Source organism: Saimiri boliviensis, chromosome 1 (assembly GCF_048565385.1).
Source record: "Saimiri boliviensis isolate mSaiBol1 chromosome 1, mSaiBol1.pri, whole genome shotgun sequence".
In the NCBI taxonomy this organism is placed as follows: Eukaryota; Metazoa; Chordata; class Mammalia; order Primates; family Cebidae; genus Saimiri; species Saimiri boliviensis.
The window spans coordinates 579276-723454 of NC_133449.1; positions in this window are offsets into that span (position 1 = coordinate 579276).

Below are 144179 nucleotides of genomic sequence, written 5' to 3' on the forward strand. Positions count from 1 at the left end.
AAACTGTGCTGCAATGAACATTCGTGTGCATGTGTCCTTATAATAGAACAATTTATAATTCTTTGGATATATACCCAGTAATGGGATCATTGTGTCAAATGGAATTTCTATTTCTCGGTCCTTGAGGAATCGCCACACTGATTTCCACAATGGTTGAACTAATTTACACTCCCACCAACAGTGTAAAAGTGTTCCTATTTCTCCACACCCTCCCCAGCATCTGTTGTCTCCAGATTTTTTAATGATCGCCATTCTTTTTATTTATTTATTTATTTATTTATTTATTTATTTATTTATTGAATTTTAGGTTTTGGGGTACATGTGAAGAACATGCAAGATTGTTGCATAGGTACACACATGGCAGTGTGATTTGCTGCCTTCCTTCCCCTCAGCTATAGCTGTCATTTCTCCCCATGCTATCTCTCCCCACCCCACCACCACCCATCTCTCCCTCATTTCCCCCCAATGGACCCCAGTGTGTAATGCTCCCCTCCCCGTGTCCATGTGTTCTCGTTGTTCAACACCCACCTATGAGTGAGAACATGCGGTGTTTGATTTTCTGTTCTTGCATCAGTTTGCTGAGAATGATGGTTTCCAGGTTCATCCATGTCCCTACAAAGGACACGAATTCATCGTTTTTGATGGCTGCGTAATATTCCATGGTGTATATGTACCACATTTTCCCTGTCCAGTCTATCATCGATGGGCATTTGGGTTGGTTCCAGGTCTTTGCTATTGTAAACAGTGCTGCAATGAATATTTGTGTGCATTTGTCCTTATAGTAGAATGATTTATAATCCTTTGGATATATACCCAGTAATGGGATTGCTGGATCAAATGGGATTTCTATTTTTAGGTCATTGAGGAATCACCACACTGTCTTCCACAATGGTTGAACTAGTTTACACTCCCATCAACAGTGTAAAAGTGTTCCTCTTTCTCCACATCCCCTCCAGCATCTGTCTCCAGATTTTTTTAATGATCACCATTCTAACTGGCATGAGATGGTATCTCAATGTGGTTTTTATCCGCATTTCTCTAATGACCAGCAATGATGAGCATTTTTTCATATGTTTGTTGGCCTCCTGTATGGCTTCTTTTGTAAAGTGTCTGTTCATATCCTTCACCCACTTTGAATAGGCTTGTTTGTTTTTTTCTTGTAGATCTGTTTTAGTTCTTTGTAAATTCTGGCTATTAGCCCCTTGTCAGATGGGTAGACTGCAAAAATTTTTTCCCATTCTGTTGGTTGCCAATTCACTCTAATGACTGTTTCTTTTGCTGTGCAGAAGCTGTGGAGTTTGATTAGGTCCCATTTGTCTATTTTGGCTTTTGTTGCCAATGCTTTTGGTGTTTTGGTCCATTCTAACTGGCATGAAATGGTATCTCAACGTAGTTTTGATTTGCATTTCTGTAATGACCAGTGATGATGAACATTTTTTCATGTTTGTTGGCCTCCTGTATGTCTTCTTTTGTAAAGTGTGTTCATATCCTTCACCCACTTTTGAATGGGCTTGTTTGTTTTTTTCCTGTAAATCTGTTTTAGTTCTTTGTAGATTCTGAATATCAGCCCTTTGTCAGATGGGCAGACTCTAAAAACTTTTTCCCATTCTGTTAGTTGCCTATTCACTCTAATGACTATTTCTTTTGTTGTGCAGAAGCTGTGGAGTTTGATTAGGTCCCATTTACCTGTTTTGGCTTTTGTTGTCATTGCTTTTGGTGTTTTGGTCATGAAGTCCTTGCCTACACCTATGTCCTGAATGGTTTTGCCTAGATTTTCTTCTAGGGTTTTTATGGTGTTAGGTCTAATGTTTAAGTCTTTAATCCATCTGGAGTTAATTTTAGTGTAAGGTGTCAGGAAGCGGCCCTGTTTCTGCTTTCTGTACATGGCTAGCCAGGTTTTCCAACACCATTTATTAAACATGGAATCCTTTCCCCATTGCTTGTTTTTGTCAGGTTTGTCAAAGATTGGATAGTTGTAGATGTGTTGTGTTGCCTCCAAGGCCTCTGTTCTGTTCCAGGGTACCAGTACCATGCTGTTTTGATTACTGTAGATTTGTAGTATAGTTTGAAGTCTGGTAGTGCGATGCCTCCTGCTTTCTTTTTGCTTAGAATTGACTTGGGTATGTGGGCTCTTTTTTGGTTCCATATGAAGTTTAAGGTGTTTTTTTTTTTAAGTACTGTGAAGAAGGTCATTGGTAGCTTGATGGGGGGATAGCATTGAATCTGTAAATTACTTTGGGCAGTATGGCCATTTTCATGACACTGATTCTTCCTAACCATGAGCATGGAATGTTTCTCCATCTGTTTGTGTCCTCTCTTATTTCGTTGAGCAGTGGTTTGTAGTTCTCCTTGAAGAGGTCCTTTACGTTCCTTGTTAGGTGTATTCCTAGGTACTTTATTCTCTTTGTAGCAATTGTGAATGGCAATTCTTTATTGATTTGGTTCTCTTTAAGTCTGTTATTGGTGTATAGGAATGCTTGTGATTTTTACACCTTGATTTTGTATCCTGAGACTTTGCTGAAGTTGCTTATCAGTTTCAGGAGATTTTGGGCTGATGATGGGGTTTTCTAGATATACAATCATGTCATCTGCAAATAGAGACAATTTGACTTCCTCCTTTCCTATTTGAATACCTTTTATTTCTTTATCTTGCCTGATTGCTCTGGCTAGAACTTCCAGTACACTCCTATATATTGAATAGGAGTGGTGAGAGAGGGCATCCTTGTCTAGTGTCAGATTTCAAAGGGAATGCTTCCAGTTTTTGCCCATTCAGTATGATATTGGCTGTTGGTTTATTGTAAATAGCTTTTATTATTTTGAGATACATTCCATCAATACCTACTTTATTGAGGGTTTTTAGCATAATATCTTGAAGAATATTTTCCAGCTTGGATTCATTCTCTCTGTCACATTCAGGTGCTCCTATCTACCATAGGTTAGGTCTTTTCACATAGTCCCATATTTCTTGGAAACTTTGTTCATTCCTTTTTACTCTTTTTTCTCTAATCTTGCCTTCTCATTTTATTTCATTGAGTTGATCTTTGACCTCTGATATCCTTTCTTCTGCTTGGTCAATTCGGCCATTGAAACTTGTGTATGCTTCATGAAGTTCTTGTGTTGTGTTTTTAAGCTCCATCAATTCACTTACATTCCTCTCTAAGTTGTTCGTTCTTGTTAGCATTTCATCAAATCTTTTTTCAAGGTTCTTTATTTCTTTGCATTGGGTTAGAACATGTTCTTTTAGCTCACAGAAGTTTCTTATTACCCACCTTCTGAAGCCTGTTTCTGTCAATTCATCACACTCATTCTCCATCCAGCCTTGTTCCCTTACTGTTGAGGACTTACCATCCCTTGTAGGAGGAGAGGCACTCTGGTTTCATGTGTTTTCATTCTTTTTGCACTGGTTTCTTCCCATCTTTGTGGATTTGTCCACCTGTCGTCTTTGTAGTTGTTGACTTTCAGATTGAGTCTCTGAGTGGACGTCCAGTTTGTTGATGATGAAGTTATTTCTTTTTTAGTTTTCCTTCTAACAGTCTGGCCCCTCTGCTATAGGACTCCTGAGGTCCACTCCAGGCCCTGCTTGCCTGGGGATCACCTGCAGCAGCTGCAGAACAGTAAAGGTTGCTGCCAGTTTCTTCTTCTGCTATCTTTGTCTCAGAAGGATACCTGCCAGATGTCAGTCCGAGCTCTCCTTTATGAGGTGACTCTGGATATATGGGGGTCAGGGATCTGCTTGAGGACACAGTCTGTTCTTTATAGGAGCTCAGGTGCTGAGCTGTAAGCTCTGTTGTTCATTCAAAACAGCTGGGCAGGTACGTTTAAGTCTGCTGCAGCAGAACTCATAAACACCATTTTTCCCCCAGGTGCTGTGTCCCAGGGAGTTAGGGCTTTATTTATGAGTTTCTGTTGTGCTGCTGCCTTTTGTCAGGGTTTCCCTGCCCTACAAGGAGGCAGCCTAGTCACTGTCTGCCTGCAGAGGCTTTGCTGAGCTTCCATGGGCTCCACCCAGCTGCCGTGTAAACTTCCCTGTAGTTCTGTTTATATGGGTGTAGTTAGAATTGCCTCAGCAATGGCAGTCCACCTCTATAACAGTGGACTATCTCTGTAATGGTGGGCTGCCTCTGCAATGGAGGGCTGCCTCAGCAATGGCGGACTACCTCCGTAGTGGTGGACTGCCTCAGTAATCGTGGACACCCCTCCCACCACAGAGCTGGACCATCCTTGGTTCAGCTGTACTTGCTCTGAACCTCTCAAGCCAGAGAGTTTCCAATTGCTGTTTTTTTTGTTGTTGTTGTTGGGGCGGGACCAGCCGAGCCTGATCACCTGGCTCTCTGCCTCAGAGCCCTTTTTTTTTTTTTTTTTTTTTTTTTTTGGTTGAATGGTAGACTCTCTCCCAGGTGGTCCAGTCACCTGTTGAAAATGCACAGGATCTGTGTGATTTCCCTTGTGGCAACCCGCTGTGCCAGCTAAAACAGCAGTGCTGAGATTCACGGCACTTTTCTGCCCAGGAATCTCCTGGCCTGGCTCTTTGCTTCAGTCCCCTCTTTAATCAGATGAATGTGTGACTCTGCCTTCCCAGAGCTCCAATCGCCAGCTGAAATGGTGGCTGGACTCATGTATTTTGTATGGAGAACCGCTGCGCCAGGGCACCAGCAAAACAGCTGCACTGGTGACCCATGGGGCTGCTCTGCCTGGGAATCTCCTGGCCTGTGAGCAATAAAAATCCATCTGGAAATGCAGCGTCCACTCACCCTCTGCACTTTCACTGGGAGCTGCAATCCTGAGCTGCTCCTTATCAGCCATCTTGGATGATCCCTCTCCCAAAAGTGAGCACTTTCTAAAAAAAAAAAAAAAAAAAAAAAAATTATTTGGAAAATGTTTATGTGTGTAAAATGGTTCCATAACATAATAAGGTAGGATAGATTAACTAAGTGCAAATTTAATAAGTACAGATCATGTGCTAAGACACTATAAATTATTGGAGGTGCACAGGTGAGTCTGTGTCTGCAGGAAACTCATGGCCTGCTGGAATGGTGTAGAGCACATTCTCTGACCTCTCCTGATTAAGGTCTCTGATTTTTCACTATGAAGGTAAGCCTTGTCAGTAACATCCACTTTGGAAGGAAAAGACCTTTCATGCTGGAGGAGAAACAAATTACTAAATCCAGGACTGCGATTAGAAAACCAATAACCAAAATGGTTAAGTCTTATGGTGAGAAAACCCCTGGAATCTTCTTGTTTACCACCTCATCATAAAATAAGAAAGTGATGTCTGGAATAGCTGAATAGTTCAGGTGGAAAGACAGGATGAGTGATGGGCAGGCTGGCTTCTGTCCCTCTCTGTCCAGCCTCTGCCTCCCTGAAAGCTTTCTGGGTATGGCTCTCAGGAGCTCAGGTACTGTGGGTCTATCACTGCCTGCTCCGCCCTGCAGCTGGTTCCTTCCTCACTGATACTGAAGGGTACACAGTGATGACAGGCACGGCTGAGCAGGTGATGCACATCTCAGCAAATGTGTTACTCAGCATCAATGCTCTTGGGCTTAAATAATAAGAATTATAGCAGGTTTCAACCTCTTCACAAGGCAAGGGTTGAACATAGAGCAGACACTGGCAAATTTCAAGCAAGAAGCCATTTCCAATTTGGGTTTAGAATATTAACTTAATCGTCACAGGACATAAGTGAATCTCTGCAAGAAGTAGATGCTTTTATTCTGACTTTTATATTTGTTGAATAAAAGCTTTTTTATGTAGGTGTTGCATCTGACTCACACACCAAAAAAATGTTTAGGGCAGACCGACAGGTGCCCAGGCCTTTACCATCCTCTAGATATTTGTGTCTCATTCTGAACCTGATTTTATGAAACTCGAATTTTCTTTTCTTTATATATGAAGCATTAATAGATTCCAGAAAAATTTCAAGCGATTGAAAAGATTAAAAATAAAGTGGTGATTTAGTTTTCAGCCTTTAAATTTCAGTTAAAAACTATGCTTGCATTCTAGCATTTGGCTTGTATAATGAGTATAGTGAAATTTCTAGTTATAACATAAAATTCCTCCAAAATTCAAAACATGCTACTGCACAGTTTTGCTAAATTTCCCTTTGCTATTTTTTTCAAGCTAGTTCCACAGTGATATCATAGTTATTCAGAGAGACAATCAGACCAAGTGTAGTTTCCCATGAATGGAGCGTAGTCGGGAGCAGCTGCTGTGTCTAACTCTGGAGTGTGTGCTCCTCAGAGCCTGGATTTTCAGCTCAGAAGCGCAATCAAAGGCATCTAAATAGAGCCCTAACGAACTGGGACTTCCTGCGTCAAATGACTTTGTTTAAAGTTGTTTTGCTTCTACCCCGCCTTCTTAATCAAGTTAATGCTGTGGGTATTTTGGGCTATGTGAGCATGTGGCTGTGAATAGATATAAACTCTTCCAGTTTTCAAAGAGTTTTGTGTTTCTTTGAGTGTCTTCATGATAGTCACCAAGCACGTTTGAAATGAATAATTTGGCTTCTAGAGGCTCATAAATGCTGTCTCAGAATAGACTGTGTCCATCCAGCTTCCCACCTTATGAGAAATCTCACTCGAGGACAGTAACACCCCATTGATCTGGCATTTCTCTATGAATCAAGTGTTTCTGATGAGTAAAAATTTTCAAATAATTATAATATCATTTAAGTATAAGCAACATTTTGAATTAAACATTTTAAAATAAAATCAATCTTTATTTTCTTGCTTTAGGAAAAATATTATTTTGATCAAAATCTAAATATTTTTGTGTAACTCTAGTGAGATTTTAATCACTAATAATAACCCTGGAGTGGCAGTCCACAGTGAAGGCCACAGACCCAGCCCACTGTCCTGCTCCCATTGGGATTTTGGCCCTCTCTTCTCTGTCACTGAACTACTTCAGCTGCCAGCTTGTTTCTCATAGGAAGGACCCTCCTTCTGCTACTCTGCCATTTAGAAAAATTGAGAGGAAATAAAACTGTTTAATGGGTAATTTTCACCTTACAGAAAAGAAGATGACTATATTTTCTTTAACCAGCTTGGAAACTAATACTATATTTTCCAAAAAAACTGGCTTTGCCTGATTTGAGACTACCAAAGAACTGAAGCATTTTTCAAATAAATATACTCCAGAAAGAATGATCCCAGACACAGTGTTCCAGGGTTGCCCAATGGTTGGCCCCTTACAGACCATCCCCAGAATGAGAATGGAACAGAAGCAAACGTGTCCTGTGTTAAAGTTTCAAGCAAGGGAAGGAATGGTTCTCTCCTGACTTCAGTTCTGGAACTGCTCTTCATCACACTGTTGGTTTAAATACAGTCTATTTTTCTTTAACAGTTTTGCTAGCTGGTATGCATATATAAATAAAATGAAATCTCCGTCTGTTAGTTAACATTTAAAAATACGTGGAAATAGCTGGGTAGATTTTTGCTAAATTAGGGTTGTGAATTTTGGGTGTTATGACTAAAAATGCTGTCCATGTCTAAGTCTCAGCCTCACTCTGAAGAGGCATGGGATGCCCCACAAAGAGCCTGCCAATCATTCTCCTTGGAGGCTGGGACAAGCACGTGGTCCTCACTCTCAGGAAGATATGCTATATTCAGCAAGATATGAATGCAGAAAATAAGCACTTTCCAATATCATCCCCCAGTGGAAAGCCACCAGCACAGACCTTCCACATTGCAGGCATTGATTTCCAGCTGCACCATGCCACACCTAGGCAATTCAGAGCAGCAAATTCCAGAACACAGTCCAGGCTCCTTAGCAGAACACAGTTTAGCTCCTTAGCTGAGCTTCTCAGCCCTGTCATCTGGAAGTCTGGATCCCACCAAGACTTCTAAGACATTTCTCAATGCCATTAACATGCTAAGCTTTTCTTTATAGTTATTCTACATCCTACCTGGTCAATTACACTTAATTCCTGGGTCTGTCCTGACCCCATCCACTCCTTTCTACTTTGCTGTGTCTTTGCTTTCATTTTCTATTTCAGATGCCACTTCTTCTGAAAAGCACTCCCTTTTCCTCACTTATGCCAGCAACAGTAACATCTTTATTATGTGATTGCTGTCCATTTTTAACAACACCCATCTTTTCCACCCTGTCTTATAGCCATTTGTCAATCTGCCCTCTCCCTATTCCAATAAGCTTGTAGATTTCAGGAGTCATTCGAGAGGTCCCACTGGCCACTGTAGCTATGACTATATAGCTTCCAGTGCAAAAATGCACTTAAATTTGGAGATTATTTCTTTTTGTAGTCTAGCTGGTGGACAACAGAGTCACTGGACATAACTGTGACCTATGCCAACAGTTGCCATCCAAGTAAAAAATTAATTTTAGATTTAAAATTATTTTAAAATGTTAAATGTTAAAAACACTTAATAGTACATTTTTATGAAACTAATAAATTCTAAATTTTTCTCTGTTAGGCAGATGCTCTTATCCTAGAGATTATTCCACTTCCTGAAGATCTAGGTGCCACTTATTGGCCTGAACCTAAGCTTAGTAAAGATAATTGATCTCCACATTCCTCAGAAAGGCTCTGTCATACTCAGTAAACTTTCTATAATGTGTTGATGTGTGGACTGCATCACAGACCAGCTCTACTGTCTCCATTCTGTGTTTAAAATAATAGAATATGGCAGTGTCCAGTGGCTCATGCCTCTAATCTCAACATTTTGGGAGGCCAAGGCAGGAGGACTGCTTGAGCCCAGGAGTTTGAAACCAGCCTGTGCAACTTTAGGGAGATCCACATCTCTACAAAATGAATAAATAAATGGAATTTTGCATTTTTATGCAAAACTCAAGACTTTTCCATATTCAAAAACCATTTTGCAGAACATAAAAATATGATTATTAAGTTGAATATAAATTTCATTTTTATGTCCCAAAGCACCTAGCCAGTGCTTTTCATGGAAAACAGGCATTTAATATTTATTAACATCTTTGTTTAGTTAAACATATTAGGCTAAAGAGATTAATGTAATGAGAATAAGAATGAAAGGCAAACTCTGGGGAGAAACCAAATGCTTAGACTGTAAAGATGGAGGCAGGTCAGCTGCATGGCAGCTGAAGCTCTCAGGCAGTGCATCCATTGGTTGAATTTCCACAGAAAGACCCTTTGGCTTGAAGCTTCTTAACTTGCTGGACATGAAGTCAAAGGGTCCATCTAAATTTCTACTTATTCATTTACTTTTTGAGTCAGAGTCTTACCCCGCCATCCAGACTGGAGTGCAGTGGTGTGATCTCAGCTCATTGCAACCTCCACCTCCTGGGTTCAAGCAATTCTCCTGCCTCAGCCTCCTGACTAGCTGGGATTATAGGCATGTGCCACCATGCCTGGATAATTTTTGTATTTTTAGTAGAGACAGGATTTCTTTTCTTTTTTTTAATTGCATTTTAGGTTTTGGGGGTATATGTGAAGAACATGCAAGATTGTTGCATAGGTACACACATGGCAGTGTGGTTTGCTGCCTTCCTTCCCCTCACCTGTATCTTTCATTTCTCCCCATGCTATCTCTTCCCACCTCCCCACCCCCTCGTCCCTCCGCCATTTCCCCCCAACAGACCCCAGCGTGTAGTGCTCCCCTCCCTGTGTCTATGTGTTCTCATTGTTCAACACCTGCCTATGAGTGAGATCATGTGGTGTTTGATTTTCTGCTCTTGGAGACAGGATTTCACCATGTTGGCCAGGCTGGTCTCAAACTCCTGATCTCATGATCCACCTGCTTTGGCCTCCCAAAATGCTGGGATTACAGGGATGGGCCACTGCACCCAGCCCAATCTAAACTTCCAGAAGCACTAAATTTAGAGTCAACAAGTTGAGTTTCAGATTTTCACTCTACTACTTCCCAATTGTCTAAACTTAAGTACACCGTCCATTCTCCTGAGCCTTAGCTTCCCCGGCTGCAGGGCAGGACACTTCTGAACGTAGGAACGATTCTACATTTAAAGAGCAGAAAGTCTATCTGACTGTGGGCACACACAAGTAAACAGTGAGGAAAGCATTAGCAATGGGACAAGAAACACAGAGGAAGCTGTAGTCAGTTCTACCCAATCTTTCAGTAAATGATTCACCAATGGTGACATAAGCTGAAGATGAGTGTAGTGGAGGAGTGGCATGAAAAGGAGAGTAGGGAGGAGAAGACCTGGCAGGACCCAAAAAGATGGAAGCAGTGTGACCAACGTGCTTCCCCTGGCGGATCCACTGAGACTCCTGGCAATGCACGCTGACAGGCATGAGGGACATGGGCAGGGTTTGGACTCCCGTTGTTTTCAAGGGGAATCACTGAGGGCTCTCAGCAAAGAGAAAACAGGAACAGGATCATCTTTAACTTAGAAGACATAATTCTGGCTGCAGTGTGGAGGGTGGATGTTTTTGTCTGTTTAAGTCACTATTACTTAGACTTTGCACCTAGAAAATTGTAGGTAATTGTTCTTTGAATGATATAAAACCAATTGCAGAAGCAATTGCCATGGGTCTGGCAAGAGATGATAAGCATCTGAACTGAGGCTCAGCATCAGACCTAGAGATGAGGCCAGGGTCTGTAGGACTCAGGATCTTTTTGTTCACTGCTGCCTCTCAGGCACTCAGAACAGTGCCTGCCACTGAGGTGTTCCCTCAACATCAAAGAACAAATTAGGATATTCCATAGGTGAGTCAATATACAATACACACACTGACTTTGCAATCCTTTACGCTGTCGTTTTCTTTTTGTCTTCTGAGGTGATGTGATTACAGAATGAAGTAGAATCCATCTCCTGGTGCCCACCTCGAGGTGATGGATGAACTTGACTTTTCTGACTCCGGACAGATCCATGGTGGTGACAAAAGATTCCTTCAAATGATCCTCACTCACTGAGACTCCCCCTGGCTCCCTAACAACAACAACAAAAAGCCCTGTAGTACTTGATTATTCGGCAGGGTTCAATTTAATTTTTCCTTTTTCTTTTTCTTTTTTTTTTTTCTTGAGACAATGTCTCTCTCTGTGATTGTGCTGGAGTGCAGTGGCACGATCTCGGCTCACTGCAACCTCTGCCTCTCGGATTCAAGCAATTCTCCTGCCTCAGCTTCCCAAGTAGCTGGGACTACAGGTGGGTGCCATCACGGCTAATTTTTGTATTTTTAGTAGAGATGGGGGTTTCACCATGTTGGCCAGGATGGTCTCTATCTCCTGACCTCCTAATCCGCCTGCCTCGGTCTCCCAAAGTGCTGGGATTGCAGGCGTGAGCCACGGCTCCCGGCCTCAATTTAATTTTTCTAAAGAGTCCTGGATTGTCAAAGCATCTCCCGTGTGTGGTTTTGCGCATGTTCTGACCGCCAAACGCCGATGGAGGCCACAATCTTCACTTGTGAGGCCTAGCGTCTTCCGTTTCACCCTCAGGCACTTGGCAAGCTGCATCCGAAGACCCGATCGGCATTTTAATTTGTATTTTTTCTACATACCCCAGAGCAGAATTAGTTTCCTTTGGGAATTTGAACGTCCAGATATGAAGGGTTACTGTAAGAACAGTGAGTGAAAGTGTGTGTTGTTTCCCTGTGGGATATTCCATAAGACACCGCGTGCAGAAAGACCCAGAATTCGGTGAAATTCTGCCTTTGATGTTTTAAGTTGGGTAGATGAGAGAGAGCCTCAGATGAGAAGCTCTCAGGGCAGCTTTCCGTGAAGAGGGGTGGGGAGGGGAGGGAGGTCTGGAGAAGAGGTAAGGACAAGGAACCCTACAGTACCGCTGCATGGAACCTGAAGGTACAGAACCGGAACTGACGGCACGGAACCGGAACCCGATGGCACAGAAACCAATGGCATCGAACCGGAACCGGAACCTAATGGCACGGAACTGGAACCCGATGGCACAGAAACCAATGGCATGGAACCGGAACCTGACAGCACGGAACCGGAACCTGACAGCAGGGAACTGGAACCTGATGGCACTGAACCGGAACAGATGGCACAGAAACCGATGGCATGGAACCGGAACCTGACAGCACAGAAACCAATGGCATGGAACCGGAACCTGACAGCACAGAACCGGAACCCGATGGCACAGAAACCGATGGCGTGGAACCAGAACCCGATGGCACAGAAACCAATGGCATGGAACCGGAACCTGACAGCACAGAACCGGAACCCGATGGCACAGAAACTGATGGCGTGGAACCGGAACCTGACAGCACGGAACCGGAACCTCATGGCACAGAGCCCTACGGCACGGAACCTGCACAGAATCGATCTCAGCACGGAACACGATGGTTTGGAACCCAGGAGACGCAGGAGGAGGCCGGAGCAGGAGCTTAGGCGGGAGAACCTACCTTGTCCTGGACAAGGGCATCGTCTCTCCTTGTGGACGAAGATGTGGATTTAACTCCTGCATTTGGAGTGGGAAGCCTAGGGGCTGGGCCCACTCGACTCTGAATGAGGTGTGGCTGTCTGCTGGGTGGAATGAGCGTTGTGGTGAAGGGTTGTGGTGAAGGCTGGGACGGTCGCATGAAGAGTGCGTGGGGAAGGCAGGAGATGACCCCATAGCTGACCTTTGCTGAGCACATTCTCTGTTTTAGGTATAGAAATTTAATTGATTTAATCTTCTCAATGTGCCACTGAGGTAAGTACTGTAATTATTCTGATCTTATAAATGAGGGAACTGAGTGTTAAAGGTGAAGGAAAGTCCAGCCTGCACCTCTGCCATCAAGGGGGCCAGGCCACCACGTGGGTGGTCTGTCCTAAGCCCACACGGTGGCCAATGGCTTTTCACTGAATCTGTAGACACATAGCCTGATGTGTTTCACGAAGAGGAGGAGGAGGATTTGTAGTGAGTATGTAGCATGTTGGAGCTGGATCGAAGGGGATGAGTTAGAGAATGCGGAAAATTCAAGGATTCAAAGAGCAAGTGCAGCCACCAGACTGAATGAGGATGCTTAGAAGGGCAGACATCAGAAGTCAGTGCTTTAGGGCTCACACAGAGATGGCGGAAGCTAAATTAAAGTCAATGCCAGTGGAGTTGAGAAAGACAAGATTAGGAGACCCAGTGGGACATTCGTGTGGCTCCTGATGTTTTCATGAGAACTGCAGGAGTTACACAGAAAGGAAGTGTGAGAAAGCATCCGTTGTTCCCTAGAAAGGTGATGGGGCTGCAGAGTGTTTAAGGTCAGCCCCAAAGGAGTCAGGTCCTTAAATCTTATTGTTTAGAAATAGAAACTGGCACTGAGAGATGTGGGCCAGGCCCTGAGGAAGAAGGAGATTTGGGAACTCTGTGCCTCAGAATTCATTGAGGATGCTGGGCTCCTGGGATCGAGGGTGAGCAGAGGCCAGGGGCAGGGACTGTGAAAGCATTGGAGGAAGAGACAGTTTCCTGATCCTGAGTAGAAATCTCAGCAGGCCCAGCCACCAGGGCCAGGGAGGAAGCATGAGTCCATGTGAGGAGAACTGTGCCAGAGGATACCTGGGTTCAGGTTTCTCCAGCTGGCTCAGGATCTCATGGGCGGGAGTTGCAGGTGAAGTGTGTCCTCTTCTCTCTGGAGGGTGAGACTCCCAGGACACCAGGGAATGACAGTGGCTGTTGGAATTTCTCACTCCAGATGGCCTGGGAGAAGCTGAGACCTGAGGCTCCACATGGCAGAAGCCGCCTTTTTAAGGTTGGCTGTGTTGCTGCGCTCCCAACATGGCTGGAGGAGGGACTGCCTCCTGGATGTTAGGACCCCAACCTCAGGGGACGGATGCACAGTGCCTGTGTGGGCTGGGATGCTCCAGGCTTGGAGCGATGTCTCCATGTAGGTCCAGAGAGCTGGGAAAAGTTCATAGTTTGCATTTCTCAAAGTATTTTCCAAGCATGGCCAGTGGTCCTGGAGAGAAGGAAGCAAAAGGCATTTTTAGAGCAGGAACACTGGAGTTCAAAGAGGTTCAGTTTCTTGGCTGAGGCCATGGAGGTATTTAACAATGCAAAGCCAGAGTCCATATCCATACAAACCATGTTATCTTTGTATCATACCGTCTGACTTTCTCAAGAGGAATTAAGTTGAAATCCTATCGCTCAAGGTCATGAATACCTTCACCATATACTAGTTTTCAGGAAAAAAAAAAAAAGATTTCTTTGGGCTCCACAATGTATTTCTTTTAATGAAATCTATGTGGTTTTAAGAGGTTTTTCCTTTCACAGACTACAAAGGTATTAGGTGAAAGTTGAGAAAGATCATTTAGGATATAGATGCTCTCCTCTAACCCGAGTTCCTTCCATAGCAATGACTCAGTAACATTCCTGGTGAACGGGGCCAGAGCAAATGTTGGAAGAGCCTGGTTTACTCATGAGCTTGCAAATATGCCAGACTCCAGTGCCCATGAACAACTGTACAGATATTTGAAGAGTCATTCAGCCTAAGTCAGCACACCCTGAATGAGAACCCTGTAGAAACCAACACTCCTCTGTATTCTGTATTCAGAGGTAAAAACAAAACCAGAATAGATGAAGGTACTCCCTTTACCTCACCAGCTCCAGGAATTATACTGCAAATCACACACAAGCATGTGCATGCGCGCACGCGCACACACACACACACACACACACACACATTGCTGAATCAACAGAAGCTGCTCAGCTTTGGTATACATAATTGGGAAAACACTATTCAATTTTTAAAAGTAAGTGAAGACAGAAGATATCACTAACTTTCTACAGTTCTACAGATTTCTGTTTCTGAAAAGGGCAGCTAAGTTACATGATTTTTATTTTATGCAGGCATTTCTTAGTACACAGCAAGTTACAATACGCTTTTAGAAATTGATTCCTTAGATTGTGTGTGTGAGACAGGTCCACAGCTGTTGCCCCTGGGTTGGTCCAGCCTCCATGACCCAGGCCACACTCAAGTGGGGACTCAGACCTGCCTCCTTTCCAGGCTTCCAGGTGCTGCAACCGTGAATGGCTGTGACAGACAGTGTGACAAACCAAGTCTAAAATAGTCACTATCTGGACATTTACAGAGAATCCCACTGAGCCCTGACCGAAAGGACATGATTGCTATACAAAAGGCAGTGAGAAGGGACCAGGCTTCCCACTGATCTAGAGAATCATGGGCTGGCATGCAGCTAATTGAAATCAAATATACAATCAAATTTTTGTCCATGTATAAAGAACGGGATCTAATACAGGAGCCGGGGAACATTTCAGAGGGAACCAATGACAGAGCCCAGAGCTCCCCCAAAGCCCGGCTGATGACAAGGAGGTGTGGCAGTAACACGTCGCTGACAAGGCCAGTTCATGTGGTGGAAGCAACCAGTCACACATGAGAAATGGCAGCACAGAGGAAACTGAGGCCAAGACTTCCACGGGGAGCTGGCCCAGGACCACCCCAGGGAAACTGAGGCCAAGACTTCCATGGGATGCTGGCCCAGGACCACACCAGGGAAACTGAGGCCAAGACTTTCATGTGGAACTGGCCCAGGACCGCACGGATACTCTGGGACTGAATGCTGCAAGCCTAAGCCCCTGCAGAGGCCCTGCCTGTTCAACAGCAGGAGCTCTGACCTGTGCGGTGCTTCAGGAAGGGAAATCTGGAGGTGTGCTTGTGCAGAGCCTAGGCCCAGCCACTCTTTCCTGCAGGGGTTAATGTCAGGCACAAGGAGCCAAGGCTAAGGGTGCACAGCAAGCACACTAGGCCATGGTAGCAAAAATGTAGGCAGGCCAGTGTCGATGGGCAAGGACATGCATGAAAACGGTGAGCAACAGAGAATGTAGTGTCACGCGGCAGTGAACAAAGAATGACCTGTCCTCACCTGTGCCTGTTCGCATGTGGGACATGTACATTTACCCACAGCAATGTAGATGTAAGTATACGTATGTAACTCTTAGTTTTGTCAGCTTCTTGCATGTATAGTAAAAGTATAAAGCACTGTATAAAGCAGGTACTTACCAACTTCACATTATAGCAATTATCTCTGGGGAAAGGATGGTGGGAATGTCATTGGGGGAGTTTATGTGAATATCATGTCTTTTTGTTTTATTTTCTTAAAAGAATCAGAAGAAAACATGTTAAATTTTCAGGTGTGTCTTTTTCCAAGCAGCTGGCAAATTACTATAAAATTATTCTCTGTACTTTTTGGAGTGGTAAAAATATTCCCTACATAAAAAGCAAAAATATGTATTAAACTTGATTGAGTTTCTAGATATATAGTATCCTGTTTTCTTGTCACAGTTGTATAGTTTTCTGACTGATTTTACTTTATCTTGTATTTTGCCTGGACCTAATTTCTATTGGTAATGAGCCTTTTTTGTGCCTTTTGGAAGATCCTCTAAGCACTAGCTAGTGTGCCAGAAGCACAGAAAACTTCATCATTATAGGCAACAGAGATACATGAAGGTCATAAGCCAATGTCTAAGGGCAAGTATATCAGGGGGTGCCACCTTTTCCATAGTGAGGCACTTAGCAGTTGACTCATTATATTAATAGTTGCTCAGCATGAGTGTGTGTCATAAGTGGTGTCTGTGGTATAGTGTGTGTAGTTGTGATATTTGTAGTGTGTGGTGTGTGTGGTTTATGCAGTGTGGTGTGTGTGTGATGTGTGTGGTTTTTGTGGTGTGTGGTGTGTGATATGAGTGGTGTGTGGGGTGTGTGTGATGTGTGGTGTGTGATGTGTATAGTGGGTGTGATGTGTGTTATTGTGTGCAGTGTGTGTCACATGTGATGTCTGTTGGGTGGTATGTGGTGTGTGTGTGGTATGTGATGTTTGGTGTGTGGTGTGTGTGCTGTGTGATGTGTGCATGTGGTGTGTGTGGCATGTGATGTACATGTTGTGTGTGGTTTGTGTGGTGTATGGTGTGTGTGGTGTGTAATGTCTGTGGTGTGTGTGTAGTGTGTGTGGTGTTTGGTCTGTGTTTGGTCTGTGTGATGTGTGGTGTGTGTGATGTGTGTGGTGCATAGTGGCTGTGGTGTGTGTGGTGTGTGGTGTGATGTGTGGTGTGTGGTGTGATGTGTATAGTATGATGTGTGTGGTGTGTGCTATGTGAGATGTGTGGTGTATGGTGTGTAGGGTGTGTGGTGTGTGTGTGTGTGATGTGTGGTGTATGTGATAGGTGTGCTGTATGGTGTGTGTACTGTGTGGTGTGTGGCATGTGATGCCTGTGATATGTGGTATGTAATGTGTGTGGTGTATGGTGTGTGTGATGTTTGGTGTGTGTGATGTTTAGTGTGTGTGATGTGTGTGCATTGTGTTTGTGGTGTGGGGTGTATAGTGTGTGTGGCAATGTAGTATGTGTGATATGTGGTGTGTTTGGTGTGGCATTGTGGTGTGCGATTGTGTCTGGTATGTGATGTGTGGTGTGTGATGTGTTTGCTGTGTGTTTGGTGTGGAGGATGTGGTGTGTGTGTGATATGTGGGTTGCGGTGTGTGGTATGTGTGGGATGTGTGGTGTATATGGGGTGTAGTGTGTGATGCATGGTGTGATGTGTGATGCATGTGTGGTGTGTGTAATGTGTGTGGTGTGTAGTGTATGGTGTGTGATATGTGTTGTGTCTGGTGTTTAACAGATTAGCATGCGAGCATGCTGCACCGCAGAAACGCAGCCCAACACATTTCAGTAAGTGATGGGTATTTTGTTGTTTCTTATAAAACACTTCATAGAGTTTATCTATATCAATAATTTTATATATGATTCTAAAAATATATGAAATACTTGTCTCACATATTCTGGCATCAATAAGTTAATAAATGACTCCTTTAATTTTTACAATAGATAAAAGAAAAATGTGAGCTAATTTTATAGGATAACCTAAGAATGCTCTTAAGTCACAATTATTTGAAGTCTTTGTTCAGAACTAGTGAATTTAGAAAGTTTGGCTATGTATTTCATTCATGTTTCTGTTTTAAAAATTATGTATTTTTATTGAAAAATGCATATGCCAAACTTACAAAGAAAAATGAAACAAAACCCAACAGTTGTACAGCATGATAAAATTATTTGGTATATTTTGTTTTCTTCTACATGCATACAAGCAAAATTTTTTAAGAAAAAAATTGAATGCTTGTGTACACAGTTTTGTACCCTTTTTGTTAACAACAGACTATGAGTAATACTTATCAGCACTAAATATTTTTCTCAACATTACATAGTTTGCATTATGTAAACCATGATTTATTTAACCAACTCTTATTTCCAACTCTGGCCAATAAACAGTTCTTCAGAACACGATATACATTGTTTATTATTTGATCACAGTAAATTTCTGGAAGTTAAATGGCAAAAATGAAATATAGGAATATTTTTGACATTGGTCCCATATACTGAGACTTTCCGTTATTGTACCTAGAAGTGCCTGAGACCAGAGATGTTAAGCCAGCACTGGCAATGCATTTTTAATGACCTTACAAATGTTTAATGATCCATGATTGTTTTAACCTCATACCTAAGATTTCTGATTATATGGAACAATTTCTTTTCACGTTTGTTATTTATATTTCTTCTTTGACAAAGTGTGTGTTCTGATCTTTGAAAGTTTCTTACAGTTAATAAAAATTTAAAATATTTGATTTGAAAAGCAAAATATTGTTTTTGTTAAAATATTTAACAGGAATCATGGTAGTTTCTGAAATCTGAACCTCCCCAAATAATCTCCCCAAATACAAAACACTAATATGAATCTTAAAAAAGAAAAACAGAAAACACTCTCTCAATGTACTGGACACAGAATCATCTCAAACTTAAAGTCACTTCCAAGTAAGAAAAATAACAATAAAAAGGAAGATTGTTGTCATGCTTCTTCCAAAAGCCTTTGCAGGCAAAGGGGCTTAAAAACAACTGCAAAGAAGAACAAAGTTAGCATCAGGCTTGAGATTGATTTAAAATCACACTCCTAAAGAGAAAAATCATCCTAAATGTGAAAATAATGAAAAGGTATTCTGATATTTCAAAGAAGTGACTGCAGCAGAGGAACCTTCAGGTGGGTTTAATTGGAGGGGTAGTCTTCAAAGTGCATTGCTTATGGGGGAGAAGAAAGCAAAATCGCTAAGGGAGAAGCACTCTTCTTGATAAAGGGAAAGAAAAAAAAGATGAAAGTTTCAAGTTCCACATGGTCAAAGAGAACACAAGCCCTCCCTTTACCACCACCAGCTGCAGCAGTAGCAGCAGCACCAGAAGTCCATTAATGAAACCATGCTTAACTGTATGGACAGAAGAGGGTGGCGTGGAACTAGGAATCTTATAAACCACCCTCAAATCCATAAAATTAATTTTTAAAAATATGTTAATTTCAATAAAGCTACTACATTAAAATTAGTAGTCCAAAAACAATATCCAGTTTGCTCTTCAAACCCCCAGAAGAAACATGAAGCAGACCTATGTTTACAAAAACATATAAGTCTTATTGAACATATCCAAAAGGCAAAAACCAAACTAAATGTTTATCAAATAATAAATGGATAAATATAATATGTTGTAGTCACACAAGGGGATATTGTTCTGAAGTAGACAGTAATAAAGGACTTATTCCTGCTACCACATAGATGAACCTTGCAAACAACATGCTGAGTGAAAAAAGCCAGTCACAAATGATTGGGTGATTCTCTTTGTATAAAATGCCCTCAACAGGCAAATCTACAGAGACAGAAACTGCATTTCTTGTGGCAGTGTCTTGGCTGAGGGAGAAATAGGCAGTGCATGTTCCTTAGGTGATTAAAAAGTTGTTACTGGTAAGGGTTGCACAACTCTGAACCTACTAAAAAACACACACAACACAGAAACCAACCTCTAACTTCACATTTTAAAATAATAGGCTTCTGCTGCCTCTGGCATGCACACACAAGTATAGACCCCACTGCCACTGCCTCAATGAAATGTTTTCTCCGGCAGCCCCCATTGGAGTATTGTTGCCAAAAGACTGGGAAGAGCTCAGCCCCTCCAGCACAGCAGGTGCTTAACCTCAAGAGAGATATAACCAGAGAATAAAGCTGTGGTCCTGGTACCAGACCCCAGGGTGAGAGCATGCAGCTCAGGAGTGCTGAGCTGAGCCTTGGCTCCCTGAAATCTTCCAGAAATAAAGCCAATTGACTGAACCCAACTTACACTACAGTTAAGCCCTGAAGAGCATCAAATGAGTTATAAGCAATAAACCCCATCTAAAGAACAGCAACTTCCAAGATGAAAGGAACATCAGCCCACACAGATGAGAAAGAATCAGCACAAGAACTCTGGTAACTCTAAAAGCCAGTGTCTGCTTACCTCCAAATGACTGGACTGGCTTCCAGCAATGGTTCTTAATCAGGTTGAAATGGCTGAAATGACAAACATAGAATTCAGGATATGGATAGAAACAGAAATCATGGAGATGCAGGAGAAAGTCAAAACCCAATTCAAGAAATAAAAGTAATCCAAGAAAATAATACAAGAGCTAAAAGACAAAATAGCCATGTTAAGAAAGACTTACATTGCTATGACAGAGCTAAAAACCTCGTTATACAAGTTTCATAATATAAGCAGAAGTGCTAATAGCATAATAGATAAAGCTAAAAAAAAAAAAACTCAGTGCTCAAAGACCAGTTCTTCAAAGCAACTCAGACAAAAGTTTTAAAAATAAAAAGAATAAGCAAAATTTCTGAAAAAAATATGGTATTATGTAAAAGGACCAGTGCTGTGACTCATAGCATCCTCAAAAGAGAGAGAAAGAAAGAAAGCAACTTGGAAAACATATTTGAGAATGTTGTCCATGAAAATTTCCTCAACCTCAGTAGAGAGGTCGACATTAAAGAAATGCAGAGAACCCCTGTGAGATATCGTAGAAGACAACCAACCCCAGGACACAGAGTCGTCAGATTCTCTAAGGTCAGCATGAAAGAAAAAAATATTAGAAGCAGCTAGAAAGAAGGAGCAGGCAAAAAAATCTCTACAATGAGAATTACAAAACACTGCTGAAAGCAAAGGGAGAAAACACAAACAAATGGAAAAAAATACCATGCTTAGGGATAGGAATGATTGATATTGTTAAAATGGCCACACTGCCCAAAGTGATTTACAGATTTAATGCTACTCCTATCAAACTACTAATGACATTTTCACAGAATTAGAAAAAAAGGATTCTAAAGCTCATATGCAACCAAAAAGAGCCCAAATAGTCAAACAATCCTAAGCAAAAAGAACAAAGCCAGAGACATCACATTACCTGACTTCAAACTATACTACAAGGCTATGGTAACTAAAACAGAATAGTATTGGTATAAAAACAGACACATAGACCAATGCAACAGGTTAGAAAACCCAGAAATAAAGCTACACACCTACAACCTGATCTTTAACAAAATTAATTTTTAAAAAAGCAATAGGGAAAATAACTCTTTATTCAATAAATGGTTATGAGGTAACCAGCTAGCCATATGCAGAAAATTGAAACTGGACCTCTTCCTTTGATCATATAATAAAATCAACTCCAGATTTATTAAAGAATTAAATATAAAACCTAAAACTATAAAAACCCTGGAAGAAAACTTAAAAATACCATTCTGGGCATAAGCCCTGGCAAAGATTTCATGACAAAGTCACCAAAAGCAATTGCAACAAAACCAAAAATTGACAAATGAAACCTAATTAAACTAGAATTTCTGCAGAGCAAAAGAAACTATCAACAGAGTAAACAGATAACCTGCAGAATGTGAGAAAATGTTTGCAAACTATGCATCTGACAGTGGTCTAATAGCCAGAATCTATAAGAAACTTAATAAGCAAAAAGCAACCCCTTTAATAAATGGCAAAGGACATGAACAGACACTTCTAAAAAGAAGATATAAACATGGCTAACAAGCAAATGAAAAAATGTTTGACAGCAATAATAAAGAAATACCAATCAAAACTGCAGTGAGATACTATCACACACCAGTCAGAATGGCTATTAACAAAAACTCAAAAAATAATAGATGCTGGTGAGGCTGCAGAGAAAAGGGAATTCTTATGCAATGCCAGTGGGAATGTAAATTTGTCTAGCCACTGTGCAAATCAGTTTGTAGTTTTCTCAAAGAACTTAGAACTATCATTTGACCTAGTAATCCTATTATATGGGATAAACCCAAATAATAGGAATCATTCTAACATAAAGATTCAGGCATATGCATGTTCATTGCAGCACTATTCGGAGTAGCGAAGACATGGAATCAACCCAAATGCTCATCCGTAGTGGATTGGTTAAAGAAAATGTGGAACATATATACCACGGAAGACCACACCGTCATAAAAAAGAATGAAATCATGCTTTTTGCAGCCACGTGGATGCAGCTGGAGGCCATTATCCTAACCGAATTAACACAGAAACAGAAAACCAATTACGACATCTTCTCACTTATAAATAGGAGCTAAATACTGAAAACACAGGGACATGAATAAGGACACTGGGTCCTGCTTTAAGTGAAGGGAAAGGGCAGGCTGAGGCAGGGAAGCTGGAAGGTGGGAGGCAGGGAGGCTGGAGAGTGGGAGGCAGGGAGGCTGGAAGGTGGGAGGCAGGGAGGCTGGAGAGTGGGAGGCAGGGAGGCTGGAGAGTGGGAGGCAGGGAGGCTGGAGAGTGGGAGGCAGGGAGGCTGGAAGGTGGGAGGCAGGGAGGCTGGAGAGTGGGAGGCAAGGAGGCTCAGGCATGTACAGTTACATAGGTTGCATGGATTTTATCTTGTGTTTTTTTTTTTTGCCATTAATCTTGTTTATTGTTTTTTGGCCATACAAAGTCTTTTAGTTCCTGTGAAAAATATTTATTTACTTTATTCCTTGCAGCTTGTGGAAAGTATAAGATTATACATTTTTTCAAATATGTAGTTCTATTCACATTGTTTTCTATCACATGCAGATTTCTATCTGAGTAGTGTATTCTGTGTCTTGGGATCTGACTTTTTAAAATGGAGCTAATATTCCCAATATTAGTTATTTAAGAATCCGTGTAATCCTACTGACCTCAAATAACACTTTTACCACACGCTTCATGGATGTGATTTGGTGGACTACTTCGGGTAACTAAGTAAGAGGATTAGTTGTTTGCTCCTCACCTAATCCTTGTTCACACCAGCCTTCCTCACTGCCCTGTTCCTGTTCCCCCAAGCTCCACTGTAGTGCTGAACAGGTCACCTCTGCATTTCTCGGAGTTGAGGGGCAGTAACTCCTTATTTTAATGTTGTATTTTTAGCCAATCACAGCGATCTGTTTAGCCTCCCCTCCACTTTAATACCTCAGCCTCAGCAAGATTAGTGTTTTATTTTCTTAAAGTAAAAACACTGTCATGAAAACCGTCTATTTATTTCAGCCTGTGACTCACCTGTGAGTCTTTAGGCTACAATAACCTGCAAGCTTCTTTGCTGTTAAATTATTCACACATACTCATTATGTTGTAATTTAAACGCCGTCTCCTCCTCCTGACGCCCCTCCTGGCCCTGCTGGAGCCGAGAGCCGCGCCTGCCCTGCTTTCATCCTTGCACGGCCTATTTCTGTTTGCCCTCCTGCAGCAGGAGCTGGAGAAGCACCAAGAATCTCCACCATCCCTTGTTCACACCCCTACTGAATTTCCCAGGAGATCCTGCGACCTTAGTGAAAGTGGGGCCAGTTTTTGAAGGAGGCTTTTCTCTTTCATTCTGCAGCTTACGTTTTCAGGAGGTAGCATCCCTGCATATCGTGAACAATTTTATTTTCAACTAAAGGTTTTGTTCGGTCATCAAACATTTTCACCATGAGTCAATGTACCAATCTGATTTTTTTCAATGGAAAGAAGTAATAGGGAATGAAATCTACGAAACCAGAAGAGGTTTGGAATTTCAATGGAATCCAGGTGATTGATAAAGCATGTTCCTTCATGTCGACCACCCAGTTACTGAACTGGAAAAGCAGTGAGCAATTCTTTGAGAGACTATTTTACAGACCTACGTAGAGATGGAAATTGACTGCAAAAAAAGGTTTTGGAAGGCTCACCTCAGCCTCTTTCTTGAGAATCCTGTTGACCAAGTGTGCAATCGCAAACACACACATCCTTCCACCATGGTGAGGAGATGACTGTGGCCTGTGTCACAGCCCTAATCTGTCCTTTCTCTTGAGGCCCACACATGTTGAGGAGCATCACTGCTGCTGCAGAGCATGGAGTCAGTGAACCGAGGCTGAGGCTTCCTTATTTCCTGCAGGGTGTCTCCTGTGCTGCTGTGCGCTGGAGAGAACCCAAGGTTAGTTCCTCTCAGAGCTCCCTCTGAGATCCAGCCCTGCATGATCCTTTGAATAATAGCCTTCTGCTGTTTGCCAATGGATTCTTTATTTCTAGAACAGGAGCTAACCCTCCATAACCATTATCTGTATCACTGGGGTAAGTTAAGTTCTCTGAAAGTTTCCTCATGTGTAGAACAACACGAGTAACACCTAATGAGCTGCTTTAAAGAGTCGGGGTCTTGGTATTCACAAGGCCCCCGCACATTGGGATGTGAGCCCCACATGCCGCCCTGACGGCACCTCCCTCCTCACTTCAGTTTTCCCCCAGGAAATAATGGGGGGGTTGCTACGGGAAAACACAAGAGCTTTGAAATGTGCTACAGCCTCTGCAGCAGAGGAAGCTGGACCTCCAGGCTTCTGTGAGACCTGCGGGTGAGTGTGGTGCCCCGGCTGTGGGGTCTGGCTACAGGTGCTGCTGGGCTTCTCCCTGGCATCAGAAGTGCCTGTTACCTCTTGTTCAGACATCGTGAGACGGCTGAGCTAGAACATGAAGTATCACAAGTCCAGGGCTCAGGAGAGGTCTTCAGAGTCAAGATGAAAGCTTGGTATCATGTCTACAGATGACAGTCAGGACTGTGGAGCTGGGTGACACCAGCCGGCAGGAGAGGCCATGGCGGGAAGTCCCTGCACCGCCTGCTGAACAGGTTCTGGAGGGCAGTGGTCCCCCAGCCGCAGCGCTTCCCCCTCTAAGCTGTGTTCATCACGTTTTGCTTTCTTGTTGTGATATTGTTTCTTTTGCTGCAATTGTGTTTTCTCTTCCTCGGCTGCCAGCACATGCATGACCACAGAGGCAGTGACGTTTCCCTTGCTGTGCACATGGCGGGGATGGACCCGTGGCAGGGGCCACGAGCATGTGCTTGGCGGGTTCCTGATGCAGAGCCCAAGCCTGGAGAGCATGTTCCTGTCACTGCCCCTTGGAGCCGCAGCTCACGCCAAGTCCCTCACACCCCTCTCTGGGTTCTAACTTTGTCCTGCCTCAGCTGTTTAGGGTACTTTGCCTCAAGCCATATCAAAAGCTAGTTTGAAAAACAAGAAGTCTATAGAAGTGCTAACAGAATAAGGCTAGTTTTTCATTTTAATAGGTGCCTTCTAAAGACAGTTATATTATCTTTGTTATTTATCACACAGGTCTAGCATTAATGTCAGTGATTTATGTGTGGATGGGGAAGGGATCGTGGGCATGAGGCTATGAAATTCGAGGCAGTTGCTTTCCCTGATCCTGCTGCCCACCACGGCAATGCGTTTGACACGCATGCAGTTACACAGCTGGCCTACATTCCTGGAAGCTTCCTATGGCTGGAAAAAACTCCTGAGAATACAACAGGGTGGTGCTCTGTGCTGGGAAGATGTCCCAAAAGCATTTTCTGGAAACTAATATCTGCTGTGGTCCTATTTTTAAAAGCAGAAATGGCTCTTTGGAGAGAACAACATAGAGTGTGTGAGTGTGTTTGTGCCATCAGTGGTGTCTGCTCAACAGGACTGAGCTCCACTGCAGCCCTCAGCTCTAAAGAATGCCCGACCCCAGGGCTCCTCCCACAGCTAGGATGTGAGAAAGGTATGAAAGCAGACACCTTCACAGGGAGCGTGTCCCAGTACACAGGGCGTGACAGCTGGACACGGGAGACACTTTCACAGGGAGTGTGTCCCACTACAAAGGGTGCTACAGCCGGACACGGGAGACACCTTCACAGGGAGCGTGTCCCAGTACACAGGGTGTGACAGCTGGACACGGGAGACACTTTCACAGGGAGCATGTCCCAGGACACAGGGCGTGACAGCCGGACACGGGAGACACCTTGACAGGGAGCATGTCCCAGTACACAGGGAGTGACAGCTGGACACGGGAGACACTTTCACAGGGAGTGTGTCCCAGTACACAGGGAGTGACAGCTGGGCACAGGAGACACCTTCACAGGGAGCATGTCCCAGGACACAGGGCGTGACAGCTGGACACGAGAGACACCTTCACAAGGAACATGTCCAGTACACAGGGAGTGACAGCCAGACATGAGAGACACCTTCACAGGGAGCATGTCCAGTACACAGGGAGTGACAGCAGGGCACGGGAGACACCTTCATAGGGAGTGTGTCCCAGTACACAAGGAGTGACAGCCAGACATGGGAGATACCTTCACTGGGAGCATGTCCCAGTACACAGGGAGTGACAGCCGGGCATGGGAGAGACCCTCACAGGGAGCATGTCCCAGTACACAGGGAGTGACAGTGGACATGGGAGATACTTCACAGGGAGCGTCTTCCAGTAAACACAGAGTGACCCCCAGGCATGGCATTCACTTTCATCTGCAGAGGCCAGGCCAGTGTTTTTGTCATCACTGCTTGGCTCACCTGAAAAACAGCTGGGCCCAATGATGTTACAGAGAAATTCTACAGCCTCAGCGGTCCCGTAAGTTCCACTCTCCTGATGAAGATGGGCTCTGAAATGGGTCTTGTTCAGGACGGCATTGCGTCAGTTTCTGTGGTGACGTGTGGGCCTGTGTGGCACCTGTGTCCTCAGAGGCCAAGGCCCATCCTTATCTTCAGAGACCCGGGTCCTGAACATACTGTCCCTCCAAGGGAGTGTTTTAGGAAATGGCTGTGCTGCTAAGGAAAAGGAGTAAGCGCTTCATGCAGAAGTGTGTTAACTGCATCACATCTGTTTCCAAAACAGTATTGGAGGAGGTTTATATATAAAACATATATTACATATTTGTAGAAAAATACAGAACATATATTAGGTTGATGTAATTGTGGTTTTGCCATTACTTTTAAGGGCAAAAACAGCTATTACTTTTGCCCCAACCTAATATTTAATATGCATATTACATTGAATAATAATATATTAAGTATGTGTACACATGTGGCATATATATAACTGTATATTATTTTCTATGTGTATACAGTTAAAATAAAAAGAAGTAACGATGTAGCAGGTCTCCGTATGCAAGCCTGAAGCCTGAAAGTCTGAAGTCCTGCCTGCTTCAACTGACGTCTCCCACCCCCACCTGCGTTCCCCATGGTCCCGGATCGGGCTGCGGCGGAGCCTCTCCAGACGAGCCCCTCACCCAACCCTGCCATCCTACCTCTGCTTGTGATAATGTAAGTGCCTCTCACCCCGCCCTGCCACTGTAACTGAACTTGTGGTCATATATACCCCTTGCCCCTACCCCCCACCACTGTAACTGAACTCACTCTGCAACACCCCTGCCCCCTAAAAACCACCCAAACTAGTTTGACAAGCAGTCCCTCTTCCTGCTTTCCCATCCTTTTGTCTTTTCCTTTCCACTGCCCCCCACTTTCGGTTTCATCCTCTTTCCACCGCAAAGACAAGGAAAATCAGGTAAACTAGGTTCTTCCGTGAGGTTCAGGACTGGAAAATCCTACGTAGGTCACGGATCCACTTCCCAGGGGTTGGACTGTCATGGAGACATTCACCCTAGTCACTCGGCCACCAGGCTCATGGCCAATATTGGTGGCACGTCAACGTAGAGGACACTCTCTGAACGCGCTCCAATGACGAGGTTCAACCCAGGCTCAATAGGGCCCCCCGCTGAGCGGCTGCGTTGCCTGCCTGTCCTTGTCTCTGCTGCCTTTCCAGAAGCACGGGCCATCATCCGCCCTCCCTCCCTCCCTCCTCTCCACTGGCCTGTGTTCTAAAGAACCTCAAGCCTCCGCAACCGTCTCCTGACCTAAAACACAAAGGTCTCGTCTTCTTCTGTAACGCTGCATGGACACAATCCAAGTTAAACAACAGCTCCAACTGGCCAAAAAATGGCACTGTCAACCTCTCTATTTTACAAAATTTAGACAATTTTCATCACAACATGGGCAAATGGTCTGAAATTCCCTGCGTCCAGGCACTTTTTTACACACCAATCCCTCCCTAATCTCTACTCCTTCTCTTCCTATCTGTCTGCCCCTCCTTCCTCTGCCGATAAGTCAAAATCCTCCTTGTCCATCAACCCTTCTGACCTTTCTCCTTCCCACTTGTCCAAACCAGGCCTTCATCCAGGACCGAACCCCACCCCAGAGCCTCCTCCTCTTCCTCTGCCCACAACCCGCCTCCTCGTGCCCCTCCCATCACCTCCCACCTCATACGGGCCCGGCTTTCAGTTTAGTCCCTAGGCTACCTCCTCTGCCCCTCCCCAACAATTCCCCCTTCCAGAGGTGGCTGGAGCCAAAGGCACAGTTAGGGTGACGTTCCTTCCCTTTATCCAGCGTTTCCCAAATTGGCCACGAGTTAGACTCCTTTTCATCAAATCCTCCAATACTTACCCCAGTCCAATAACCCCACCTGGAGTAACTTCAATATCATCCTTACTTCAACTCTCACCTCTAAAAAATGCTTAATATGCATTTTTTCACCCCATCAACCCCAGCATTACAAAAAGGTACAAAAATTAAAATCTGGCCCTCAAACTCCACAACAGGAATTAAGCAACCTCACCTTCAAGGTGTTCAATAATCGGGAAAAATCTGCCTGGCAGTAGCACATCTCAAAACTACAGATGATAGCCTCTTCTGTAAGACAAACCCCAGCCATGCCACTGGCTCACAGAGACTTCAGAGCACCCAGACTGCAGTGCATCCAGCCACCCCTCCCGGTCCTTGCTTCACGTGTCAGAAACCTGGCCACTGGGCCAAGGAATGCCCGCAGCCCGGGACTCCTCCTGAGCCATGCCCTGTCTGTGCGGGGCCCCCACAGAAAGCCTACTGTCCAACTCAGGTCACTGCTTCCAGAGCTCCTGAAGCTCCAACCCTCGGCTTGATGGCTAAAGACTGACGCTGCCCGAGCATCTCGGAAGCTCCCTGGAGGGCAAGTCCATCCCCTTCTTAATCAGCACAGAGGCATCCATCCCACGCTGCCTTCTTTTCAAGGACCTGTCTCCTTGGCCGCCATGCTGTTGTGGGAATTGATGTCTCTCAAAACTCCCCACGTCTGGTGTCCATCAGGCCAGCACTCCCTTCCACGTTCTTTCCTAATCATCCCCACTTGTCCAGTTCCCCTTTTAGGCTGAGATATCCTAGGGAAATTCTCTGCCTCCTTGACTGTTCCTGGGCTACAACTACACCTCACTGCCAGCCTCCTCCCTGAACCTGTACCTCCCTCAATAGCTCCCCTTATGTTCCCCTACCTTAAGCCTAGGGTGTAAAACACTGCCTTCCCATCATTGCTACAAGTCGCTCGCCCCTCCTCATCCCCTTAGAACCTAACCACCCTTACCCTGCCCAGCCCCGTACCCCACCCCACAACAGCCTTTAAAAGGCACAAAGCCTGTTATCACCCATCTATTGCAACATGGCCTTTTAATTCACCCTCCTGCTTCAGCATCTGTACTCAAAGGGGCCTCATGGATCCCCTCCTGAAGCCCAAATTTCTTCCCCATCTGTTACGGTCTTTCACCAGCATACCCATGCTCTCCCTGCCGACCGTATCCAGTTAATTTCCCAAACCCAAACCTCCTCCACCAAACAACGGCTTCTTTCCTTCCTGGGTGTGGTTGTTACTTTCACCTCTGAATATCAGGTTTTGCTATTCTAACTAAGCCATTGTATAAACTCACTAAAGAAAACTTATCCAACCCTATTAATCCCAAATTCTTTCCTTATTCCTCATTTCGCTCCTTAAAAAACAGCTCTAAAAACTGCTCCCTCCCTCTATCTCCCCAACCTGTCTCAACACTTTTTCATCCTATACTGCTAAAGTTCAGGGCTGTGCGGTCAGGATTCTCACACAGGATCCAGGCCCATGACCTGCAGCCTTTTTATCTAAACAACTTAACCTCACAGCCCTGGGCAGGCCCTCACGACAACGTGCAGCAGCAGCTGCTGCCCTGATACTCTTAGAATCCCTCAAAATCACAGGCTCTGCCCCACTTACCCTCCAGCTCTCACCACCTCCAAAGTTTTGTCTTCACACCACACATACTTATGTTCAGCCCCTTGCCTTCTCCAGCTTTGTGCAGTCACCCCTACTGCTTAAAACACACTTGAGAAAGTCTGTTTCTATTATTTTCTGTCTAACTGTGCTCAAATTAACTGCACTCATTTACTTTTACCTGCCCTGCTTTTATTTAAGTTGTGGATTTACACGTTTCCTCCAGGCAATTAAAGCTAATATTTCACTCTTCATCTGGCTCCCATTCTGTGTTCAAACCCAAGCCTGTTAATAAAAGTCATTGCTTCTGAATACCACATGCTTCATCATACACCACAGAAACAAAAGCTCTCCCTCACACAGTTAACCTCCTCTGATACTATCTTTCTCCTTCTCTTATTTAAACTCTGTGTTTTTCCAATTAATCTCTCAATTTCTACAAAATCGATGCAAGCAGTAACCAATCAGTCAATACAACAAATGCTCCTAACAACCCCACAATATCACCCCTTTCCCCAAAATCTCCCAGCAGTCTAAATTCTTTCCTATTTTTAGGTTTCCACCCTGCCCCCAATCCCTCTCCAAGAAGCCTTGAGAAGCTTTGCCCCCACTGCCTAAAACCTGTGATCACCCCCTCTTCTCTAATTCTTTCCCTCTCTATATAGAAAGACAGGTATGTCACATCTCTGTATGCAAGCCTGAAGCCTGAAAGTCTGAAGTCCTGCCTGCCTCAGCTGATGTCTCCCACCCTCGCCTGCGTTCCCCATGGCCCCTGATTGGGCGGCGGCAGAGCCCCCCCAGACAAGCCCTTCACCCAACCCTGCCATCTTACCTCTCCTTGTGATAATGTAAGTACCTGTCACCCAACCCTGCCACTGTAACTGAACTTGTGGTTACGTATACTCCCTTGCCTCTACCCCTACCACTGTAACTGATCTTACTGTGCAACAACCCCCAACCCCCAAAAAACTACCCAAACCTATAAAACCAACTCCTATCCCACTGCCGTTTGCTAATGCCCTTTCCAGCTTAGCCCACCTGCACCCAGGTGAATAAACAGCCACGTTGCTCACAAAAAGCCCATTTGAAAGGTCTCTTCATTCAAAGCATGAGTTTTTCAACACAATGGAGAAAGAGGCCTTTGTCAGTAGGAGTACAGGCACTCACTGCTGGGCATGGGATTGAAGGAAATGCCTTTAATCCCTTCAAGTCCCTTTATTCTCTGACCTCTGGATCCTTCTGATGCCCAGCTAAATGCACGTCTCTCCTTTCCTTGCCCGTCTTTCTAAATGCGCATGTGGTCAGACCGTTTCTCAGGAACACGCATTGAAAGTGCCCCTTCTTCTTCTGCAGAATTTGGAGATTTGGAGGTCTGTGCACAATACAGGCTCCCCTGCAGGACCCACAGCAGCAAACTCAACTTCCTAGGCTCTCCACCCTTCTCCATCTGGCCAAAGGTCAAGAGTGAACCCCAACAGAAGCTGTGGATGCTGTGTGATAATGCATGCGCTTGGAGGCGCATCCACTGAACCACTGTTCAGCGGGAATGGTGGTAGCAGGCTGGTAGCTGTCAGCCTGTGTGTAGGGGACATGTGGGAAACCTCCGTTACTTTCTCTCGATTTTTCTCTGAATCTAAAACTCTGCTAAAAAAGCTAAATCTTAAAGAAACAGGATGGAGACAAACTCATCAGATACAATACATGAACTTTGAAATAATCCTAGATTTGGGGACAAAAACAAGCAAAGAAATTCTCTCTGGGGCAATTACAGAACTGTAAGTAGAGGCTGCATATGAGATGGGATTATTCATATTCAACCCGGGCTCATTTCTTAGGTGTGTGTGATCACAAATAGTGCTGCAATTATAAAGGTAAATGAAGGCGCATATGGAAGTGCCGCTCAGCGACAGCATTTCCACAGGGAGCCACAGTGGTGCTGCCAATTTTTCTTTTTTTTATGGCTTACATTGTTATCAGATCGAACTCAAAGAAACTAGAGAAAGAAATGACTAGCTCATCTCTAAGGTCCTAGCTAAAACAGCACTGTCTCCACTGATCTTTCACCAAGACATAAATAATATTCCTTCAAGACCATCAACCTTGCAAGTGGCTCAGGAAGCATGCATTTCTCCTTGTTGGCTAAAAAAAGACACCATATGCTTTTGCCATTATAGAGTCAGTCTAGCAGTGGGACTTTTCCATAAGTAGAGCTAGGACATGGCCACTTCTTTAAGTAAATTATAAATCCTGGCCTTATATTTAACATATTTATATTTAATTTTTTAATGAGCAACATTTTTCATGTTTTTAATAATTTCTTGTTTTAGTAACAAGTGAAGAAGAGTGACCAAGTTGTTCTCCTTTTAGTACCTGCAGCTGACCATGAATGTCTGCTACCTGAGGCCTCAGGAAATGCAGAGAATTTTGTTTAAAAGTAAACTTGCTGGTTTACTGGACTTACATTGTTATCTCCTTGTAAATGGAACAAGACTCCAGTATGACGAAGGGAAAATCAGTTGTATTTAGTATCACCAGTCAACAGCCAATATCCCTAAAGCTACCTTACCAACCTTGTACTTGCTATTTATAGCAGCATACAGTCTCTTTCCAAAAAAAAATTGAAACATGCAATTGAAAAATCACATCTATATTTAATTAACATGAAACCAAAAAACTATGTTGACTTTAAAAGACTGGACTGGATTAAAATGATCTACACAGAGGATGTATTATGTATTTTAAATACTCCACTTGTAAATTTCATTTCTATTTAACGTCACACAAAAGAAACTTTATTTTGTAATTTTATGAGGTTTTCAAGAAAAATATTTTAGTTGATTTAATATTTTTTCATTCAGCACCACACAAATCCTCAGAGACAAAACCTTATAGGAAACATGACCTTTCCATAACATGCACGTTCATCTTCTCCCTTTCAAAATTGTCAATTATCCCAGTTGCTTAGTTCCCAGCATCTTTAAAGAGAATGAATTATTTATGCAGGTGGTTGCTGAAAATGAAACACCATTCAAAGTTTAAAGAATAATAAGAGCTTGGGGAATTCCTATGCCCAAATATCATGGGGTCATCTTCATTTTAAAGATCGTGGTTTTAATATTATCAATTTTACAACAGGATACAGAGCAAGGTTTCTGGGATGCTTCAACAACTTCACCATGCCTCAGCAATTTTCTAAACTAACCAATGTATTGCAAACTATTATTGAGATAAAAAGGTTTAGTCACATAACATTACAAATTACAGCATCATGTTAATTTACATAGTTTTTCTTCACATTAAGTTTATTGTATGGCTTGCTCTTTAGAAACTGAGCATCTTAAACTCAAAATAGTTCAGTTTATCTACTGAGTTGCATTTTTGGGGGAGGGTTATCATTTTCCATGACATAAACCTCATGCACTTCCAGACTGCTCACTCATGTATCAAGTTCCTGCTTGATGTCTGCACTTAGACATCTAATGGAGAACTCAACAGGCTCAGAACTCAATGTCCAACTTCCCCACCCTCGGTGACTTCAGGCAGTGAAGACTCATTTCTCATCCACGGAAGCTGCGCAGCTGTCAGCAGAGGGCTCTGCTCCATGCAGTCACTCAGGGTCTTACTGCTACACAGTCATTGGTGAGGCCTCTGAGGTCTCTGCATGGGAAAGGTATGCTGGCTTCCACCTGCTTCTGCCTGGAGATGATGTGAGCTATTTCCTCTCGGTCACCATCCACAGACCAGAACAAGTCTTGGGATGGAGCCTGCAGTGAGGGAGGTGGGACACAGAGGTACTTGCATGTAGTGCCTTCGGGCACTCACTCCAGGACCATGAGTACCATCTGCACCGTGAGCCCCCACCCCAGGTGCTGCAGCACCTCCCTCAGCTGCTTATGCAAATATTTTGAGTTAATCACCCATCTCTTTCTTTCTTTCATACCCTAATCCAGGCGTCCCCAAACTACTGACCTTGGGCAGCATGCGGCCCCCTGAGGCCATTTATCCGGCCCCCACCGCACTTCAGGAAGGGGCACCTTTTTCATTGGTGGTCAGTGAGAGGAGGACAGTATGTGGCGGCCCTTCAACGGTCTGAGGGACAGTGAACTGGCCCCTGTGTAAAAAGTTTGGGGACGCCTGCCCTAATCTAAGTCCTCAGAAAATCCCAATGGATCCACTTGCACACACAGAAAGCAGTTCCTATGACTGCTGCTGCCAAACTGGCCTGAACCATGCAGATGCCCCTTCTGACTTGGGCAGGTGCCACCGTCCTAGCCCAGCCCTTCTCACTCCCGAGAAGCCTGACAATCCTCTTTAAAAGGTGGCAGATCCCATCACTTCCTTGCTTAAAAGCCTGCGAGGCTTCCTGATTCACCCAGACGCTCTCAGGTGAGAGCTGCCCATGACCTCTTGGGTCCTGCGAGGGCCTCAGAAGGTCCTGCCTAACCACCGTTCCCACCACTGCCCCCACTTTCCTGTGTCCTCAGCCCACAGGCTCTTCCCTGTTCTTTAGCCATGGGGGAGACATCCCTGTCAGAGCCCCCACCTGCTGTCCTCTTTGTATGAATTCTGCTGTCCCAGTGCCTTCCGCAGGCCTCCTGCCCAGACACCAGGGTACCCACAAGGCTGCCCTCTTTCCCGGACAGCAGAGTATCCACAAGGCCACCCTGAGGATGCTGCCTGCGTGGCCACAGGCACCACAGCCTTGTCAACAAAACACAAAAACTAGGGCACCTGCTGTCTTCTGACATAACACAGTTTACTTACAGATACCTACTGGTGTTCAGCACTCATCCCACAGATTGTGAGCTCCACAGGGTATGTGCTTGGGATGGTTTTGTTCAGTGATGACTCTTGAACGCTTGCAAATACAGTGTTCAATAACTAACTCCAGTTTCTCAACTAACCAAAACTTTGCCAAACGAGAAAATGGCTTCCAGCAACCCCTTCATGCCTATTCGACTCTGGCCGCCCCACAAAGCAGAGATATGCCTGTATATCTGTGAGCTGATGCCAGAGACAGAAAGTGTACCTAAAAGCAGAGCATCCTCAGTCCATCCCATGCACATCATGTATCTCAAGGAGTCTCTGAACCCAATTTGTGCTAAAACTACGGCGTGCGATGTGCATTCCTACATCAGAGCTGTGTACAGGATGCCTGGTGGCCATGGGCTTGGACCGAGCCGGCTCCTCTGCATATGGATGGCCGAGTGTTGGCAGGATCCCCTTTCTACATCAATGTTTTAAGCATTTCTAAGAAATGCTTCAGGATATGAGAATGCAGCTCATGTCACATAAGTATCCTTCAAAAACGTAATTCCCCCAGACGGTAGTGGGTGACTTTCTCCGCAGTGGGGAAAGTCCTGCTGTCCAGCTGAGGCACTGGCTCTCCTGCTCTCCACCCCCGGGCTGGAATCACAGCAGAACAGGCTTCTAGGACTCATGTCCACAGCACCCTCTCCTTGCAGCATTGACGAGGGGACAGCGTGGCTCCCGGGAATCACCACACCCGACTCACAGGGATGTCCCTCCAGAATACAAACTCCAGGTTCCCACAAACAGCCACGACTGTGGCTTCAGGAAACATTACTTGTTCTGTACTCAGCTTCCTCATTTAAGAAAACACAGCAAATAGTGATTTTTCCTATGCATGGCACGTGGTGAATAAAGCCTGTGCTTTCTTTCCCGACTCCTGCCCCCTTAGACGCAGGCAGGTCTTCGGAGCCCGCAGTGGCACTGCATGGTGTGGGGCAGGGCTGACTGAATGATGCCACAAGAAACGACATTTTTCTTTGCTGGGGACACTGGGGTTATTGGATCAATTCCCATGTGGCTTATGTCTGATTTTCAGAAGAGAATGGTGTGTTCCGGCCATTTCGGAACCTGAGCAGGGGCCAGCCAGACTTCAGCATCCTCCACAGCCATCTTGCTGACCACACTGTCTGGGGAGGCTTGTGCCACTCTCACATTCTGATCACAGCTGCCTTCTCCGGGGTCACTGGTGCCCAGGGTGGGAACTGAAACCTGTCTTCAATTGTTGAGGATTGACTACACATTTCTGCAAAGTTCAGCAAAAACGACGGCTTGTGCTCCCAGCAGAATGTGTGAGGGTCCCTGTGCTCCCAAGAGGAGGTGGTGAGGCTTTCTGTGCCCCAGAAGAAGGTGGTAAAGGTCTCCGTACTCCCAGAAGGAGGTGGAGAGGGTCCCTGTCCACTCAGAAGGAGGTGGGAAGGGTCCTGTGCTCCCAGGAGGAGATGGGAAGGGTCCTGTGCTCCCAGGAGGAGTTGGGGAGGATCCTGTGCTCCCAGAAGGAGGAGGGAAAGGTCCCTGTGCTCCCAGGAGGTGGGAAAGGTCTCTGTGCTCCCAGGAGGAGTTGGGCGGGAACCTGTGCTCTCAGAAGGAGGTGGGGAGGGTCCTGCATTCCCAGAAGGTGGGGAGGGTCCCTGTGTTCCCAGGAGGAGGTGGGGAGGATCCTTTGCTCCTAGGAGGAGGTGGTGAGGGTTCTGTGCTCCCAGGAAGAGGTGGGGAGGAATCTGTGTTCCCAGAAGGAGGTGGGGAGGGTCCTGTGCTCCCAGGAGGAGGTGGGGAGGGTCCTGTTCTCCCAGAGGGAACTGGGGAGGGTCTCTAGTTCCAGTAGGATGTGGGGAGGGTCTAGGGAGAGCTGAGGCAAGTGCTGTCTCATCCTGACTTTTACACAGGTGAGTGAGTGGTCCAAGGGTACGGACATGGAAGGTGGAATGTCCAGAATTTTACTTCATTTGTCCTTTGCCAAATTCTGCTCATTTTGGTTAACTGACCTAGACCCCTGACCCCCTAGTGAATAAAGTGTGAGGCCTCTTGAGGGTACAGCACCTGGTTCTTAATATGTATTATAATGATCCCTCTTTTCTATTCGTTCCTGATAAAACGTTCTAGTTCAGCGACGATCTGAAGTTCCCTGAGCTGCTGCAGGGCACCAGAAGCGTTTTCCATTTGGCTCCTGAATTGTTTAATTTGTGCTTCATGGAGAGGAGCTTTATTCTCATTTGACAAGTTAGGTTTTAAAAGACCTCATAACTCTTTTTAAATCTGGTAAGGAATAGAACTTTGTTTGTGACCCTGGTTCAAATATTTTGGTGGCATGGTACACAGGACATGGTGGCTGAGTGTGTGGTGAGGGGAAAAGTGGCTTCTTAAGGCAGCTTCCTGTGTGGTCATGACATGCCACCCCGTGGGACTTGCCTCCACCCACAGTGCCAACATCCAGTCTCTTTAAGTCACAAAAAATTATGTGTTGTTTCTCCGATGGCACTAATGCTTTAAGAATTTTTCCAAAATCCTGGTGAAACATTTAAAATGTAAAAATATAATGTCAAAGGCAAATGATGTATGTTATACATTAGTATAGGTTTTCATTCACGAAACAAGAAAAAAGGAACACTTAACATTTTTCTCCATCATGGGAAACATTTAAATGCTTTGAATTTAAATGAGGAATGCAGCCTTAAGACTGTCATGTTTTTAGGAAGACAGTGGCTTTTACAATTCATGTTTTTTAGGTCTGTTCTCAGCCTGTTCTGATCTGGGGTCCTCTCTGCTCTGCCTGGGCTGTCATCATGTCCTGGGGGCGGTGTGGGCCTGCTCTGCAGGGCGTGGAGACTGGGCACTTCTTTTTTGGGGATAGCTGGCTCCTCAGTTCACAGTGACCGGGCGTTGCCTCCTGCCCTGCCTCTCCAGGCTCCAATGGTTTTGTTTTCTTAGACTGTTGCTTCATGTAAGTCTTGGTGGTGTCTGCTTTGTTTATAAGGACCTGAATTTAAAGAATCAATAATAGTTTACCTATTAAAATGTAAACTCTCAGGGGTATCTATTATTTAGGAAAGTGAGGTCAAGCCTCCCCTTCAAAAATACTATCTTGAAGATACTTTTTAAGCCAAATTTCTGAAAAGAGGTTCAATGAACAGAAAATCTAAGAGTCCTATTTTTGAAAGTAATATTTTTAGGCTAAAAGTTCCACAATATCTCAGCAATGCACTTTTCCGCTAAATCATTTCCACAGTCTCTCTCACACACACATGCACACTTACCAGCTACCAGTGGGTTCACACACACCAAGATCACATGTTCACTGCCTCAAGCCCTCTCTTCCTCACTTGACGGTGTTCTGAAGGGCAGTGCGTTCAGTTTTATGGCATCTACCCTACACCTAACACAAGGACAACTGAAAACACTTGTTAAATACACGAAACGAATAAAATAGGAATGGTCATCTTCTCATGTTCAAGCCAATTTCCAAAAGTGGACTTACAAAAAGGGGCAGCATTTTCCAGGCCATGGTGAGCCTGTCCCTGAATAGGGACCTCAGGTTCCCACCAGGCACTAGGGCTTCGTGTGCATTTGCAATGCTGGGCAATCTTACAGAACATTTTAGGAAACAGTTGTGCTTGCTACTGTCCTCAGAGAAATCCATGCCATTTCCCCATGGTTTTGGTGTAAATGGCTGTGGGGATGGCTGTGGGGATGATTAACATTCATACATGAGCAAACCTTGACTCTGGGTAGTTAGATTTGCAGAATGTTCTGCACAGCCCAGGGACCGACCTGCCAGGTTCCCAGGTGCACACGTCATAGAGACTCAGTCACCTGCACGTTTACATCACTGAAGAGTTTTGGCTGCAGGTAAGCGCACCCTCAGTCCTTACTTCAATAACAGAAAGTCTTCAAGATAGAGGGACTGGCATTCAAGAAGAACAAGAACCTGGCTGTTCTGACCATGGAGCCTTCGGCATCCCTCCTGGACTCTGAAGACATAAAGGTCTCGGTTTCTTCTTGGTTATGTGGGAGGACGTAGAGCCCTCTGTATCTGTTTTTTTTTTTTTTTTTTTTTTTTTTTTTTTTTTTTTTTCTTGAGAAAATGGGCCTGTGGCATCCTCTCGGTCACTGTCTGAAGACACGGAGCCCTGGGCGCCTCTGCTGCTTCCTGCAGGTTAGTCAGCTCCAAGCACTTTTCTGTGCATGAACATCTGAGAGCTTCAACGCTCCTGTTGGAGTCGATTATCCCAGACTTGATGGCTTGGAAATACAAAGTGTACAGACACACCAGGATGGTGAGGTCCAGGATAAACAGCAATTTATCCACCCCCTTGTGCAAAACCCTGATCTGATGCCTCCTCTGCGTAACTCCAGTCGCCCAGCGCCTCACCTCGCTGGTCTCCAGCCTCCTGGTCCAATCTGCTGGGGCTGCCTCTCACCTTTCCAGACCCTCCCTCTCCTGTTGGCAGCACCCTCCTTCTGGCAGAAATAGCTTTTCCAGCCTCACTCCTCAGTCTGCTCTTCACACAGATACCATGAATGCCACAGCGGCCTCCTGAAGACAAAGGCAGTATCACATTCACCCAGATTCCTGTGGGGCTTCCCATAAAATGCAAATTCTACCAGGGTGCCTTGGCTGGCATCTTCCCTCGTGTCCATTCCCTTCTCCCCTCGACTCCATGGCTGTGTCTCCCCTCTTGTCAGTTCCCTTCTCCTGAGTCATCGTCACCTCCTTGCCCCACTGTCCATGGCTGTGTCTCCCCTCCTGCCCTTTCTTTTCTCCGGGGTCATCGTCACCGCCCCACCCCACCCCCACTGTTCTCATAGCTTCCCAGCTGCACTGGAGAAGGACATTTCATTCCATTTCCAGTGAAAGGTCTTTGCCATATTAAATCAGTAAAACAAGAAAAACTCCCCAATCTCTTATCAGATTGGAGAGCACAGAAGGCGTAAGTGTTACATGTGTGATGTGGACATTTCCCATGTCATAAATTTCAGATGCAGGAACCCCAGCAAAGGGTAAGTGCACGGCAGGGCATCTGCAGCATGGGCTTCACATTCTGGAAGATTCCAGCATACTCCCACCCTATCCTTCACTGGCAGAGTAAACTTAACAGAAGTTACTTAACCCTTGACCTAGAAGAGCTTCATCTCACCCGAAAAGAGAAAGTTGTGATTATAAGGAAAGGAATCTCATAGGTCTACTCAGAAGAGACAGGTCTTTGGGTTGGGCTTAGAGGTTCCATCCGTGGCAAGGTATGAAAATCAAAATGAAATGCCACCAGGCAACAGCATGACATTCTCCTCTTTACTCTAGCCTTTTCCCTCAGAAACGGAACATTTCAGTGTTTTGTATCCACAGAATTTCTGGCCTTGCCTTTGGAGCCTGGGGAGCACAAGTAGAATGAGGAACACAACCTTCTTCAGAGGCAGTTACTCATGAGGCCGTAGTGCAGAAAGGGCAAGAAATGTCAGTTATAAAATCCATGTGCATTTTAAATGAGTGGTTATTAAAAATCCTTCTTTTTCCATAAGGGATGTAAAAAATGAAACAATTTGTACTCACTTGTCAGGTAGCCTGAGTCAACACCAGAAGAGGCCCCTGCTCTGTCTGGAGTCTCAGGTGCTCGCTGTGGTGAGGGTCTAGTTGCTTGAGGGGTTTGTGTAATGAACTCATCCTAATACAAGCGAAACATGAGTCCCTCAGAGTTGTTCAAAAATCAGGAAATCGGAAAAAAATAAATAAATGAGAACAGAATATTGACAGGAGAGGAAAACAAAGGATTACTGGGAGATTTGAAGGAGGTGAAATGGGCAAAGGATAAATTTAGCAATTACATTTAAAGTCAGTGGAGAATTAAATAGAATAATCTATTCTTATGTCCATGTATTTGGGTTTTAAAGTTTTGATTAGTATTCACTCAACACTAATTTCTAACAAAATAGAATATTTTCTTATTGTCTGTTTTCACCACTGAGCTCATAATATATATCCACTAGTAATTGAAGTAGATCATAACCCCTCCAAAGGAGTCCATAGAATAAACTAATTTTTGAACAGTCACGTTTTCTTCAATGAACTCTTATTTTCAAGTTTGAAAAACTTTACAAGTACAGAAAAGTAGAGTGAATAATAAAGCCCATTGCCAGGATTCAGATTTAGAAAAATAGGTTTAATCTGTTGTTATACCATATTTGTGTTATACATTTGACATATCTTTACAAAATGAAGTCTAGTATTTATAAAATGTTGATTGAAAGGGTTAGGAGTAAAGTTTAATGTCATGTTTATTTCTCCAAATCTCTTTGTTCTACATTAACAGGTCAGGTCAACTACAGATGGGAAGGCTGAGAGAGGGGTCTCCTTCCCCATGAGGTCCCCAAATGTATTTGTCTCCATTCAGAAACTGAGGGATGTCCTTCTCCATCCAGGACTTGGGGCTTCTCCATCCAGGACTTGGAGGGACAGCGTTCTCCATCCAGGACTTGGGGGGTGTCTTTCTCCATCCAGGATTCAGAGTTCATCCTTCTCTATCCAGGACTTGGGGGCATCCTTCTCTATCCAGGACTGGGGGTGTCCTTCTCTATCCAGGACTGGGGGTGTCCTCTATCCAGGACTGGGGGCGTTCCCTATCCAGGACTAGGGGTGTCCTTCTCTATCCAGAACTGGGGGTGTCCTTCTCTATCCAAGACTGGGGGCATCCTTCTCCATCCATGATTTGAGGGACATCCTTCCTTGGGACAGCACCCTTTCCTGTGCCATCCTCCAGAATGCCAGGCTGTCACATGTTGTGGATTGAACTCTAAGTGAATTTTATCACTTTTTATCTTTATTCTAAGTGAATCCCTTCACATTTATAACATTTATAGTCATTTACCATTTAATCACTGTGCCATTTCCCCCAAAATATGATATGATATGTGGGTTTTTTTCTTTTCTTTTCTTTTCTTTTTTTTTTTTTGAGAGGGAGTCTCCTTCTGTCACCCAGGCTAGAGTGCAGTGGCACAATCTTGGCTCACTGCAACCTCTGCCTCCCGGGTTCAAGCAATTCTCCTGCCTCAGGCTCCCAGGTAGCTGTGACTACAGGCACCTGCAGCCACGCCTGGCTAATTTTTGTATTTTTAGTAAAGACAGGGTTTCACCATATTGGCCAGGCTGGTCTCAAACTCCTGACCTCAGGTGATCTGCCCGCCTCGGCCTCCCAAAGTACTGGAATTATAGATGTGAGCCACCGTGCCCAGCCAGGTTTGATTTTTATTCTGACTTCTATTAATTGTTTGGTTCCCATCTCCATTTTTTTTTTTGTAATTTCTTTTTCACCTTAAAACAGATCCTATTTGGTAGTATTACATGTACTAGAAAGTAATGTGTATTCAGTATTTGTTGTGGCTTTTAAACCTTTAATAAACCCCTAACATTTCTGTCTATTTTCCATTTAAATTGAGAAGTATGGACCCCAGTGTTCCTCTCTGGATCTGCTCCTCTCGTTAGTCTTCCTGTAAGTCCTGGAGGTAAGGCCAGCATTGGACCTCACTGCATCGCCTCCTTGGTCCTATTGATCATGTGCAGTGTCCATCCTGCTGTTTATTATTTCTTTCTTAAATTTTATTTGAGCTAAGATTAATTTTGCCATAGAAACTTTCTGTGAATACTTAGTGGTTTCATTTCCTTATTTTTTTTTTTGTCCTTAATTTGAAAATACTCCTTTGCTACTGATAATTTTGTATTTTAATATGTGAGGTTAACCCCTCTGTGTTTGGTAGGAAAAAGGTGATATATTTGAACTTATTTCTATCATGTGATTTTGGATTTGCAAAACTTTATCCTTGATTCTCTTTTCCTTTCTCCAGACGAATTTCTGACATTTCCTTTTCCACTTCCTTCCTATGCTGGTTTTTAGGGTTTCCAGCCTATTTACTTTTCCTTAGTGTCCTACATTTTTAAATCTTTCTAAATTATCAATTCATAATTGCATTTGTGGTTTTCTCCCAGAGCTCTAGTTATCATCTCTTCTATCTTGTCATTTTATTGTTTTTTTTCTATTAATTCCTGCTATATAGGTATTAGAATTGTCAAATTGTGAATTTAAGCATTTATCCTTTAACTGTGATCATTTTTGCTTCATGTATTTTGTTATTTTGTATCAGGCACATGCATGCTTATGATCATTAGGTTTTCTAAGCAAGTGGACTCATTCCTAGAAAACATCCTTCTCCGTCCCTGGTGATGCTGGTCCTTCTCGCCGTCTGTCTCATCTGCAGCAGGTACACCTGTGCAGCTTCTTGATAACAAGCATTTTTGTGGTGTACATTTGTTCGTCTTTTCAGTTTGAATCTATTTACATCTTTGTCTCAAAAGAGTGTTTCTTTGTAAAAGCACATATGAAGGCTTGCTTTTGACCTACTCGGACAGTCTCTCTTTCAGTAGCAGTGTTTAGTCCATGCAGATCGGAGTTACTGATGTGGTTGGGTTTAAGTCGGCACCTGACACTCTTTTTTCCTCAGTTCCACCGTCCTGATCTTCTGGATTGTCATAGTTTTGCTTCATTTGTTGTTTTGTAAGGGGTTTTCTTTGTTGTTTATTTTAGTATGGATTATGTACCTTGTGTGTGTGTGTGTGTGTGTGTGTGTGTGTGTGTGTGTGTGTGTGGTTTTTAAAGCTATGACTCCTTGTTTTATTAATTTTTAGGGAGTCATCTAGAAATTAAAATATAAATATTTAAAGTATTCAATTAAATAAATATAATACCTTATGTAACTATAAAATCCATACCTCACCCTCCTCTTGGCTTTTGTGTCGTGTTGTCAGTGATTTTTCTTCTGCATATGTTGTAATGCCCAAATGATGTCATTAAAACAGTACTTTCCCCTCCACCATTTACTATTTTTGGCACTCTTTAATCTTTGGTGTGAGGTAGAATTTCCAATTGTTATCATTTTTCTTTGTCCTGAACAACTTTATTTTGCATTTATTGTGATTTGGGTATGATGGCCACACATTCTCTCAGCCTTTGTTTAAGTGAAAATGTACTTTTCTAAACTTCACTTTTGAAGGCTACTTCAGCAGGTTCGGAATTCCAGGGAAACTTTCTACTTTCAACAGTGTGAGGTCTCTGCTCTGTAGTGCTCTGGGCACCATCAGCTCTGATGAGGTGGCTATAGCAGGAGAAGACCTAGACCCAGAGGGGCTGCCGTGTGGGTGGGGACACCCACTGTTCACCTGGGGTCTGTGCTGCTCCCAGAGCTGTGCCTCAGCCGGCTGAGTGCTGGGTGGCCAGGTTGCACATCAGCTGTAGGCACAGCCACCTTGTGGGTGGACAGCCACGTCCAGCCCCAGGAGAAGGGCAGCCAGCGCAGGCAACACAAGCTCCCCACGTCTGGAACCAGCAGAACCTCAGGCACTTGAGCCTCAGCCCCTCACAAGCAATGTCCTCAGTGGGTGGTGTTCCTTCATCTTGGAGGCACAGTGGGACCCCAGGTGCAGTGACATCCCAGGCACAGTGAAATCCCAGGCACCAGAAGACGCCAGGCACAGTAAAACCTTAGGCACAGTGAAATCCCAGGTACCAGAGGACCCCGGGCACAGTGGAACTCCAGGTACATTGCCATCCCAGGCACAGTGGGACCCCAGGCACAGTGGAACTCCAGGCACAGTGCCATCCCAGGCACAGTGGGACCCCAGGCACAGTGGAACTCCAGGCACAGTGCCATCCCAGGCACAGTGGGACCCCAGGCACAGTGAGACCCCAGGCACAGTGGGAACCCAGGCACAGTGAGTCCTAGGTCACACTGTGCATGGTTCCCGCGGGCTGTATGCACAGGGCTTGCTCGCTCTTCCTTGCTGGCTGAGCTTTTCTTGGCCTTATCCTTCCATGACTCCAACATGCCAGGCAGGCCACATGTGTCGACTTCAGGCCTCAGACATGGTTGTTAACACTCACCCTCTTCCTCACATTCAGGACTGGAGGCTGCCCTTAGTGTCAGTGACCTGTCCCTGTCTGAGAGCCGGACTGCAAAGGCAGCAGCCCAGATAGGGCTGATTGGGACCCAAATGAGAAAGAAAAGCTCTTGCTGCCTCTTACCCTTCTGTTCTGCTGACAGGAGCTGCCCGCTGGCTCTACCTGGAAATGGAGGACCTGCCTCAGAGCCCCTTTGAGGTCAGGACTGTGAGCAAACCTAAAAACCGATCATCACAATAATCGCCACATCAAAGATGACTGTTGCATCCCTGAATGCATTTAATCCCCAGTCCCCTGGCCATGAAGCAGATAAGCAGAGACAGGGTTAGTTCCAGATCTCCCTCATTAAAAACATCTCATTTCTACCATGATGACTTTCACCTGTACGTGCAAGAGATGGTTAATATACATTAAGAATTAACACAGTCTCCTTTTTGGGTTTTTATTATCTCCCTTGTTTCCTTCATTCACTACCCCGCAAAAATTTTGGAGGTCAGAAAAAGGAAACGTGGGAAGGAGGCGAAGGAGAGAGCAGACATGTTATTTCCTCTGCATGAAATCCTGCTGTTGCATCTGAGATTGTCCCTTGGTTTTTAATTAACAAAATCCCCACCCCATTCCTTAACTTCTTAAGAAATCTCCAAGCGTATAATCTACCCAATCTACAAGGAATCTGGGGGTATCTCTGGAGCTAAGGTCACACCACCTCCATCTGTAAATGCATTCTCAGCTGCGAGCTTCTCCGTGGGGCTGCACCTGTGCCTGGAACAGCAGGTTCTTTTCGTGTCAGAAACATGGGATGGAGTTTCCTTGAAGACACAGCTGCTGGAAACTCAGACTCCAACTCCAAGCCCACCTCCATGCGCCATCCAGCATCAGGACCAACAAGTATGAGCTGAGGCTTGGTGCCACGTGGGGCTAGGGAGGAAGAATGGGAGCTGGGGGATGCAAGGCAGTCCCCTCAGTATTAAGGAACCCCGTAGGAGTATTATATTCAACCACACCTCTCCTTATCCTGCACCTCCTTCTAGAGAACTGGGGTCTGCGTGCCCAGCTCAGACCCAGAACACAGTGGAGGCAGCAAATGTCCTCTTGGAGGCAGTGAAGAAGAGCCAGAGCCAGATGGGAGATCTGGTGCTTCTGGTTCAGTCATGCGGGAAACCAGCAGCAAAACCTGCTGCACCCTGGGTGCAGGCCACGTTCGTGAGTCATGGCCAAGGCAAAACAGTGGCCAAGTGTGAGCTGCTGGGGAAGCTGCAGGGTGAGGCTGTGTGTGAGAGGATGGGTCAGCACCAGGGACACCCACCAGGCTGGTGGAGCAGGGCAGCTGCACAGGATTGCAGGACTCACTGGCATCAGGAAGGAGAGCCAATGCCAGGCAGAGCCAAGGGCATTCACCAGCCCTCTGGCTCTCTGCTGTGTCTTGTCTGTTTGTGTACACACAGTCCCACAAGCAGCTCTTCTTGTGTGCTCGTTCACTCTCAAAGCATCGGTGACTGGTATAATCCTTGGGTCTCACAGGGTTTAATTTTTTCAAGTAAGAAGGTAAATGGCTGCTTTGGCAGCAGCTGCTTCTTTCTCTTCCTTGCTCTTGTAAAACAGCGTTCCTCCAACGTGAGCATTCCATGTTCTCCAGCCACTCATCGTCCAGGCACTGAGTGAGAACTGAGCCGCTCTTGGCTCCCAGGGTCCTCGGGATCGCCCCTGGCAATGGGAGCTCATCCTTCTTATGAACCATTTTCCAGATGAGGAAACCTGCCCGAGGCTGCTGTAGTGGAAGGGGAGCACTCAGCCCAGGCTCCACAAACCCCAAATCCCGTGATGGCATAGATGATTGTTAACAAGAACCTTAAAGATAAAAGTTAGATGGAAAAATGTTCTAAGGAATTTCCTAGAGCCAAGTAAGTTTCTAACGAGACTTAATACCACCCATCTCAATCCACATCTGCCACAGTCTACACCAAGCACATCTGTGGGGTGCAGATAAACCCACAGGATTTGTGAACATGCTGTCATCCTGCAGTGGCTTTGCCTATCCTGACCAGGAAAGCAGAAATATCAGTAGAGCTTCTGTATAATCCACACAACTCCTACAGGGACACCCAACTCCTGCCACCACCAGCGTGAAAAGATTGCATTCAGAATGTGCAAGAAAAGTCACCAGAGCAGTACTGACCCCAATTGGCAGTTCCCAAACACCTAGCACTCTCTTTCTGTTGCTAAAGGCACTGAAACCTGATGCCAAATTAAAAAGCATCCGTGAAAAATAGAAACTCAAGTCCTCAGATGAGATCTCTACTAATTAGCGTGAAGTGACACACAGGCCATTGAATTTCGATAACGATAGTCTGTGGGAAGAAGCTTCAGATGCATCTGACTGAGCTCTCCTTTCCTTATCTGTGGGGTTTCGCTGGTCAAGGGGCCTGCCTCAGGCAGCTTCCCACTGAGACCTCTGCTGGAAGGGGAGCTCTGAGCGCTCATCGCCAGGGCCCCTCAACACAAGAACGCCCGAGTTTTCTAAAGACGTCCTTTAAAACAGCTCCACACAGAACAGAATCAGCCTGTGAGGGACAAACTCTACCATTAAATCCCTGGCCAAGAGAAGACCTGCCGAGGTGATCTGTTCTAAGTAGTGAGCAGATCTGAGGGTGAAAATGAAATCATCGCCGCTCTGAAAGAACCTGCAAGCTGGTTAGGCACTTAACTTACGCCTCAGTTACCATTCAGTGACCTGCCGCGAGCTTGTGCTCTGCACGCGGCCGCGGCCCTGCGGGAGCTGAGCGGACCTTCTCTCAGGAAGATGAGTCGGCAGCTCACGGTGTGCAGCTTCCGGGCCGGGCTGGGAGGGAGAGTCCAGGGTAGAGGCTGTAGCTGCTGCCCGCGGACACCAGCCTCTGTCTCCGGTGGCGTTTATGCTTCTCCGATGTTTTTGTTTTTCATTGATGAAATGCAGGTAACGGGAGTCCCTCCTTGGGGCCGATGATTGGAGAGGTACCTCCACTGACGTTTTTAAACTGCGTAGTGCAGAGTACGATTCCTAAAAAGGACACGGGAAATTAGGTCTAGAGAAGGGATGCGTCAGGGTGAAGCGGAGGCACCTGCTGGGCAGCCTCCCGCGCCCATGAAGGAGCCGCGCTCCACGCAGCGCCGCCGGCTCGGCAGCAGAACGGAAAAGAAAACCGTCACCAGAGGGGCCGCGCGCTGAGTGCTTTCGGGGAGCAAATCTGGGAGCAGCGCGCGGAGCCGGCAGGGGCCAACTGCGGTCGTCCAGCGGGAGGAGACGGGGCCACGCGGTCGGAGGCGAGCCGGACGCTCACACTCACGCGCCCCCCCAGCCCACACGCGGTGCTGTCTACTGCGACGAGAGGGATGTCGGCCCCTCCGCCGCAGTCTCCGCCGGGCAACTACGCATCTACTCCTCGGTGCTGGGGGTGCCTGGAACTGTCCCCCGGCCCCCAGCCACTTGTGACTGGAGCTGAGCCACCCGTGAGGCTTAAGAGGGAAGACACGATCTGGAAACACCGGGGAGACCTTGGGCAGCACGGTCCCCCTGGTGACACGGTTCCCGGATGGTGGCAGCATGGTTCCCGGATGGTGGCGACAGGGTTCCCGGATGCTGGCGGCACAATTCCCGGATGTTGGCGGCACAGTTCCCGGATGCTGGCGGCGCAGTTCCCGGATGGTGGCGACAGGGTTCCCAGATGCTGGCGGCACAATTCCCGGATGTTGGCGGCACAGTTCCCGGATGCTGGCGGCGCAGTTCCCGGATGGTGGCGACAGGGTTCCCGGATGCTGGCGGCACAACTCCCGGATGTTGGCGGCACAGTTCCCGGATGCTGGCGGCACAGTTCCCGGATGCTGGCGGCACAGTTCCCTGGAGGCGGCACGGTTCCCGGTAGTGCCAGGGTCCCGCGGGTGGGGACTTGTTTCAGGAAGCCCTGAGTCTTTGGTAAGAACGTCTAATTCTGAGCCCATACTGGACTTGTAACGGGCACTGCTCATCTGCGTTAGACGCTCCCTCGGCCTAGCGTTAGCAGACTCCTTTTTCTTCTATATTTGGGTTTTCGTCTTAGTTCGGACGCCGTTTCCGTGTCTGACGGGGTTGGATCCCCGGGTTGAATGACGCCAGCTCCTGCTTCGGAAGCTGTGCCCGGAGCCCTCCTGCACAGCAACGACCTGCTCCGGTACCTTCCGCAGACCCCGCTGACTGTCGAAGAAGTCGCCGCGGCATGGTAGGAGCCCAGATGGTGACAGCAGAGGACAGGTGTGGGGGGAGCCGGCGCCGGCCCGCCCTCTGCCGCCCTCAGCACCCCGGGAGCCCCGGCCTTCGGCAGATGAGCTCCCGGGCTCACCCGCTGCTTCCCATGAAGGCGTTGGTCCCTCCCTGTGAACCGTCACGTGAGGCAGCAGTGAGTCCGTGTGGACCAGGAAAAGCTTGTGGAAAAGCTCCCGGACTCATGAGGAATAATAAACACGTCGCCGCCTGCCAGCCACGACGCGCATCTTCGTTGTTGTTGTTGTTGTTGTTTTTCATTCTATAAACGTATCTTGGAGCGAAAGTGCTGTGAACACTTCAGTTAATATGTTTTGGGGCCTGTCCCTCAAAGAGCTACTCTACAGGACAGAAAGCAAAGCATGCCAAATAGAGAAAACGTCTCCGAAAAAATACGTCTTAAAGTGACACAAATAATAAACCATCACTTGGGAAAAGTTAAAAATATTTTTAAAAACAACTAAGGCAAACAATAACATGAATCCCCATTCTGAGAGAGTCGCCATCTTATCTCGCGCCCCTAGAACATCTTCATTTAGTTGATCATCGGGAAGCTCAGAGCTGACGTTTCTGAAACGGACCTCCTGCCCCACCAAACTGGCCCCCAGCAGTCTTTCTAATTCCATTAAATAGCAACTTCATCTTTTAAAATCTTGGAGCAATCTTTTATTTTCTTATTTCCCCATGACTCCAGTTTCAGTGGGTTGCTTTCAACGTTGTCTGGAATGCATGGGTTTCATATGTGCATCTCAACCATGTCAACCCAAGCCACCATCACCTCCCAAATGTTGCTGCAGCAGCCCCTGCTTTAACGCTGCCTACCACCTGCCCTCATTGGAATCCACGTGGCTAACTGCTCATCTGAGCAAAGTGCTCCAGGACAGATTCCCATTGGCCACACTCCCTGTGGGTCCCTCACACTCACAGCAGGGCCCAGCACTTGTGGACAGGAGACATTTGCTCAGGGGACATAAACGAATGAATGAATGGTCTGATATTAGCACCAGCCTCTTTATCTATTGTACCTTTTAGTGCTTTTTAATGTCCTTAAAAGTTATTCCCCATTCCATTCATTCTCTTTCTCCCCAGAACATTGCTGTCTATTTTCACACGTTTATTCCTCCGGATTGGGCACCATTGGTTCCTGATATTTACTTAGTTACATGGGAACAGCTCCAGCAGTGTCTGAAGATGTGCTCACTTTTCTTGCTGATGAACAAAGACAACGTGGTCTCCAAAGCAATGTGGGTGCTATGTCAGGGAGACTGAAGGGGCTTGAGCACTTTGGAGACTAGAAAATTTTCTTGAGAAAACATTCATAGAAGCACAAAAAGCCTAAGAAGAGTGTGAAGTGGAGGAAGAGGAGCGGTGCAGTAGAACTGCAGCCCTGAAGCTGCTTTGTTTAATTCACAAAATGGTGCTGGGGACCAATGTCCAGAGTGGGGAGGAGGCACAGAAGCTCCTGAAAAAGGAGCTGCCAGCAAACTCCAGCCTGGCTGCCTTTCTGGAAGGCCCATCTACCTGTCACAGATGACCTTAGATGTTCACCACACTCCATGGGGTGCCTTTGGTCAGGGTTTGCAGGGATGTTTGGAGACAGCAAAGTTTTAGAGAAATCTGAGGAGTCCTGCAAGCTCAGGGTTTGGTTTCCGTCATTCTCTCTACCGATTGTTGGGCTTCTTCGCCTGACACACACTATATGGTCAATAACGTGTACTTAAGAAACAAGGAAGATAGAAGCTCTCAGAGTCTTGTCCTGAGAAGACTATTGAAGGAACTAGCTTGTTTTGCTTTTAAGTAAAGGAAACTTGAGGAGCCAAGGAAGGGGAGTCCATGGTCAGAGCTGGAACAGTTGTTTACAGATACAAGAAAGGTTGCTATAGAAGTTGATTAAACCCAAGGGCAAGAGAGGAGAGGCACCCAGTGTTAGTTCAGAGCTGTTTAGGGTGTTGGTGAGGCCTCAAGGGGGTGAGAACAAGCTGGGTGTTCACGAGGAGAGGTCACAGGGCCATCTGCATGGGAGCCACTGGCCAGGTCCCTGTCCATCCTGGTAAGGCTGAAAACTACCAATAGGTAGAAGTTCCAGTATATACAGAAGATAATCTTTAGAAATATGAAAGGAGAAAATGCCAAAAAAGAAAACATGACAGTCTTCCCTTACAGTCACCCCTGATAAGAATCACATCTCTAATAACATATATGTTTACATAAGCCACCAGAGCAGAGCATGGGGTGTGGAAAAAGCTTTTTTAAGGATACACATTCACTGGGATTAGTTGTGTAGCGGGGGTTAGGAATATAGCCTCTGGGCGGAAAATTCGATCTCCAGCAAATCTCCCTGGTGCTTGTAACTCACTTCTTGCTTTGGGTTCTGACACAGTTTTCATATTCTGTAGCATAGCTGATTCAATCTGTAAACACCTATGTGAATGACCTTAACAAAAATCAGGATGGGGGAAATAGTCCTGCACATTCTCACATCTGAGGGGTCCATGGGACAGTCTCAGGAGAGAGGGGAATGTGCCTCCGTTTTGCCCACATTTGGAGCTGAAGCAGAGGCTGCGCCCCCCTGCCCTGCTGTATTTTCTCAGCCTCCCCCTGCACGTTTCCTGTGTGCTGAGCAATTACATGATTCATAGACGTGTGCTGCATCTGGGCGGCCTGCATGACTGGAGGCCAAATGCAGTTCCATTCCTTCAGAAATGAAAAACAGGAGCTGGCTCAAGATCATGTTCTTGGAGACAGAAGACCGCTGGACGGACTTTGATACCTAGATGCTGTGAATAGCTCTAGGGACAACATCATCATAATTGAAAGCAGATTCAGCTGAGCACCACGGTGTTATCTTACAGCCACTCAAGCTTTCCCACCCATAAGATGTGTGCTTCTGCCAAAGCGTGCGATGTCTTCCTCTTCAGCATTGCCAGTGCTCTCCTCCTGCGTTGGGAGCTTGTCCTGAAGTCCAGCAGCTGCTCAGCCTGCCAGCCCAGAGCCTCCCCTGGCCTCCACTCCGACTCCAAAATCTAAACCAAGTCCCTGCTTTCACCTATGCTTAGTGCCACCCGCAAGGCAAATGCACGATCCTTCTTTACAGGCTTGTGAACACCCCAGGCTTGATGAGTTTGGGCAGCATCTGCCCATGGTCACCTGGCTTTTTCAAAGGGGCCTGGGATGTTGCCTGCAAACTGGTCAGTTTGCCTCCTGGTCTAGTTAAAGCCTGTGGCCACATTGTGCATGTAGCTGGCATCTTGTGCACATGTCTAAGCTGCCGTTTCTCCAACAGGAATTCACCAAATAGTTGTTGTATTTTAGCTGTAACCTAAACAAATAATATGTTATTTGCAAAGCAGAGAAGAATCTGTCTCCACAGCAGCAGGCCGGTCCTTAACTTCATTTGAGACTAGTTAGGGCAAGCCTGTGCTGAGAAAAGAGGTGGGGAATTGAAATCAGAAGATATAGCCTCTAGCTTCGGCGTTGCCGTCACTGTCTAAGTCGCCAGAGCAGGGTGTGATTCGAAGCTCAGCTTTGGCTCCTATAAAGCAGGAATGATGACCTGACTGCACAAAGCTGTTTTGAGCTTTAAATGAACCTGTATCCATTATCTAATGTGCAATGTGTGATACTGATGCTTTTTACAAGACTAAATACATAGAGAAAACTCAGTCTCATAAGCATCCTGTATCTTCCACCCAGTAGCTTAGAAAATGCACACATGAGAGTTTCTCCATTATTATTGACTGTGTTCGAGAGCATAAGGCTCCTTCTAGTCTATAGGGAACACTGACCTAAACGCTATTGTCAAAAGATAAATATAAATTCAGGGCAACAGATAAAGCCATTCATGGCATATTAGATCTTCCTAGGCACCAGGAATAATGACACAAAATCTCCATTTTATTTTCATCATGTGGCAAGTTTTAGTAAAGTCAGAACAGGATGCAGTCCACGATGGGCTTATGCCTGCCTCTGTGCCACAGCCCCTGTCTCCTGTGCACTTTGACACCACGATGCTCACTACATTTCCAGTTTTCTTGATTCTAATGCCAAAATGTGTGTGGTGTGAGGGGAATGGATGGAGGGCAGAGGGAAGGAGAAATGCTGTGCAGATGATATCAGCAGCCTCTGCAGGCCATTTAGCCATGAGAAAACTAAGTTAAAAGGCGTATCCATTTAGTTAAAAGCAGTGTACATTCGTTGGCCACCATGGGTCCAGTCCAGCCTCAGGATACCAGGCCTCCTGTTCCCAGCCTCCCAGAGCCAGCCAAAGATCATCTAATCCACCCAATTGTTTCATTAAGGCAATTCTAAAGTGACAGCAGTTTGGAGTCTATTCATGATTTACTTTGCACAATAAAAATCTCCATTTCTCTGCAGATCTGTGCCAGAAGTAAATAACTGCATGATTTTTAGACACCAGGCAAGAGCTTTTAGAAGGCAACTCATCCACTGCTAAGGCACAGGCAGCCAGTGGGCAGACATGGTCCCATGGCATCCTCTTTCCAGTTACTAGGCCACTGGCTTCCATAGCAAATCTTTTCTAATTTGTTCACTTGTTTTTTGTATGGTTGCTTGCTAAAGATCATCTTGTTAAAATATAAATATATTTTGACTTCCAAACTCATTCTACAAGGTCAGTATTACCTTGAAACAAAAACCAAAGATACAGCCATAATAATAGTAATACAAGTCAATATAACCAATGAACTTTGATGCAAAAATCCTCAACAAAATAGTATCTAACAAAATTCAGCAATACATAAAAAAGGTCATTCATCATGACTGAGTGAGATTTATCCCTGGGATGCAAGGATGGTTCAACATACACAAATCTATTAATGTGATACATCATATCAATAGAATGAAGAACAAAACCATATGTATGATCATTTCAACTGATGCTGAGAAAGCATGTGATAAAATTTAACACCCTTTCAAGATTAAAAAAAAAAACCCGCAAAATATTGGATATGGCATGAACATACTTCAGCAAAATAAAAGCCATATATGGTGGACCCAAGGCAAGTCTTGAGCAGGGAAAATCTGGAAGCCTTCTCTAAGATCTGGAATATGACAAGGATGCCCAATTTTACCACTTTTACTCAATACAGCCCTAGAAGTCCTGGCCAGAGCAATCAGACAAGAGATAAAAAACAAAGGGCACCCCAATTGAAAAGGAAGAAGTCAATTTATTCATGTTTGCAGATGATATAGAAAATCCTAAAGGCTACACACACACACACACACACACACACACACACACACACACAAACCTATTAGAACTGAGAAACAAAGTTACTTAAGTCACAGAATTTAAAAAATCAACATATAAAAATCACAATCAACATATAAAAATCACAACAGAACGGAAGGAATCACATTACCTGAGTTCAAATTATACTACCGTGCTATGATTACTAAAACAGTATGGTACTGCCATAAAAACAGAAACATAGACCAATGGAACAGAATAGAGAGCAGAGAAACAAATCCACAACCTGCAGTAAACCCATTTTTGACAAAGATGGCATACACTGAGAAAAAGACAGTCTCTTCAATAAATGGTGCTTGGAAAACTGAATATTCATATGTGGAAGAATGAAACTAAACCCTTCTCTTTTGCCATATACAAAAGTCAAATCAAATGGATTAAAGACTTAAATCCAAGATCTCAAACTATGAAACTACCAGAATAAAACACTGAGGGAACTCTCCAGGACACTGGTCTGGACAAAGATCTATTGATCAATACCCTACAAGCACAGTCAACCAAAGCAAAAATGGACAAATGGGATCACATCAAGTTAAAAAGCTTCTGCACAGCAAAGGAAACAATCAACAGTGAAGAGACAGCTCACAAAATCGGAGAAAATATTTGCAAACTATCCATTTGACAAGGAATTAATAATCAGAATATAAAAGAAGCTCAAACAACTCAATAGAAAAAAACTAATAATACAGTTAAAATGGGCAAAAGAGCTAAATAGACATTTCTCACAAGAGGACATATAAATGGCAAGCAGGTATAAGAAAGTGTGCTCAATGCCACTGAGCATCAGAGGAATGCAAATCAAAACTACAATGTGACATCATCTCACTCCAGTTAAAATGAGTTTTATTCAAGAAACAGTCAGTAGCAAAGCTGGCGAGGATGTAGAGAAAAGGGAACCCTCCTACATTGGTGGGAATGTAAATTAGTATAATCACTATGAAGAACAGTTTGCAGATTTCTCCAAAAACTAGACATAGAGCTACCATACGATCCAGATATTCCACTGCTGGATATGTACTGCCCCCCACCAAAAAAATGAACCAGTCTATTGAAGAGATCTCTGCACTTCCATGTTTGCAGCAGCACCGTTTATAATAGCCAGGATTTGGAAGCAACCTAAGTGTCCATCAGCAGATGAATGGGTAAAGAAAATGTGGTTCACGTGCAAAACAGAGTACCATTCAGACACAAAAAGGAGGGGATCTTTCATTTGCAACAACTTGGATGGAACTGGAAGTTGTTATGTTAAATAAAAAAAGTCAGGCATCGAGAGACAACCTTACATGTTCTTATTCATTTGTTGAAGCTAAAATTTGAACCCATGAAGATAGAGTAGGGAATGATGCTTACCAGAGGTGGGAAAGGTTAGTGAGGGGTTGAGAGGATATAGAATGGTTAATGGATCAAAAATATAGTAGATAGAATAAGACCTAGTACTTGATAGCTCAGTACGTTGACTACAGTCAGCAATGATTTGTAGCACATTTAAAAGTAACCAAAAGAGTGGAATTGGAATGTTCCTGACACAAAGAAGTGATCAATGCCTGAGGCAATGGACATTCCATATACCCTGATGTGATTGTTATACATCATATATCCGTATTAAAAGAGCTCATGCACCTCACAAATAGATACCCTTACTGTGTGTACATGAGGATTAAAAATTAAAATGGGGAAAAATAAACATTAAAAATTAAAAAACATATACATAAACACATTTTGGAAGTGTTAAACCCCATCATTCAAGGCTGTTTCGTGAGGCCAGCCGTGGGGAAGATGAGCCTGGGCTGTCAGGCATCCTCAGGAACCTCTGCAGAGCACCTGCCCAGCTGTGATTCAGGGTTGCACCTGCTCTGACAGGCCAGAGGCTGCCCAGCGCCTTACTTTCTACAGTGAGACAAGACAATCCACAAACAATTAGAGCATAGCTGTGAGTCAATGTCCAAGAAATGCCAGGAACTATCTTCCAGGGGAGCAGGTTGGGCCTTGCAAGTTGGACATCAAAGGATCCCAGGAATTTGCTAAGTATGGGGAGGAGTGAAGTCTTTCATGAGGGGAGAGATGCCAGGCTCAGGATTCATGAGCCATGGAGTCTGAGAGATTCTGGTGGTTCCCAGTCATTCAGTCAGCAGGGCAGAGAGAGAAGATGGTTGCAGCCTGATGTGGAATTTGATGAATTGTGATAGGAAAGTCATTTACTTACCTATGAGGACTCAGGTGACTCCGTGCTATTTTTAGAAGACCAATGCCAAGACAGAGAGGAGAACAGTTTGTTTGGGCTGAGTTGCTATAGCAAGACAAAAAGAAATAAGACTGATTAGGGAGTTTTGGCAAGAATATTGGCAAGAAGCCATGAGCCTCAATGAAGTCAAAACCTATGGAAAAGAAAAGAAGGAGTTGTTTTGTTAAAAGACATTTGAGCAGCATCACTGATAAATAGGGTGACTCACAGTCCATCGAAAGTGCAGGGCAGTTCCCAGCACCATCTCAGTGAATACTCACCAAGTGCCTGCTGTGCCCCAGGCTCCACTCAACAGTGTCTGCATTCACTGCTGGCGCCCAAGATGTGTATATAAAAGCTCCTTTTCCAAAAGTCTCACCAAAACTTCCCTGAAAGCCAAGCAGTGAGAAAACAGAGGCCTTAGCCTGAATCTGTTTCCAATTAGCATATCAAGACAGCATCTCCACATCCAAAGCACCTGAGCCAGAGTCCTCCCTCCTCCCTGAACTCCCACCACAGCTGCGGATCCAGCTTCTGGCTCTTTCGATGAGGAAAGATGGGCTGCATGGGACTCTGGGCTCTGCAGATGAACCCTGGGCTCCAGCCCACCCATGGGCCCTCCAAATGTCAGCTGGCAGCCCCTTGTATTTCTCCCTTAACTGATTTGTCTGATAGCTTGGGTTGGAAAAACAGATGACAGGTTAAAAGCCTGAAAATGATCATTTAGTTCCACCTTAAGAAAACAGAGAGACATAAGTGAGGTTGCTATTATTTCAATTTAAATGTTTTATAAATAGAAATGTGAAGTTCTGTTTTACAGTTCTACAATCTTAAATTAACAATGTCTGCCGCATAAAATTACATATTCTGGGTTTTTTTTTAACCAGTCAATAAATCAAAGGTTAAGTAACATGACTTAGAAGTGAAAATATGCTTGCAATTTTCTAAAAACAGGTCATTAATCATGCAGTCAACAAAGTTTCAAGAAAGGGGCCATCACGGGCACATTTGGGTGTGTTGTTGGTGCAATCTTTTTTTTTTTAATGTTCTTTTAAATTCAAAATCCAAGTTACTTGTAATAAGTGGAGCTTAATTCATTGTGTGTCTCATATCGTAAGAGGAGATAGAAGTGAAGAGTACAGTGGACCAACATTGAATCTGAATACCACAGAACCCAGAGAAGCGATCCTGCTCCACAAAACAGCATTGGAACGGCAGTGCCGGGTGGGCCACAGGCTCAGGCTCAGTGAATGCAGGTGCATGCCACTCAGTTAGTTAGCTGGTGGAACACAGAAACTAGTAAAAGTCAAGATCATTCATGCATTCAAGGATAAGGACCTACTACGTACTCAGTCTTGTTTTGGTGCTAATACTGCTGAGATAAGTAACATCGTTTTTGCCCTAAAGGGTCTTGTAATCTGGTAGTCATAAAAAATGAAAAATTACAACAATCTAGATGCATTCAGGGACCTGGGGATCTCAGTGGAGGATGTACCCTTCAGTTGTTGAGAGATGGAAGATGGAGAAAGCCAAGGCAGCTCATGTGGGCCCTGCACGTCCCTCTCCTGGTTCAGTCATACGGATATTACTATGAACGAGGTTGGCTGTGTCCCCAGACAGCAGCCACGTCTGCCACCCTCGCACCCCACTCTTGTGTCCATTGCAGAAACTGTCTGAGTAAATGAACAAGGTGTGAAGGTGAGAGCAAGACAGGGCCTGCAACCTCTACTAAGAAGTCCGGGTTTTATCCTGAAAGCAATGGGCAACCTTTAGAGGGGCAGCTGTTTAAGAGCATGAGAGATATAACATACTCCGTGTTCTAGGAAGAGAAGCCCGAATGTGGGACACACAGGGTGTGTGAGGATCAGAAGGAACACAGCCTATTAGGGAATGACTGTGAGAGACTGACTCAGTGCTGCTGGTCTGAAGGACACTGGAAGCAGAAATAACAAAAGAAAGGCCTATTTGAGATGTGTCTTTTGTAATTTGTATTGAAGTATAATTTGTATAAGACCAAATGCTGAAATCATAATTGTACTACTTCCTGAGTTTTGGCAATTGTATTCACCAGTGTAAATAAAAATCAGCTACCCAAACCAGGGTGTGGAACACTAATCATCAGCTCCAAAATCTCCTGCTGCACCTTTGCAGTGTCATAGTAGTTCTGACCTCATAAAATAAATTGGGAAATATTCCTTCCTTCTTAATATTCTGAAAGCATTTGTGCAAGATTGATATCATTTCTGATTTCTTTTTCTCTTCCTCTCCTTTCTCTCTCTTATTTATTTATTTATTTATTTATTTATTTATTTGAGACAGCTTTGCTCTGTCACCTAGGCAATGCAGTGATGCAATCATGTAGCCTCAACCTCAGCATCCCAGACTCAAGCAATCCTCCCACCTCTGCCTCATGAGTAGCTGGAACCACAGGCATGCACCACTATGCCTGGCTATTTTGTTGTAGAGACCGGGTCTCTCTATGTTGTTCAGACTGGGCTTGAACTCCTAGACTCAAGAGATCCTCCCACCTTACCCTCCCAAGGTGCTGGAGTCACAGGCATGAGCCACCACACCCAGCCTCATTTCTATTCTGAATGACTGATACAATTCACCAGTAAGGCTACATGCCTGTGGTGTTTTATTTTAGGAAGATTTTTTTTATTATGCTTTAAACAGCTCTAAAAAATATAAGCTTTCAGACTTTCATGTCAATTTTGATGAGCTGTACTCTTCAAGGAATGTGTTTATTTCCTCAAGTTTGACAAATATATTTCTGTAATGCAGTTCATAATATTTCCTTGTTTTCCTGTTACTGTGTGTATGATCTGTAGTGATGTCTCATCTGTCATTCATGCTACTGATCGTTAGCATTGTCTCACTTTTTCCTAAAATTATCAATTTTGTTAAGCTTTTCAAAAAATAATGTTAACATTGTTGTTTTCTTTTTTAATTCAACTAATTTTTCCTTTTTTTAACTATCTTTTCTAATTATCTTAGTTTTAACTTGCTCTTTTCATTTGTGAAAGAAAACCTTAGCCAATTGATTTTAAAACATATAATACATACAATTTAAAACTTCTGCATATAATACATAGTGTTGTAGGTGACTCTAATAGATTTTAATAAATTATACTTGTATAATTATTAAATTCCAGATATTTCTAATTTTCTTGAGAGTTTCTGTTTATCCATTCTTTATTTTAAGTGTATTACAAATTTTAGAATGTTTAGGTATTTTATTATTATTGATTTCTAATTTAATTCCATTTTAGACAAAGTATATACTCTATGTTTTTTAATTCTTTAAATTTCTTAAACCTTTGTTATGGCCCAGCATATGGTCTGCCTTGAAGAAAGTTTCATTTGCACTTGAGAAGTCTATGACTATTGCATTTAGGTGTAGTGCTCTATAAATGAAAATTGGGTCAAGTTGATTAACATGTTATGTTTTTCTTTTATATCCTTATTGAATTTTTATTTACTTATTCTATCAATTCCTGAAAAAACTGGCATAAAAATCTCTGAATATAATTGGGAATTATCTATGTCATCTTTTTAAAAATAGATTTTAGTTTTTAGAACAGTTTTAGATTTGCAGAAAGCTGGTGAAGATATTACTGAGATCCCACATGCCTGTCACCAGCTCCTCTGTTGTTGGCGTATCACATTGGCATGGCTTACTTATCACATGGATGAGCCAATGCTGACTCATTATTAGTAACTGAAGCCCATTGTTTACTCACTTTTCTTAGTTCTCACCTGTGCCCCTTTGCTGCTCCAGGATCCCATCCAGGACACCACATGACGTTTTAGCTGTTGTGTCTCCTCTGGTCCTGAGCTCTCAGATGCAGCAGTTTCCCAGACTTCCCTTGTTGACAACCTTGACAGTTTTGAGGAGTAGTGGTCAAATATTTTGTAGGATATTTCACAAAATTGAGTTAAAACGTGCAATTTAAATTTATGTTTTTTTTTCACGATGATGCTAAGTTTATGGGTTGCTGGGAGGAAGACCACAGAGGTGAAAGGACTCTTCCATGATATTGTATCAGGGGTCACATCATGCTCTCCACAAGATTGATGTCTGTTGAACTGACCACAGGCACCTGGCTGGGGCAGAGGCCCCAGATTTCTCCAGGGCAAAGTGCTTCGTTTTACCCCATTTCTACATTGTCTGACTTGGAGGAAGTTACTCTGTGCCAAACACACAAAGCATGGGAAGTTATACACCCCTCATCGAGGTCACAGCATCTACATACATTTTCTGGACTTCTACTGCATGAACAATTTGTCTCTTCTCCCCATTTCTTTATTTCCTTTATTCTTTCTTTGATCATGTTTATCAATATGGAATGGTGGATATGGTGTTTTACACTTTTAGTTATAACCCAACCCTAATTTGTTTATTTTGTTGATCAAATTGTTACAGTTTGGTCACTGAGGGTGTTTCAGTTGGTTGCTATGCTCCTTCCACACATCCCCATGGACTCATCTTTTTACTTCCTGGTTCATTGTATATTTTCTACTCCAGTCCTAGAATCAGCTATTTCTCCAAGGAATCCTGGTTCCTTCCATTGGGAAATGGTCTTAGGAAATAAGATGTGGGTGCTAGGGGTGCCAGTTGCCACTGAGGTATTTTTTTCTTTTATGCCCTCTCAGGTGCCAGAGAAAAACTATGGTATGTGTACTAACTAACCCATGTATATACATATCTCATGAAATGTGTGTGTACTAACTCATGTATATACACATCTTATGAAATGTGTGTGCACTAACCCATGTATGTACACATCTCATGAAATGTATGTGCACTAACCCATGTATGTACACATCTCATGAAATGTATGTGCACTAACCCATGTATGTACACATCTCATGAAATGTGTGTACACTAACCCATGTATGTACACATCTCATGGAATGTGTGTGCACTAACCCAGGTATGTACACATCTCATGGAATGTGTGTGTACTAACCCATGTATATACACGTCATAAAGTGTTTCCATGTGTAACGATGTGTCTATGTTGGACATATGTATGCATAGTGTTATTAGAATTATTATCCCAACCTCTGAGAGACACAACTTTATCAACGAGAGTATAGTGCTGATGTGCAGTTCCTTTTGCCTGTAGTTTTATGATGTACCCTCATTTCCAAAGGGGCTGAGGTCAGCACTTTTTGCACCCCTCAGTAAGGGTGTTTCATGCATTTGTAATATAGCTGGACTCACTTGTCAGAGTTGGTATTTCTTCCTGGCATCCTCCTACCTCCTAAGCAAATTTTTAAAAACTTGTGTGTATTAAAGCTTCACCTTTTGTGCTGTAAAATTCTATGGGTTTTGACAAATGCCTAAGTCTGTGTATCCACCATGGTTTGCTGAGAGATTTTAATCATGAGTACTGATAAATGTTGGATTTTGTCAAATGCCTTTGCTGCATTGCAGTATCATACGGATAGTTTCAGTGCTTGAAGGAGGTTCTGTGCTTTGTCTATTTATCTCTTTTCACGCCACACACACTGGGCCTCTGGCAACCCTCGTCACTTCATTGGCATTATACTTTAGCTTTTTAAAATAATGCCATGGAATTGGAATAACACTGTATACAGCCTTTCCAGGTTAGCTTTGTTCACTTGGAAATACGCATTTAAGTTTTCTTCATATCTTTCTCAGGCTTAGTAACTCACTTCTGTTTAGTGCTGAATAATTTCCCATTGTAGGGATGCACCAGGGTCTGTTTGTCCATCCACCTGTGGAAGGAGCTTTGTTGTTTTCAGGTTTTGGTGGTTGTGAAGAAAGCTGCCTTACACATTGCATACCGGATTTTTTGCAGACTCAGATAAATTGTGTAAGTGGCTGGGAGTATGGCTTCTGGGTGCTACAATCAAGCTATGCTTAGCTTTTCAAGAGGCTGCCAAACTCTTTCACCTGGCCTTCCCATCAGTCATGAATTGGAGTTCCTGTTTCTCTGCTTCCTCTTCAGCATTTACTTTTTTCAGGCTTTTAAAAAGTTTATTTTGTGTTTTTTAATATGTGTGTTATGGCGCCTCATTGATTGGTTTGCAATCTCCTAGTGAAGAGTGGCCATGAGCATCTTCCTGTGTGCTTATTCACAGTCTGTATTCATCTTTAGTGAGATGTTCATATCCATCATTTGCTCATTTATTGTGTTCATTGCTTTCTTATTATTGAATTTTCAACATTCATTGCATATTTTTGACACACATCAACTATCAGATATGTGTATTACAAAGATGTTCTTGCAGTCTTGGCTTGTCTTTTGATTTTTTTTAAGTGTCTTTCACAGATGACAGTTTATTTTTGGAAGACTATAATATTAACTTAATTTCTGTTTATGACAATTAATTATTATAACTCATATGAGCCTATTTAGATTGTCTATTTCTCCCTGAGTTTTATTAGTGTCTTTCAGAAAATTGGTACATTTCATATAAATTATAAATTTGGGGGCCTAGAGCTGTTTATAATATTCCTTTATTCTTTTAATGTTCCTGGGATTAGTAGTGATAGATCCTCTTTGATTTGTGATAATTACAATTGTGTCTTTTTTTCTTGGCTTGGCTAGAGGCTTAAGGATATTAATATTTTCAAAGAACTAGATTGGGTTTCACTGATTTTCTGTATTCTTTTTTTGCTTTCAATTTCACTGACACCATATCTCATTTTTTATGGTAAACAATAGATTTTAAATGTTCTCATTACAAAAAGATTAAGTATGTGAGGTGATACATATGCTAATTGTTTTGAAAATCATTCCACATTGTAAATATATATAAAAACATCACATTGTATGCCATAAATATATACAATTATAATGTCAATTAAAAATTTTTAAAAATAAGTAATAAAGGGAAATATTTGCAAGTTAAAGTTAAAATCAAATCTTTCATCCCACAAGACATTGTGAAGAGCACCAGTAATGCAAGCCACATGATGGTAGATGCTGTTTACAATGCAGATGACCCACAAAGGGTTTATACCCAGACCACAAAGAGAACTGCAGGCCAGTGAGGAGAAGGCACCCTTATCTAAAATAAAACAGTGACAGTCATGAATCGGACTTCAAAAAAGAGAAGATTGAAACCACATATTAACACGTAAATGAAAAATTAACCAAATAACAAGTTAACTCATGAAAGTGTATTTGATCTCATCAGTCATCAGGGAAATGTAAAATAAAATCTTTTCATTGTTGTTACTATAAATACACCCACAATAGCTAACAAATGAATGCTGATGATACTGAGTGATGGAGGAGGTGGAGGAGGAGAAGGCTCTGAGCATGTCAGGCTGGCACCTTCACAGTGGGAATCACTTTAATGTCTCTCATGGAAGATGGAGGTACTCAGACCCTGGAACCCACCAATTCCACTGCTATGTGTAGCCTAAGAGAAATGCAGACTGACACGAACATCCACTTACAAAAACATGCAGAGTAGGATTTGATCTCCTCTGCTGGAAACAACTCAAATGCTCATCAACAGTAGAATTGTTCAGTAAGTCATGTTATAAGCTTACACTAAAATACCATAGAACAACAAAACTATCAAAATGTTACATACAATAAAAAGGATAAATTCTATAAAATAATCTTTGAGCAAAAGAAGTCAGACACAGAAAAATATATGACATGAGTCTCTTCATTGAAATGTCAACATTAATCAAAGTTGATTCCACAGTGGACATTCATCCAAACAGCAGGTACACCACAAATACATAACAATTTTTACTCATCAATTAAATATTTTAAAAACTGATCAAAATTCATATTAGAAATTGACTTTTTAAATAAGAAAACAGAATTCTCCTGCTAGGAATTAGGATGACACTGTGTTGGGGACCAGGGGACAGCGACGGAGGGAGATTGAGGCACGGAAATGCTGGGACATTGTGCTGAGTCACAGTTCGTCAAGCCCTGTGTTTAGAGCTCTCATCCTCTTCTGAATGTTTGGCATGCGATAGCAAATAAAAAGACGTCAGTAAAGCAGACAAAGGCAAGGGTGCAACCTGAGGCCCACTCAGTGCCTCCGCTCCCAGCTGCCCGCTGCCCTCTGCTCCACTGCAAGGCCGCCGCCCGCCTGCACGCACAGGGAGGTTGGCCTGGGCAGGACTGGGCTGCGCCTGACACCGAGGTCTCCCATCTCATCCGCTCTGTGCGCTGGAAGACAGCTGTCCCACCTGCGAGCACAGGGAATTGGGCCTGGGCAGAATCGGGCTGCACCCAGCACGGGGTCCCCCGTCTCATCCACTCTGCGCACAGCATCCTGGAGACACACAGCAGCAGGCTGTGGGAAGTCTCCGACCGCGCGACGCAAACGGGGGCGGCTGGCTCTGCGGTTTCCTGCAGAGCTCTCAGGACCGCCTCTTGTAGCTTTTGAGGAGAGAGGTTTTGCTTCCTCTCACTGATATATCGATCACCATATTTGTAGGCTCAACAGAAGGATTGGTTTTCAATTATTTACAAAGAATGCTCAATTGAATAAAATGTAAACAAACCCAACATGTTATTTAAAAAAAAAAAAAAAAAAAAAAACCCCACTAATTAATATAAGTCAGGGTTTGGCAAACTATGACTTCAGGGTTTTTTTTTATGTTTAATGGACCATGAGCTGCACATGTTCTTTGCATTTTTATATGATTACGAAAGTAAAAAGAATATTCAACAGATGCCCTGTGTGGCCAAGAAACCTAAAATATTTACTATGTGGCCCTTTACAAAATAGGTTTCCCAGACCTGGCTGTGAAGAAGGACTGAATCACAGGGGGATGTGCAGAAGGCCAGGCAGAAGTGGCACCCAGCCAGCTGCAGGGTGGAGGCCTCCGCATGAAGACGCTGAGTGGAGACAGTAGGTCAGAGCTTCTTGGGGCACTCTGTGGAAAGCACGTTTAATAGTCACCAATTTATATGCACGGAACTTAGCACCTGAGTATAAACCAACAATGAAAATGTAATAAGAACGGGATAAAATACAATAAAAGCCCAGGGGATTTCAGTCCCATTCAATCCAGTAAAATAATAGTGGAAAATTTTAACCACAACTTTTAGAATGAGGACACTCTAGAACATAAAGCTAAGTCGTGATGCAGAAGAGCTGGACACCCAGTCAGTAAAACTGATTCAGTAACTATGTATAGAATGTCACATGAATAGAACATATGAACATCCACTGACCATTTGTAAAAGATGAGATTGAGAAGTTGAGTAGGAACAAAGGCAGTAATATTGAAGTGGGTAACAGTATGAAAGGATAACCCTGAGATCAAATCTCAATGTCCAAGAAATATTGCAAGTCTCACATTACAGCTGGTGGCCATTTGATAATGAAACATCACTGCATGAGCCTGGCCAAAATGATAAAGCATGTGGTCCCTATGACCCTTGGGGCTGTGGGAGAGATGCATGCTCTCGTCCATGGCTGCTGGGCTTGTTAAAGCACTTGGGAGAGAAATCTGACAGTGTGCATTCAAGTTAAAAATGCACAAACCTGTCTGTGAGCCAACTTAGTCTCCAGCATCTGTTCTGCAGACTAAAAGCCCAAGTAAGAATAAATGTGCAAGGAAAGTTATGGCAAACAATGTTCACAGTTGCAGAAGCCTGGAATCCAGGAGAATGCCCATCAATAGAAAAACAGCTGAATAGATTATTGTATTTCATACTGTGGAGGGTAAAGCAGACATAGCATTAACATCATGAGCTATTAAGAGCTAATTAAAAATATGTCAGTTGACTTAGGTTTCAAAGTTACGGTTGAGTAAAAAAAAACAATAGATATGGGAGACATAAAACAGAATGCCATTTTTATTAATTGGATTCATAATAATGGCTAAGATAAATGTGGACTGAAATATTTATACATGTGCCTGCGTGTTGTTATGGCCATGGAAAAAGCACATGGACATCTACATGCCAGGTTTGTATCTGGAGGAGGGGGTGGGAGAGGAGGTGGCAAGGAGAGAAAAGGTTAATGAAAATCGAAAAGAAAAAAAAAAAAAAGAAAGAAAAGAGAAAAATAAGGAATGCACCCCAAATAAAGTAATTTATATATTCATATGATTGAATTTATGTGTGGAAGCATAACACGTTTTAAGAAAAATGAAAGTGAGTGCCTGTCTGCAGAGAGCCCGTAATTTGTCAGGCAAGGGTCCTGGGCCTGGACGCACTGTCAAAGGCAGGCAGTGGGGGAAGGGCGGCCGGGCTGGCCGGAGGGTGGTAAGGGCCAGGAATCAGCAGGTGCACACAGCTGGAGTTCGGTGCTGATAACGTGTTGTTGGGAAGTTTAATGATTGTGAGCCGACAGTTGTGCAGAGGCACCTGGCCTCCATGGTAAGTTTCCGGACTCGGGCCATTGATTGAGCAATAAATTCCCAAGATCTGACCAGGAGTGCCTGTGTCCATGTGGAGGCCTCTGTGGAGGGTGCGGTCCGGGTCAGCACGAGTCCTGTGAGCCTCGGCCCCTGCACCGACAGAGTGTGTCTGAGACAAGGTCCCAGATCCCTGCCCTATCCAGAACTCTCAAGCTCCCCCTTCTATTCAGCTGCTTCTCTAATTAGAATAAACCTCTATTTTAATGGCATTGTATAAGCAGAAAAACTTGAGAACAGTTAGAAAACATTGATGAAAATGACTTACAAGTGTCCTGGGGCTGTGATGAGAAATTGGCTCATTGTATCTGGAAATGAAAGAACAGGGACATTTAGAAAGGAAGAGCTCTGTCCTTAATTGAAATAAATTCTGTACTGCAAGTAGTGTTTGCAGGTAATCGTTTACATAAATAACGGTTACTGCTAGCAAACAATGAAATGTAATAAGGGCAGAGACATGCTAAGGCTGATTAGAAGGAACATGGGATGTTCCTAAAGATGAAAACTGGCACTAAGCTGCGAGCCGGAGGAGGCAGCCGGGGTCTGATGGAAGCTGCCTTGACCACCAGGCCAGCGCTGCCAGCACCCAGCAGCAGTGAGGCACAGGGAGCAGGCAGTGTGGATGTCAAACTCCCACAGCCACAGGAAACCCGGGTGCACAGAAGTACTTTCATTCTCCAGCTCTTCCTTCAATATTCTTAACACTGGCAATCCGTGGACCCTCATTTCTCGGAACAGCAGCCAGTGTGGGACGAAGAAACCCCATGAGGCACTTGCTCAGGGAATCCTGCTTCAGGGTCTGCTCACTTGCTGTTACTTTGCTTTATTTTTCCTGAGACCGCAAATGCAGCAGATAAAAGTTCAGAACCATCAGTCCCTCGTCTTCCTGGGTCATTCTGAGCTTTGCAGCGAGAGCACCTACAACCAGGGAGGGGCTGGGCAGAGAGAACGAGGCTGTTCTGGTAAAGCCTCTCCCAGGATGGTGCCGGGCACAGGCTTGCCAGGCGTGACACCTCGATCTCCAGCACCCGGAGCCTCCCTCTGTTGGTTCATAAGAACTTTTCACTTGTGTACATCCACTTTCTTAGGAATATTTGTTTCGGCAGGGTTATTCATTCTGCCACTGAAAGAACAGTGCAAAACCTCGTGAGGATTTCACAGTGGTGCGTTTGAGTTATCAGAAAACTAGAGCCCAGGACTGTGTGAGGAGGTAATTCACACTTACAACCGCTTATTGCTTTGGGTGATTTCCTCTAAGGCAATCATAAAAATAGTAGAAGGAAACTTTTCATCTTTGAAACCCAAACTTAATATTACTGTATCATTATTATCAGTCTTTAAACACCTATTTCAGACAAGTTTTTTAAAATATAAAGAAAAGACCTAACAAGAAGTGTGAGTTTTACAAATATGCCAGAAAAGCGTGTGTCTGAATAAGTGTTGACCCCCTCAGAGTAACCTCTGCCGGGTGCAGGGAACTTGTTCCCGTCACAGCCCCACTCACCCACAAGGCAGTGGGGCCTCCTCGGGGGTCCTGGTGCCCATGACGTGTTGCTGGGAAATCTTCCACCCAGACCTTAACTGTGGGCTTCACTTACTTTCAGTTTCTGGAGGAAGGCTCAACAGAGCAAGCTTTAGTCCCATTCAAAAAAGAAATGGTATGAAATCAGTGAAAGCCGTCTGCCTTTGTGATCGGTGAGCAGGAAGTCGCAGAGGGAGGACCCATCTGTTTTAGGTCAGGCTTCATTTATTCGTCTGTTAACAAATCCTTCAGAGTGGTCCCTGCAGCTGCTCCTGAAAGTGGCCACTGAAATATGAGGTCGCCTTCCAAAAGAGGGCTGTGAAAAATGCTCCCTGGCCTTTAAGATGATGCATTGAGTATTTGCTCAAAGGATGATGTTTTCTCTATAGCATCATCTCAGACCGACACCTATATATAAATGCAGGTGTACACAGGTATATACAAAACAGCATTCTTCTAAATTACAAACACATCACTTCTGATTAAAGATTATTGGAAGCCACATGCAATTCTAAAGACAAAAATAAATGAGAGAGGAATTACTGCTGATCGTAGTGTCTAGTCTAATAAGTAGAGGTAGGTTGTTTATTTGGAGTTATTTTAGGCGTTATCATGTAAAATTCCCTGGCTCTGATTTTTGAAAGTGGCTGCACCAACTGTAAGTGTTTTGGTCTACACATGGTGTGTAAAACAGAAATTCACTAATTTTGAATATTGTTTTAAAAGTAGACCTATTACTATTAAGGTAATTTGCAATAAAATCCTAGTATGGTCTGGAATGTGCTGGAATGAACGTGGCAGCTGTGTGGCTGGGCAACATCCAGGTGTAAACTCACTGAAGATGCCAACGTCTGTTCCGGCCCAGACCCTGGCAGTGGTTCAGAAGAGTATCACCATCAACGCCTGTCTAAGGCAGGGAAAGTAACCTCAGCGGGTGACAAGAACCACTGTGCCTATTTCAACAACTCAGGCCGCCTGAAATAGAGCTGGCCACTACACCAGCGCAAGGCAGGACAGCACCAGGCCCTGTGGGGGCTGACACCTGCCCATCCTCTGCCAGCGTCCTGGCCACAGGGTCCCTGCACACCTGGAATCTGGCCAGTGTGAGTGGAACCGGGGTGCTCAACTTACTTAATTCAACTAATTTAAATGCAATCAGCCTCATGTTTGCATGCCAGCAAAGCAGCACATCCTTGGGTTTAGCGAAAGGTTGATGCCATTGTGTTTGGATAGAGTGGGAAACCCTAACCTGAGATGATTCCATTGCAATGGAGAAGCCGCAGGCATCCAGGGAAGCTGGTAGGGAGGAGACAAGCCAGCGAGAGCAGGGAGACGCACACAGGTGGAGACCAGGTAGGGAGCAGAAAAAATGCAACAAAGGAAAATGTTCACTTTCCTGAGCCCACAAAATCAGACAGCCCAGGACACGAACGCTCCGCCCTCCACTGCCCTGGGTCAAGATCTTCCTCTGTGTACAGTGAATTCACAATTTCTACAGCATGAGAAAACCCACATGCAAAGGAAACAGACAGTGCCCAGACGGTGGCTCCAGCTCCAGGGAGGCCAGCGCAGGAACCGAGGTAGTCGCTGCTCCGAAGCATAAAACCAGGAGGAGGAGAGATGTGAATCACTGACACCATGGCTGAGCTGCATTTCCACTAGGGAACCTTCAGATACCACAGACCCGCTGCATTTCTGGAGACGTTGGCATGATGAGCCATTAGCTCAGCACTGGGAGCTCTGCTGGGCTCACACTCCTGCTCCTGGGAAGCAGGTGCCCAAATCAGGGACTTAGGTCCCCACATTTTTGATGAAAATGTGTAAAGAAGAAGAAATAATCTGAGCCTTCATAGGAAGTCTATGAACAATGAAGAATCTAAGACATATCCAGTTATTTCAAATGTCACTGGGCATAGAACACTCCGAGAGGTACCTCTTGTTGTTTTAATTCTAAGTATTTCACGGTCTTCAGAGGCGCAGAGAAGCAGCAGTGTTAGTAACAGTCCTAGTAGAACCAGTTAGTTAAGCCCTAAAAATAAATAAGAAGCCACTGCGTGCACACACACACATGCACACGAACATTGACTTCAGCTAAAATGCTTTCAAATGTACTATTTCATCTTATCTTTATACAAGCTTATAATACAGAATAAAATTTTTTAAATATTTCCACTTTACATATGCAAAAAGAATTTAAGAGACATAACTCCCATAACTGGGTGAAGATGGTCAAATCTGGAGCTGGCATGCCCTGATCCCCCTGCAGCCCTTGACAGGGAGTGTGGGGCTTCACCCAGGAGGCTCTTGCAGCTGGAGAATCAGCTCTTGGCAGCACAGCAGCCTCCTTTCCAGCAAAAAACCAATGTTCCTTTCCAGTTTCTAGTTGTTTGTGTTTTGTTTCTTACTGCCATGGCTCTGGGAGTTAATCACGAAATTTAATTTTAAAGGAGACAGTCCCTGTTACTAGGGTTCTCAGGAAACTGATCATACAAAATAAATAAATAAATACATAAATACTGGTGGATGAGAAACTTCTGCAAAATTGTTAATGTAGAATCATAACTTAAGAACACTGTACATTACAGTAATAATTTATCTTGTTACTGTCATTTTCTTGCCAAATTTGAAGCCAATTTTTTTAAGCTCTGGACATGTGGTCTACTGTGGAATGAATGCTGGCTTGCAATCTGCTGACAGCCCCGTCTGAGTCCCTCACTTGGAAAACGTTAGCGAGCATGGCTCCTGTGGCCGGCAGGCACGTAACCCACTCAGGAGGAGGACACGGTCACTCAGGGTCTCAGGTGAACGTGTGATGAGCCATTAGGAGGTTACGTGTGTGCTCGGGAAAATGAAATTCCCACCACAAGCCCGTTCCCCATTTCCACCCCGTGCCCCTGCCCCTGCCCCTGCCCCTGCCCCAAAGCAATGTGTCTACCTCTTAGGAATGCTTGATTCTCAGTCCTGCTAAACAGGGGTCAGAGAAAACAGACTGAACAAACAAACAGAGAAAGCCTTGAACACAGTGAGGTGTCCTGCCCTGTGGATTTCACCAGTGCATTTCTTCCCTCTGTGTCAAAAAAGCATCCAGAAACGGGGTTCATTTACTTGGGACGTACAATAATGGCCACCTATAGTTTTGTCCCAGAGCTGCGTAAACCCGTGCCCTGCCTGCCATGATCCAGTCCTCACCCCGACCCGGGAGCTCAGATAGGGAGAAGCTGGCATGGCTGGAGGCCTGGAAGACACAGGTGCTCCGATGGGGCAAAAACCACCGTAGAGAGCCAGGCCCTGCCTACCCTAACCTTTTTAGGAGTCTAGTGTCTGGTAGGGCTGGGAGACGCTCTCTAAAGCGGGCAGGAAAACAGGCGCCGCCTGGACCCTGGTGTCAGCAGGAGCAGCGCTGTGCTGCCCGGGGCGGGGGGTCCACACAGGCGCCCCTCGGTGCGCAGCATCGGATGGGACGTGGTCGTGCGCAGGAGCCAAGCCAAGGACTCCGTGGTGAGCAAGAGGTTCGGGGTGTCTGGGGTGAGGGCCTGGGCTGCACCACCCGGTGGTCACTGGGACCCTCAGAAGGTGGAGGGGGCGGGATGTTCCTCGTGCGGCCCTGAGAGGGGAGGCGGCCACAGGGCGTGGGGTTCATGGAACCCGCCTTTTGTAACCAGCACTCAAGGAAAGGCCCAGAATGTCAGGAAGGCGAGGCCCCAGCAGCGCAGCGCTGGACAGGCACCTCCCCGGGCCTCGGAGGGAGCTTCGGTGTAGACACGGGCAGGCCACGGCCCCCACTCCTCCCTGCGCCTCTGAGAAGCCAAAAAGACGCACGGCCCGTGGAAATTCGGATGCCCTTCGTGCGCTTCTCACTTGGACTGTAAACTCATCGCAGCAAACATGCAGGCAGAGGCCCCGTGGGCGCCCAGGGGCTGCAGGCGACTCCGTTTGCGCCTCGGTTCCCGAGGGTGCGGAGCCCCGAACCTGCGCCACGCTGGCGTTTTTGTTCCCCGTGGACCGGGTGTTTCCAACCCCACTCCGCATGCTCGGCTCAGATTCTTTCTAATGCCAAGGGTGGGGGGGCAGAGAGGTGCGGGAAGGGCAGAAACCTCGAGCAAAGGCGGGATTTGGGGCCTCACTAGACACCTCGGGGAGGCGGAGCCACAGACCCACGAGGAGGTGACGAGCCACAGAATGCTGTCGTTAATGAAATCATGGTTTGGGGCCAGAAAAACCACGGGAAGCTTTATGGACGACAACGTTTCAGTGGAGGCTTGAAGGGGCGTTGTCAAGGTGGGACGGGCAAGTCCGCGGTCCCGGCGGCTGCTGCAGGTTTTGGACACACTTCCACTGCTGCGAGCCGCTGCAGAGGTGATCGTCTCATGACTGACAGATTTAGGTACATGTCACATCTGTAATGATACTGTGTGATAATTATAAAGCCAGATTGAAATAACATGAACCACCCACTAGCACAGCCAATAAAAATGAGACAGATTCTCTTTCCCTTACGGTGGAGCACAGATCACAAAATCTTTAATAAATGGATTTTCTCATTAACCCACATTCCCCCAAAAGCTTTGATGGTGCCTACTGTGACATGAAAATAGAGCCTAATTTCCACTAAGTTTTAAGTAAAATCTTAATTCCACCCAGGATTCATTGCCTTGAATCACTGTGACATTAGCTGGAGGAGAAGCCCAATTAACTTTTTAATTTTGCTGAGTGAGCCCTCAGGTGGGACTCATTTGCTAATTGGGTAAAGTGAGAGGATTCTCTTTGAGTGGCATCCTGAGTGCCGCAGCCCCTGGGCAGAAGAAACAGGTGCAGCCCATAATCACGTTAAGTCAGCTGTGAGAAGGTTCACACTACACAGAAGACAAGAAAAAAACTTTAGAAAGACAATCTCAACAATTGCCAAGGATAAAGGTCCTTTTAGCGTGCAGGAATGCAGTGAATAACTGGGCTTCTCCTGTTCCCTGAGCAGCATTCCCTCCACAAGGCAAGGGGTGGACATTCCCTGTGCAAGGCAAGGGGTGGGTCCTTAAACCCTGGGAGCTACAGGTGTAAAAGGCATTGCTCCCTCTGCAAATAGTTCTGCTAATGCAAAGTTTTGTTGTTGTTGTTGTTGTTTTGTTGTTGTTATTTTCTCTTAAGGAAACAGATTTCATGACTTGAATGTCATAGAAAAGAGCACAGAACAAGGACAATGACCAGGAGGAGCTCCAGCATTTCACAGCTGGAGAGGCAATTCTCATGTCTCCACCTGCTTCCCACCCACCAAGACTTCCTTATTTTCTCAGTGATGGGTTCTAACATCTAAGGCAAAAGTAGATTATTAAATGCAGGCAGTGTATTTTTCTGATATTTTAGGCGCATGTGCTGGGAGGAGGCACCATTCATGAAAGCCAAGTCCACTGAGGTCCTGAGAAACAAGGTCTCAGCACAAGTAGAGAATCTGGGAGCCTCGAAAAAGAAAGAAGCTCATCCCCACTTCTCAGAGAGTGTCCCTTCTCACACAGAGGCTCAGGCCAGTCGTCTCCTAAGGAAGCACTTGGACAGCCAGACACCTAAACAGGACATTTCTCGTGGTCAGGCTGGACGCCCTGGTCAGTTAGGAGGGCCGGGGGCGGGATGAATTCCCACATGGGGAAGGAAACCCGGCAGTGAGCCCAGCCTCTGAGGCTGTTTTGATAGAGGTGATGGCAATTCTGAGACACTGAGAGTCACAGCTGGGTTTCTAGGGTTACAAAGAGCAGGGAAATGATACCTTTGTTTTGGTTTCACGGTGGACCAGGGTCTCTGCTGAACGGTTGAGGACTTGCTTAGAATCTTCAAACAGCTACATCTAGAAATTAGGGGAAGCAAGAACTAGAGCCCCGCTTCTAACACGTCATTCCCTGATTGCATGAAGGTGATTCACATTTTCCTCAGCACTCAGGAGACGCCTCCCCATGGACTTCTCATTGCCATTGTTTCAAAGGAACATCTGATTTTGTGCTGCTCATACATATTTGAAAAAAAAATCACAATGCAACTATGTGATTTACAAAAGAGATACCTTCAACATAGTTGGAAAGTAGAAAGAAGTGAAGATGCAGCTCTGCTAATAACAGAATCCATTCCAAGGCACAAAGTGTGACCGGAGATAAAAAGAAACATTTAATAAAAACTCAAACTGCAAATGCAATAAGACAAGTGTAAATCCACAGAACACATGCAGCACCTATTCTGAGAATCTCAAAAGACGGCCAACAGCTCCTCAGTTGTGCTGTTTGGTTTTAAAATGCATGTCTCAGCAACTGATGAAAAAGGCAGGCAAAAAAATCGGCGAGGACATGAGAGAGCTGAACATTCTAAGGCAAATTCATGGAAATCACCACATTAACAGAATACAGAGAAATTGTATTGATTGATGGAGAAAAAAAAGTGATGAAATGCAGTATATATTCATAATTGACACCATGAACACAGAAGGTTTCTCAAAGCAGGAATACAAAGATAATGTAATTCCTGAATGAAAAAAACAAACAAAAAAAAAAACAAAAAAAAAAAAGGCTACCTCTGAAAATCCTTCAGCATGGCTGTAATTAGTCAAAGAATGTTGAACACTGTCCATCCTGAGATGGAGAATGAAGCAAAAAAAGTCCATTATCATGACCTATATGTAAGCTTGGCCTGCAGATCCCAGGCATGAGAATGAAGCTAGAACAAGAGAAAATGTGTAAGAATTGGAGAGGAATATAAAAACCCACCTTTATGCACAGATCGCATGATTGTATATACAGAATACAGTATACAATAAAGCATGAAAATAAATGTTTAAAAAGTCAATAACTGAATTTAACAAGATGCTGAATAAAGATCAACATATTCACTTTAACATACAAGCAATAAATAATTAGAAAATAAAATGTAAAAGATACTTTTACAGTGGGTTAGAAAAGTCAAATCTTAGCAACACACCTAACAACAACAACAACAAAAAAAATGCATGAGGCTTGAATGGGGAAATCCAGAAAGTATTACAGAAAATAAAGACCACCTAATTGAACAAAAAGACTCAATCATTTTAAATGTCACTTTTTGCCAAAGAGTCCTATGGGCTTAACAAAAACCCTAGCATAATTTACAAGGTTAAGAAAATCCTGTCTAAACAAACTTAGAATAACTGTAGACTCACTGTAGAGCTACAATCAGTTAGCCAGAGAAAAACTGTCCCACGAATGGACACACGGTACAGAACAAGCCGTGCAGAGAGAAACCTGCAGAGAAGGGCACTCGTCTGGACAGCAGAGCGGGCAGAAGGGCCAGCCTTCCCACGAATGCACGAGCCTGTGGAAAGCCATGAGGAAAAAATGTGACAGGATTTCTGACTCACGCCACAAACAAATTCAGTTCCAGGAACAGTAAACCTCAAAGTAAAAGACAAAGCAAGAAAACCCCCAGGTAATAGCTCAGTCAATACTCAGGAGGCCTTGGGGGCCGGAAGCCTCCAGTAAACCAGGAAAAGGAGCCATGACCATGTAAACATGAGGTGGACTCTGCTAACATGTGAAATAAAAAGCCCAAGGTTCACATCACCAAGAGGTCCCGACACAGAATGAGATGCCCAGGACCCAGCAGAGGACACCTGCACCCAGGCGCCACCGAGGGAGACGCCACCAGGGCCGCAGTAGCTGGCATCAGAGGGAATAAGAAAAGGCCGTGGCCCTGCCAGCACCTGCGAGCGGCTCCTTCCCAGGCCGCGTGGGAAAGCCCAGCCCAAGGAGACCCCGGCATTGCAGTATGAGCAGGAGGCCCTGCTGAGCCAAGGACTCTGGACCCACAGAGCCAGGGAGAAGGCAGATGCGTGCTGCTTGGACTCTGGATCGTAGCACCGGTCAGGCAGCTGTATAATACTAAGACCCTCATTAACACGCTGCGGGCCTCTGGGCAGCCTTTGGTGACATCAGAGACCAGCAGGGACCAGCATGGCACAGTTTTGAACATGCATCAAGTAAACTAAATGCAAGAATGACACATTAAAACTGCAACACTCTAAACACCTGTGTTTGAAACTAGAGGCCCCATTGCAGAAAAGATTAAACAAGGAAAAGAGAGAGTGGAAACTGGCAGGTGAGGTCCGTGGGAGCAAATGACAGGCTTTGAGCGGGAGAGGTGACCGTGGAGACTGCTTAGGCCAAATTTCTTCTGCGAAGTCAGTTTTAAAAGCAATAGACACAAAGCTGAGTGCACGAGCGCTAGGGTCAGGCCTGGTCTAGGCGGGGAGCCATGGAGGGGAGGAGCTGCCTAAAGACCCAGCAGGGGCCCAGAAGGGCAATGGCCTCGCCCCAGGAGGAGAAAGAATGCAGTAGCCCAGTGATAGTGGCCGGGGAGCCCACTCAGCAGCCTGGGGAAGGTCCGGGAACGGAACTGGGGTTCAGCCATCGCCAGCCCAGGGCTACTCAGCCAGGTGGACAGCCCTCTGCAGAGCCCCTGGGCTGGCCCACAACAAGCGACTCAGAGCAAGAGAAACGCCATTCGTGTCCACCTCCTGGAGCCTCCCTGCGCCGAGCCTGTGCCTGACATATCCCAGAAGGAGACTCCATAGCACATGTCTGAACACTCCAGGGCACTTTATGATGAGAAAGGAATTTACTCAACATGCTGGAAACAGAAGAGGAATTACCCTGGCAAGGACAGAGGTCCACACCGCCTGCCAGGGCAGGGGGCAGCGCTCAGCTGGGCCGGCCCTCCAGAGCTCTGGGCAGCTGCAACGGAGGTGGGTCCGGGACAAGCTCTGAGTGGCTGTTCCCAGGCACTGTGGGCTCCGGGCCATCGTGGGGGAGGGCCCGGTGGCAGAAGAGGGGACGGCAGCAGCCTGGCAGGGGTGACCTTCCCCCACAGTGGAACGTGGATGCACCCCTAGGAGGAGCCACCCTGTATATGGCAATCGCTCAAGTCCGTGGCCAGAAAGCACAAGGAGGCTCACCTTGCCCGAGGTGAGTGACACAGAACAGGGAAGCTCACCTTGCCCGAGGTGAGTGACGGGGACTTGCAGGAAAGGCCAGTGAGCAAAGGGGAGCCTCCTCGGCTCTGCAGACCTTGTGCTGCAGGTGTGGTTAGCCAGACTGAGCCCAGCCACATCCACCCGTGGAAAGCTTGGGGTGCTACCAGGAGGCTGAGGGAGGATCGAAAGACACCAGGGCTGACGAGGATGGACGGAGCATCCCCTGCCTGGCTGGGGGTCTTGGCCAATCTGAAAATAGATGACAGGGGGTCTCAGAGCTCCTGAGGCAAGAGCTACTTAGGCATTCTGAGGTACTTGGATGACGTCATTGTCTACAGAAGACCCTTGAAAAAGCACCAGAGACTCCCAGGCAAGGCAGCTGAAATCTCTTTCAAGTGGAGCCAGTCCTGGGATCTTCATCACGTGGGCAAGGCCTTTCCCACCATGAGAGCACATAAGAAAGTCGGCCTTGCTAGCAGCAGAGGCAGGCCTGATGAGGCAGGAATCTTATAAACCAAATAATGTAATTCCCTGCTAGCTCAAGCTGATCTGAGACCATCCTGTGCATGAGAACCGCCATGTGCTGTAGCCTAGATGGACAGAGGCTTCGAGGGCCACCGTGTCCTGGATGAGGAGCCCACAGTGGCCACCGCCCCTGACTCAGAATAAAATAAAGACAGAAGCAATCAGAAAACGCATGCACCACGAGGCTGAGCCATTTTCCAAATATGCCAAAATAGGAAAATAATCAAATGGAAGAAAACTGAGAATTCCATCCCCTGGCTGGCCCCAGAGGCCTCGCCAACTCCAGGCCACCAAGTGGGGAGGCCTCTAGAGAGCCCGCGGCAGGCTTTGCTGGGTAGAAATCCAAATCCTGCTCGTTTTGTCTTCCACCAGATGTTGGTAACATCGATTTCATCTTTCTCAGCATCATAACTAATTAAAAGGACTCAGGTCAGGAAAGACTGATGTCCGCAGCCCTGATAATGCTGCCAGCAAGAGTTTGTGCAAAACTTTCCCCTGGAGCTGCAAAACCAGATCCAGGTGGGGCCCTGGGGGCTGAGGAGGGAATCTCACCTCCTCCCCTCTGCAGCGCTGCCTCTTCACAAGCAGAGCTTTCGTTCCTCTGCAGCTTCTCACTGGCCCAGGATGCGGGGAATGCGTAGCTTACCAGAGCAGTCTCGGGTATTTTTGCTTTGCCAGCTGGGCTCCTATGACAATGTATCCAGCTATGAGCAAGCGAGGTGAGAGCTACAGCACACGTCAGGACCTCACAAGAAGCCCAGCCAGAGGCACAGGTGGCAGATGGGACACTGACGGCGTGATCAGAATACAGTGTGGGGCAGTCGTGTGCCGAGACAGATCTGGGGAGGCGGGGGCAGAGTTACCTTGGGCCTGGCTAACATTTGCCTGGGAGGACATTGACCGTGTCCCCAGGAGAACGTTGAAGACAACCATGGCTTACTGTGAAAGGGAGAAGTAAACATGGACTGTTCTGGGTCTAAGGCGATGCGAGGGGTGTAGCCTGTGGTACCAAGGATGAGGGGTCCTGGAATGCTCTTCTTGGCCATTCAGCAAAGGGCTTCACTTCTCAGCCTGCACAGCTTTCTGTCTGTGCGTGTGGGTTACATCTACACACACACAGAAATGATCTGCTCTCACTGGGCCGTCCATATCTAAACATGGCAGCATCAGGAACAACAGGGAAGCAGCACCCAACTAGATCCCATGGCTTGCAGAGAAACCATTTACACCCCTGAGCCTCTGGGAGCCGATTAACAGTGTGAGTGATAGAATGCCTGTCTCGGGGGGATTTGTGAAGACAAAACATAAAAGTAAAATGTGGAGCGCTTGGTAAACTAGAGTTCTAAATAAATATTAGTAGATATTCTATCAGAAGTACAAGACCGAAATAGTTCACTTGAATAAGAACTCAGTGCAGGGAAATTGGTAAACTAGAGTGCTAAATAAATATTAATCATATATAATTATATTAATATTATTATTCTATCAGAAGTACAAGACTGGAATAGTTCACTTGAATAAGAACTCGCTGCAGAGAAGTTGGATAAATTGGTGAGTCTGAAACTTCGATAGGACTAAAAATATGCCAGTTAATTTATGAATGTATGCATATTCATTAACTTATTTATGCTCAAATGAATTAAAGATTTGGTGCGTGCTCGGAGCCAGGGACACGCCACCATCAAGACCACAGGAACTCTGTCCTCACCACCACTGTTTTCAAATGACCAGAGAAGAAAATAAGCGGAAAACACTGGTTATTTTATTCAGTTGATAACCTATCTGACTAAATAGCTCATGTTAATTCAGACTTAATGAGGAAATCAGAACATTCGGGGCTTTGGGATTAAAAATACACATCTCTCTGGCAAGGATTCAGAGCTCTGGTCAGGCAAGGGTGGCTGCAAAGGTGTTATCTGAGAAACCCGTGCACTTTGTGAACACTGCAGGAGTTTCCTTTCCTTTCCTTTCGGGGCCACTATATGTGGAAACACACTCCCACCCATGACCCTAAGTGTCCCAAACTGCAGAAGAGGCAGACCATAGCCTGCCATTCCCCGTCAAAGGCTCCTCACTCTCTTGGGAGTCAGCCGTGTCACCCAGCCCGGGGTGCCCTCTGAGACAGTCCATCCACCGCCCCATCCGCCCTTGGCTGCTTCAGGACTAATCAGAGCATCAGGATGCTGGGCAGGCCATTAGCTGGGGTGATTCAGAATCTTCTGCTGCAGAGTGGGGCTCAGAGTGAGGGACGTGGTCACTCACGCCACACTGATGATTCAAGCTCTTACTTCTCTGTCCACTCAGTGACTGCAGCGTGAAAGGAAGTACATCTATTTATTTCTTGGCCAAAAGAGCAAGTTAATACATTTTTTAAAACTTTGACATTTCATCTTAAAGCAACAGTGGACCTTGTTTAACTAGAATCTGATTTCTCCAGCCTGATTTTGCTGGAGAGTCTCCCAACCCAGGCAAGCCCCAGGAGGACGGAGACCAGCGGGGGCGCTGGGGCCAGACACCTTTGTTTCCAGCCTTCAACCCACTCAGTAACAAAATGACATCAGAGGTTAGATATCCTCCAGCCCTTTTTTCAGGTCTAAATGTTACTACATTTTATAAGAAAATACAGTTTTGAATCAACCCTCGGGGGCCCCGGGCTTCAGAAAACACTGGAGAGTACAGCCAGGCGTCCAGCCTCAAAGCATGGTGTGCAGACTGGCTCGTTTTTTGCAAGAGAAAACCACACACATGGCCACGGATGCCCTTCGTCAGTAGGGTCGATGAGATTTTCTCTGGCCCTCGCCGTGTGGGCATCATCCACATCCTGAAGTCACCTGCAGGCCTCCGTGCAGATGTCCTGTGGAGGGCCTTTGGGCAGTGACAGTGAACCAGCAAACACAGGACCTGCCTGGACTCCCAGCCTCATAGCGTGGAACCACAGCCCGCTGCCCTCTGCCCGATACACTCTAGTTTTGGAATTCTAATTCCTCAAAGCATTCAAATAAAAATATGTAGACTCCCACCCCATCCCATCTGCCACTGGGTCCTAATTTGCAGACATACATCCCACCACAGTGCTTTTCTCCATGGTAGTGACTCCTGCACTGGACTCCATCCCTCCCCAGCTGGAAAAGCACAGTGCTGTGGTGTGAGATAAACAGACCTTCTTCAATTTGCTGATCTTCCGGGTAATAATTATAAAATAGGGCAACAATACCCTGTCAACGTATGTGGGAGGACCTCCCATTTCTTGAGGCCCTAGAAATGTAACCACTCCTTCCCTTTCTGCAGTCAGCCCTGCTGTCAGAGCTGTTCACACCAGGGGCGTTGGTTACTGGCTTACTGTAGAAAGTCAAGCTTTTAAGTCCCAGGAATAAAGGGTTCCTACTTCTTTAAGCTGTGTTTATTTTATACTATTGCTGATATACTCCATGAGTACTGAGTGAATAATGATCCTGTTTCTACTCCCTTAACCAGCACACAATGTCTGTTCTGTGACATTGGACAGCGGAGGCAGTGGTGCTCCGTGTGGGGCCTCCTGGCTGAAGGATACTGTCTTCCTGGACTCTGCGTGCACCCTGCCCCACCCCACTGGTGATTTACTTGACAGAAACCCACGTGTGGAGTAGGGAGTGCTGCCTTTGGTGTCTACTGAGGTCCCACTCTGGACTCTGCCTCTCATGAGGGGTAACATGTGTGAGCCGGGACAACTTCACCCAAAGGAGAGGAAAGATGGCCCCCTCACTTGGTGGCTGTGAGGGCCCATTCCCCCCAGATTCAGGCACTTCACAGTTCACACAGTGAAGGTTCAAGATGATGGTATCTTCCACTGGCTCCCAGACATCACTCCCAGACATCAGCTCCATTCAGAGCCAGCTGTTCGGCTGAGCACTGCTGTTTGCCTGGAGTTGTGAATACCCTGAATCTCCATAGGTTGCCAACTTGAGTCAGGAGTAGAGCTATTAATGTGCATGAGTAATAGTGAATTTTGTGAAAGTTAAAATGAATGAAAAACGAAATGAAAGAAGAAACAACTTGAATATACAAAGGTCTTCAAACACAGGATTTGCTTTTTCACTTTCAGTAGTTTCTTGTTGGTCATGAGGCCTATGGAGGGATTAGCATGTGATGTCTCTCTTCAGCCTCAGCGAGTCCCTCTGTCTTACCTTGCAGGGGATGTAGGAATTGCAGGTGTCTGAATTCCAAGACCTGGAACTCTTGACCCTGCATGGGGGAATCACCAGGCTTCCCATGCCGTGATTCTACAACTGCAGGCACCTGCCTTTCAAAGTAGACATTTTTCAATTATGTTACTACCACACTTTCAGTGGTGTCCTTTGTCATCTCCCCCGATGGAAAATTACTTGTGTAAAACTGACATAAAGGTTCTGACCTTTCAACCCTCACACTTCCCATGCTGAACAGCAGGGATCCATCCTGTCCGCTGACGTCGAAAGGGGAGGTAGAGGTGAAGCCGCATCTGAATCTCCAGGTGCTCCTGGGGACTGTCCAGAGACCACTCAGGCCCCGGACAGGCAGCGTCTCACAGGACCAACCTGTCTCGTGGCCGACCTGTAGCGTGAGATAAACAGACGTACTGCAATTTGCTGATCTTCCGGGCAATAATTATAAAATAGAGCAACAATACCCTGTCAGCGTATGTGGGAGAACCTCTCATTTCTTGAGACCCTAGAAATGCAAACACCCCTTCCGTTTCTGCTGTCAGCCCTGCTGTCAGAGATGTTCACACCAGGGGTTTTAGTCAGTCACTGGCTTACTGCGGAAAGTCAAGCATTTAAGTCCCAGGAATAAAGGGTTCCTACAGACAACCTGCTGGCCACAGAGGCCGCTACCAGAGCCACTGGCCCAGACAATCCCAGACAGCATGCTGCCCCGTCAGCCCAGGGAACGCTCTCCTTACCACAGTGTGCTGTCGAGGGACTTCATGGAGAATTGTCTTGCGGCTGTCAGGAGCTTCTTAAGATTCTTAATAATAAATCCCATGAGAAGCATGCCCTACGCATGGTGGGTGCTCAGTGCACATCTGTGTTCTAAGTGCAGGAGGAGCCATCCAATCAGAGGCCTGTGATGCTAGGCACGGTGATCCCGTCCAATCAGAGGCCTGCGGCACTGGGTGTGGTGATCCGGTCCAATCAGAGGCCTGCCGCATTGGGTGTGGTGATCCGGTCCAATCAGAGGCCTGCGGCACTGGGTATGGTGATCCGGTCCAATCAGAGGCCTGCCACATTGGGTGTGGTGATCCGGTCCAATCAGAGGCCTGCCACATTGGGTGTGGTGATCTGGTCCAATCAGAGGCCTGCCGCGTTGGGTTTGTGGATCTAGGAGTTATCTTCTGCCTGCGGCTCTTTCTTCTCCCCAGGCCACGGGGTCTGCCTGGGTCAGGGTTCAGGCCGTGAGGAGAGACTCAGAGGGAGATTTATGATGAGGCGTGCACTCTTGATTGGCAAGGCCCACCAGCCCGCATCTGCAGGACCGGGGGCAGCCAGGGCCGGGAGAGCCCTGTGTGGCTCTGGTCCGAGGGCCTGGGCAGGAGGAATTCTCTCCCTTTGGGGAAGGGCAGGCTTCTTGTTCCATGTGGGCTTCGGCCTGATAGGACGAGGCCCCGCACCAGGAAGGGCAAACTGCTTACTCCGTCTGCTGATTTAAACATTAACTTCGTCCAGAAACACCTTCAGAGGCACCCAGAGTAAGGCCCGATCATGAGGGATCCCTGTGGCCCAGTCAGGCTGACCATAAAACTGAGGTTCACAGCATCTGAGAACTTTCTCTTCCTCCTCACACCAAGCCCCCCATGCGTGTTTCCAGACAAGTTCATCACAGAGCACGACCGCCGATGGGCATTCCTCAGGGTTTTCCTTAACTCTTTTTCCCAATAACGGCCAGATATCTGCACAGGCCAGGGTCCTGCCGGCCTGGCTCAGACACTGGCTCATCAGTGTCTGCGATGGTCCAGAGCATGCCACGCGCCCATCCCCCAGCCCTGACACTAAGAGGGCCATCCAAGCCCAAAAGCCTAGGCTCCTGCGGGTGTTCCTATGCAGACAGTCTAAATTAGAGTCTGGATTCTAAGTGGAGCAGCTGCCTGCTTCCCAGGCCTCTTCCTCCAGGGCTTGAGGTTGGGACTCAGGTCTGGGCACATCCGCACTGGAGCCCACGTTAAAAGGCTAAAGGTGGAGTCCCCACAGTGTGCCAGGGCTCCGGTTCCCAGGGGGCTGGTTTTCCAGGAAATAACGAATGAAGCAGCCACTTGGGGAAGAGGCAGAGTCGAAGCTCTAACCCTGCGGTGCTGGGAGAGCAGCCTCTTTCCTGTCTCTGCTGAAGCTGACAAAGAAACGTTCCCAGCTAAAACAAAGCGTGCCCTATGCTAGCCTGCAGGAATTGTCCGTGGGCTACCTGGCGACACGAGTTCTACTTCTAAACTGCCGAACCTGTTCAGCGAAGCAGACTGTTAGACCTGGAGGCGGCTTGACGCAGGCCTGGGGCTGCCTCAAATCACTGTGGGAGTGGAAGGGGCCACTTGAGTGTTCATTTGACTTTTCTGCTGCTAAACAAATTGTGTCAAGGCTTTTTACATCGTAAGCCAACAGGTGGGCTTCATGAGTGAAAACGCAGGTGCACAGGAGAAGGAGGACCACCAGGACAGCAGGCTTTAACCTGACACAGTCCACGGGCGTGTCTGTGCAGGGCGTGGTCCAGCACCATCGCTGCAGTTTACAGAACAGCAAAGGCTGGGACACAGATCCTTTTGTCAGCCACACAGCCAGCCCTTCTGGAGCCCAGGACCTCACACCGATAACCCGTAGTTCACCCAGGACCCAGGAGGCACATACAGGAAATGCCAGTAGACAGATCAGCCACAGAGCTGGAGGATCATCGCAGGTTTTGAAGCAGACATTTTTCATAGGTCAGGTATTAGAGAAAAATGATGACCTTTTTTTGAAAGACACAATGTCTTGGAACTTCAAAGGGTTTCCATCAATATTCAAGGATGATTCCTGCAGGATATAACAAAATTTACAAGATAAGAAGACAGTGAATCACTGAGCTGATTCATCTATTGACTTCAAGCACAAGTTGGAAACCTGTGTTTTAATGCAATATAGCTAAGGCAGTGTGCCCAGTGACCAAAAATTAACCTAAATTCAATCATAAACTTCAAAAACAGAGCCGCCCCCAGTGCACCCATGGTTCAGTGTGACTCTGCAAAGCCCTCATCCAGTTCAGATATGAGCAATGTGGCCCTGCTGTGGTGCCCCCTACCCCGAGTCTCCACCAACCTATTGCCCAGGTAGGAGGGGCTGCTTAGCTTCCTCCCTTTCCTTTGCAGACTGCTCCTGAACCAGCCTGAGTCAGGATTCCCTGCCCTCCATGATGTGTTTGAAAATGAAACACATTTTTTTGAAATCTCTAACAATTTATAACAACTAAGTTCCTTGTTTCAGGCTAACATATGCAGAGAGAGAGAGAGAGAGACTATGTGTATTAGTCTGTTCCCATGCTGCTAATAAAGACATACCTGAGACTGGGTAATTTATAAAGGACAAAGATTTAATGGGCTCACAGTTCCATATGGCTGCAGAGGCCTCACAACCATGACAGAAGGTCAAGGAGCAAAGGCAAGTCTTACATGGTGGCAGGCAAGTCTTACATGGCGGCAGGCAAGAGAGTGTGTGCAGGGGAACTCCCATTTATAAAATCATCAGGTCTCACAAGATTTGTTCACTGCCACAAGAAAGTATGAGGGAAACCACCCCCATGATTCAATTATCTCCCACCAGGTCCCTCCCACAACACATGGGAATTATGGGAACTACAATCCAAGACAAGATTTGGGTGGGGACAGGGCCAAGCCATATCACCATGTTTGTTCATGGCATTCAGTTCCCTGGGCTTAAATTTTTCTTGGTATTAAATCCAATCATTTTGCCACACAAACATCTTAAAAGGTTCTTTCTTGCCTTTGGAGTTTGAGGAAGCCGTGGTCCATTCCCATGGAAAGGAAGGGAAACGCCTGGCTATGTTCCTGTAGCTCAGAGTCTGAACTGAACATGTCTTCTTTTCCTGGCTGGCACTGGGTCTTCTGTCAGCCTTAGCACATTTACATGCTCTGTGGGCCTGTCCCAGAGGCCACTGCTCCAACTGAGGGCACCACACTTCCCGGGATTATGGCCACAGACTTCTTTCAGCTGGAGATAAGCAACGTGGGAATGAATTAATATTGTATCTGTTCACGGCCATTCAGAGGCACCTAGGATATACAAAATGCACCCGAAGTTAAAGAAGTAAACAGCTTCAGAATAGCTCATCAACACATTGAAAAATAAAACATTTAGAAAACAACTGAATCCAACCATTTAGATGCCAAACCGACAATAACCTTTTAAATAAAATGCAATAAAATCAAGCCCACTCCTTCATCCACATTGCATGTGGAACTCAGGCTTGCAATGCAGCCGGACAAACGTGGCAACAGCCCAGGGCCCACTGAGCAGAGCTCAGGATGCAGAGGGGTGTGTGTGTGTGTGGGGGTGTCCCAGGCTGAAAACAGAGACTGGAACCCATCTAGTGGGTGGAGTCCCCAGATGCTCCTCCTCAGGACTGCCCAGTCCTGACCAGAGCCCAGGGAGGTCTGTGTCTGCACATGCCATACCTGTACAAAACAGCCACACACACCTGTGTGCACACAAATCCTAAACTGTACACACACACAGGCACCACACATGCATCACACACACCTGTGTGCACACAGATCCTAAACTGTACACACACACCGGCACCACACATGCACTACACACACCACACAGGCACCACTCACACCACACACACCACACACACACAACACACAGCTGTGTGCACACACAGATCCTAAACTGTACACACATGCAGGCACCAGACACACCACACATACACACAACACAACATAAACCTGTGTGTGCACACAGATTCTAAACTGTACACACGCACAGATATCACACATGCACCACACACACCTGTGTGCACACAGATCCTAAACTGTACACACACGCAGACACCACACATGCACCACACACACCACACAGGCAACACTCACACCACACAGGCACCACATACACCACACACACATAACACACCACACACCTGTGTGCACACAAATCCTAAACTGTACATACACGCAGGTATCACACATGCACCAAACACACCACACAGGTACCACACACAACACACACAACACATACACTGCACACAATACACACCAGACACACACACACACCACACACCAGAGATGCACACACTACACACACCAAACACATACCACACACTACGCATCACACACACACCACACACCCACATGCCACACACACGCACACCACACACTATACACACACCACCCACACCCCACACCTCACACATCCCACACCACATGTGTACAACACAGCCACACATACCTGTGTGTGCACCCAGATCCTAAACTATACACACATACAGGTACCATACACACACCGCATACACGACACACCACACATACACCAAATATACACCACACACACTATATACACATACCACACAACACCGCACACACATATACACACTACTCCACACATCAGACACATCACACTTTACACACACTGCACTCAAAACTACACACCCATACGTAATACACACACAAACACACATGGACACGTGTGCATGCACAAAATCAAGTCTCATGAAAACCCCAAACCTATATGTAACTTTGAAAGTGCACTTGGGGCTCCAGCCTAGTCCCAGCCGGTGCTGCTGTCTAAAGAGGCAGGTGCGTGGGGCCTGAAGGTGTGGTGTTTTGAGTCACCTGACCAAGCAGGGAAACCCGGTGGGTTTAGAAGCAAAAGAAGAAGGATGCAATCCAAGGCTCCTGCGCACATATGTGGCTGCCGTGCTGCGGGTGAGCCCACCAAGCCCCCTACACGTGCCAGGCTATGAAGAAGGCACCTCGGACCAGCAACACATGCAGGTATCACACATGCACCACATGTTCCTCCTCCTGTGCAAAGGATCCTTGAACACGCAGCCTGAAACACAGGCCTTTCCCACCTCCCAGTGGCAGCAGGTCACACCCAGGAGCCGCTCTGTGGGGTCTTCTTCGGGTGCTGGGAGGCTGTGCTGGGCGTGGGCTGGGCCTGCTCACATGGAGGCCGGGCAAGGGAGAGGCTGGATCTTGGCTCACAGGGAGCTGGCTGGGCCTCGGTTCCCTGCTGAGGGGCCAGGAACACCCCTAGTCTGTCTCCCAGTCACCTAGATGGAATCTTATCTGATGTAACCAATGCAGAAAATTGCTGACTTGCATGAAGGTTGAAAAACAGATTACAAAAGAGCGACTATAACAATATCCTTGTTTTGAAAATGGTAATGCATACAGATTGGCAAAACGTTACCAATTATTTCTGGGTGATGGCAATAATGGGTCATTTTAGTTTACTTTTATTCTTTTTTATTTTCTATAATTGAACATAAATTACCTTTATCATAAGAAAAAGTATTTTCCCTTAAAAATATAAACACATGTACTGATTGTAACATATTGTATCAATTTTTCTGACATCAACACAAATATCAACAAAATCTGAATCTTGACTCTATCATCAGAATTTTCTCCCATATTGTTTAAACTAATAATAGAAACCATCAATTTTCAGGAGAGTCTGATGGAATATTAATTTACAACCTTCTTTTCATAATTGTTTTAATTTTAAAATATTATACTGTATTTCTGTCGCATACACAGGGATTTAAATTGGACAGAATAAGAATGTAAGCTATGGAGTTTGTTTTAACTGGGATCACTTGTCGGTGTCACCTCGGAAATCCACAAAGCTTCACCTCTGGAGTCAGGATTCGCCTTTCCCAGCGCCACCCTGCCTTCCTGAATTCTTCCAGACTCTCTGCATGGAGGTTTCAACGTCTGTCGTTTAAGGATGATTGCCTGAGCACTGTTGTTTGACGGATCCTGGAAACTGTGGAAACGCTGACTAGGAAGCTGCCTTTAGTGGAGGCATCAGAGCCTGGAGAAGGAGCCTGATAATCATGTATTCCACAATCACAATCTATGCGCCATTTGGAAGTGGAGGAAAAGGTGCTCGAATCTGTCAGGAGCTGGGAATTAAGGGTCAGGAAGGCTTCCGGAGGCCCCAAGCACGAGGGGAGTGTCAGGCCGTCCGGGGCTGGGTGAGGTGGGGCCTTTGGAGACCAGAGGATGTTCCAGTTGGGAAGAGCAGAGGCCAAAACCACAGGGAGTGGGGCCTGGTGACTCTTCCCACACCCTTGCCCATCCCCAGGAGGGCAGAGCTCACCCACCCTGGGAGAAGGCCAAGGTCTAGTGCATCACACCAGCCTGAGGCAAGGCGGTGGCCACAGGTCCCAAGCAGAGGAGAGGACCTGTTGCTCACTTTTAAATTTTATCATTTGTTTTAGAAATAGTCTTTCCCCTGTGCCAAAAAAACAGAGTTTATGGTTCTGGAAATAATCAATCTGACTTTCAAGGTCTGTGCTTCCTCAAGCACGTCATGCTCTGTTCTCATGAAAGCTATTAGAAATTCTGCATTTAATTAAAGGTTTAAAGGAGTCACTTCTACAAGGAAGATACTACATTTACATGATATTTAGAAGCGGCGCTTATGCCTTAAATTGCAGGTGGATTTTGTCATTGTGATCCTGAGGTCTTTACGGAGCTCTTCCTTCTACGAAAGGAAGGGGAATTCAGGGTCTCCTGTGCGCCCTGGGGTGGCTTGCTGCTCTGCGGCTGCTGTGCAGGCTCACGTGTATGGGAGGCTGCTGGTGCCCAGCTTGTGTCTTGTGGTCACCAGTGGACCCAGGAAGCTGAGGTCAGTGTTGTGAGGCAGGTAACAGGATGCGGCCAAACACTATTCTTAAGTGTGCGCTTTTCCGTGAATCCCACAGGTGTCAACACTTGCCTGGGTCTGACACAGAAGGTGTTGATTAGGGAAAGAAGTCAGCTCTCAATCATAAAGTTGGGAACCTGCCTCAGAAAAGCCTTAAGAAACAAACATTCCTCCCTCCCCTCTCTGGTTCCTCAGGATTCATCTTGTTTTGTGTCAACTTTGGCAATACATGCAGGTTTGTTAAGAAATGACTTTTTAAAAAACATCAGTAAAATATGGGTTTCTTGCAAAATTACTGGAAAAGTTAGCAACACAAGGAAAAGTCAATCAACTCCCTTGTGGCCAACTTTTTGTTTTGTCTTGTTTATTTCTTTCTTGAATATTTTAAAACTCATTTGAGAAAACTGGTTCTGTTGTGCTTTCCCAGAACACTCCTGTGGGAGGTGTCCACAGGCCAGCTTACGGGACTGAAGGTGGAGGACGTGGGGCCGGCGGCGTGTTGCGGACAGCAACACTGTGCTCAGGCGGGGCCCCGGACCGGGTGTCTTGGCTTGGGCGGTTGCTTCAGGGCCTGACAATGTTGCTCTGAGGCCAATAGAGCCCGGACTGCTTTGAGTTCAGGCCAGCTCCACGCTCCAGCCTGGCCATCCTGCCGTTAGCTCTGACGGGTTAAGGAACGACCCCATCCACTCTTTTTTAGGATTCTGGACTGTATTGCAACTCCCTGCCTCCATTTTGTCTTTGAAATGGTGGAGAGACCCCAACTGAAAAAGGCAGAAAGTTAAGAACAGACTTAAAATTGGAACCACCAAGGCGCAGTAAAACCAGACTCTCCCTGGGGAGGCACTGGGCTGCGAGCTGAGCCTGAGGATGCTCAACCAGCTCTGTCAGAGCAGGGGCGGGAGGCCTCCGCCGGCACCACGCACCCTCCTCATGGGACACCAGCGGGGCAAAGCCGGAGGAGCTGGTGCCCTCGCAACAGTCCTCATCAGAGACGTGACCCGCATCTGCCAGTCAGCCCAACACGCAGCCCAGTGGGGGTTAATGGGGGTGAGCTGACTCTGGGACGGGCTCTGCCTGAGACGGCTGCTGTGTCCATGCGATCACATTGCAGAGACCCTGTCTATCCAACGGACAGTTTCTTACCTCACAATTACTGTTCTATTTCAGAATATGTGTCTGGTTCACTGGAAGGAGTGTTTGATACAAGCCCTGCACATTAACGCAGATATCAATGTTCAGTGGCGCACGGACTCAAAGTGGCCACGCGGAGCAGCTTCATTTACTGTGGCAGTTCCATGGCTCCGACTGTGCTGGCCACTTGATCCATTAGGCATGTTTTGAAGAGACAGAAAATATTCTCTGTGGGTTACAGAATGTGTTCATCGTGCCTGTGTGCCCACAGCAGCAATTTACCCACTCAAGATAAATAAACTGGAAGTGCCCAAACCGAGCTGTTCATGAGTCAAGAGGAGTGTCAGGTCCAGGACGGTCCCACTGGCAAGTGTCAGACTCCAGCCGGGGTCTCTGGAAGAGGAACTCTGCATAGCCCAAAGCCTCTTGAACTGAGCATCACCAGGTTGGACAGCGCTAGAGCTTACAGCACTGAGCTCCCTTGTTGCACTTTCTCATCTGTATGTTTTCTTTGAAAGACACTGAGAATGAGGCAGCTGCATCCTTTGAAGGCATTCATGTTCCAGGGAATGAGGAGCTTTCAGAGTGCAATTATGGAACAAGACACATCTACAGAGGGGAAATGAGTCTTCTAAAACAGGCCTCATTTAAAACCCTGTGCAGATGCAGAGACTACATTCTTCAGACGTGAGGCCGGCTGGGAGTTGAGTCAGGCAGGGCCCTCCGAGGATGCAGCTTGGACCTCCACTGCTGTCTTCCTGGGGTCCTCGGGTGGGCCCTGGCACCTGTGCCCCACAGCCTGACTGGGTCTGGCCCTGCACCACACATCAGTGCCATGCACATGGTAAAGAGTGGCAGCTGCTCTGCTGAGCATCAGTGGATTTGGGTCCCTGATTTCTCCACGAAAATGCCAGGCTCCCTCCTCCCCGCCGCTAGGGCCAGGAATACCCCAGGCTGGAGAGGCTGGCAGCTTCCCAAATACGTCACACTCCTCCTACCTGATCACTCCCCAAGAAATCAGGAAAGAGAACTCCAGGGCAAACCCAGGACCTGGCCCCATACCACAGTCTCAGCACATACTAGACAGAAGGAGTAGGTTCTGTCACAATAAGGATACGATGATAAACATTATGCCTTTATCCAACAGAAAGCACAAACATATCATAGGTCTCACTGGAGTCTGGATATCCCACAAGGAGATCCCCTCTGCCTTCCTCCAGAGCTTGGATAAAGCTTCTTTTACAAAACTGAAGCTGTCAGGTGACCTTGCCCAGGACCCTACAGAGCACATGACTGCCAGACAGAGGCTCCTCCAGAGTCCCTCAGAAGCAGGAATAGACCCTGTTAACTTGTGTATTCTCAACTATCAGCCTCGCATCTCCCAGAGATACAATATACAGCAAATAATTGATAAATTAATCCAGGCCACACATATTCATGTGTTGGGCAGCTTTGTCTGGCACCATGGAAAAAGTGGTGGAATCTTTATCCTAAAGAGGTGCTGGCTAGTGAGGCAGCTTTCCTCGGTCAGAGGACCCCCGAAGCAAGTGTAGCTGTCAGTAAGCATGCACGAACGTCAACTAACTGTGATTAATATATGCAAAAAATGATAAACTGGACATTTTAGAAGATAATTGGGAGCTATAAAAAAACTCTATCGAACATTCTAGAATTTTTAAAAGTTCAATCACTGAAATTAAGAACTAAGTAAACAAAATATAAAAGGCAATTCGTGAAGTAGACGGTTTAAAAGGGGATATGTAGAAAAAGCACAGAGAGAACACAGGAGAGAAACCACAAGAACCAGAAGTGCAGGTCACACCTCGGACAAGGTGCTGGGTCTGCCACCCTCATAACCAGGGCTCGAGAAGGAGGGGAGAGCACTGTGGAGGAGGAGCAGTCACTGAAAGGTGATGCTTGAAACGTTTCAAAAACTGACTGAAGACATAAACCACATGTCCAAGAATCCTGAAAATCCTAGTCAGCAAGCAGAATAAAGACAACAGAGTCACAGCCGATTATAGCAAATAGTACATCAAAAAATGAACAACCAAGGAAAGTCTTTCCACTTTGTAAGAGCAGAAAACCAGACTCAGAGTTAACTCCTTCTCAGAGGATGGAAGCCAGAAGATGGTGAAAGGGCAGCTTCAAAAATAATAAAAGCAAACGAATGTGAAAAAAAAAATCTATAGGCAGTAAATATGTTTCCAAAATAAAAATATAATTAAAATATTTTAATTTTAAACTCAAACTTAGCTTCATAAGCGAAGAAAAAAATAAAATCTTTTGTGAACAAGCAAGTACTCAGAGACTTCATCACCACCAGGCCTGCTTTACAAGAGCTTCTGAAAGAACCACTACACATAGAAAGGAACAATCAGTATCAGCCTTTCCAAAAATATACCAAAAAGTAAAAAGCATCAACGTAATGAAGAATTTACATCAACTAATGGGCAAAACAGTCAGCTAACATCAAATGGCAGTATTAAACTCACGTATATTATTATTAATCCTAAATTTAAATCGACTAAATCCCCCAATCAAAAGACACAGCCAAAACCTATCAGTATGCTGCATCTAGACTCATCTCACATGCAAGGATACACAAAGACTCAAAACAAAGGGTTGAGCAAAAATGGAGAGCAAAAATAAATAAATAAATAAAAAGCAGGCATTGCAATTCTCGCCTCTGATAAAATACACTTTAAAGCAACAAAGATCAAAAGAGGCAAAGAAGGACATTACATAATGGTAAAAGGATCAATGCAACAAGAAGATCTAATGATCCTAAATATATACGCACCCAGTACAGGAACACCCAGATACGTAAGACTTATAAAGAGACTTAGACTCCCATACAATAATAGGGGGAGACTTCAACATCAATATTAGACAGATCAACAAGACAGAAAATTAACAAGGATATTCTGGACTTGAACTCAGATCCAGAACAACTGAACTTAATAAACATTTATAGAGCTCTCCACTTTAAATACACAAAGTATGCACTCTTATCAGCACCACATCACACCTACTTACAGGTTTAAATAAAATATTGGTTGGCTGCTTGTTCTTTTCTTCCCTCATTTTTTCCTGTCTCCATTATTAAGCACAATTATTGGTATAAAAGAGGTTTTCAATACCCATTTTTAGACTGCATTCTAGCCTGGGCAATAAAGCAACACTTCTGTTCACTCTCCCTCTTCCTCTTTCTCTTTCTTCCTCTCCTTCATACTTTTTTCTTTAAAAAATAAAATAAAATAAAAAATAAAAAAAGAATAAAATAAAATAATTCCCTTGTCTTCATTTCCTATGTCCTTTCTTTCTGGAATTAGTCAGATTTTGAGCCTCTCGGATTATTTCTCTTGTATTTTCGTATATAATTTTGAGCACTTTGCCTTTTTGTCATATGTTCTGAAAGACTTCTCCAGTATCCAACATTTATTTTCCCCAATTTGTCTGTGACTTCCACCCTCCCACTACCAGGGCCCAAGAGGAAGGGTCAGATCCTTTCTTTGCATCACATTCAAGACTCCATTAAATGTATGTAATGTAAAATATTAGCATCAACTAAACGACAAAAATCTCTAGTACTTTCTCATCTAGGAAAGACTATTCAAAACATGATGAATTCATCATTCTTTTACTGTATTCTGCTTAGAAAACAAACATAAAAACTCAAGATGTGCAGAATAAGTGACAGTTTGGGGAGATTCTTAACCTGGAAGTCCTGAGTCAGAGATGTGAGGGGTGAAGGGAGAAAATAAAAAATTAAAAAAATTAAAAATAAGATATTTTAAGCTGGAAGAAAAGAATTGAAGAAAACATAAAAAATTAGAGAGCCCTTGTCAATTTATTTAGAAATGCTGAATGAGGGTGGAAGACTGTTGCTTCAAACTGAATGGCAGGTAGGTGGACGAGGAACACACAGGTGCTGTTCAATGCCAGCATCCCTCACAGTGAGCGCCACAGCCAACGTTCAACACAGAGAGGGCCGGGGCTCACACGGGAGAGGGGGGTTGGGGCCTCAGGCGGGAGGGGGCTCTGGGGGCCCCACGTGGGAGAGGGGTATGCAGGGGATCTCAAGAGTGAGAGGGGGGTGGGAGCCACATGTGGGAGAGGGGGGCTGGGGGCCTCACATGGGAGAGGGGGCTGAGGGACCTCAGAGATGCAGAGACAGATAGAGACAGAGAACAGTGAAAAATGTTATAAAAGCCTTGTTTACATAAAAATATAAAATGATATGACAAAACTGAGGTAAAAATAATAATAACAACAGTAATGTAAGTGAGCTTCAAGTACCTTGTAAGATTTTTAGGTTGGCTGCATAGCAGAATGAATTGTTTTGTATACAAGAAACATACTTAAAAGGTTCGAGAAGGTAGAACTAAAGGAAAAGGTTCAAATACAGCAGGCAAATACAAGAAAAAAGAATTCGGCCTCAGTATTTTGATCTCTGCTGAGGAAGAATTTTGAGTAATAAGCACTAAAAGAGGCCAAGAAGTTTATGTTATGATCCCAGAGGAGTCAGGTCTTAATAATTATAACCCAGTGACCCAGCAAAGCCACCAGAAACCACTGGAGATGCAAAGGGAGATGGACGGAGCACAAGTAACTTGCAGGTCTCTCTCAGCCTGAGACAGGCCAAATGGCCAAAGCTTTGTAGGGCCCACGTGTTCTCATCACGATGATCTGCAGATGGCTTGGGTGGTGTCCATGGAACTCAGGTCCCTAATGGAAGAGAAGACACCTTTGCTCCAAGTACACATGATGCATTTGTAAATTTCTGACCCCAAGGTAAGCCTCAAAGAATAGAATTTTTTAAATAATAAGACAAATTCTTAGGACACAATGCAAAATGAAAATCTAGAAATTAATAACGAATAAAAATAGAGCCAAGATGTGTATAGAATTATATTGAGCAACTTTTGGAACTAAAAAAGATAGAAAATAAAATTTCACAGTATTTTGAAAAAAAAATAATGAAAATATAGCATAAAACATTTATCTTTTAGAGAAAAGTTTACTTTAAAAACAATTATAAATAAAAATTGAAGGATATTTCAATTTCAGATGAAGTACAACAGAATAAGCAAAACAAAGCAAGTCAGAAGTGAATAAAGTTAAAAGAATCTAATAAATTAGGACAACAAGAGCAGAACAAACAAATCAAAACGTGTGCTTTTAATAAACCAACAAAACAGGTAAATCTACTATCAAAATTAATCAAGAAAAATAGGAAAAAATAAATTATAAATGACAAGAGAAAGTCATTTTCTTTCTCTTCTCTTTCAAGAAGAGAATTTTAAAATCCCAAATAAGATTTTATGAAACTTTCTTCAAATAAAATGTAACCAACAGAAATTGAAAAAATGCTTTTATAAAATTGACCACAGTAAAGTCAGAAAGTTTAAACCAATCACCTTAAAGGAAATAAACTTAAGTAAGAGCTCTCCTATTGAAAGCAAAACCCAGAGACTCTAACAGGGGAATTCTACCAAATTTTATAAATCTGATGATCCCAGTACTACCTGAAGTCTTCTGGAGCACAGAAGAAAAAAAGAAAACCTGTAAATGATCTTTCTAAAGGCAGACAAAAAATAAAACATGACACATCAGCGCCATCCAGTAATGATGCAAAAAAAATAAAACATTTGCAAACAGAATCTAACAATGCATTAAAAGGATGACATGTCTTTTTTTTTTTTTTTTTTTTTTTTGAGATGGAGTTTCACTCTTGTTACCCAGGCTGGAGTGCAATGGCGTGATCTCGGCTCACCGCAACCTCTGCCTCCTGGGTTCAGGCAATTCTCCTGCCTCAGCCTCCTGAGTAGCTGGGATTACAGGCACACGCCACCATGCCCAGCTAATTTTTTGTATTTTTTTAGTAGAGACGGGGTTTCACCATTTTGACCAGGATGGTCTCGATCTCTTGACCTTGTGATCCACCCGCCTCGGCCTCCCAAAATGCTGGGATTACAGGCTTGAGCCACCGCGCCCGGCCAGAATGACACGTCTTTAACACAATTGCATGAAACTTAATAGTCCTCAAAGTGACCTGCAGGCTCCTAAGGCCTTGGAGACCTTTTCAGGGGGTGTGAGAGGCCAGAACAATTTTCAGGATAATACTTAGATGCTGTTCTTTTTCCCTTGTGTTAACATTTGCAAGGTGGTGAAAGCAACCAAAGTGAGGTAAATAAATCTGCTGGTCATTTGGTTCAATCCAACAAAAATGAAGTAAGTGAAACTGCTGGTATCTTGATCAATCCAACCAAAAGGAGGTAAATAAACTTTCTGGTGCCTCGGCTCAATCCAGGTGGCACAGGACAACCTCAGTCCTCATTGTCTTCATGCCTGTGTCAGATTCCCTTAAGGATTCCTTGGGGCAGTAAGCATTATTAACTGTATTAGGTCACAAATCTCAAGTACAATTTTAAAGAATATTCCATGTATCAGAATGGGAAGTGTACAGGAAGCACCTCAGCTGCACACTGAAGGGAAGGCTCCTGGAATGGAAAAGCTCCTGTGCTACTATTGAGGCCCACACCGAGGCATTGCCAGCCACAAACACATTTCCACTGGAAGAGGGACTCACACACAGGGGCCTTGGGAGGCTAAAGACAGTGAGCCATCAATTCACCAGAAACGGCTGGCAGTATTGAAAAAAATTTAGAAAAAAAATTTTGGAAAATCTGCATCAATTGCAGTGAGATTGAAAGCTTCCAAGTCCTCCAAGACTTTTGGAGTGACACCAGCGATGTTGTTTACACATTCTATGTTTTGACTCTGCAAAATCAAAGTGTCAACATTGGGAAGATGAGCATAATTTAGTGAGATTTCAAAATGCCAATTCCTGAAATCACAAAATCAGGCATACATATCCACTGGAAAGGCAAGATAGGCCAGTGGATTTTACCTGATGAGGATGTGGAATGCTTGGGGATGCAAGCTTAGACTCCACATTACAACTAACGTCCATAAAACTTCCACTAAACTTCCACTCATCATGTATCCCTGTTGGGTCAACAAAGAATGTCCACATTGGCTGAAAGAGCCTTGGAAATCCAAATGTTTTCTATTCAGTCTTTAAAGATATTTGCCAAACTGTAAAAGAATTCCACACTTTCCCACTATTTTTTGGTAAATATAGTTATATTTACACAAAACATTATTTATATTAATGTTTAATGAGTTTGTTTTTAAATTTTTAATTACATAAATATTTTAAATATTTCTATTTCTACTAATATTAACTAGTTCAGTATAATACAGTAATTAATATAAACCACACATACAGACTATCTTTGGAGCCTCAATAGCTTTTAAGAGTTTAAAATTAGGAAGTTAACACAGCACAGACCTCATCCTGAGTCTTATTTCATGGGAAAACGTTACCTTTCTTGCAAAATGGGAAGACCAGACGGCAATTGGTTTTACTATTATTTATTATTATATGGAAAGTATTAGTCAATGCAATAAGACAAAAATAAGACAGAAAAAGTTAATTCAAATTCAATCAAATTTGAGAAAGAGAAAAAACTATCTCAGGGTGTAATGACATGATTATATAAATGGTAACCCCCACCCCAAGAATAATGTAATAGCTTCTACAGGTAGAGTATCCCTTATATGAAATGTTTGCAACCAGAAATATTTTGGATTTCTCATTTTTTTTCAGATTTTGGAATATTTGCATTATATTTATTGCCCCTAACCAAAAAATCCAAAATCCAGAATGCTCCAGTGAGCATTTCTTTCAGTGTCATGTTGATGATCAAAAAGTTTCAAGTTCTGGAGTCTTTTGGATTTATGAATTAGGAATATTTAACCTGTACAAACAATAAGATAAATTAGTAAAGTAGCAGGCTATACAATTTTATGTTATCTAATAACTTTAATATGTACAAACAAAAATTGGTTAAAAGGTAATTGAGGAGAGCCTTCATTTAAGACAGAAAAAATAAAAAGCAGGCTTCAACTGAATAAATATACAAAACCCATATGAAATACTCAAAAAACTCAAAAATAGAATGAAAAAATGGAAAGGCAGGCCATCATATTTTTATGGTTTTTTTTTTTTTTTTTTTTTGGCTAAAAGTGCTCAATATCGTACAGATGGAATTTCTCTCTAGGAAAATTTATACATAATGTTATCCCAAGAAAAGTACCATCAGAACTCCTCTCCCAAAATGATCAAGAGAAGTTGAATATGAAGTGTTTTCAAGGACAAATATGCAAGAATAGGCAGGGGTATCCTACAAAAGAAGAAAATGGTGGGGCTGCTCTAGCGGATATGAAAACGAGTCATAGAGCCTGCCTCAGTAGACAGCGCGGAGTGGCCCCGTAGACTGATCAACAGAAAGAGCAAATCCAGAAATCCAGCCAGTGCATACCACATGGGCTGCGGGAACCACTGCACATCAGCGGTAGGGGGCGCACAGGGAGACCCTATTAGCTGCTTCAGAAAACCACATGCATTCCTACAGTCACACGGATAAAGTCCAAAGGAATCAGATATCTAAGTATTAAAACAACAAAATCACATAAGTTATTGAGTAAAACATGAGTTATTGAGTAAAAACTAATTTAGCTTTTGACTAGAAAGTTTTCCTACGTAAAAATTAAAAGTCCCAAAGCAATATGAAAATTTTAATAAAGTGTTAACAAATAAACTATTTTCATAATAAAAGCACTAAGCAAAGCAAAAGACAATTGATAATAATATTTTAACATCTTACTGACAAATGGTACAAATATGGATAATATTCAAAACACATAAAGAACGAAAAAGTAAGTTCAAACATGGAAAACAAACTTTCAAAGTAGAATAGTGCCTTTGCTATTTGGACCAGCCCTATCATTTTAGTGATATTAGCAAAACAAAATATCCAATGGTTACAAAAAAAATAAATAAACAAAAAGCAAACAAAGCACACTTGCATTAATCATCATGACACATCATGTGCCTTCAGAGGGAAGTGAACAATGCTGTGTATGAAATGTTCTTGCTGAAAATCAAAATCAAACCTGAATAGGATTATGACCTCATAGCTACCACTTTATGGAAAATTCAGGAGAGAAAAATATATGAAAGGGCATCAAAATGACTCTAGACTGGGAAGTGCTACAGGACAAATAACCACATATTCTGGACAAATTAACTGCAAGGGAAAGAAAAGAGATTAAAAGGGTCCTGTGGAGCAAAAGATGCTTAAGAAATGTAGCAGCAATTTGTAATAATGGATTTTATTTGGATCCTGGTTAAACAAAATTGTTAAAAAATATGACTTTGAGAAAATTAGGGAATTTTGGAGAGTGACTATTTCATAATATAAGGTATTTTTTAAAATAAATTTTAAGTGACCAGGCACAGTTGCTCATGCCCATAATCCAAGCACTTCGGGAGGCTGAGGAGGGTGGATCACTTGAGGTCAGGAGTTCAAGACTAGCCTGGCCAACATAATGAAACCCCATCTCTATTAAAAATACAAAAATTAGATGGGTGTGGTGGTGCATGCCTATAATCCCACCTACTCAGGAGGCGAAGGCAGTAGAATCACTTGAACCTAGGAGGTGGAGGTAAAAAATTTATATAAATAAAGGAGGCAGAAATAGGTTATTTTTTAAACAAAAACTGAGAGTTCATTAGGAGTAAAACCACACTGAAGGGGATTTTCCAGGAGAAAGTAAGTGATGCCTTATTAATAGCTTGAAGATGAAGGTAGAAAAGAGAGCAACCACAAATCATTAATATGTGGATCAAAACCAAAGAGAATTGTCTGTATAAAAAATTATCTGTGGAATGTAACATGTATGGAATAAAAATGGCCAACAGCAGTAACACAAAACAGGAGAGGCAATGGAGGAGCATGTCCTCAGCTCCTGACTTTGTCCAGAGGGTGTTAAGAGCAGCAAATTCTGTTAGATTTAAATAACTCAAGGAAGTGTTTTGTAACCTCAAGGATAACCATATTATTTCAGTATTAGACTAAGATTTATAACCAATAAACTTTGAGAGTAGGAAATTGAAAAATGAGATCTAAGTACTTCTTCGATAAGATCAAAGAAGGCAGACATGCTAGAAAGGGAAACCATGGCAAACTGAATAGATAGAAAAAGTGAGGTGGTAGATTTAAGTGTAAAGGCAGCAAGAATTCAATAATGTAAATGTGTTACATTTGTCAAGTAAAATGAAAAGGCTATCAGACTGGATAAACATTTTAGAACTCCAATGATGTTCTACTTAAAGACACACATAAAATGCTGAAAGCAAAGGGATGGTAGAAGTCCATGCCAGGCAAGTCCCAGGGGAGTGGTGATTAAACTCCATCAATATCAAAAGCAGAGGGTGAGAGACATTTCAGAGTGATAAAACATCAACCCCAGAAGATATAATGATTCTATAGTGCATGTACCTAATAGCAGGGTCTCTGAAGATTAATAGAAGTAAAAGTGAGGTAAGAGGCAGAACTCAACTCCAGAGGCAGGGGCTGGACACTGGACCAGACTGAGGATTTAGGGAAACAGGACCAGGAAGGAAGCAGCTTTTCATCAGACACATCCACCAGTGGGCCATGTCTGCTTACCATTGCCATGGTGACACCCAGGAGTTACTGCCCAATGAACCAATGACATAAATGTTACTATCCTTTCCCTAGAAATTTCTGCATAAACCACTCCTTAATCTGCAAGCAATTAAAAATGAGCATAGATGTGACTGTGGAACTTTGGAGCTGCTGCTGTCCACCCCCCTGCCCCTGCCTCCTGCCCCATAGCCCTGCTCTGCAGAAGCTGTCACAGAGCTGTGACACTGCTTGTTCAATAAAGCTGTTTTCTTCCACCTCTGGCTTTCCCTTGAAATATGTTCTGGGCAAAGCCAGTAACCCAGTGGGCTAAGCTCCTCTTTGGGGCTCACCTGCCCTATGTCTAAAGGAGAACAGGATAGATCTAGGTGCACAGTGAGGGATTTTAAAACACTTGTATCTGAGCGATGTTAAAACCACGGCATGGAGGAATCACTGCAAAGAACTGGATGAAATTGTAAAATGCTACTGTTTATGAAAAATGCAAAATAAAAATACATGTGAACAAGAAGACAATGCATATTTTATATAACTTGTAGAAAGCCACATAGTAAACACTACAGAATCGTTGATGGAGGTAGAGGGAAAGAAAGGAAGAAAGGAAAGCAGAAAAGCGGAAAATCAGGTGAAGTGGAAGATATAAAAAGAGTCAGAGGGTTTGCTCAAAAGAGCAAGGAGGACCATGTGCCAGGAGAGAAAGATGGCATCCACTCCTGTCTGCCCCTGAGACCAACCTGGCCAAGCAAAGCAATGCAGCAGAGTGGAGTGAGGAGAGGCAGGGACGACAAACAGCCTTCATCCAGAGCCACTCTCAGGATATGAACAGACATTTTTCAAAAGAAGACATTTATGCAGCCAACAAACATATGAAAAAAAGCTCATCATCACTGGTCATTACAGAAATGCAAATCAAAACCACATTGAGATACCATCTCACACCAGTTAGAATGGTGATCATTAAAAAATCAGGAGACAACAGATGCTGGAGAGGATATGGAGAAAGGACACTTACACTGTTGGTGGGAGTGTAAATTAGTTCAATCCTTATGGAATACAGTGTGGCAATTCCTCAAGGACCTAGAAAGAGAAATTCCATTTGACCCAGCAATCTCATTACTGAGTCTATATCCAAAGGATTATAAATCATTCTATTATAAACACACATGCACATGTATGTTTATTGTGGCACTGTTTACAATAGCAAATACCTGGAACCAACCCAAATGCCCATCAGCGATAGACTGGATAAAGAAAATGTGGCACGTATAACCATGGAGTACTATGTATTCATAAAAAAAAGATTGAGTTCTTGTCCTTTGCAGGGACATGGATGAAGCTGGAAACCGTCATTCTCAGCAAACTGACACAGGAACAGAACACCAAACACTGCTTGTTCTCATTCATAAGTGGGTGTTGAACAACGAGCACACATGAACACAGGAAGGGGAACATCACACACTGGGATCTGTCAGGGAGTGGGGGCCTATGGGAGGAATAGCAAGGGATGTGGGGATTCAGGGGGGATAGTATTAGGAGAAATACCTCATGTACATGACTGGTGATGGGTGCAACAAACCATCCCGGCACGTGTATACCTTCGTAACAAACCTGCACATTCTGCACATGTACCCCAGAATTTAAAGAATAATAAATAATTTTTTTAAAACACTGCTGCATGTCATTCTTGTTTTCGTTAACTTATGTAATCTTAGTTTTTATCTTAAATCAACATGATTTAGCACTATAATACATTACTAAACAGTATGTATCCAATAAGAGAGGGCTCACACATTATGTATCTAAAATGGCACAAATTAAAAGTATTTTTAAGCATTATAAAAGTTTACATTTAAATGTTTTATGTTTTACATTTCCTTCTACTTCCCAGAGTCCCCTTTTTCATGCAGGGAAGAGTTTTGCTTCTATTTTGTTTTGGTTACAAACCCTCCCTCAAAGTTCAAGGCTAGATGCATACTATGAAGCTCCAGTAATGTGCTAGCCCTGGGAACCTGCACTCCAGTTAAAACTTTTCTACCTTTTCCTACCTTTTCTGGACACACTTTGATGGCTGACAGCAGAGTCAGGCTATGGGGACCCCCACCCAGGCCCTGCGTCTGGGAGGCCTCCCTGAGCAGGGTGGGTTCTGGGCACAAAGGCTCCCAGGTGGGTGAGTGTGGGAACCAGTGAGAGGGGCCTGCAGCAGGGACGCGCCCATGGCTTCAGCCAGCTTACGTCTCCTGAAAACTAAGAAAACAAGAACAAAAGCATGAAAGCTTATCACGCTCAGGGTACTGCAGAATTTCAGAAAAGCTGTCCCAAGGTGGGAGTGTGGCAGGAGTGCGAGCCTCTCACCGCAGCTCATGAGCTCCTGCTGCACAGGCACCACCTGACGGGGAAAGACGTGTCTGCAGCCCGCGGAGGAGGTGCCCTGCGTGCAGGACCATCGCCCACAAGTGCCAGGAGTCCGCTGGCTTCGGGGAGTCGGCACAGCAGTCTCTCCTCCCTGATCATGAGGAGAGGGGCGGACGCAGCCCGCCGGCGACATTTTAGCCAGGGCTTCTGGTCATAGCGGAACCAGCGAGGGTATAAATGGTCCAGGAAAAAGTAATCACTCAAGTGTGAAATCACAAAGAATCTGGGGGGAGAAAAGAAACAAATTTATTTTAGAATAAATAGCTCCATTCAGCTTAAAAATGAATTGCTCATTTATCTTAAAATCCTTGATCATCACCAGATTCCAGCATTCACATTTGTAAGAGAAGAACAACAAAAAATTAGTAGTTCATTTCATTTTCCATCCTGACTCAGAGAAAATCAAAACTGCGGCTGATGACTTTTCCAAATTAGTGGCATGGAGCTGGCGGCTGACGTCATCTCTAGACATCTGGGGTTGCCGCTCGGAGGCGCCCAGAGTTCCTCACTTGCGGACCCTGCGCGCGGCTGGGCTCTGGGGTCACCCATGTCCCCGTTGCGCGTTGCGGAGACTGCGCCATGCCGCATCCACGCGCGGGAGGGTGGCACTGGGCTGAGCAAGGCCGCAGCTGTCGGGTCCACACCTGCTGCCCCGCCGTCATTATAATTACGGTGCATTGTTCTCCCCGTTTCCTGATTTGGGTGGGAAATGATCTGCTGATCCTAAACTCAGCGGTAAGAACGTGCGCTCCGGAGCCAACCTCCCGCCCAGGCCTGGTCCTGCGCCTCCCGCGGCTGCTTCCACCTTCAAGCGGTCGGGTCAACGCCTCTGCAGGCTGCCCAGAGCTTCAGTCCTCATCGTGCATACAGTCAGTGTCACATAAACGCTTCAGTGCCCAGAGTGCAGGGAGCCGCGCCCCAGGTCCACCCCCTCCTCACTTCCTTCGCAGTCGCAGGCTGGGCGCGCCCCTCTCCGCTGTCAGGTCCACGGAGGTCCCTCCTGGGCTGCAGATGCCCGCGCGCTCCAAGTGCTGGTCCTAAAGGTCTCCGAGGGCAGAGGGGTGCCCAGGCCAGCCTGAGCCTCCTCTGCTCCGGGGCGCGCAGCCGGGAGCCTCCCTCTCTCCAGGGCGCCCTGGTTTGATGATGCGAAAGCAGAGGGGTCTCTGGAGAAAGTGGAGGGGACCCTGGAGAAAGCTGTTGTCAGGGGACCAGAGCCAGAGCCCGGCTGCGGAGAAGGGAGAGGGCCCGGCCCAGTCATGCGAGCCCCGAGTCCCGTTGTCCCCTGTCTCCAACCTTCCTTTCCAGCGAGTCAACCCCGCTTTTGCCTGAGGCAACCGGGTCATCGAGACCCTGAGAACGGAAGGAACCTGTTTTCCACCGGATGGGCCACTCCCCAGGGTAGCGCCTGACTTCTAGGGTGACACTGCCTTCTAAAAGCGATCCCAGGGCCACGTGGAGGCACTGGGATGTCTTCTGCACTCTTGCAGAGAACTATAGAAAAACCCGTCTTGGGCGCTAAGAAGAAAAGGCAGTCACAAGGGTTGGCCCCGAGGACCAACAAGAGCGGAGCTGTCCCTGCACCCTGGTACTGCGGCTGGATCCTGGCGAGTGGAGACACGCACCCTAAGTGGAGGCCCAGGGACTGGACAGCCGCCCCGAGAACAGGCAGCCCCGCCCCACGCGGTCAGAGCTGCACGAGTGATGAACCCCAGGCAGTGCCCAGGCCCCGGGGTGGCTGCGCCCCTCTCAGCCTGCACTGAGCCGTCCCTGTGTTTTACTGCACATTAGGGCAACTGATGTGAAATCACCCTTGTGTGTCCCCAGGCGACCACAGACACCTTCTCAGGTCCCTCCGCTGCACAAATTTAGATTCACACAGCTGAAACCGACCACATGCAGGAAGCAGCCTCTACCGTGCCATGAAAATATGGCATAGATTCCTGGAAGTTGAAGTCTCTTATTTGCCATCAGAGTTCAGGAAGATTTTAAAGACCTTCCGTGATGTCAAAATAACAGTATTACATACAAACACATCTCAATCTGCCTTGGTTCTCTTGAATCTCACAAAGCTGATTGAACTCTTTTCAGGAGATGACTCCCAGAGTAAGTCCGCAAGGTTGCATAGCTGTTCATGTCGCCACTGAACAGCTGGTAGCAAAACATCTTCATCATTCTGCAGGGTTACCAGAAACACTGTTTCCAAGTCTCATTTATTTTGATTAGCATTATGTAAGGTGTACGACCACAGCCTGGTCTCTGATTAATTGTTTCATCTTCCTGGCAGTTTCACGGGATGGTTCGGATGATGCTTCAAACTTCGTGGGAGGAAGATGGGCTGCAGCTTGCATCTCCTCAGCTGTCTAAAGGACCATCACCAAGCCCAACTCATTATGTGATTTTGGAGTCCCTCACCCAGAGCAGTCAGGGATTTTTGAGGCCTGTTATATTTGAGACTGACATGAAAATAAAATATGTATTTCTTTTTGTGCTGCTCCCACCTGAATTTTTTCTTTATTAGATCAGGGGTTTGCATTTGTGGCACTACAAAAGGTCATTTTTTAGTCCTGACCTTCACCATTGCTTATTTCCAATGCTCCAAATAAAAACAAACTACAAGTATGCTGGACGGAAAATACATTATAATCCTTTAACAATGTTTTGTGATTAGATAAATCTTGGGTTGTGTTTGAGCCATCTCAAAAAATGAGTGGGCTCATCTATAAAGTTCAGATGAGATTAATTCAATAGTGGTACTGTAAAATACCAGGACTGGAATATGTCTGATAGAATAACTTATTTTCAGATTTGCATTAAGTCATTTCAAGTTAGAGGTCACGTTTTGTCCAGGCCTGATACAGCTGCCTGTCACTGGTAGCATAGTTCATGTGACATCCCCTTGGACAGAGAAAGCGCATATTCAAAAATTTAAAAGCCAGAAAGGAAAGGAAAATCGTTGCTGTTGTTGACCAACTTTTCTGTGCAAGATGCTGGGTGAGGGTCTCTTCTGATTATTTCATTTACTGATCTTGGCATCAGTGTGGGAGGAGCATTGTTACTCACGCTGTGTACATGAGGGAACTAAGACAGGAGATGTCACAGAACTGATTCAACTCCCACCTTTAAAGCCCATCCATGTTTCCATGATGCCAATCCTAAACCATGAAATGACCTGCTCCTGGGAAAATGTCTGCTGTCAGCAGGGAAAGGAAGATGATCTGGTGTTCCCAGAAGCGTGTTGGGCATTCAGTGTGAGACTGGCTTTCCAACCAGCTGCAGCTGCTGGGGCCAGGAGCAACGCTTCAGGGCTTCAGGCTGTGCTGATGACTGCCTCAGCTCTGTGCTTCATTAAAAACTAAACACCCCCCTTCTCCTGGGATCCTAAATGATGAATTGTTCTCATTCTTGACATCAGCAGAAGAGATGGTGTCCAGGTGGTGCCAAAACCAACTGAGACCACCTGCTGTGGGCTGGGGTGGCATGGGTGGGCGTCACCCTCTAAAGCAAATGGAGGATGGTGCTGGGGCACTGGAGCACTGAGTCTGCAGGCAGAGGAGAAAGAAGCTACCTGTTCACAACCTGGCTTCTAGAAGTTTCTTCAGCCGAGGACATACTTCTTCCTGCAGAACCCGAAGTTCCAATGAGTAACTTGAGATTGAAACAACCAGGAGGCCTCACTGGTGCGTCTAAGGCAGAATTCCATGTTGGTTTTCCTCTTTCCATGAAGGGACCCTTTTTTGGCATTTTTTAATTGATGCATAATAGCTCTATATTTGCAGGGTACATGTGATATTTCAATACATGCCTACACTATGTAATGATCAAATCAGGGTAATGGGGAACACTTTTATTAGGTCATTTCTGTCACTGTTTCTCTCTGCAAAGCCCATCATGGTGAGGAGTGTCTGGTGGGAAGCCTCTGAGGCGGGCAGGGCCTTACAGCCCTGGACCAGCCAGCAGGTGGGCTGCAGCGTCCATGCCCCATGTGCTGACCAAAGGCTGGGGCTGCACCTGCCTGCCTCCGCCCTTTCACTGCGAATGATGGACAAGCCAGGGCGGTCGAGGTCCTGACGCCTGGACCCTGAGGCTCTGCTATTTCTCCATCCAGCTTGCCTGGGACTCTGCTTTGCAGTGGCAGAGGTACATGTCATCACTTCCTTCCAAGTGGCCAGAACCCAATGGGGAAAAGATGGCTCCTAGGATTTAGATATCAAATTCAACTCTATACTGTTAATAAGTTCCATTTATGTTTCATTTAATTTCATGTCTTTATGTATTGTCATCACAAATCCTGCCTGCTCTCTGTCCCGGCAGCATATGGAATTGCACAAAAGTACAGAGAACAGGGGATGTTACATTTTCCCAGCACTGCAGCCTATTAATCAAATTTAATTATTACTAGTTAAATGCTGAAAGTCCACTGGTGATTAGGAAGACGAATCACATTGCCAGGGCACCCTGGGAGCAGTGCAGCAGTAACAGGATTGGACTTTGAAATCCCAAATGTAACCTCATCTGACTCTGCAGGGAGGAGCTGGCAGGGAGTGGCCAGAAAGGCACCTGGGGTGTCGGCACCAAGTCTCTGTCCTTGACCTGCCACTGTGAGGTCTCAAAAGACAAAACAAAGGGTGGGTTCTTCCCAGGTATGTTCAATGCTCTCCACAGTTTAGAGCCCTGATTTCCAGTCTCCAGAATATTCTCTTCTTCCCCTTCATGACACTGCCACGTGTCAAGTTTCTCAAAGTAACCATGTAGTTTTCCTCCTTGAATTCTTCCCTTTCCACACAGCCTACAGCCCATCCTGCCGGTGCCTGTCAGACCCATCCACCTTCCTGCACATCATACCTCCCAGGCAGGTTGTAGACCCCAGAGGCAGCCAGAGCCTGTCGCTGGCCCCTGCTCCCTTCCCCAGCCTGGACAATGCTCCCCATCTAAAAGCTTGAATAATCCTTTAAGATGTCATTTAGATTTGATCACTTCCCCACTCAGAATTCTCCATATAACATGGAAGGAAACTGAGGGCTTTTCCTTCTCTGTCTGAACCTCAGGCCCTGTCTGACCTGATCCTGGCCACCCCAGCCTCTGGGCATCGCCTCCCCTGGGTGCTGTGTGACCTGGTCCTGGCCACCCCAGCCTCAGGGCATCGCCTCCCCTGGGTGCTGTGTGACCTGGTCCTGGCTGCCCTGACCTCTGGGCATTGTCTCCCCTGGGCACTGTGTGACCTGGTCCTGGCGGCCCTGGCCTCCCCTGGGCACTCACCACAGCCTCACCAGCCCATCTGTTCCTGCAACAGCCCTTTGCTCCTCAAGGCTTTTCTGTTCTGGTTTCTTCTGCCCAGAATGCTTTTCGCTACTTCAGAGTGTTCATTCCCAGAGTAACTTCATTCAGAGGGGCTTCTGTGGCTGGACTCCCTGGCAGGAGGTCCTCCTCTGACAGGTTCAGTAACCACTGCCCCTTCCATGTCCCACACAGCCCTCACCTCGGTCAGCAGTGGCCTACCCTCAGGCCAGTTTCTATGGCACAGTTTCTAGGGTCAGTTTCTATGGCACAGAGCAGGCTGCTCAGAGAGAAACATGCTGAACTGATAACCCTGAGTTCTCAATGCACAAAACGAGCCCTTGGAAACTGCCAAGTGAAAAATCACCCAAGGAAGAGGATGGACGTGAAGACAAGACCTGAAAACAAGAGCTGAGGCTGATGTCTGCAGAGGAGTGTGCCTCTCCACAGAGAGCTGAGGAGAAGTGGTAGAAACTGCTTTACTTTTCTTACACCTTCTGATATATTGTTTCTCATTATTACTGAATTCACTCTCACGGTCTGGGCCTCCTTCTCTCACTAGAAATGAGGTCCACGCAGTAGGGCCTCCCCTGGGTTTGCTTGTAAATGTGCCCCTACTGCCTAGAAAACTTTCCAGTTCATAAAAAGACTTGGTATTTGCCAAATGAACCACAAATAAGTTCCCTTTTCTTCAAATGCATCAACAAGCAAACGCACTGCAGAAACGGCATGCTCCTTGAGAGATGCAACTGACCCTAGAACTTCAGTAGATCCACAGCTGGAGTGAGATCCAGAGATGCCAACCAGGCAGCCTTCTACGAGGGACAATGCCTGACTTCATGAGACTTTTCTGCTTTGGAAACACCTGTCAGAACTAAAGGGTGATGTAGCCACCAGCGGCTGTGAGTCCATAAGCAATGAGAATTGGATAATGTATATAAATATACAAACGTGTGTGCATGCATGTCTTTGTGTATGTATCTTATATTTTTTGTTAATACTCCCCAGGGCCAAGGGACTAATACACAACTCTGTGTGTGTGCGTGTGTGTGTGTGTGTGTGTGTGTGTATAAACATGTGTATATTGCTTTTCTGGGCAGCCCATATGTGTTATTCCCTATGAGTAAGCTGAGACAGGTTTGTGAATTTCTGTAACTATGTGTCTACTGTCTCCCAGAATGAAACATACTCCACCTGTTGAAAACCAGCTTCCCCCAGAGAGAAGCTGAGCTGGAGGCCCACGGGGTTTGCTGGAGACCTGCACCAGGTTGTCTGGGTGTTGGGGCCTTCCAAGTGGGCCTGTTGAGGTTGGGTCAGCACCTTTGTGCCTCTGCCCCTCCACTGCCCTAAGCCTCAGGAGGGAGGCTGCCCAGCCAGTAGTATCACCTGGGCTGGGGTCTACCATCACAGCTGTCTCCAGAGGGACCTCAGGGATGTCAGCCCCATCTTGGGGTCACATAGTGACTACTCACCAGAGATTCTAAAACTCAATGGTTTTGAATTTGATGTTACACAAATTTAGTTGCCTTTCAGATATAATCATAGTAAGATTAACTGGGACACTGTCCTGCACAGAGTCAATGAGCAACTGATGAAACTGGGTAAAGATACAGACCTCCCGCAGTGTGAGCCCGGTCGAGATTCCTACAGAACTGCAGCATGTCCATGCGCGCTGCCTCTTCCTTGCCGACTCTACACTGGTTTAAACCTCCTGACTCAGAGGCAACATTTAATGTAGTCACTGGTGAAACGCGAAGTGAGGTACTGGAGGCAGGTATGGGAGGAGAGCAGGCAGCCTTCATTTCCTTGAACCCACCTTGGTTTGCATGGCCTGCAGCAAAGTCATGAACAAAGGATTTAATAAACTAGGAAGTGAGATAGAACCTCAATATTGCCTCAACAGAATACTTTTTTTATTATTACTACTTTTTAAATTGCACTTTAGGTTTTGGGGTACATGTGAAGAACATGTAAGATTGTTGCATAGATACACACATGACAGAGTGATTTGCTGCCTTCCTCCCCGTCACCTGTATCTGGCATTTCTCCCCATGCTATCTTCTCTCCAACTCCCAACCCCTCACTGTCCCTCCCCTATTTCACCCTGACAGACCCCAATGTGTGATGCTCCCCTCCCTCTGTCCATGTGTTCTCATTGTTCAACACCCACCTATGAGTGAGAACATGGGGTGTTTGATTTTCTGCTCTTGTGTCAGTTTGCTGAGAATGATGGTTTCCAGGTTTATCCATGTCCCTACAAAGGACTCAAACTCATCGTTTTTGATGGCTGCATAGTATTCCATGGTGTATATGTGGCACATTTTCCCTGTCCAATCTATTATGGATGGGCATTTGGGTTGGTTTCAGGTCTTTGCTATTGTAAACAGTGCTGCAATGAACATTCGTGTGCATGTGTCCCTATAGTAGAACGATTTATAATCCTTTGGACATATACCCAGTAATGGGATTGCTGGGTCAAATGGAATTTCTATTTCTAGGTCCTTGAGGAATTGCCACACTGTCTTCCACAATGGTTGAACTAATTTACACTCCCACCAACAGTATAAAAGTGTTCTATTTCTCCACATCCTCTTCAGCATCTGTTGTCTAGAATTTTTTTAATGATCACCACTCTAACTGGTGTGAGATGGTATCTCAATGTAGTTTTGATTTGCATTTCTCTAATGACCAGTGATGATGAGAATTTTTTCATATGCTTGTTGGCCTCATGTATGTCTTCTTTTGTAAAGTGTCTGTTCATATCCTTTGCCCACTTTTGAATGGGGTTATTTGTTTTTTTCTTGTAAATCTATTTTAGTGCTTTGTAGATTCTGGATATTAGCCCTTTGTCACATGGGTAGATTGCAAAAATTTTTTCCCATTCTGTTGATTGCCGATTCATTCTAATGACTGTTTCTTTGGCTGTGCAGAAGCTGTGGAGTTTGGTTAGGTCCCATTTGTCTATTTTGGCTTTTGTTGCCAATGCTTTTGGTGTTTTGGTCATGAAGTCCTTGCCTATGGCCATGTCCTGAATGGTTTTGCCTAGATTTTCTTCTAGGGTTTTTATGGTGTTAGGTCTTATGTTTAAGTCTTTAATCCATCTGGAGTTAATTTTAGTAAGGTGTCAGGAAGAGGTTCAGTTTCTGCTTTCTGCATGTGGCTAGCCAGTTTTCCCAACACCATTTATTAAACAGGGAATCCTTTCCCCATTGCTTGTTTTTGTCAGGTTTGTCAAAGATCAGATGGTTGCAAATGTATGGTGTTTGCCTCAAGGTCTCTGTTCTGTTGCATTGGTCTATATATCTGTTTTGGTACCAGTACCACAGTGTTTTGATTACTGTAGCCTTGTACTATAGTTTGAAGTCCGGTAGTGTGATGCTTCCCACTTTGTTCTTTTTGCTTAGAATTGACTTGGCTATGTGGGCTCTCTTTTGGTTCCATATGAAGTTTAAGGTGGTTTTTTCCAGTTCTGTGAAGAAGGTCATTGGTAGTGTTGAATCTGTAAATTACTTTGGGCAGTATGGCCATTTTCACAATATTGATTCTTCCTAACCATGAGCATGGAATGTTTCTCCATCTGTTTGTGTCCTTTCTTATTCATTGAGCAGTGGTTTTTAGTTCTCCTTGAAGAGGTCCTTTACATCCCTTGCTAGTTGTATTCCTAGGTATTTTATTCTCTTTGTAGCAATTGTGAATGGCAGTTTGTTCTTGATTTGGCTCTCTTTAAGTCTGTTATTGGTGTATAGGAATGCTTGTGACTTTTGCACATTGATTTTGTATCCTGAGACATTTCTGAAGTTGCTTATCAGTTTCAGGAGATTTTGGGCTGAGACGATGGGGTCTTCTAGATATACAATCATGTCGTCTGTGAATAGAGACAATTTGACTTCCTTCTTTTCTATTTGAACACCTTTATTTCTTTTTCTTGCCTGATTGCTTTGGCTAGAACTTCCAATACTATATTGAATAGGAGTGGTGAGAGAAGGCATCCTTGTCTAGTGCCAGATTTCAAAGGGAATGCTTCTTTTGCCCATTCAATACGATATTGGCTGTTCATTTGTTGCAAATAGCTTTTATTATTTTGAGGTGCGTTCCATCAATACCTACTTTGTTGAGGGTTTTTAGCATAAAGAGCTGTTGAATTTTGTAATAGCCCTTCTCTACATCAATTGAGATAATCATGTGGTTTTTGTGTTTGGTTCTGTTTATGTGGTGAATTACATTTATAGACTTGCGTATGTTGAACCATTCTTGCATCCCCGGGATGAAGCCTACTTGATCATGGTGGATAAGCTTTTTGATGTGCTATTGCAATCGGTTTGCCAATATTTTATTAAAGATTTTTGCATCAATGTTCATCACGGATATTGGCCTGAAGTTTTCTTTTCTTGCTGAGTTTCTGCCAGGCTTTGGTATCAGGATGATGTTGGTCTCATAAAATGATTTGGGAAGGATTCTCTCTTTTTAGATTTTTTGAAATAGTTTCAGAAGGAATGGTACCAGCTCCTCTTTGTATGTCTGTTAGAATTTGGCTGTGAACCCATCTGGACCTAGGCTTTTTTTGGGTGGTAGGCTCTTAATTACTGACTCAACTTCTGCCCTTGTTATTGGTCTATTCAGGGTTTTGTCTTCTTCCTGGTTAGGCTTGGGAGGAGGCAAATGTCCAGGAATTTATCCATTTCTTCCAGTTTTACTAGTTTATGTGCATAGAGTTGTTTGTAATAATCTCTGATGATGGTTTGGATTTCTTTGGAATCTGTGGTGATATCCCCTTTATCATTTTTTACTGCATCTATTTGATTATTCTCTCTTTTCTTTTTTATTAATCTGGCTAGTGGTCTATTTTGCCAATTTTTTCAAAAAACCAGCTTCTGGGTTTATTGATTTTTTGAAGGATTTTTTGTGTCTCTATCTCCTTCAGTTCTGCTCTGATCTTAGTTATTTCTTGTCTTCTGCTAGGCTTTGAGTTTTTTTTATCTTGCTCCTCTAACTCTTTCAATTTTGACAATAAGGTGTCAATTTTAGATCTTTCCTTGCTTCTCATGTGGGCATTTATTGCTATATATTTTCCTCTAGACACTGCTTTAAATGTGTCCCAGAGATTCTGGTAGGTTGTGTCTTTGTTCTCGTTGGTTTTGAAGAACATCTTTATTTTTGGCTTCATTTCATTGTTTATCTAGTCAACATTCAAGAGCCAGTTGTTCAGTTTCCATGAAGCTGTATGGTTCTGAGTTAGTTTCTGAATTCTGAGTTCTAACTTGATTGTACTGTGGTCTGAGAGAATGTTTGTTATGATTTCCATTCTTTTACATTTGCTGAGGAGTGATTCACTTCCAATTATGTGGTCAATTTTAAAGTAGGTGTGATGTGTGCTGAGAAGAATGTATATTCTGTGGATTTGGGGTGGAGAGTTCTGTAAATGTCTATTAGGTTTGCTTGGTCCAGGTCTGAGTTCAAGTCCTAGATATCCTTGTTAATTTTCTGTCTCGTTGATCTAATATTGACAATGGGATGTTAAAGTCTCCCACTATTATTATGTGGGAGTCTAAGTCTCTTTGTAAGCCATTAGGAACTTCTTTATGTATCTGGGTGCTCCTGTATTGGGTGCATATATATTTAGGCTCGTTAGCTCTTCTTGTTGCATTGATTCTTTTACCATTATGTAATGTCCTTCTTTGTTTCTTTTGATCTTTGTTGCTTTAAAGTCTATTTTATCAGAGCTGAGAACAGCAACTCTTGCTTTCTTTTGCTCTCCATTTGGTTGGTAAATCTTCTTCCATCCCTTTACTTTGAGCCTTTGTGTATCCTTGCACATGAGATGGGTTTCCTGGATACAGCACACCAATGGGTTTTGGCTTTTTATCCAATTTGCCCGTCTGTGTTTTTCGATTGGGGCATTTAGCCCATTTACATTCAGGGTTAATATTGTTATGTGTGAATTTGATCCTGCCATTTTGATGCTAGCTGGCTGTTTCGTCCATTAGTTCATGCAGTTTCTTCATTGTGTGGATGCTCTTTACCATTTGGTATGTTTTTGGAGTGGCTGGTACTGGTTGTTCCCTTCTATGTGTAGTGCTTCTTTCAGGAGCTCTTGAAAAGCAGGCCTGGTGGTGATGAAATCTCTGAGTAAATGCTTGTTCATAAAGGATTTTATTTCTCCTTCACTTATGAAGCTTAGTTTGGCTGGATATGAAATTCTGAGTTGAAAGTGCTTTTCTTTAAGATGTTGAATATTGGCCCCCAATCTCTTCTGGCTTATAGGGTTTCTGCTGAGAGATCTGCTGTGAGTCTGATTTGCTTTCCTTTATGAGTAGCCCAACCTTTCTCTCTGGATGCCCTTAGCATTTTTTCCTTCATTTCAACCCTGGTGAATCTGATGATTATGTGCCTTCAGGTTGCTCTTCTTGAGGAATATCTTTGTGGTGTTCTCTGTATTTCCTGGACTTGAATATTGGCCTGCCTTGCTAGGTTGGGGAAGTTTTCCTGGATAATATCCTGAAGAGTATTTTCCAGCTTGGATTCATTCTCTCTGTCACATTCAGGTGCACCTATCAAACATAGATTAGGTCTTTTCACATGGTCCCATATTTCTTGGAGACTTTGTTCATTCCTTTTTACCCTTTTTTCTCTAATCTTGCCTTCTCATTTTATTTCATTGAGTTGATCTTCAACCTCTGATATCCTTTCTTCTGCTTGGTAAATTCAAGTGTTGAAACTTTTGTCTGCTTCATGAAGTTCTCGTGTTGTGTTTTTCAGCTCCATCAATTCACTTATATTCCTCTCTAAGTGTTTATTCTCGTTAGCATTTTGTTAAATCTTTTTTCAAGGTTCTTAGTTTCTTTGCATTGGGTTAGAACATGTTCTTTTAGCTCAGAGTTTTTTATTACCCACCTTCTAAATCCTGTTTCTGTCAATTCATCATACTCATTCTCCATCCAGCCTTGTTCCCTTGCTTGTGAGGAGCTGTGATCCCTTGTAGGAGGAGAGGTGTTCTGGTTTCGCGTGTTTTCATCCTTTTTGTGCTGGTTTCTTCCCATCTTTGTGGATTTATCCACCTGTCATCTTTGTAGTTGTTGACTTTCAGATTGGGTCTCTGAGTGGATGTCCAGTCTTTTGATGATGAAGTTATTTATTTCTCTTTCTTAGTTTTGCTTCTAACATTCAGGCAGCTCTGCTATAGGACTCCTGAGGTCCACTCTAGGCCCTGCTGGCCTGGGGATCACCTGCAGCAGCTGCAGAATAGTAAGGGTTGCTGCCAGTTTCTTCTTCTGCTATCTTTGTCCCAGAAAGATACCCACCAGATGTCAGTCTGAGCTCTCCTTTATGAGGTGACTCTTTGGATATATGGGGGTCAGGGAGCTGCTTGAGGGGACAGTCTGTCCTTTATAGGAGCTCACGTGCTGAGCTGTGAGCTCTGTTGTTCATTCAGAGCTGCTGGGCTGGTAAGTTTAAGTCTGCTGCAGCAGAACTCATAAACACCTTTTTTTTTTCCCCCAGGTGCTCTGTCCCGGCGAGTTAGTCCTTTATTTATAAGTTTCTGTCATGCTGCTGCCTTTTGTCAGGGCTGCCCTGCCCAACAAGGAGGCAGCCTAGTCACTGTCTGCCTTCAGAGGCTTCACTGAGCTCCACCCAGCTGCCATGTGAACTTCCCTGCAGTCCTGTTTATACAGGGATAGTTAGAACTGCCTTGGCAATGGTGGCCCACTTCTGTAATGGTGGACTCTCTCTGTAATGGCAGTCTGCCTTGCCATGGCGGGCTGCCTCAGCAATGGTGGACTACCTCTGTAGTGGTGGACTGCCTCTGTAATGGCAGACACCCCTCATCCAGAGCTGGACCATCCCAGGTTCAGCTGTGCTTGTTGTGAAACTCTCAATCCAGTGTGTTTCAGATTGCTGTTTTTTTGTGGGGGTGGGAGCAGCCGAGCCTGATTACCTGGCTCCCTGTCTCAGACCCCTTTTATTTTTTTCAGTTGAATGGGCCACTCTGTCTCCAAGGTGTTCCAATCACCTACTGTAAAGGCGCCGGGATCTGTGTGATTTCCCGTGCAGCGACCCATGGTGCTGGCTAAAACATCCACGCTGAGATTCATGGAACTTTTTTGCCCAGGAACCTCCTGGCCTGGCTCCCTGTTTCAGTCCCCTTTTTATCAGTTGAATGGGCGGCTCTATCTCCCAGGACCTCCAATCGCCAGCTAAAATGGCACCCAGGTCCGTATATTTTGTGTGGAGACCCGCTGCACCAGCCAAAACAGCCGAGCCAGCCAAAACAGCCATGCTGGTGACCCATGGGACTCCTCCGCCTGGGAATCTCCTGGTCTGTGGGCAATAAAAATCTGTCTGGAAATGTGGCATCCACTCACCCTCACGCTTTCACTGGGAGCTGCAATCCTGGGCTGCTCCTAATTGGCCATCTTGGATCTGTGCCTCAACACAATTCTAATTGTAATTATAATTCTGCAGGTGAAAAAACTGAGGCTCACCAGGAAAAGCAACCCACCAAGGAGACAGTTTTAGAACATGCTGGAAGATACACAGCCTTCCAGGAGATACCCGGACATCGTCCCTGAAGGGCTCTGATCCTGTGTTGAGGATGTGGAATCCAGCATGAAAGCTTTTTACAGCAGGGAACTTGCTCTCCATGGCAAAACTGTGCTCTCGGTCACCTTCTCCCCCTCCTCTGTGTGTGGTGGGTGGCATTGGCTGCTCAGAAGCTGCCCCTCCTGCTCTTGATAGAATGAAAGAACCCAATTCCTTTTGTCATCAACCCAAAGTAAGGAGAAGAGAACAGCCACAGGCAGCAGTCATGTTCCTTCTTACTCCACCAGGAGGCCTGGCCCACCAGCGGGTGCTAGGGAAGTTCACAACACCAGCAGTAAACGTAACATGTCTTCCTGGTGAAATTTATTTCTGTGATTTTGTTGTGTTTTAAATTCTCATGTTTGTATTTATTATACTTGACTGACTTTCTAATATAAAAAGTGTATACCATGGTCAGAAATAAATTATTAATGATTACCAAATAAAGCAAATTATTATCATATTTTCTAGGTAAGCATGGAGTAAGTCAATGCTATTATTATCATTACTCAAATTATTAACTAAGATAATGAAGGCTTTATTCTTGAGTTTTAAATTCCTCATTGAACAAACCTTATTACATTTGACACTTCCTGTAAAGGCTTAAGAAAACTCAGGACTGAGAAAGTGATGTCTGTAGACATCAAGGAATAGGTGCTGGGCATCACCTGCCACCCAGAGGCCAGCTGGGCATGGCATGTGGAATGCTGGTTGCCCTCCCACTCAAAGCAGGGCTGTGTGTAAATTATTCCATTTATTTCAAGCAGAGTCTCAGCCACCAATTTGATGGGGTGAGACCAGGTGTTGCCTGGTAATGGTAGTGGGATCATTTGCATAGTTTTTTCCTAACAAATGATTTTAGAGAAAATGATGTTTGGCACCACCCACTAGAATGAGGACCAAACATCCAAAACAGAAACAAATTACAAAATGCTGGGGCAGGTCACCCTTGAGTGCCCTTCACTGCCCATTACCTCCAGGACCCTTTTGCTGGACATCCCAGCCCACAGATAAACACTTTCTTAAACAGGTCACTCTCAGGGGTCAGTGCCACAAGCAAGTAATTCTTACAACCACAACTATTTTTAAAACATGATTCTGGACGTTCCAATCCATCCAATTAAACATGAGATCGAATTTTTTATATAATTATCTTTCCATTTCTTTTGATGCAGGAGACATGTCATAACTATTTTTTATATAAATGAACAATTAAAAGATGAGTAAAGGGTGTTGTTTAAATCAGGTTGCTCAGTATCGAATGAGTGACTCAACCTTGCTGTTTCCCTCCTCTGTGTCCCCAGGAATTTATTGTTGTTGAGCAAGAAGAAGCCTGGCCGTGATTGTGTTTGGCATCATATGTTTGTTCCTTTTTGAAATCAGAACACAAGTCCCCAAGCAGACTTGTTGGGACTCCAGCCAGGTAGCTTCCATCACTGAAGGAAACGTGGCAGGCAGCGTCACTGAAGCAGGGAACAGCAGGGGCGGTCAGAACAGCCCAAGGCAGCTCTTGAAAAACACCAGCACCTGAAGATCCCACAGAGACCCTGACACCACATTGTCCTGAGGTTAGAGACCCCAAATTGGAAGTCAGCAGGAACTAGATTGTGCAGGGATACTGAGGTTCACACTATAAGAAAGGGGACGACGTTTGTGTGTTAAACGTGCATAATGCTGACACAGGCTTACAGGACAGCCAGAGCTTCTCTGCTGGGGGTGTTCCAATTCATCACCTCCCTCACCAAAATAAGCCATCAAGCTACTCAAGTTAGAGGGGCATAAAAATAGATGACTCAAAGAATTTTGAAATCACAGTGCAATTATAATACATGAATTTGAATTAACCAAATGTGAAATAGTAAGATAAAAATATTTTTTAAAAGTTTTAATTTATATGCAGAATTTAAAATAATTCAAATCTCCCAAGGTATAAAAATCACATAATTTCAAAGCTGTTGGGATTTGTGTAGTGTGAACATTTTCACATATCAGAAAATAAAGATCTATAGAACCCTTTTTTAATTACTGCAAAATAGTCTACAGTAGGAGGGTACCATTATTTACAGCATAACATTCCCAAGAGGACTTTCAGGAAGAAAACATGAAATACGAACGTATATAGAGATTTTTATAAAATTAAATATTTACTGATTATCTTCTAACAAAGTAAAAATATTTTAAATGTAATTAATTGTTCATGCTTAATTTGTAACAAACTAAACTTCTAGGAACTAGACAACATGTATTTTACCTTTGATCTACCTACCCATGATCCAGCTATCTATCATAGACTATCATCTCTATATTTATCTATTGATTATACCAATTCTGCCATCTCTCACCTGTCATCTGTCATCTATTATGTATTTATCATGTCTATCATCCATCTATCACCTATGTATCAACTGTCTCACTCATTTATTCTATCATCTACTTACAATCTATTATCTACCATCTGTCATCTATCTATTCTATCATCTATGCACCATTTATTATCTCTTTAGCATATATTATCTACCATCTGCAATCAATCAACCTATCTACTCATCTGTCATCTATTTATCATTTTTCTATCTATATCTTTATCTATTTATCTATCACGTATCTATCTCTACCTCTACCAGTTACCATATATCATCCATATCTATCTACCTATCTATCATCTATCTTGATCATTTTACTGTAGATCGAATAACCTGCTTCTCTGCTCCCCTTAAAGGTAAACTTCCCTTAATAGTTGCTTACCTTCCATTTATGCTTTTAAAAAGTTCTTACAGTTATGTCCTTTGAAATTGGTACCAAGTAACTGTGTAAGGCAGGAGTCCCCAAACTTTTTACACAGGGGGCCAGTTCACTGTCCCTCAGACCGTTGGAGGGCCGCCACATACTGTGCTTCTCTCTGACCACCAATGAAAGAGGTGCCCCTTCCTGAAGTGTGGCGGGGGGCCGGATAAATGGCCTCAGGGGGCCACATGCGGCCTGTAGTTTGGGGATGCCTGGTGTAAGGCCTTTGCACTGGAGGCTTAGGATATTTATTGGTAGGAATTGTAGATGTGTTTTTTTTTGTTTGTTTTGTTTTTTTTTTTTTTTTTTTTTTTTAGACGGAGTTTTGCTCTTGTTACCCAGGTTGAAGTGCAATGGCGCGGTCTCCTCCGCTCACCGCAACTCCGCCTCCTGGGTTCAGGCAATTCTCCTGCCTCAGCCTCCTGAGTAGCTGGGACTACAGGCATGCACCACCATGCCCAGCTAATTTTTGTATTTTTAGTAGAGACGGGGTTTCACCATGTTGACCAGGATGGTCTCAATCTCTTGACCCCGTGATCCATTCACCTAGGTCTTCCAAAGTGCTGGGATTACAGGCTTGAGCCACCTCGCCCAGCCTAGTAGATGATTTTTAATGCACTCCTCCTCCATAGAAAAAGTTACTTTCCATAATAATCAGAAATATAACAAAATAATGGTCAGAAAAGAATGCAGCCAGTGAAAATTTTCTTTCATTGGACTTTGTATAATTATGTCTTTAAATGACTTGTTTAATTAATAAACAATATAGGACAAAAAGGGAAAAAGTAATATATTAATACTTTTAATTATATTGATTTAAAAAGAAAAAAGAAAAAAAGGTTACAGGAAATATGGGTCCATCACAGTAAGGGGTAGCTACTTCACAGTTTCTATTTTTAAGTATTAACTTTCACGAAGTAATCAATGCTTTCTGCAAATTCACTGATGATCTTTGCACAGTCATGTTTGTTGAAAGGTGCCCCCAGATCTGTCAGTCCTCCATCGGGAATCCAAAAGACATTTCATCAATTCAATTTTAATTTCCATGAAGCAAAATACATGCCAGCACATAGAAAAGTCTTAAGTACTGAGATAATTTTGGTCAACTTCATATTTCATTTCACAATAAATTCCAGGAATTGTGTAACTCCCCATGTTGCTGCTGTTCCTTTGGGATTGATTCTATATGCTTCCAAATGTCTCCAGTTATAAACACATTCAATTCTTCTACTTTTTTGATTTTTTCTAGCCTTTCCATATACATTCCAGAAGTTATTTATTTTTAGAGGATATGCATTCACTAAAACTTTATCATGACACCTAGTAAGAAAAGTCACCATCATGTGAGTTTTTTTTCAAAATTGTCTTGTTTACATAAATTTTGGAATAACATTTTCAAAGTCTATATAAAACCCAGTAGATATCTGTACTGGAATTACACAGAACATAAGAATTTTTTAGTGGACAGATGACACCTTTATTGTAATACATGTTTCTATCCATGAATATTGTATGTGAGTCCTTTCTTATTTAATTTTGTTCAATACAAAGTGATAATTTTCTTTATCATATACTTTCAGTTTTACTGAGTGGACAAATATATCTGCCAATCGTAACAGGGATTATTTTTTGAATTCTTATAGCTTTTATATTCTTGGTTTACAGTATGGATTATGGCTTCAATAACAACGTTGAATAAAAATGCTATTTGTTGTTATGGCTCTCTTCTAATTAAATATATTTGCTCTGTTTTCTGGTAAACAACCTTCATCAGTTCTCTAAAATGTTTACTTCTCTTGGTTTCCTAAAAGTTAACTATTTAAATCAGAAATGAGTGTTTAATTTATTGAAATGCTCTTTTTTATATCTATTAGAAAGATAATATGGTTTTTATTTTTAGTTTAATATTAACTTTTATGACAGTAACGTAGTTGTAATAAAACTCTTTTTGAAATTATCATAAATTTGTCTTTATATTTTGTTTAGTTGTGTGTGTGTTACATTTATATTTTGCTACAGGTGATTGAGCAACAAAATTAACAATCTTGATCTAACAAATGTACAGTTTCATATCAAAGACCTGGGAAATGCATGTTTTCTTCAAACACATGTGAAACATTCCAGTAACAATCATATATCAGGCCATAGAACAAACTGATGTTATTTCAAAAACTTAGTGTAAGACATACAACTTCCTTGCTAGCAATAACATTAAGTTAGACATAAAAAGTTATTTTGACATACAACAGCTTTTATAAAATAAATTTAATCTACATATCACTCTGAATAAGAGAAATGCCAAATGAAAATTAGAAAATACATAGAGATGAATAATAATGAATATAATATACATGAAGATTGGGGGATATGGCAAAAGCAGTATGTAGAGGGCAATTCACAGTCACAGGTGCTCCTAGTGGAGCTCATTATTAAAGGGCTAAATAAAACCCTTAGGTATATAACTAAAGGCATATGCCATTAAACTAGTTAAATCAGCAGTTTAAAATATTAGCAGATTCAAAAGTTTTATGGACCTGTCCAATTTTATGAGGAAAAAGATGAAAAAAAAGTATTACATGAATTACATCAATATACCAAAGTATAGCTAATTCCAAACTTTTAAAAATCATTGTAAAAACATATATTAAGTAATTCTTTCAAAATGTCTATGTTTTGAAGTTTTTGATGAGTCTTGTAAGCAGATTTGACTATGTGTTTTTATTTTCAATTTATCAATTCAATTTTGAATTTCATTTAACATGTTTTGTCCATTTATTTGCATTTTGATGGGAGCTATATTTGAGTTGATGTCTAGCAACTCATTTTACATTTTATATTCATCTAAGTTGTTATTAGTGTTTCATGTTCTACTCTCCTGACTCCTATGAGATTGACTGATTTAGTTCACATTTTCCCTTTCTTATTATTAACTTTTTATTATTTAAGTAACTATCATTAAAACTGTCATGCATCTAAACACTGTCTAAAGGTAATTTCAAATCCTGAAGTGCAGTTTTGGTGGGAAGATTTTTGGCTATTAAGTTCTATTTCAATGATCACTGGGGAGATATGTTAAGTCTATTTACATAAGTTATGTTTTTTAATAATTTGTTAACTATTTCATTTACTCTGCAGTCTATAATGTTAGACACATTTTTGTTCTTGATATCAGCATACTGAAGTAAATTTTTTACAAGTCTTTCTAGAGATTTGTCAATGTTATTAGTGTTTTCAAATGATTACTATCATCTTTAGGTTTTCTATTTTATGATGTTTTCTATTTTGCTAATTACCACTCTAATCTTCACAACTCTTTCCTTCTTGATGCTTATTTGTTGATCTTTTTCTAAGTTCTTGAGATGACGATAATTAACTATCAACCTTTCTTCATTTCTGTTACACACATTTTAATACAGGTGCACCTCACCCCATCTGTCACCTCTGGTCCTGCCCTAGTTCTCTGCACTCTGTGTGTGATACAAGCCAGAGTGGCATTTTTGAATTAAATATAATCGTGTCCTATCCTTACTGAAACCCTCCAGGTTTTCTCCAATTCTCTTGAGCTGTAATGCAATGTCCTTCTGTTTCCTAAGTAACCTATATGATCATGTGATGCCCCCTCTCCAGCATCCCTCAAACCCCTGCTGTGGTAGGAACGTTGCTTTCCCTTGGCTTCCTTTGGCCTGGACTGTTTCCCACTTAATTGTCCCATGGCTTCCTTTTGAACTTGATCTCATCTCAAGGATCCCCACCCTGCTCCATCATGGCCCCGGTTTATTCCTTAGAGAGCTGTCACAATCTGCAGCTACCTTGCTTTATTGTGTTTGTGTGTCTTTATCATTTAATTCCTTCCTAGAGAACATCTGCTTCCAAGGGAGGAAAACCTTTTTATTTTCCTTAGCTCCATTTCTCTTACCAAGTAACAGGTGTTCAGTCAGCATTTGCTGGTGAGATAAATGAGTAAGTCCAAGCATAGCGACTGAGGGGCCCAAGAGCCTCGTGCCCACAGACAGAGCTGTCATCATCTGGCCTCTTTTTTTTTGAATTTTTTGTATTTTTTAAAATTGCATTTTAGGTTTTGGGGTACATGCAAAGAACATGCAAGATTGTTGCATAGGTACACACATGGCAGTGTGATTTGCTGCCTTCCTCCCCATCACCTATATCTGGCATTTCTCCCCATGCTATCTCTCCCCAACTTCCCACCCCCTGCTGTCCCTCCCTTATTTCCCCCTGACAGATCTCAGTGTGTGATGCTCCCCTCCTTGTGTCCATGTGTTCTCACTTTTCAACACCCACCTATGAGTGAGAACATGAGGTGTTTGATTTTCTGTTCTTATGTCAGTTTGCTGAGAAAGATGGTTTCCAGGTTCATCCATGTCCCTACAAAGACACGAACTCATCATTTTTGATGGCTGCATAATATTCCATGTTGTAAATGTGCCACATTTTTCCTGACCAGTCTATCATGGATGGGCATTTGTTGGTTCCAGGTCTTTGCTATTGTAAACAGTGCTGCAATGAACATTCCTGTGCATGTCTCCTTATAATAGAACGATTTATAATCATTTGGATATATACCCATTAATGGGATTGCTGGGTCAAATAATAGTGGGAGACTTTAACACCCCATTGTCAATATTAGACACATCAACAAGACAAAAAATTAACAAGGATATCCAAGACTTGGACTCAGACCTGGACCAAGCAAACCTAATAGACATTTACAGAACTCCCCACCCTAAATCCACAGAATATACATCCTTCTCAGCACCACATCACACCTACTTTAAAATTGACCACATAATTGGAAGTGAATCACTCCTCAGCAAATGTAAAAGAATGGAAATCATAACAAACAGTCTCTCAGACCACAGTACAATCAAGTTAGAACTCAGAATTCAGAAACTAACTCAGAACTGCACAGCTTCATGGAAACTGAACAACTGGCTCTTGAATGTTGACTAGATAAACAACGAAATAAAGCCAGAAATAAAGATGTTCTTCAAAACCAACGAGAACAAAGACACAACATACCAAAATCTCTGGGACACATTTAAAGCAGTGTCTAGGGAAAATATATAGCAATAAATGCCCACATGAGAAGCAAGGAAAGATCTAAAATTGACACCCTATTGTAAAAATTGAAAGAGCTAGAGGAGCAAGATCAAAAAAACTCAAAGCCTAGCAGAAGACAAGAAATAACTAAGATCAGAGCAAAACTAGGAGCTAGAGACACACACACAAAAAACCTTCAAAAAATGAATAAATCCAGGAGCTGGTTTTTCGAAAAAGACCAACAAAATAGACCACTAGTCAGACATATATATATATATATATATATATATATATATATATAATATAAAAGATCAGCTGGCTCTTAACCCACTAGTCCCATCATGGTCTTGGCTCAGTCTTCCTTTGTAATTACTGAATTGAGGGAGTTCACCTTTGAAAAGATAGCTGCTAATAACATTGCCAGATACAGAAGAACATCATCAAGATATAGAAGTATGCTGGGTGCTCCAGGGAGGCCTAGGAACATGGGGGTCTGGTCCTGACCCCCCGTGCCCCAGCTTCTCACAGCACGTGGTACAGAAAAGCACCTGAGGGTAGGCAGTTGGGTGGAGAAGCAGCAGACACAGACACAGGCATGCACCTGGGACACCCGGCAGGTGTCACAGGGAGATAAGCCTGGTGGCCCCCAGGGATAACAACAAGCACTCAGACCATCTGCATGGATATCTATGTGTATTTATTTATTTATTTAGAGACAGAGGCTCTCTCCATTGCCCAGACTGGAGTGCAGTGATGCTATCTTGGCTCACTGCAATCTCCCCCTCCTAAGTTCAAGCAATTCTCCTGCCTCAGCCTCCCAAGTAGCTGGGACTACAGGTGTGTGCCACCATCCCCAGCTAATTTTGTGTGTGCATTTTAAGTAGAGACAGGATTTCATCACGTTGGCCAGGCTGGTCTCAAACGCCTGATCTCAAGTGATCTGCCTGCCTCAGCCTCCCAAAGCACTGGGATTACAGGTGTGAGTCACCACACCCAGCTGTGTGTATATTTATATCTTTTTGTATTAAGTCAAAGTGATTTCCTTAGCCAAGATTCTTGCCACCCCTTTAAGGTATGACTCAAGCACTTTGTTCTCACTTCAGTGACTGCGATTTGGGTGCCTTTGATGGGAAGTTGACTGAAAGTTCTTGTTACAGGTGAGAGACCAAGGCTGAGACTGACAAAGAGACAGGAGAAGGGTGGGGAAGGGAAGGAAGCCCACAGCTGGGAGCACAGGGACTAGGGCAACTCATGCTGGGGCCTATTTCTGGCTCATCCCTACAATTGGCTTTAGGTCTGTGTGTTTCTGTCTGACACCATCTTCCTTGTTACATGCCACAGTGAATTTTTTAGTATGTTAATTCACGTTGCTTATTTTAATTCCATCCAATGCCCTGTGACAAACCTGAATATCCCATCCATTTCGTGACCATGTTTTCAGGCTTTTGCTTCCACAAACATGTCCAGATCTTGCTGCTTGTGCACCACCTGCCTTGGTCCCAGTCTGGCTTGTCGGTGAATGAATCTGTTTCCAGCAGGCATGGGGGTGAGGTTTATATCAGCCTTCATTAAGCAGTAATGACAGGCTGCCAGCTAGACGTACATTTCCCACTCACATGGGATTGCAGGAAGCTAACATTCGCCTCTCCTGTTTTTTTTTTTTTTTTTTTTTCCTACCACCCTTCTTTAAAGTTCAATTCATGAGTAACACATGAGGTGGGAAGATAAGTAAGGTTTATCCATTAGCTAACATTTATTACAATAATAATAAAGTACATACCATACACCTCATTGTTCATAACTGTGAAGTACTGGGGTTACCTATTTTGATGAAAAATGTCTTAAAACATTAAGATTTTAAGCATGATTATGTCCATATTACTAGTATTTTTATTCTGCTTTCTTAAATATGTATCATTGACACATTAAATATGCTACTGCAGGAAAGCTGATTTTAAAAATCATAACTTTACATATATGCTGTGTTATTTCACAATGGCTAAAATTCCTTTTATATTGTGAGATTGCTTTCCATTACTAATGAGTCAAAAGAGCTTTATAATCCTCTTAGTGAATGGTTACCTTTAACCTTTTTAAATGGGAATCTTAGCTGGAGGTGAATATATTTTGCTTAAAAAATAAACACAGACAATAATGCCTCACGTCTCCTGTTGATTCGGGCTTCACACGCGACATTTGCTATCTACTGCGTCAGCGCGTTCATATCGCGCAGATTATGCAACACCTATGAGCGCATTTAGCAATAAAGCTAAATAAAATCATGCTTGTCCTCACAGCTCACGCCAGTTTTCGCATCTGGCTTTGTGGGAATTACTTTTCACAGTTAAGGTTACCTTTAGGGTTAGAGCGAAGCGTGGCTGGTGGTTGTGTGATCCGTCTTGTTCAGTGAGACGTGGCCGGCCGTGTTTTTAGAGAAAAATCGACCCCTGGGCGAGGGGCTCTGTGTGTTTTGGAGTCCCAGGTGACAATCTCGGCCCTAGATGGCCCCGACGCCCCTGATTCCACGTTCCCCACCGCCCTGAGCTGTTGGTGCCAAAGCTGAGGAGCCGGGGGGCTGAGGAGCGGGGGGGCTGAGGAGCGGGGGGCTGAGGAGCTGGGGGGCTGAGGAGCGGGGGGCTGAGGAGCTGAGGGGCTGAGGAGCTGGGGGGCTGAGGAGCGGGGGGCTGAGGAGCTGAGGGGCTGAGGAGCTGGGGGGCTGAGGAGCTGGGGGGCTGAGGAGTCGGGGGGCTGAGGAGCGGGGGGCTGAGGAGCTGGGGGGCTGAGGAGTCGGGGGGCTGAGGAGCGGGGGGCTGAGGAGCGGGGGGCTGAGGAGCTGGGGGGCTGAGGAGTCGGGGGGCTGAGGAGCGGGGGGCTGAGGAGCTGGGGGGCTGAGGAGCTGGGGGGCTGAGGAGCGGGGGGCTGAGGAGCTGGGGGGCTGAGGAGTCGGGGGGCTGAGGAGCGGGGGGCTGAGGAGCTGGGGGGCTGAGGAGTCGGGGGGCTGAGGAGCGGGGGGCTGAGGAGCTGGGGGGCTGGGGGACTGAGGAGCGGGGGGCTGAGGAGCGGGGGGCTGAGGAGCTGGGGGGCTGAGGAGTCGGGGGGCTGAGGAGCGGGGGGCTGAGGAGCTGGGGGGCTGAGGAGTCGGGGGGCTGAGGAGCGGGGGGCTGAGGAGCGGGGGGCTGAGGAGCGCGGGGCTGAGGAGCGCGGGGCTGAGGAGCGGGGGGCTGAGGAGCTGAGGGGCTGAGGAGCTGGGGGGCTGAGGAGCTGGGGGGCTGAGGAGTCGGGGGGCTGAGGAGCGGGGGGCTGAGGAGCGGGGGGCTGAGGAGTCGGGGGGCTGAGGAGCGGGGGGCTGAGGAGCGGGGGGCTGAGGAGCTGGGGGGCTGAGGAGCTGGGGGGCTGGGGGGCTGAGGAGTCGGGGGGCTGAGGAGCGGGGGTCTGAGGAGCAGGGTGGGGGGCTGAGGAGCTGAGGAGCGGGGGGCTGAGGAGCTGAGGGACTGAGGAGCGGGGGGCTGAGGAGCTGAGGGGCTGAGGAGCGGGGGGCTGAGGAGCGGGGGGCTGAGGAGCGGGGGGGCTGAGGAGCGCGGGGCTGAGGAGCGCGGGGCTGAGGAGCGGGGGGCTGAGGAGCGCGGGGCTGAGGAGCGGGGGGGCTGGGGGACTGAGGAGTCGGGGGGCTGAGGAGCGGGGGTCTGAGGAGCAGGGTGGGGGGCTGAGGAGCTGAGGAGCGGGGGGCTGAGGAGCTGAGGGACTGAGGAGCGGGGGGCTGAGGAGCTGAGGGGCTGAGGAGCGGGGGGCTGAGGAGTGGGGGGCTGAGGAGCGCGGGGCTGAGGAGCGCGGGGCTGAGGAGCGGGGGGCTGAGGAGCGGGGGGCTGAGGAGCTGAGGGGCTGAGGAGCGGGGGGCTGAGGAGCGAGGGGCTGAGGAGCTGAGGGGCTGAGGAGCGGGGGGCTGAGGAGCGGGGGGCTGAGGAGCTGAGGGGCTGAGGAGCGGGGGGCTGAGGAGCGCGGGGCTGAGGAGCCGGGCCGAGGAATGGCGCCTCCCAGGAGGGAGCGGCGCTGCGGTGGGAGCGGCACGCGGGGACTCGGCTCCTCAGGCCGGCGCCCTCGCCCAGCCCGACCCCGGAGGAAACAGCAAACGTGAGGCGACGGGAGGCGGCGCCGCCTGGACCCGGGCTCTGCAGCGCCTCGGCCGCGCGTGGCGGCTCCGTCAGCTCCGGGGCTCGGGGACCGTCCCAGGCCCGTCCGCGCCCGCCGGGCCCAGCCGCGCCTCCCTCCGCAGCGCCGGGAAGACGAGGCGCAGGCGACCCGCGGCCCCCGGCCGGACCCCGCGACCCCGCAGGAGGAAGGCGCGCCCCGGGGGGCTGCGGTCTGGGGGCGGCCCCGGGACGCCCGGCGCTTTGCGCGGGAAGAGCCGCGGATTCCGGAACGTCTGGGTTCATTTGCGGAAAGAAGATCCTCTGGCGCCACCTCGCGGTGACGCGCTGCCTAACGCCGCCGGCCCTCGTGTTGGAAAACGGAAAATGGCCCGAGCCCGAGTTACCGACTGTAAAACGGGAAAAAACTAGAACATTGCAAGATACAGACCGATTGCACATACTGTCTCGGCCGGCCTCCTTGCAGTTGCCTGTGAGATGAAGACGACATGTGCGGGTGGTGTGGTGTCCAGTAACAACACACCCGGACTCAGCCAACGAAGGGTTCTCAGCAGGGAGAGGCTCCAGCGTCGCCCACTCGGGAAGACGCGGCTGCTCAGAACAGAGGAGCAGGGTCTCCATCCCCCGTGAGTGTCTGACCCATGGAGACACCAGACTTGTATCTTTAGTGTCGGCTGTCCTAGATGGAATCATTCAGAATTGCTGATTTTGTAGAACAAAACTAGAATATTGGCAGTCTCACCTGCAGAGGATCAAACGCGTGAGCCACCGAGGCGCTGTTGAGGATTGCTCGTCTGCACCCACAGCCGCGCTTGCCGCTGCCTGGGAAGCTCACGGCCACTAAGCCACAGAAAAACAGCAGAGCTCAGCCTCTCAGGATCTGCTCACAAAATATGGCAACGCTTAGAAAACAGCCAAACTGTGAGGCGCAGTCACATTAACCTGCACCCACCACACCGCTGAGGGCGTCTCCGTGCTTTGTGTTAAATGCCCCAGGAGATGCAAATGAGGATAATTGACCAAACCCCCCAGCTCATGGCTGGAACCAGGTGGGTCAAAGATGCTTTTGGATGAGGTTCTTAAATTCTAAATTCTAATAAATTACTCTACATTTAGAGGTGCTGATAGCTGGGCATCTTCACAACAATGAATCCCAGATCTCACAGGATGGGAGAAACAGCTAATTTTCACAAAGAAAATGCATCTGAACATTAATGTTGCCAATTTCTTAGAACTCCAGGTGTCTTTAATTTAATCAGCATGTGAAACAAACTTTCAGTACATGGTTTTATCTTAACACCCAAGCTAAGTCTCCAAAAAAATCTCAGGATCATAATTAGCTCAAAGAGCTTGAGCTAATCAAACAGCTTTTAAAATTAGGTTTTAATGCCTGCTGCTATGTTAATGTGCTGTATTTCTGAGCTCGACTTCTGTGATTCCTAGATTCCACTTAGCTGAGGACAGATCCAGAATTTTGGGGGCTGAACTCACACACTTTTCAGAACCTTCTTTGAGAGAAAGAGCATGCAGGGCCCTGTGGACATGCCCTGAGATGCAGAGGTGGCCCTGAGCACGGAGCTCTGAGGCCAGCAGATTCCGCATTTCATCAGCAGGAAAGATCCTGCCAACTTGCTCTCTTTCCTTTACCTGGATTAAGTTGTTCTTCCCCGTCTGTTAGTCTTGCATGGACACCAACTACCATGTTGAAGATTTGGAAATCACAGACTTTGCTTTAAAACAAGGTGTGAGTCATGGATCGTTTTAAGAAACAGGAATCATTAGAGCAGAGACAGCATTAAAAAGGGTGAGGTGGAGCTGCCCCACTCAGCCCCACCATTTGGGAATCCAGTTCCCCTCCACCTTCCATATTGTATCCAAGTAAAAATGAACACGAGCGGGTCTGGCCTGGGGAGGAATGGACGCAGAAGAGAAGAGAGGGTGGGAAAGGGCCTGAGTATTGCTAGGAACGTTGACGACAGGCGGGAGGTGAGCACAGTGGTGGCCAAAGGGGGCTGCCATGGGGTGGGTGGGGCTCTAGGCTTCCCTGGCTCTGGGCTGTGGGCCCTCACCTAGGAGCAGCCACCTACACAGTGTCCCTCCCACACTTCAGTTTCTGCCTCAGCTCTGCCTGGAGGGGGGATCGCACACGCAGCCTGATATAAGCTGCCCAGCAAGTGTGCTTGAGCCCCCTGGCTCTAAGGTATGTGCTGATAGCAAGGCCAGAAGGCACTGAGTAACTGGATTTGTGCTGCACCCCTGGGGGACACTGAAGCCCACATGTCCCCTTTCGTCATAGAATGACAGTGGAGTTTACTTCCATGTGTGGTTTCTATAACGTGAGTTTGTACATGTCATTTCCAAATCAGGTTTCAGAGAACAGGAATCAGTGATTTGTGGATACCCAGAAGTGGGATTTGTCTGAACTCAGTGGACTGGTTGGATTTTATCTGGGGAGTTCAGATCACCATATGTTGGTTCTCTTTTTATCAACAATTGAAGCATGATTGGCATTTCTGTTATTTTAGGTAATTTACCAAAAATGTGCTGATAGCATCACTGCAGTTTCAATGATGAAATTGGTGGAATAGCTCAGAGGGATTCTTACCCAGCAGGTGTCTTTCTCTGAGTTTGTTGTACCAGCTCTTTCTTTCCCAGAAAAGACAATTCTGGTTCATTTATTTTCTTTCTGTCTGTTTGTGAGTAACACCCCCCAGGGGCACCAAGGAAGGAGAACTGTGCAGACCCCGGGCACAATTAGTGCCTGAAGTATAACTCACTGCTTACTTATATCTAGCATATATATATATAATCATACTTAGTCCCCTATAATCTTTCTATATAATTTATTGCTTACATATCTAGCTTATATATATAATCATACTTAGTTCCATATAATCTTTCTATATAATCATACAGGTATTGTAGTCGGAGCTGTACTGACACATTTAGTGCTGATTTATATAATCCTTCCATATAACCATAGAGTAGTTTATAAAGGAGGAATGCCTAGAGCAGTCAAAAAACAGAAGCAGTACATGGGAAAACAGCCAGACCAGGACAAGAACCAAAGACCCAGGCAGTGGTGTCCCTGTCTGAAAGGGCATACGCTGTATGGCAGGCTTGGAGCAATAGCCTCTCCTCCTGATAAAGGAGTTGTAGCACCTTGCATCCAGTTCCTGTGGAAGGTAGGCCTCAGGCCTGAGATCCTGGAAATAACCGAGGGAGAAGAACCCCTCTGGTGTGACCAGTCATGGCAGCTGGATACCCTGTCAGTCTTTTCTCACTTCTGTGCTAGCTCAAATCATCCTCCCATAAATATCTTAGAGAAGAGCACAAGTCTGTCAGCTCCCACTGCATCGGCTTACAGTATCCTTCTATTAGGAATCCTTTGAAGTCTCCAGCCCCAGATTAGAAGTGTTGTGCATAATACATGTTGCACACAGCCCGCCTCCTTGCTTCGGTGACCTAATGGGGCTGGACCACTTTTCTGTACATGACCCTCTACTACTGTGCACAGCACAGTCCCCTACTGCACACAGCCCACCTCTCTGCCCAGGTGACATAATGGGGTGGCCCCCTCGCTTGTGACTCATGTGATTATGTATACCCTATCACTAAGCCTATAGTTGATGACCTCACTGATTACCCTTCCCCTTGTACCTAATAAATACAGATGCTTCTGGGCATTTGGGCCTCACCTGTCCCTACTCATAGGTGGCATGGTACCCCAAGTCCAGATGCTCTTCTCCAGTTCTTCAGTGTCCTGTCTCTTTACTTCTCAGTTCCTGCAACTCAGCACAGCATAAGGGACACCCCACGACCCTGTGGGGCCCAACAGCCCTACATTTGTTAGACTGCAATCTCAGGTATCCAGCTCACAGGACACAGGCTCCATCTGTCTCTCAGGGTCACATCTGCACAGAGCTGTGCAGCTCTTTGATATGCAGTCATAGAGTGAATGAGGGCATGAAGGATATAGCACAGAATTGTAGAGTGAATGAAGAGATGGAGGATACAGTTTACAATTGTAGAATGAACGAAGGAATGGGAGATATAGTATAGAATCATAGAGTGAAGGGATGGGGTACAGTTTGAAATTATAGAGTGAAAGAAGGGATGGAGGGTAGAGTAGCCAATCATAGAGTGAATGAAGGGATGGAGGATATAGCATAGAATTGTAGAGTGAGTGAAAGGATGGAGGTTACAGTATGTAATCATAGAGTGAATGAAGGGATGGAGGATGCAGTATACAATCATAGAGTGAATGAAGGGATGGGGGATACAGTAGACAATCGTAGAGTGAATGAAGGGATGGAGGATACAGTAGACAATCGTAGAGTGAATGAAGGGATGGAGGTTAAGTGGATGCACAGATAAATGCATCCAAACAAACTGACTTTGCCTCACATCAGGATCATTGTAGTTCTAAAGATAATTACAACTGGTAGTTTTTGGAACATAGAAACGTGTTTTTACAAATTTTTTTAAGAGAAAAAACAACTTGCTCACATGACAAGTATTTGCACATGTAGTATGCATTTTACCGTGAATGTCTAAAGCAGGGTCAGCTTTATGAAGTTGTGATTACTATCGTGGTGCCTTTGACACAGAAGGCCTAGGGTTTGCCCACATCCACGTTCTTTCTGTTGGCCACACTTGCTCATGGGTACACTTCCCAGGCCCTTCACAGAGGTGAGGTCTCCAGCTAGCACTGGCTCAGGAGATGTAGGCAGAGATGACAGGTGATACCTCCTGTTATCTGCCTAAATGTTCCCAAAGATCCTCCCCTTCCTCACTCTGTCCTCACCTCCAGGATAGGTGTGCATGATCCCTGGAAGATGCACCATCTGCACAGGTGGAGCCTGGGGCTGGGTCCCACAGCCACCTGCCCAGAGGATATGCACTGCTGTGTTAGGAGGGTTGGCGTCTTCCAGCAGCCAGCCTCACTCACCTGCTACGGCATGAGGATCATTCTATCAGAGACTCCTTAGGAGGCAGGGAGGGGAATAGAATAGGTAGTCTTTACAAAGAGAAAAGCATGAGTCAGGAAGCTAAGGAGGCTTCTAGGTTACGAGGCTGTGAACATCATGGAAATAAGTTCACGCCATGATATGAGCAGCGGTGACGATCTGAAGTGCTTCGAATCCCAGCTGCACTTGTGTTTCAGCCTGGTTTTTAAAATTAAGATATTTCTATTCATAGAAGAGATTTGAGCCATAGCCTGTCAGCCTGAGGAGGTAATCCCGTCTCAAATGCTTCAAGGAGACACTCTCTCATCTTTTAGAACAGTTGCTTTCTTTTTGCAGCCTGGAAATACTCATATTTGTCTTTTAAAGAGGTAAGTTTGAAAAAAGTGAAGTTCTCCAGGTTGTATATAAATCCCAAACCAAAATTTAGATTTAAGTATTTAGAATATGTTTTGTATATAAAATATAGAGCCAAATAGAATAGAATGCTTATGCATTTATACATGCAACTTTGCTAACTATAATGGTGGTACTTTTTCCTGATATGAATTTGGCAAAAAGGAAATAAAAAGAGGGAATCTGAACTGAGTTGAGGGCAAAGGTATTTTAGCAAAACAGCTGGTCACTGATTAGCTAATAGATGTCCTCATTCAAAATTCCAGTCCACCCAGGTCTTTTGGGAAAACCTGCACAATCTCTAAGGTGGTGTTTCCAGTTTCACTGATAAGCGGGATTAGTCCAGTGCAGCTCATGATTCCTGGCAACCCTGGCCCACACCAATGAGGTAATATTTTCAAAACGACTCTGAAATGCATCTTTAATGAATTAAGCACAGTACACCTGCAGGCAATTGAAGTAACGCATACCTTTAGTTTCCATCTTCAGCTCTCAGAAACCACATGCTTGTTACGGCAATCAATACCACTGTTATTTTGAATTCCCAAAACATGGGCTTTGTGCCAGGCACATCTGTCTTGGAAGAAAGAAAATTATTTTTTTCTGATGCTCATGTCACTTTGTTTGCTAGAAGACCCTTTTGAGGCTGTGGTTCAGTGAAAAGCTCTTATTTTTTGCAGCATATCACCCTGAAGATGTGGCGTTTCAATAGAATTACCTGAGATGAAAATCGGAGGTTTTTAAATTTCTCTGATAACTATTTACTGGACACTATTCTACATTCCCTGTGAGGACACAAAAATTAATGACACCAGCCATAGGTCTTGAAAGAGCAATTAGATCAATCCTTTTTCATTACCTTTTTTTTGTATGATCTGGTTCCTGCCTTGATGGAAATTACCGTCTGGCTAGATACTTTAAAGGGATAGTTAAGATCCTGCTAACATGGGCTACTATTTGTTAAGTGAGGCCAACATCCCAAATGCCAAATAAAGTGTGCATTTTCCATGATTTTACCTCATTATCACAACAGCATTGTGACTGGGGATTAGACACCCTTATATTTAACTGAAACTGAGAGAATCACAGAAGTGGAATATTTCACAAAATTCAAAAATAAAAGTGCAGAGACAAGGTAAAGACGTAGATTGTCAAGGCCAAGGTTGGCAGATTCCTTGAGCTCAGGTGTTTGAGACCAGCAATGTGGCAAAACCCTGTCTCTATAAAAAAATACAAAACAAATTAGCCAGGCATGGTGGCATGCACCTGTGGTTTAGCTACTTGGGAGGCTAAGGTGGGAGGACTACTTGAGCCAAAGAGGCAGAGGATGCACTGAGCAGAGATAGTGCCACTGCACTCCAGCCTGAGTGATGGAAGTGAAATCCTGTCTCAAAAAAAAAAAAGATTGAAAGATTGTCAAATTCAAAACATTCCTATTTCTGCTGTTCATGGCCAGATGGAGACGCAGAAGTGGGCTGAGTGAGCCACATACTCTGGCCCAGCCAATGCTGTTGACCATGAGCCCGAGGACATGGTACGGTGATTGACAGCCCTGCACTCCTGTCTCCCCTGGGATAGGGCATGTCTGTGGGGGGTCCCCCTGCAGGTCTGGGATGGGGCTGGGGCTGCTGTTGCTGAAGGAACCCGAGAACCTGCAGGCACACCTGCATGAGCAAAATAACCATTTTCTCTTCTATGCCACTGAGAGCTGGGGCCGTTTGTTATTACAGAATGACCAGGTCTGTTTTGACAGTCACCAAAGGAGCATGGAGCACCCTATGGGGAGGACAAGAAGAGAGCAGAGTGGGAAAAGGGTTTTAAGATGCGGGGCATGGAGGGGGCAAAGGAGGTGTCGGCTGAAAATGGCTTTGAGAACAAAATTTTAATAGTTTTGAAGCAGAAGCCAGATTGAGGCAAGTGGAATGCGTGTGTCTTCATGAATTGAGTTCTTCCAAAAAAACTTTTTTAAATTACAGGTAACTCATAGTTGGTAGACTTTTGATCATTTCTAGAGATAAGAAGGTGCCTGTCAAACCTCACAGAAGGTTGATGCCATCCACCGCAGCCACACAGCCACTGGCCCTTCCCGGTTCCTGGGCCCTGCCACACACCCGGCCTGGCCACACAGCTGCACTGTCAGCCACTCCTGGCCTGGGGCGGGGTCAGTTGTTGGCACCAACGCTTCTACATGGATCTTAGACAAGAGCTCAGTCTCATTAGGGCTGTGATTAGTGATGGCATCTGAGTAAGATGGCATCTGAGTAAGATGCTTTGCATCCTAAGACATCCTGGTGCAAAGCAGCATATCTGCCCACCATGCCAAGGCCCCTGAGGGTGGGGTCCATCCCCAGCTCAGCCCAGCCCTCAGGAGGGGGCAGTGGATGGAGGTCACTGACAAGTCACTGGAGAGCTCGGTCCTCCCCGACTGTGGTGGAGGTACCCGGGAGGCCCCCAGACCAGGTCACTTCCTTCAGCAAAGCAGGCAGGCTGAGAAGTCCACCGCAATGCCAGCCAGTGGAGCCAGCTCTTTTGTGTCTAACGTGGATCGGTTCTGCTCATCAGAGCAACAGGGCCAGCCGTCGCTCCAGGGAGGGGCTCCTGGGGCAGCCTGTGAACACCACCCACACAGGGGTCAGCTGAGGCTGAGTGAGAAATAATTGGGTTAATAATGAATGAAATTAAATTTTAATCAAAGCACAGGATATTTTTTAAAAATCATAATCACAGACACTTGGATAGTGGGTGTCCTGAGGCTCTCACCCTTAGGGTGAAGGAAGAAAGCAGAGAAAGGCAAGAGGTGACCCACAGACACTGGGTCTATGTGTCCAGGGGACCCACGGACACTGGGTCAATGCGTCCAGGGGACCCACAGACATGGAGTCAACGCATCCAGGGGACCCACAGACACGGGACCAAGGGACCCACAGACATGGAGTCCACACATCCAGGGGACCCACAGACACAGAGTCGAAACATCCAGGGGACCCACAGACACAGGACCAAGGGACCCACAGACATGGGGCCAACACATTCAGGGGATCCACAGACACAGGACTAAGGGATCCACAGACATGGGGTCGACGCATCCAGGGGACCCACAGACACTGGGTCAACGTGTCCAGGGGACCCACAGACACTGGATCAACGCATCCAGGTGACACACAGACACTGGGTCAATGCATCCAGGGAACCCACAGACATGGAGTCAACGCATCCAGGGGAGCCATAGACATGGGGTCGACACGTCCAGGGGACCCACAGACACGGGACCAAGGGACTCACAGACACAGAGTTGATGCGTCCAGGGATCCCACAGAACATGGGTGGACGAGGACCAGGGTACTCCTGCATCCACACCGTAGATGCTCCGGGAGTGGCCACACAGGCATGTCCAGGTCCCTACAGCCAGCAGGTGTCAGCGTGGGGCTGAGATGCAGCTCTCTCAGAGGTGAATCCTCCAAAAGTCCAAACCCAGGGGCTAGGGTGTCTGTGCAGCCCTGGCCTCAGGACAAGTCTGCAGCAGAGGTGAGCAGGAGGAGGCTGAGGGCCCAGCAGGCCTGGTCCCCAGTGCTGGATTTGCCCTGGCCCTGTGAACCAGAGCATGGACGTGAATGGTTGCAGACGTCTACCCTGGAGGCCGAGTCCTGGCACATCTGTCCTGACCCAAGGCTCTGCTCCCCTGTGGTGGTGTCAGGCTCTGAAGCCTGGAAGTTCTTTCCCACACGCTCCAGTCCAAGGCCCTCTCTGCTGCCTGGCCTGTCCCTCCCGAAAGCCATGCACAACTCTATTTGTTCACTCAAGCAAAACATCTGCGGGTGCCTGGGCTGTCTGGTGAAACGGAATCGCAGGAGGACATGGTGTACCTATAGGAGAGACATGAGCCTGACGGGGAGAACTCAACCCTTGCCCAGCCCTGCTGGTGAGGGTGGGGATGCCATCAGGGGGACTGGGGTGGGATGCCCAGCCCTCTGCATCCTGCATTTGCTCTTAGAATTAAATCAGACCACAGCAAGGAGGGAGCAGCATCCTCCTGCGTTTCCAGCGTCTTTGGCTTCTGAGTGCAGCAGGGATGGGAAAGGTGGGGGCCGAGAGAATGACGGCCCTAGACACTCCGGGTCTGGAGATGGACTCGCCTGGGAAGGCCCCCATGTCAGGACAGCTGAGAAACATCTCATGATTTAATGTGAGTGGTTGGCTGACATTTGGTGCCAGGCTTTAAGATTTCCCAGGGACAGAAGCAAATTAGGTGGAACAGGTCCTGGGACAATGGGGCTACTCTGGATCTCCTGTGTGCTCAGGACACACTCTGCCTTTGCTGGCCTCTGCATCTTGAGGGCGTCATTCCTTGCTTGCACCCTACAGTATCCGAGAGGGGACAGAGCTCACCCCGGTGATGTCTCACTGTGGCCTCGACGTCCCACGATGGGAACCAGCTCGGTCCCACTGCAGTCTTGATGTCCCATGACAGAAATCAGCTCTGTCTCCCTGTGGCCTCAACATCTCAGGACAGGGACCAGCTCGGTCCCACTGTGATCTCGATGTCCAACAATAAGGACCAGCTCAGTCCCACAGTGGCCTCAGCATCTGGTAGTGCTGGATGTTGAGGTGGTGCCAGCCCCAAGGGAAGGAAGGACTTGCGTCTCTGCATGCATCCCTGTTGCAGCCCCAGGCTGCATGTGGGCTTTGCTCTCAGTCCCTTGAGGGGAAAGCTCAGAACTTGCTTTATGACTGTCTGCAAGTCGGCCATGCAAACAGTCAGCCAGGTGAGGCCACAACTGCCGCCTAATGTCTGACCCAGCATCTAGCGTTTGGCCACACACGGAACACTGTGGGGGCTGGTGAGGAGGGTGACCAGGACCTCGCTGAGCTTAGGATGATGACGGCTCCTGGACGGCAAGTCCCACAGACCTGTGTCTCCTGGGATTGGCCTCGGGATGGGCTGAGGACCGTCTGCCAACACCACTTAGTATTGAATCTCTTCTGCTCAAAGTCTCCATTATCTGGTTTGTGTGGCCGTAAATAATGGGAAACGTATGAAGAATTCAAAACATTCTGTTTATGTGGGTGAGCACAACCAAATCAATAGCAGTTGCTACTCAGAAATCTGGAAAAGCAATTTTCTGGAATGGATTCTAAAATATTTTAGCAACTCAGTGGGGTGGGGTGTTGTCAGACTGTTGGTAAAGTGAGGGTCAATTATGGGGCTGCAATAACCTAAATTAGTACCACATGATAGCATGGTTAGGCCACTCAGCATGGATCTATGTCTAAGAGGACCTGACAGAGCAAACTTGCCGCTTGGTTTTGTTTTTGATTGAAGAGCTGCACAGGAGATTCTCTTCAGAGGCTGTGATGGAACCCACATGTCCCTGCATTTAGAGGCAAATGAGGTAGAAAGATCGATGCCTGGGTTCTCTCATTCCTTGTGGCTGCAGTGGATGTAGTCTTACAATGGCTCTATCACCCTGGAGGCATGGTCTGATGTGAAGGAGACGGGCCTGCTTGGCCTGTGAAGGCAGCTCTAGTGCATCCACACTCTGGCCACACTGTCTGATGTGTATACACTAGAGTGATGGGTACACCAGAGCCGTCTTCACGGGCCTGCCTGGCCTGTAAAGACGGCTCTAATGCACCCATCACTCTGGCCATTCGGTCTGATGTGAAGGAGACGGTTCTGCATAGCCCGTAAAGACGGCTCTGCAGCATCTGGGAGCCAGCATCATCGTCGTCCCTCACCCTTCAAACCTGCTCCCAGCAAATGACCCTGCCTTTGACATTTACAGAAAATAAGGAGTTGAACTAAGTAACAAGGGGCTCCTAATCAGAGTGTGTGGGTCCATTTTCATCCTGAGCTTATTAGTCCATCTTCCTTATAAACAGCCTCTGTAAGGTTCTGCCCAGTTCTCTCTTGCCGGGCTTGCCAGTTATCTGTGGATGCTTAGAAATTCTTCATATACTCTGGACGTAAGTGTCCTTGCTAACTATTAACCTATGTGCTGCCAACCTTCTCCCAGTTTCTATCTTTTCAAATGGTTTGAAGATGTAGATTTTGTTGTAACTGGCACATGATTCTTGTGCATCTTTACAGCGTAGACAGCAATACTTCCGCGCATGCCGTGTGCAGCTCAGGTCAGGGTAATTAGCAGAACCACTCAAACACTGACTTGTGTTTGTGTAGGGAATGCTCAGTGTCCTTCCAGCTATTTGAAACTATATCGTTTCGTTTACTACAGTCTTCCTACAATGATGTGGATCAACAGAACTTTGAAAAGATAAATTCATATTTTTAATGAAGTTAACGGTGTCATTAATAGAGTTTTAGATCTTGTTGAGAACATTTCTCCTTCTACCAAAGTCAGAAAGCTGTTCTCTCGTTTGTCTTTCCTGTGGAAGGTGTAGGGTTTCAGCATCCACTAGCCGTTGAGCCGTGCGAGTTAACGGCTGCTGAGCTGCGAGGTCGCAGGGACACTCAGTGGGCTGCTGCGGCGCCCTGCGAAGGCCACTTCCCCGGCTACAGCCCGTCCTTCCCACCGAGGCCCACACCCGGCTGGGCCACCCACAAGGGCTTCCCTTCACCTCGCCCAGGCCGCAGTGCAGGAATTGCCAAGAATCCGTGCCGGGTCTTGGTGCCCATTAAGGCTCACCCCGCTCCTCTCCTCAGGCGTCTCCTGCCGGATCCAAGGCCGTTGCTCTGTGCACTCAGAGTCACTTCCGGTTCATACTGAGCAGGGCGGGCCTTGACAATCCGGAAATTCCTTATGTGGGAGATCAGCGTTTCAGCTTCCGGTTCATGCTGGGCGGGGCTTGACTAAGACGACCAATCGGGAAATTTCTTCTGTGTGAGATTAGCTTTTCTTACCTGTCAATATCGCATGTTTCTATTTGGCCAACTTTACATCTTTTAAAACAATTCTATAATTTTATTAATAAAAATATTGCACATATCTTAGATTAGTTTCCTGGAAACTTACAATTTTGGTGGATATTGTAAAAGACATCTTTTATAAAATGCATTTCCTAGCTTTTTTTTTTATTTTTTAATAAAAATAACATTGATGTACACATAGGTTCTATTCAGTGATCTTCCCCAATGCTTTTGTTAGTGTTTTCATCTCTCTGTATCTTACTTTGGGATTTCTCTGTAGAAAAATCATCTGTGATTAAGAACACATTTTTTCCTTTTTTTCTTTCAAATTCTTACTTTTGTTTCTCTCACTCTATGATAGTTTTTTATTTTCACAAAATTGCTTCTTTTCTTCTGAGAATGTCTTTATTCAACCTTTATTCTCAAGAGATGAATTGATGGACATGGTTTCTCAGCAGCTGGAGGCTTCCTGTCTCTGCTGCTGGTGAGAAGTTGCAGTTCATCTAATCGCTGTTCCTTTTCCGGGGAGGGAGACTCTCTCCGTGGCTTCCACGCTCTTCACTCTTCCTGTATTGGGCTCAAGCCTTTCCATTTTATTATCATAATTTTAATGGGGACTTGGAAGGAGCAGAGAAAAACAGCTGCTCAGCTGTCCACCTTGACTGGAGCCCGGCGTGGCTGTGGAGCCATCCTTAGGTGAGTAGAATGAGACCTGCAGGCTCAGCTGTCTTTCTACAGCATCTTCTTACATCCACACCTCCCATTTCACTGGCTCCTAAACCTCCTGCTTCTCCAATCTGGGGCTACGCCCAAGTGACATCTTTTGAAAAATTAAAAACATATTGAACTTTAAATGCAATATTGTCTTAATAAATAATTTTCTCACAGACTAGGTGCAGGCCACAGTAAAACTTCTGTAAATCAATGGTGCTGTGAAATCTTCTACGTGGTTGACATAATACAAGTATCGGTGCGTTCCAGCAGCTCCTAAATGGCACATTCAACGTTAAGTAGGAGCTTGTTTCACTTCAACCTGAACTCTCAGCTGGGGATGAGGAGCCACAGAAGCTGCAGTCAACTTTTATAGCCAGACCCAGTCTGCTCCCAGTTTGTGGACTTCGTATCTATATGACCTTGACAGCTTCCTGAAACACCAGCTACTGTGCCTGGTGCCATAGTAGGCTTGCATATTTGAGTGCCAGGGAGCTGACCCACTGGTGTTGGAGACCCTGACAGTGAGGTGAGGCTGTCCTCATGGCATCCACTGTAGGAATGGTAAGTATGAGGACCTGGGGCGTGAGGAGTTCTAGGCAATACTGTTCCCATCCATTTCCCAGGGTTCACAGAACCTACTTCTTAATGTGGGGCAAATTTTTTCTCATACCTAAACCATGTTTCTCCATGAGGTTTTTAGATTCTCCTTCCACGCACTCTTTTCTGGCACAAATTTATTAATCCTCTGCTATGCTGCAGCCCCGGCTCCACCTGGCTTCGTGCCTCACACACCTGATGCTGTCTCCTGACAGGGTCGCAGCGTCAAGTTCTTTACACACGTGGACATGCAGAGGGGACTCACAGACACTCAAGAAGGTGAGAGACAGGGAGTGGCTGAGGGCTGGGGAATTGCCTGTGGGTATGATGCTTGCTCTTTGAGTGACAGGTGCCCCAAAGCCTGCACTTCACTGCCGGACAATCCACACATGCAAGAAATCTGCACTTGTCCCCTTGAAGTATATGAGTAAACAAATGATTAGAAGGAGAAATGCTCTACACAGATGATGGGACCCATCCTTGCCTCTGTCCACTTCCTGCTCAGCTGGCACACAGAGTAGAGTGTGAGCACCTCCCAGGACCACTGTGGCCTCCTGAGAGTCAGGCTCCTACAGAGGCCTGGGGTGAGGAAGCAACACCATGGGCTGCCAGATCTCCTCGTGTATTCCTCAAACCATCCTTGCCTCTAAGTGTAGGATGCTGTTTTCTGTCTTTGGTGCTCTCCCTTCTGACATCAGAGAATGCCAGTGCTGAGTTAGGAAGAAGAAATGGACCCAGCTTTAGGCCATGACAGCTCCATATCCCATACCCATATCACTGTGGACTGTGGAATTCACTTCGTTTTTCTGGAAATCCCTTTT